We start from the raw sequence: 144,179 nt of genomic DNA, 5'->3' as shown, positions 1-144,179 counted from the left end.
TTTAATTCAAAATACAAAGGAGATGTTGTTCGATTTTTTTTGGAATTAAATGATAAAAAACATTATCGTAAATTAATGGCTCATTCTTTAAACTTAATATTTGATCTATGCTATGGGGTTAGTTTTTGTTGTAATTTTTGACACCAATAACAAGGGGAGGTAGTCGTTGACACCTGTTTTCCCAAGTAATGCCAGTTTTGATAGGCTTGTGTTTCTTGGATGGTGACAGGTAAGAGATTCTTTCCTTTGGATTACAATGACAATGGCAACAATAATAGAAGATCGTCCAATATAACACCTGGATCCTTCTCCATGTAGATGTAGTGGAAACTCATCCCAAAGGGTGGACACACAGAGATATAACACTAAGATATCAATTTGTAATGATCAAAGATCAAATTTTTGATCTAAATGACTGTATTATCCATTAGATATAGAATGTTATATTGGTGTATATGAAATGATAGTTGAGGTTTATGACATCTTGTGTTAAAAATATTGTTATTTAATATATTATTTAATGCAAATGTCTAAGTATGGTTCAATTATGAGGGGATTTTCATACTTAAACACACACAAAGTGGCTCAAGGAGTAACACCCAACGGGCCCAATCGGGGCCCTATATATATTGTTTCACGGGCTTGTCAGGCATCTGGGTTTTCCCGACAGCCTCGTAGGGAAAATACTAATTCTTGGTAGGTCCACAGGGAAAACTGCATTGCCTGGGGGCTTTTTGTGGGTTTCTAAGTTTCTCTTAATTGGTTTGTTTGTGATCATGTTAAGTGTGATTATGTAAATATGTCAATAAGATCTTGTGATCACACAATTTTTTTGGTAATTACGTAAATATTAAATCCCTGACTGCAAGCTCCATAATTGGTACAGAAAAGAGTGAAAACACACAGTCCTCACTTTTATGCAAATCAAACACACACAAGGCTAAGTGAGAGGCGGAATGCACCCTCACCTCTTTAAATAAAAGAAGGTAGATCACAATTACTAATGGCATGTAGCGCACATAATCCATATCACACCAAGCATTGAGTAGGCCAAGTGCCATTCCTCCCGGGGAAACAAAAACGTAGCTTTCTCTGATGAGGTCCAACTCTGTCGGGTAGAGCAGCCCACGTGCCATTAGCATGGCAAGGTAAGTGAGGCACAGTTGTAGAGTAAAATTTAAGACAAGTTGATAACTGTCAGCCAAAAGACCTCCAGCCATCATAACCCATTAGGGGTTCCATCCCATGGTGGATACAAACCTAGTGTAGCTAGGAAAAATTTTAAGCCATAGTTTAAGTGAAAATATATAGCAAAGATGATAGCAGTAAGAGGTAGTATAGTTTTTTAAGGAAACAAACATAAAGATAAGTACTAGTGTGTGTGTGTGTGTGTGTGTGTGTGTGTGTGTGTGTGTGTGTGTGTGTGTGTGTGTGTGTGTGTGAGAGAGAGAGAGAGAGAGAGAGAGAGAGATGTCTAAATAATAAATAGTGATTTGAATATGTTTGATGTTGTTCAAAAGATCATTCACTATGATTAGTAATCAAAAGTGGTCTAGAAGAATTTGTATGATTGACAGTCTCATCTATAATTCAAAAATAATTATGTTGCTAATTATCATGCTCAATCATCAATACTATCTATGGTATTGGACAATGTGACTTTGTGTGTGTGTGTGTGTGTGTGTGTGTGTGTGAGAGACAGAGAGAGAGAGAGAGAGAGAGAGAGAGAGAGAGAGAGAGAGAGAGAGAGAGAGAGAGATAAATAGATAGATTTTTATTATCGTCCACAAAGGTCAAATATGAACTTTGGGACCGAAGATATGTATGATGTACTATGTCTGGGGCTAATAAGTGATTCTCGATGCTCTAGGATTGTGGGGAGAGAGAGAGAGAGAGAGAGAGAGAGAGAGAGAGAGAGAGAGAGAGAGATTTGGTTGGAGTCCCAACTTCCCACACTGTCACCAAAGAGTGAGTGGTTCATCACCTAATTTAACCAACACAACATGGAAGTTTGGCAAGTTTGAGGTAACCTTCCATGCTAGCAGCTAGGGTCCAATCTGACATGTTAACCAAAGGGGGGTGGGATGTCATAATAACTAATATCTAATTCTCCTAAATGATTTCTCATGTTAAACTGATCATTTAATATGGGGAAGTGCTAGGGGAGAAAAAGCTAGAATATTGGTTAAGCTAGCAGACCAGCCATCGTAGGGATCCAAAGGAGGGAAAATAGGGATCCAAAGGGGGGGCCATCTGCAAAAGTGCAATGTGCAAAAATGGGCTGAAAAGACCCTAAGGTTCAGCCCATTAAGATTTCCAAAATGCTAAGGTTCCAAAATTCAAAGGTTGTGTCCAAAGGTCAAACACTAAGGAAATTGGATGCTTTGTGTGTGTATCAAAAAAGTCTTCAAAACTCCTACAAAGGACATGGCGCACCTTGCAAGTAAGGGATGAGAGAGAAACACACACACACACACACACACACACACACACACACACACACACACACAAACTCACAAGCTTCCTTTACACAAAGGGATGAGGGACACATGTTAGCTCCCTAGCCCAGATGCCCACAAGGTGCACTCAAATCCTATTGGATGACCATGGAGGCAGACCAATGAGAATTAGGCTAGAGTAAATCTAGTTTAATTCATTTTAAAACACTTAAAAAAGAACCAATAAGTATTAAGATCTCTAGAGGACTATTGGACAGTCTCTCAAGGGGTCCAATGAGCATTGAGCAGCCCAAAATGGCTTGCCTAATTTCTATTGACCAAGAGACAAAGGGGTTCAATGAGAGTTTAGTTGCATTAATTAATTACCTAAAGCTCTCACAAAAGGGGCAAGGGGGACACGTGTCAGAAGGCTATCGCTTATGCTTCCTAAATTCTATTGGCTAAGCCTCAAGAGGTCCAATGGGAAGCCAACAAGAAGAAATAGCAAGAGGGGTCGACCAAGAGAGAGAGGGCTGATTTTTCAAAGGAATTATTCCACACACACTCACATTAGCTCATGTGTGAAGCAAGAAGACTCTCTCTCTCTCTCTCTCTCTCTCTCTCTCTCTCTCTCTCTCCTTCTCAAGCTTTAATGGAAAGATTATCACCTACTCCAAGCTTGTGAGAAGGGAGGCCTACACCAACACCTCTTGGCTTTGTGATGCAAATCCAACCAAGATCCAAGATTCAATGCATGCTCATCTCCTCTACCATGCTAATTACTAAGCTATGCTACACTAATATGAGTGATTATGTGAGCAGATGTACTTATTTCTGGTAAGACTACTCCTTCTTCCTCTCAATCTACTCTCATACCCCGCTAGCTCTCACCATCTTCAAAGGTGTGTGAGGTCTTAGGTCTGAGACCGTGAGGGAATTGATGATGTGTTTTATAAGTGTTTGCTAAGTGCTTGAAGCTTCCATCTTCATTGCACTAGCTAGTGATTGAAGGAACACAAAGAATTGTATTGTAAAATGTCTCCCTTGATGGGGAAAACTTAAAATACAAAGCCTTTTGGAGGGGGACCGGCTCCATGTAAATCCGGTCCTCGAATGTTGTCAATAGCTTAATTTCTCTCTCTTTTGAGGTATTGTTCATGCCTATCTAACTAGGTGTGATGCTTTTTGTTGCTCTCTCCACCCAAGCACTCTTGTTATGCTCATTAGGAATCTATTCTAATGAAATGCTAACTATGTTCATGTTATTTTCCGGTACACACAAGTATCTAGGCCATTATATGTTACATTGGTATTAGAACACAAGGTTTCTCTTTTCTTGCTCAAGAAGGGAGGTCCTCAAGCTAGCTATAAATGGTTGTTATTATTAATTGCAATTGAGTAGGCAAAATAGATTAAGCCACCAAGCTAGTTTTACTCTTCTAGTTGGACACCAAGCTAGGCATCCAAGCCTATGAGATGGGAGATGTCCTACCCACAGATGGTGCTTTCAAGGGGCAAGAAGCTTCAGTCACTCCCTTAATCAGGAAATTGAGGCTCCATGTCCAAAGCTATGTGGACAAAGAGGACTTATTTATCTCTCTTCTCAAGCACGAGGATGGAATCTTAGGGGCACGAAGGTTTGATCGCATGGCTGCCAATGTTAAATTCTCTGAAAGGAAAATCTACTTTAAGTATAGAAAAAAATATATGTACATAGATGCTAAGGAAATGGGTAACACCATACCCATTGTACATACGCAAGCTTTCAATAAGTCAATAAAGAGCTCTATTTTCATGTACATGATTTTTGTTAAAGATTCTCAAAATGAACCTAATGCTTTAGCAAAAGAAATATAAACAATCACAAGGAATTAGAGTTATCCAATTTTCTCAAGGAATTTCAAGATGTCTTTATTGACGACATCCCTTGTGAACTACCTCCTAAACGAGGCAATGATGATCATGCAATTGAACTTCTTCCATGAAGTTCACCGCCTAATAAACCTCCTTATAGAGTTTCTCAAGCTCAACAAGAGGAGATTATGCGGCAAGTGCATGAGTTAGATGAGAAGGGCATGGTTAGGCCTAGCTCATCTCCATTTTTCTCACCTGTGTTATTAGTGCAAAAGAAAGATGGCACATATCGTATGTGTGTCGACTATAGAGCACTGAATAGGATCACTATCAAGAATAGGTTTCCCACGGGTAGAAGCACGGGACGGTCACTTTTTAGAATGTGTATGCTATCACGTGAGTTAACCGGAGAGGATTATTAAAAGATCAAAATGTATACATACAGAGGGGGGTGGGGGTTTTTTACATAGGCACTTAGTGTAAATATAGTATGTATATTGAGGTATTATTAATAACCTCTTGAATGCACGTGATATAGGAAGCTTTTGATAAGTGACCGCCTCGGGGGTAGAAGACCTATTTGATAAGCTACAAGGATAGACCTACTTCAGTAGGATTGACCTAAAAAGTGGCTATCATCAAATAAGGATAGTTGATCAAGACATTGTAAAGACCACATTTTGCACTACATTTGGTCTTTACAAATATATTGTCATGCCTTTTGGCTTTATCAATGCACTAGCCACATTCAACAGCTTGATGGAGAAGCTACTCAGGCCTCATCGAACCTTTACTAGAGTGTTCTTTGATGATATCATTGCACCAGCCACATTCAACCGCTTGAAGGAGAAGCTAATTCATTAGGCAAACACAAGCAACACAAGCTAATTCATTAGGCGAACACAAGCAACACCTCCAGGTAATATTTCAAGTCTTAAGAGAGATAAAACTTTATGTTAATCGAAAGAAAACTGAGTTTTTCTTACAAGAAATTCAGTATTTAGGTCACATTATCTCTCAAGATGGTATCCAAATGGATCCATCAAAGTTAGAGGTAATAAAAGGATGGCCTAAACCAAGGAATCTTCATGAACTAAAAAGCTTTATAGGTATGTGTGCATACTATAGACGCTTCATAGAAAACTTCTCACAAATTGCGGGACCATTACATGACCTGACAAAGAAACATGTTAGGTATACATGGTATGCCAAGGAGAACAATGCTTTTGAAAAGCTTAAAGAAAAGCTTATCTCTCAACTTGTGCTTACAATGCTGGATCTCTCAAAGCCATTTGAGGTCCAATGTGACGCTTGTGGTGATTTCCTTGGAGCTGTTTTGCTCCAAGAAGGGCATGCCATAGCCTATGAAAGTCAAAGGCTCGACCCTGTTGAGCAAGCTCTAGACGTATATAAAAAGGAATTCCTCACAGTTCTACATGCCTTAGTCTCATGGAAGCACTATTTATTAGGGACTCCTTTCATTCTACGGACGGATCACCAAAACCTTAAGTACTTCATGATGCAGACCAAGCTCTCCGATAAACAAATGAGGTGGATAAATTTCCTGTCGCAATTTCATTTTCATATTGCTCCCATTGCTGGCAAGCATAATCAAGTAGCTGATGTACTCTCAAGACGGCCGAGAGTGAATGCGATTTCCATAGCAACTACTAATGTAACATTTAAAGGCCTAGATACTTGTGTGTAGCGGAAAATAGCATGAATATAGTGATCATTTCATTAGAATAGATTCTTAATGAGCATAACAAGAGTGCTTGGGTGGAGAGAGCAACAAAAAGCATAACACCTAGTTAGATAGGCATGAACAATACTTCAAAAGAGAGAGAAATTAAGCTATTGACAACATTTGAGGACCGGATTTACATGGAGCCGGTCCCCCCTCCATGGTCCCCCCTCCAAAAGGCTTTGTATTATAGGTTTCCCGCATCAAGGGAGACATTTTACAATACAATTCTTTGTGTTCTTCAATCACTAGCTAGTGCAATGAAGACGAAAGCTTCTAGCACTTAGCAAACACTTATAAAACACAACATCAATTCCCTCATGGTCTCAGACCCAAGACCTCACACACCTTCAAAGATGGTGAGAGCCAGCGGGGTATGAGAGTAGATTGAGAGGAAGAAGGAGTAGTCTTACCATAAAGAAGTACATCTCCTCACATAATCACTCATATTAGCATATCATAGCTTAGTAATTAGCATGGTAGAGGAGATGAGCATGCATTGAAGCTTGACTCTTGGTTGGATTTGCATCACAAAGCCAAGAGTTGTTGGTGTAGGCCTCCCTTCTCACAAGCTTGGAGTAGGTGATAAGCTTTCAATTAAAGCTTGAGAAGGAGAGAGAGAGTATTCTTGCTTCACTCATGAGCTAGTGTGAGTGTGTGTGGAATAATGCCTTTGAGAAATCAGCCCCCTCTCTCTCTCTTGGTCGACCCCTCTTGCTATTTCTTCTTGCTGGCTTCCCATTTGACCTCTCCAGGCTAAGCCAATAGAATTTAAGAAGCATAAGTGATAGCCTTCTGACATGTGTCCCCGTTTCCCCTTTTGTGAGAGCTTTAGGTAATGAATTAATGCAACTAAACTCTCATTGGACCCCTTTTCCTCTTGGGCCAATAGGAATTAGGCAAGCCATTGGGCTGTTGAATGCTCATTGGACCCCTTGAGAGACTATCCAATACTCTTCTAGATAGATTAATTCTTATTGGTTTTTTTGTAAGTGTTTTAAAATAAATTAAACTAGATTTACTCTAGCCTATTTCCTATTGGTCCACCTCCATGGGCATCCAATAGGATTTGAGTGCACCTTGTGGGCATCTAGGCTAGGGAGCTGACATGTGTCCCTCACTCCCTTTGTGTAAAGGAAGCTTGTGAGTGTGTGTGTGTGTTTTTCTCTCTCATCCCCTACTTGCAAGGCTCGCCCCCTCCTTTGTAGGAGTTTTGAAGACTTTTTTGATACACACACAAAGCATCCAATATCCCTACTGTTTGACCTTTGGACACAACCTTTGAATTTTGGAACCTTAGTTTTTTGGAAGTCTTAATGGGCTGAACCTTAGGGTCTTTAAAGCCCATTGTTGCACATTGCTCTTTCATAGATGGCCCCCCCTTTGGATCCCTATTTTCCCTCCTTTGGATCCCTACTGTGGCCGGTCTGCTAGCTTAACCAATATTCTAGCTTTTTCTCCCCTGGCACTTCCCCATATTAAATGATTAGTTTAACATGAGAAAATCACTTAGGAAAATTAGATATTAGTTATTATGACATTACCTCTCTATTGAAATGATAGTAGTCCTTGACTATGGGGTAGAGAAGATAAAGCCTATTCATTATTTCTTTTTCTAGCGGGTAGAGGATCCCTATCTTACCCTACGACATCGTTCCAAAATGGATGACTAATCCATTTGGCGCTTGAGAGCCTAAGCTACCGTAAGCATATCTGCATATTAGTTGTATCAATCTTCCATAATAGAGTGGCAAGCTCTACTTGGTATTTGGGAGACGTCGTCTCAGCAAACTTGATTCTAAGCATGCATACTACTTCACATTTGTGCACAAGAAAGAAAAAAGAGTCTTATAAGACAAATACTTTGTTCATTTTAAACATTTGTACATTTGATTACTCTAGGGAAGCATTGTAAGCATTGACAAGGTTTAGGTTATCCTTTGATTGTATGCCTTGCATCCATCTAGCATCTTCAAAAGGATAATTCTTAAACTTACTAAGATATCGTCGGATAGTCTTACTGCCTCTTAATACCTTGTCTTCATGTCAGAGAATGGACTTGGGCTGCAGCACCTCTTCTTGCTCCTCGATCTCCGGTGGGTCTTTAATAATTGGTTCTTGAGGTTGCTCTCCTTTGTAAGGCTTTAATAGGCTCACATGGAAAGCATTGTGTATGAGCCAATGGCTGGGCAACTTGCGTTGATAGGTCATCTCATTGATTGGCCTAAGAATCTAGAAGGGACCATAGTACCTTTTTGCTAACTTAGCATAGTACTTTTGGTGTCCCATAGGATTCTTGCCTGTCGTGTGCCTTAATCAAGCCTTGGGAAATTTAAGTAAGACCCAATCATTTTCTTTAAAGGCTTGGGCCTTCTGTGTTTATCAGCAGTAGCAGCCTTTTGCCTTTGCTGTGAGATAGAGATAGCATCCTTAATATTTTGGAAAGATTCTTGTAGGTCTCGCCTATACTCATCTGCAACGAAGATCTTCCCGTGTACCTTAAGTAGCGGGCGATAGGCCAAAGAGAAGTTTATCCTTGTCCCTAAATTCTCCAAGAGACCCTTCCAAAAATTACTGGTCATTCTAGGATCTCTATGCGACACTATGGACATTGGCAAGCCATTGTACTTGAAGATTTATGAAATGAAGAGGGTTTCCATTTGATGGGCCTTGATAGTCTTTTTGACAGGTATAAAATGTTCTTGTTCACTAAACCTGTCTACTATCGTCCATATTCCCGTATTCCCATGGATAGACTTAGGTAATCCAAAGATAAAGTCCATGGATATGCTCTCCCACTGTGAATTAGGGATTGGCAAAGGTTGAAGCAATCCAGGTTGCTTCCCTCTATCAAATTTTTTCTTTTGGTATACCACACATTTAGAAACATACTCTGGTATGTTTTCTTTCATGGTAGGCCAATCAAAATATGTTTCAATCCCTTTTAGGGTAGATTGAATCCCTCTATGCCCCGCATAAGGAGGAGCATGAGATTCATACATTTTTTTCTCACGAAGTGAGTTAGTAACACATAGTCTATTGCCATAGAGAAGATAAACATCTTGTAAAGTAAATGGTTCCTCTTTCTTCCCTAGTGCAAGGGCTGGAATCAAATCTCTACAATCGGGATCAATAGGATACTCATCTATCATAGAAGATAGATCATTGTGAGTTGCTATGGAAACCGCATTCACTCTCGGCCGTCTTGAGAGTGCATCGGCTACTTGATTATGCTTGCCAACAATGTGAAAAATGAAATTGCAAAAGGAAATTTTCCCACCTATCAGAGAGCTTGGTCTGCATCATGGAGTACTTAAGGTTTTGGTGATCCGTCCGCAGAATGAAAGGAGTCCCCAATAAATAGTGCTTCCATGAGTCTAATGCATGTGGAACTGCGAGGAGTTCCTTTTCATATATGCCTAGAGCTTGGTTAAGCCTAGGAATTTTGGGATGTTTTACTTAATGAAAGTTGGAATGTGAACCTTTGTACTTTTGGGATTCCAAGAGGTGTATTGGGAAAGGGCGTTGCCCATTTAGTCTTATCGAACTATGTAACTGATGTTCAATATCTTCTTGGGAATGTGAAGGTAGAAGTCATGGCGGATTTTATCTGTTATTAGTTTCTATGTTATATTCCAGTTCTAGTTCCATTCTGATTTCTGTGCTTTGTCTATTTTGAATGTCTATACCTTAAACACTTGGCGATCACGGTGTAAGTGTGATGTAGCATGGATGGATTCAAGTTTCTCTTGTAGGAGCGAGTGTTGTAGCAATGGAGGGAGGATGTTCAGAATAGTGTGAGTTGGCATGGGTAGTTGTTTGCACTCTGGAGGAAGTGGAGGAGGATATATTCACGTATTGGACAAGGTCAGTTGCTAGGCAGTTTCGGCAGTTGTATGGGCGAGATGGTCAGAGTTCCTGGGATGCACCGATTTTCTATAGGGGAAGATTCAGATGATACTGTGGAGGATTTGGATGGCGCAGAGGATTATCTGAGTGATAGATGGGAAGAAGAAGTACCGAATGAAGAACAGGATATATTTTCGCGGGGATGTTTGCGGTTGCAGTTATTCAACATGCATTAGTGGCGTGAAGGAGATTGATTTTTTGATCCTTTGGGAAGTACTAGTGCAGGAAATCCTGTACAAACAGGTGGACCTACAAATATGGCAGCGGCTAGGCAGGATATGCGCGTCAAATTTTGGACCTTTTCGGGAAAGTAGAAAGAAGACCCCAATTGCCACATATCTCAATACAAGACAAGATGGCAGGCCAGAGGATTTGCCGGAGTGTACGATGCCCAGGCTAAGATGCGCCAGTTTGAGGCTACTTTGGATAGGAAGTCTTTGCAGTGGTTCAGTCCGTAGGTCATTTTGCTGATTATGATGCTTTGAAAGCAACATTTTTGAACAGGTTCAGAAAGGAAAAGACTCCACATGATGTGTTGACCAAGCTTAGGGAAGTGAAACAGAGGAAAATGTTTGTTGAGGATTATGCACAAAAGTTTAACCAATATGTGAGATGGTTGTCTGCTCAAGAAAGGCCAACTGCTGAAATGCTTGCTGGATATTTTTTGAATGGATTAAGGAAGGAATTGAAGAATGCTGTTGCTAGAGTTCATGTTGTAGGTGGATTACAAGCATTAGTGAAAACAACTCAAAGAGCAAAGAAAAGGTTTGGGGTCTCTCATGGGAAAGCAGCCAAGAGGTCGTCTAAAGAAAAGAAGAAAAGCAACCACAACCACAAGGATGGAAGAAAAGGTTTGGGGTCTCTCATGGGAGAAAAGTAGGTCGAAGAAAAGAAGAGGTCAGATAATTTGGATTCGGAAAGTGATTCGGACAGTGATTCGGACAGTGATTCGGACAGTGATTCGAAAACTGATACTGATTCAGATACGGAAACGGATTCAGACAGTGAAGAGGATTCTAGTGAGGATTCGGATTCAGATGAAGATGAGGATAAGAAGAAGAAGTCGAAGAAAAAGTCTAACGAGAAAGAGGATAGATTGGAAAAATTGGTAGCAAAGAAATTGAAGAAGTTGGGAATGCAGAAAGCTATGGAACCAAAAACCCCTCACTGTGAAATTTGTGTTAAGGATGGACATTGGACAAAGGAATGTTGGTTTAATCCGAATTTCAGAGGTGTCGTACCGGAAAGGATTCAACAGAAGTTACAGCAACAAGGACCTCAAACTCATGGGGTGTTTGCAGAGATAGGAGGAAGGCAGGGGATGTTCAATAATCAAGGATGGCAAAGGCAACAATCGTATTCAGGGTGGAGACCAGAAAGGGGACCACCATTTAGAGGACATTTTAATTCGGGCGGAGGACCAAGATTTGGAGGATGGCAGAATTCAAGACCCCCGTGGGGGGGAAATTGGGATCAGCCGCCGCAGCGGTGGCAGAATTGGCAGCCACAACCACAAGGATGGAATCAGCCGGTTTGGAATTATGAAGGGGGGAATCAGCAACAGCCAAGAGGGTCAGTGCCACAGTTGCCAGCACCACCAGTACAGTCAGCTGAAGCAAACAAAGAGCCTGGAAGTAGTTTGATAGTAGTAGAATCATTTCAGGATCAAGGGGTGAATGAAGTCGCTATGGATTGTCAGCCGGAATGTGATTTTTCTAAATGTTTACAAGAGGAGGTGGATGTATTGGTGACAACAAGGTCCAAAGCAAGGTTGAAACCTCCACTGGATTGGGAGGAGCAGAAGGAGATTCGGGATGAAGTAGCTGAGGATTTGATGGAAAAGGATCAATAGCAGAGCAAGCTTAAATCGAAAGAGAAAGGAGTAAAAAAGGAGGAGAAGTAAAGAGATAGGATGGATGCTTTGTTTGAAGAGTTAACTAATTCCTCCATACACTTTACCTTGGATCAGTTATTGTCATTAGTTCCAATTTTTAGAGATAGACTATGTACAGTGATGCGAAGGACAAAGACGTTTCCGAGTATGAAGGAGGTGCAGCAGACAGTTCAGAGTTGTCAGATTAGCCCGAAGGATGTGGATTTTTCAGTACCAACACTGTCATTGGAATTTAATAACCGCAAAATTTTAGATGTACTATTGGATGGTGGATCAGGGGTCAACATCCTTTCGGAATCGGAAATTTTAAGGATGCAAGATGTCAGGTTGGAACCAGCTCCATTTCAAGTGCGTATGGATGATCAGAGCAGAGTTCAACCAATGGGGATGTGAAGGGAGCAAGGAATTATTATTCATGGATTGCAGTTTATGGTAAACTTTGTAGTTATCAAGATGAAGGATTCAAAAAATACCTATTCTATGTTGTTGGGGAGGCCATGGTTTTGCATGGCTAAGCTGAAAGAGGATTGGGGAAAGAATGAAGTGATGGTTAAGAAAGGAAAGAGAGAAGTCACATTACCAATGGGGCCGAAGAAGGAATTGTAAGAAGAGACGAAGCCAATGTTGGCACAAGCAATTAACATGTCTGAAGGATTGGAGGATGATGAAGAAGCATATTTCCTAGCAGCCAATCCAACAATTGTTCCCGTATTTGAGGTAGATGTGGAGCGGATCATTGACAAATATGTAGAAAAAGAGAACAGTTTGGGAATTGATCAGTTGCAGGGGAATACAGATGTTGTGGAATAGGAAAATTTAGAAGAGAAAAAAATATAAGAGGAATCTATGATTGAGGATTCAGAATTGGAGCCAAAGGAGGCAATTTAGAGAGCGAAAGCTCTGTATGATAAGATGATACAGAAAGTTTCTAGAGTAAAGGAGGATGATTTATAGGATTTGAATTTGGGAACGAAGGATCATCCGAAGATGGTAAGAGTTAGTGTTCATTTGGAAGAAGGCTTCAAGGAGGATTTGAAGGAATTACTGATGGAATATATTGATGTCTTTGCATAGTATTATTCTGATTTGAAAGGCATGGATCCTCAAGTGTATAAGCATCATATAAATTTGAAAATGGATGTTGTTCTAGTGATTCAACAAAGATACAAGATGAATCCAAATTGCCAAGCAGGTGAAGGAGGAATTGGATAAATTGCTGAATGGAGGCTTTATAGTACGAGTGGATCAGGCGGAATGGTTGTCACCAATTGTAGTGGTACCCAAGAAGTCGGGGAAGTTAAGGGTTTGTGTGGATTACAGAAAATTGAATGCAGCAATAGTTGTAGATCCATTTCCATTGCCTTTTATTGATTTAGTTCTGGATGATGTAGCGGCACATGAGATGTACACTTTCCTTGACGGATTTTCAGGGTACAATCAAATACCAATGGTTGAGGAGGATATTGAAAAAACTGCTTTTATCATAGAATGGGGAGCTTTTGCATATACAGTGATGAGCTTTGGATTGAAGAATGGACCACCCTCATTTTTGAAGGCAGCTTTTAAAACCTTTGAGCCACATTTGACAGATTTCATGAGGATTTTTATGGATGATTTTTTTGTTTTTGGGAAAAAAGTCAGGCATCTGGAATAATTGAGGAAGTGTTTTGAAAGATGTAGGATGTTTTGGATGTCACTTAATCCTCAGAAGTGTGCAATAGCAGTACAAAAGGGAAAATTATTGGGACATATCATCTCTCAAGAGGGAATGTCGATTGATGGGGACAAAATTAGCGCCATTCAGAAAACTATAGCTCCGGAAAATTTGAAGGCAGTGATGCGGTTTGTTGGACAGATCAAATGGCATGGAAGGTATTTACGGTATTTGGCAGATGCGAGTGCACCACTTAGTCCTTTGACTAAGAAGGAAGTGGAATTTGTTTGGGGAGAAGCTCAAGAGAAGGCTTTTCAGATTATCAAGAAGATGTTGGTAGTTTCACCTATACTTCAACCACCAAATTGGGAATTTCCTTTTCATGTATATGTTGATGCTTTCTACATGGCAGTAGGAGCTGTTTTAATGCAGGAGAAGATTAAGGGATGGTTCAGACCAGTTTATTATGCTAGTAGAGTGTTTAGAGCACCGAAGAAGAATTACACAGTTACGAAAAGGGAAGCTTTGGGAATGATTTTTGCTTTGGAAAAATTCCAACATTATCTGTTAGGGAACAAAGTGGTTTTTCATGTGGATCATCAGGCTTTATTGTTTCTGGTGAAGAAGCCAAAATTGGAAGGCAGATTAGCAAGGTGGATGCTCATGTTGCAAGAATTTGATTATATAGTTGTTCATACTCCAGGAACTCAGCATGCACTGGTGGATTACCCCAGCAGATTGGAACATAAGGAGGAATTACCAGGAGTATCGGATAAGTTTCCTGATGCGGATTTGTTCCGAGTTGAAGGACAGTCTATTGATAATTGGTATGATCTGATGGTTTAGTTTTTGACTGATGGAGTTTTACCTTCAACAATGTCTCTGAATCAGAGGAAGAAGTTTGCATTAAGGAGCAGACCATTTCTAATTATAGCTGGAGCATTATATAGAAGAGGAGCAGATCAGATTATAAGACGATGTGTTCAGGATGAGGAGCAGAAAGCAGTATTGTAGGAGGCACATTGGGGATCAGCTGGAGGACATTTCTCAGGGAAAATTACAGGTCGGAAAATTTTACAAGCTAGACTTTGGTGGCCTTTGTTATTGAAGGATGCATATAGTTTTGCTAAGGAATGTGTTCAATGTCAGAAGTTGGGGCAGCCTACAGAAGGGGACAGAATGCAAGATCATCCAGTATTGCCATTAGAACCATTTCAAAAGTGGGGAATGGATTTTGTAGGCCCAATAAAACCAAGGGCAAAGAGGACAGGTTCCAGATACATTCTTATTGCAACAGATTATGCTACCAAATGGGTGAAAACAGTGGCTTTGAGAGATAATAAAGCAGCAAGTGTAGCAAGGTTTCTGTATAAAAACATTATGACAAGATTTGGATGTCCTATTGAGTTGGTGTCGGATCAGGGAACACATTTTTTGAATTCTGTGATTCAGGAGTTGACATCCAGACATATGATTTTGCATAAGAAATCTACCCCATATCATCCTCAACCAAATGGGCAGGCAAAGAGCTCTAATAAAGTGCTCGTTAGAATTTTGAAGAAGATTGTGTCGGAAAACAAATCGGATTGGGATGACAAGTTGGATTCAGCACTATGGGCTTTTAGGACAGCTTTTAAGGTGGCAACTGGTGATGGGGGCTTTTCACAAGCCAAGCTCCCATACCCCTCTTCTCTCGTCCCCACCCCATGAAAACCCCCTCTTAGGGAGGGAGTGATAAAAGGCGTTGGAAAAAGTAAGAAAAAAATAAAGTATGATCATGTAAATATATGAGAAAGATAAAATAGGCCACCTCATGCCTGCGGGGCAGCCCATCCCCACCTTGCCTCCTTTTTCTTCACTGTTGCCCCGCCGTGTGTCCCTTTTCCTCTCCTCCACTCAACAGGTCAACCCCCTCTCTCTTCCCCTAGTCCTTTCTCCTTTCTCTCTCCCCTCAAGCTACCCCACCTCTCACCAATAATGCATTCTAACTCACTAATAATGCACCCTAACTCACATCCAACTTATCCTATCTTCCAAAATAGTATACCCCACCCCCCTTTTCTCTCTCCTATCATATTGATAGCCGTTTTTCGGCTCTCTGTAATTGCCATAGTGAGTTATCTCACCCTATCAAATCACTCAAACACTATGGTTACCCTCACCCTTTCACTGTATATAGGTGCGTGTGAGTAAGGGGACTTTTCCCATATCTCCTTACTGAAATAAAAAACCCTCAATTAGCTAGTCATTGGGTTAGTTAAGCCAAATATATATATATATATATATATATATATAAAATATAAGTATATTATGGCCCATGCGTATGTAAATATTTCTTTGTATATAGGGCCTAAAATAAAGATTTTTTCATAATTATTTTGGTATTTATTTAAATATTTCTACCTAGGTGTGTGTTATTTATGCTCTGTACATTGCCTCACCATTACCACAATTTTTCTTACCATTTTTCATACTCTTTATTCCATATAGAAATATTTTCATGTAAGCTTCTCTTATATTTGGTGTAACTCCACCCCAACAAAAATCCAAAAAAACTAGTTTTATTTATATGTATATTTTTTCACTATTGTGATTTTTCCCTTCCTACATCTATTTTGTTTTTTTTCTAAAAAATTAGAACACCAAAAATATTTATCTTTTTATGGTAGCCCCATAATGAGAGAGATTTCTTTTGACCCCTTTATATTTTTTCCACTTATATTATTTATATTTGACATGTACATATTTTTTAGACCCCTCAATATTTGATTTTCTTAGTTGTACTATTCACTTATATCATGATCTCAACAATATCTTCAATTATAGACCTACCAAATAAGGTCAAGGGTAGGTGGCATGCATACATGCACTATGGAGGGCTCACTCTTGGAGGTATTCAAAAGAATCATCCAAAGAAGGACCCCACAAGGACTTTGTGCAGTGGAAAAAAACAGTCGGTTTTGCTGAATTTTTAAAGTTCACTTGCTCTCCGAATTTGAAAAGGTGATACAAACAAAAGTTGTAGCTCGTGGGCTGAACTTTTGCCTCAAATTTTTTCATATTTTTTTGAGCTACGAGCTATGATTTTATTACTGGACCCCAGTTTTCCCATGCTATGCAGCCACACTCTCTCTTCCACTTTATCATTTTCCTCTTTCACACACACTTCTCCACTCATCATCCCCACCTCTCTCACCACTCCTCTCTGCACCCTACTCACCTTCTCCTCAACCTTGAAGAATAAGAGAAACCATGGTGAACTCATACCTCCCACACACAATTCCATTCCAAAATTGACCACCTAGTCTCATTTTTTCTCCTCCAAATTACCCATATCTATCAAAAAAACCACAAAATTCAGCCTCTTCTCTTAAAAGACAGCATCATGGTGGTTGATTACTCAGCTTCAATTACCTTGTCTCTCAAGGAAGGTCAAGAGTGGAGAAAAAATGTACCGTCAAAGCTAGTGGACCGTCACCAAGCGTCAAAATTGGCCCTACTCAAGACACTTGGAGCATCAACCTTGTAAGAAATCCACCTTTTCTTACCTCTTAAGAGTTTTTCTTCCTTATTTGTATCCTACATGGATACTCCCATTGTAAATATCCAATTCCATTTTTAAATTAATACTAACTCTACTAACATTAACCCACTATGAAAAGTCCTATCACCTCCATTTCTCTCCTCTCTCTTTTCCCACCAACTTCTTGATAATTCCAAGCAAAAGAAATTAGGTAAATTGCTGAAAATCTAACCCAACCATGGTTAGAGGAGTAACCCTAGCCTTCAAAATTGCTATAAAAGGAGGGTGTAGCTAGCACAAAAAAGGGAGAAGAAAGAGCACTATGCTATAGCTTGAGAAGCCAAGCTCAACCTCTTGAGAAGGAGCTCTTGAGTGGAATCTCATTGGCATTAGGCATATGTATGTGTTGTATTAGGGGTGATTAGCAAGGGAACTCTATGCCATTGTAAGGGAGAGTGATCATTAAATTGAGAGTAGGAAATCTATCATTTCTCCTACTAGTGTAAGCCCAACATTTGCTGAATCAAGGAGGGTGAATTTGGACTAAGCATGGATACCTTGTCTCCCTTCCAACGTGAAGTCATGGACAATAATGATGTGTAAGTGTCTTGGTGTTTTATTTAAGTTCTTGATAGCTTGTCTCCGGGTATTGTTATCAATTTAGCCATAAATCCCACATGCTGTAAGAGGGCGACAGGGTGGAGAGGACTCCCCTGGCCTTAAGACAGTGATTGGGGTGGCTTTTTCTTGTGATGTGTTGTGGTGTAATTTACTCAGGCTATGTTGAACAAATACTAATCTCACTTTGATTGGTCATGACAGATTTGTAAGAAGGCATTAGTGCAACAAGCACCCCCTTCCCCCTTCTCTCTCTTTCTTACATATATATATTTATGTTTGCTTGATCATTAGCGATACACTTCAAAGCAGCCCGAGCACCATCTCTCTCTCTCTCTCTCGTGTTTTAGTGTGTGAGAGTGTTCCATTGGTATTAGGGTTAGTGTAAATTCCTTGCTTGTTTGTGGGTTGCTCTAACGATTCTCCTCTTTTGCGTCCTAGTTCGCTCTTAAACTAGGTGGTGCCCCTTGTGTAGTTGGGATATGGCTGGGGGTTTGTTGTTTTGGTTTGTGTTGTGTTGTGCCCCAGCCCCATTGAGCAGCACGGGAGCCTTGAAGGGTGTCTAGAGGTTGGTCTTCTTGTGGCCTGCCCCGGACCGCTTCAAATTGGTTCCCCCACGGAGGAAAATAACTCGTGTATGTTTTTGTGTAGGATCAACTTTTAGCATAGTCAAGTAGTTTGCATAAATCACGAGAGTTTGTATGATCCTTTCATTCCCATTGCAAGGCAAAAGATACACATAATTGTTAGTACTAAGTTGCAATTTCAACGGGTAATTCGTAGGATTTTAGGTCCTCTTAGGTTAGCGGAGATAAACACTTTGGTAAATCCTTTTATTTTGCCTCTCATTAGGTACGATATTAGCTTGGACGTCTATATTTTTGTGTTATTTTAAGCATTAGGACATGCATAGGCCATGGATAATGGCCCAGGAATAGAGGTTTTTCCCTTTCATTTTACTCCACACATTAGAATAAACGTTGCAATTAGTAGAAAGATCCATTTTCAACAACGAATGGTGTTCATGTTTGGTGCCCAAAGAATAGGAGAAATTCTTGCATCACCAAACGCTGTTATTCTACCTCTCATCAACTACCACACTTCTTTTGATGTACATGTGTTCATTTTATTTTAAAATGAAGTGCAGCCCGGCAAAATAGTGTGTATGTTTGTTTTTTCTTTGTCCAAGTTGTTACAAGAAACAAAAAACGATCATTTGTTCTAACAGGGAATGTGTGTGCAGTGAAAGTTCAATCCTTAGAGATCTAGCTCTATTACCAATCGAGTTGCAGGAGCATGTAGTAAGGCGTCTCCCTCATAACAAGAGGGTGGTCAAGTTAAGACGAAAGGTCCTACGCGTGGATTCCATTTTCCTCTTGTTGTTGGGCACTAAGGAAGGCCGCGCATTCATCCAACTAGTGTGTGCCCTAAGATTGGTAAATAGAGTGAAATTTGGCGTTTGGCGAGTGCATTTCACCATTGAGGAAGACTCTTCAGGAAACTTGCGGCCAGAGTTCATGCTTCATAGACTCACATTTGGTGAATTTTTCCCTCATTTGCATCTTATTAATAGTCTTCCTTTCGCTTTCAACAAAGGAGATAGGAAGCTATTCAGAGCTTGTCTTAATAAAGAGAGCATAGAGAAGATTGAAAATTTGTATAAATTCTCATCCTTCTCTACTTTCTATGACACTTTGTTCATAGAGACATTGTAAATCTCTTTATGATTTTGAATGATTTAACCATAATCCTAAGGAGTTTTTGTCCAGGAATTTTGTAGCACAAGTGGAGTCTTTAAATCTTGTAAACTTGATTGGACTTGATGAGGATGTTCTTTATGAAATTGTGAGAAGGTTGTCTCACTCCGACTGTGTGGAACTCGAAGGAAAGGAGCTCCTAGTCAATTGCTACTTTCTCACGGCCTTCGACGAGCATGAAGATCTAGTTTTTATACAAACCGCTTGTGCGTTGGGAATTGTAGAGCAAGTGTAATTTATCACTTGGGACGTGGTTGCTCTTTTGGATCCAGAAAATGAAGTTCTAGAGATTTTTGTTTATCGCCTTAGCTTTGAAGAATTTCAACCCTTCTTAGAGCTCATCAATAGTCTACCTTTTTGTTTTGATCAAACAAATCGAGACCTCATTGAAGCTTGGATAGCTGAAGAAGAAAACCTAGAGTGGTATTTTCTTACTTCTTCATTTGCAGGCGAGTGGTTCTAAATCTCTATTGTAACTCGTGTTGTAATCTTTCATAATAATGGAGAGCTAACGCCAAATGTCTGGATATCCTCTTTTCTTTGGAGAGCCTGGAGAGGATGCAGAATTATTTTTAGCAAATTTCAAGATGTCTTGCCATATCAAGAGGATAGTAACCGATCAAGAACGTGTAGAAATGTTTGAGGTGGTCCTTAGGAAAGATGCTAGTACTTGGTTTGACTCTTTGCCTGAGGAAGTTAAGGGGAATTACACAGAAGTTTTGAATCGTTTTAAGAGATACTTCTTTGATCCCCAAAACACTCAAAAACTATGGCAAGACATTGTTTCTCATAAGCAAAAATACTTAGATGACTACTACTTGTACAAGCAAGATTTTCTACGTCTTTGGGCTCTATGGATACGAAATGTTGCTAACCCTGGTGATGGTGCAGAATTTTTAAAGAAGGAGAGGTTCATAGCCGGACTCTTTCCTGAACTTAAGGTAAAAGTTGAGGCGGGTGCACCTGCTACTTTTGATGCAGCTGAAACTAGGGCTGCTGAGAAGTATAGGAAACTCAAGTGCTTAAGGGGAGAGGTTCCAATAGAAGGTCTTAGACCCAAAGGTAAGTCACAAGCATCAACATCTAGGGAGCTTCCTAAGGTAGCGGCTGAAGTGATTGAGAAGTTAAATGAATCTTTAAGCAGCCTATCAATTCACCTTGCACAAGCTGTAGGTCCAAAGGGACAAGCAAAGAAGTCAGAAGAGAGAGAGCCACAAACTAGGAAAGTCTTGCAATGTTGGAATTGCGGAGAGTCTAGATATGGGATGTATAATTGTCCTTGGCCCCGTGGAGAGCGAGGGAGACCTAACTTGAATTACCCAGTGATGAATGCAGGAGAAGGAGCTGGTCAACAACCAAGGCTTCTACAAAGGCCAAATGGACCAAGACCACCTCCACAAGGGGTAGAAGGAGTTCCACCTTTGCCAGATCCAAATGTGCATGTGGTAGAGGTGACAAATTCAAATGAGGTTGACATGGAAGCCAATGGCATTAAGCGTGGCCGAGGAAAAGGTAAAGAGAAAGAAGGAGTCACATCACAGAGTGACCATGGACAAGGCAAGAAGGCAAAGGAAACCAAGGAAACCAAGGAAACCAAGAGGACTCGACGTCGTATCAACCTCCAAGACTTCCCTCTTGGACATGGTATGGCTCCGTACAACTTGTTGGAAAACATGAGAGGTAAGGGTCCTGATATTTCATGGCCTCAATTTCTTGCATTATGTCCACAAGTTAGGAGGGATTTAACAAGGGTAGTTAGCACTAGGAGAAAGGTAAAAGAGAGTGTGCCTGTTGTAAAAATTGCACAAGCTGAAATGAATGAGGACATTACACCGGTGCTAGACTGTTACATCAAAGGAAGATTGGTTAGGAAAGGTCTAGTGGATGGGGGTGCACAAATTTGCATCATGACAGAGGGACTCATGCAAAAACTAGGCATGCACATCCATGAGACACCTGAAATTAAGGTCAAGATGGAAAACAATAGCAAGGCTAGGTGTGTAGGCATTTGTAAAAATGTTTTTGTGGAGGCCTTTGGCATTAAGAAGGCAGTGGATTTCTATGTCATGTCTACCAAAGGAAATGGTTACCTATTTATCCTAGGGAGACCATGGCTAATGAAAATGCGAGCTTTGCAGGATTGGGAGAGTGGAAAGCTAATTTGCAAGAACGACAATCATAAGAAGGTTGTCTTTGACATGAAGGAGCAACGCCAAGAGGAGCTCCATGAAGAATCATCTCAAAGTGAGACGGAAGAAGGTTGGACCGATAGCACTTCAGAAGAAGAAAGTAGCGGCAGCATTACTGAAGAGGAGTCTTCCATCGAAGTCATGGGGGTAAGGTTTAAGCCAAGCAACCAAGAGACCTCTTGTCAAGGCTTGGAGGAGGTAGGTCCTCAAGAGAACTAAGGTGTTCAAGATGAAGGGATGCTGGAAGGTATGCTATCAACAACACTTACAAAGGATGAAAGAGAGGAGTTCAAATGTGTGCTAAGGAAGTTTCCTAGGCTTTTTGCTAAAGACTACACCGACGTGCGTGGGGTAGATGTTGTTCAACACAAGATTGAGTTAAAGCCTGAAGGCCACACCTAAAGCTCAGAAGCTACGAAGGCTAGGAGTTATAAAGGAGCAGGCTCTACTCAAGGAGGTAAGAAAGCTTCTAGCAGCAGGTTTCATTTATCCAGTGGAGAATTCAGAGTGGGTCTCTCCTGTTGTTGTCACTCCTAAGAAAAATGGCAAGTGGAGGGTGTGTGTGGATTACCGTCCCCTCAATGAGGCAACAAAAAGAGATCACTTTCCCCTCCCATTCCAGGATGAGATACTAAATGAGGTAGCTGGTCATGAGAAGTACACTGTGTGCGATGGTTACTTAGGTTACTTTCAAATAGGGATTGCATTGGAGGATCAATTGAAAACAACCTTTATCACTCCTTGGGGTTGTTATGCTTTTAGAGTCATGCCATTTGGTTTGACAAATGCTCCTGCAACATTCCAACGTTTCATGAATATGGTGTTTCAAGCATTCTTTGGAAAGTCAATTAGGGTGTTCATTGATGATTTCTGTATTTATAGCTCAAAATCATTGCATCTACAAAGGGTAGAAGAAGGTTTAAAGAAGCTCTACGACATGGGAGGTCAACTCAACCCCGACAAGTGCCATATAGTTGAGGATGAAGTAATCTTGCTTGGTCATAAAGTTTCTTACAAAGGCATTGAATTGGATCCTTCAAAGGCAAAGGCTCTTATTGAGCTACCATCACCCAAGAGTCTTAAGGAGGTCATCTCATTCATTCAAAAGGTGAAGTAAATGTCACGCTTCATTCACTTAGCCTCGGAGTTACTGCACCCTTTGCAAAAGTTGACACAACAAGTAGAATTTGCATGGTCTGATGAGCTTGAAGAGTACTTTTGTAACATTAAAGCCATTTTGTCAGAGCTACCAACACTCATGCCTCCTTGTTGGGAGTACACATTCTTTGTTAGCTCTAGTGCTGGGAAAGAAACAATTGGTGCAGTTTTGTTACAACAAGATCCCTATAGTACCAGGATGCGGCCCATCTACTTTGCTAGTAGGGTCATGAATGCTTTAGAGAGAGGCTACACGGAGGCAGAACTCATGATGCTTTCTCTCATGTTTTTGATAAGGAAGTTTAGATCCTACTTGCTCCCAAAACCTTTTGTAATCCTCACCGCAGAGAATTTGTTCCCTTGGGTGTCATCTCAAATGAATCTTAGTACTAGGATCTCAAAGTGGATTATGGAGTTGCAAGAGTTTCAATACTCTTTCAAGGTAGAAGATAGTGTGCATGCACAATTGGCAGGGATTCTCACTTATAGGGTGCATGAAAAGGAGATTAAGGTGCCTGAAGTAAAGACCCTACCATTGCCACCACCAAAAAGTATTCCTAATGCTTTTACCTTGTTCTTTGATGGAGCTTTTTGTCGAGCCACAGGAAAAGCAGGGGGAGGGCTAGTGTTGCTCAACCCAAGTGGAGAGGTGGTCATGAAAGAGAAGTTCAATCTACCAAGTTCAGCTAGCAACAATGAAGGAGAATATGACACACTACTTCATGGTTTAAAAATATGCATTGGCCATGGTATACAACGTCTCATGGTAAAAGGGGATGCACTTCTCATTGTGAAGCAGATTTTAGGCATTTGGGCATGCAAAAATGAAAGACTAAGGGCCAAAGTTCATACCATCCGTAGGCTATTGAATCAATTTGAGGAGGTGCAATTATATCATATTCCTAGGAAACAAAATGAAGATGCTGATTTACTTGCACAACAAGCCATTGCATGTGTAAAGAAAGAAGTGCAGGTCATCATGGTGGTGGCTGCTGTGAAGCAACCGAGGTACCAGGGATTGGAGTCATTGGCTCCCATCATTGGCTACATTTTGGAGGGTGAGTTTCCACCAGACTTCACAAAAGCTCAGAAGAGGAGACTCATGAAGAAGGCAAGCATGTATCTCTTCCTAGAAGGCTCCCTCTATCAAAGAGGGAAGGATAAAGTGTGCAGAAGAGTACCAACTATCGCGGAAATTCCAGCCATTCTAAAAGGTTTGCATGAAGAGGCATGTGGTGGTCATTTTTCCCAAGAATTAACTGTGAAGAAGATTTTGCTTGCGGGATATGTTTGGCCAAGTCTGCATGTGGATGTCCAACATTGGTGTAAAAGTTGTCACAATTGTCAGGTAAATGGGAATAGAAGATTGATTTATGGTCCAAGGCAAATCGTGCTTGCAAATGGACCCTTTGAAAAGTGGGGCATTGATGCTATGGGTCCTCTGCCTAGGACAAAAAATGGTAAACTCTACATTCTAGTGGCTGTAGACTATATGACTAGGTGGGTGGAAGCACAAAGTGTGGCAAAGGTAAATGAGAGGACAGTGAGCAAATTCGTCTACACTCACATTTGTTGTAGATTTGGCACACCTTTGGAGATTGTTTCTGATAATGGTCCAGGGTTTAGAAAGGGATTGCTCATAGAAGTCTGTGAAGAACTTCACATTCTACATCGTCACAGTACACCCTACTATCCCCAATCAAATGGTTTGGTAGAAAAAGCTAATGGTGTCATTGCAGGCATCATTAGAAAGATGGTGAAAAATAAGAAAAAGTTGTGGGATGACTTCTTGGATGGTGCCTTGTGGGCGTATCGAACCACATATAGGGAAGCCATGGAGTTCACACCATTTCACTTGGTCTATGGTCAAGAGGCTTTACAGCCAATTGAGCTAAACATTCCAACAATGCGACTTCATGGCAAATCAGCACAAGATGATCAAGAAGCATGGATGGATCGACTTCTTACCTTAGCTGAGCTTGAGTGGAAAAGAGAAGCAGCATACGAGTGCTATAAGAGGAAAGCCACACAGACAAAGGAGAAGCTTGACAAGAAACTGAAGGACAAAGGCATCAATGAAGGAGATCTTGTGCTAAGGTATGACAATCGACTCGATAATCGTTTTGATGCCAAATTTGAAACAAGATGGCAGGGGCCATACATAGTCAAGAAGGCTTTCAATTCAAGTTACTATCAATTTATAGACTTGAATGGGAAAGAGCACTCCAGGAAGGTAAACGGCTATCGCTTGAAGCCTTACTTGAGTCGCCTTCTTCCAAAGGATCTACCAGAGCAAAAGGCAACTATCTCATGTAAGTATTGTTCCATGAAGCATGAGTTTAACACAAGACAAAATTCCAAGGGGCCAAACAATGAAGATCTTGTCAAGGACTCTGAAGCACTCTCTTTGGAAAAGATTCTTTATGATGGTACATGAATATACCATCATCCTGGGGGAGGGCCAATGATAGCCGTTTTTCGGCTCTCTGTAATTGCCATAGTGAGTTATCTCACCCTATCAAATCACTCAAACACTGTGGTTACCCTCACCCTTTCACTGTATATAGGTGCGTGTGAGTTAGGGGACTTTTCCCATATCTCCTTACTGAAATAAAAAACCCTCAATTAGCTAGTCATTGGGCTAGTTGAGCCAAATATATATATATATATATATATATAATATAAGTATATTATGGCCCATGCATATGTAAATATTTCTTTGTATATAGGGCCTAAAATAAATATTTTTTCATAATTATTTTGGTATTTATTTAAATATTTCTACCTAGGTGTGTGTTATTTATGCTCTGTACATTGCCTCACCATTACCATAATTTTTCTTACCATTTTTCATACTCTTTATTCCATATAGAAATATTTTCATGTAGGCTTCTCTTATATTTGGTGTAACTCCACCCCAACAAAACTCCAAAAAAACTAGTTTTATTTATGTGTATATTTTTTCACTATTTTGATTTTTCCCTTCCTACATCTATTTTGTTTTTTTTCTAAAAAATTAGAACACCAAAAATATTTATCTTTTTATGGTAGCCTCATAATGAGAGAGATTTCTTTTGACCCCTTTATATTTTTTCCACTTATATTATTTATATTTGACATGTACATATTTTTTAGACCCCTCAATATTTGATTTTCTTAGTTGTACTATTCACTTATATCATGATCTCAACAATATCTTCAATTATAGACCTACCAAATAAGGTCAAGGGTAGGTGGCATGCATACATGCACTATGGAGGGCTCACTCTTGGAGGTATTCAAAAGAATCATCCAAAGAAGGACCCCACAAGGACTTTTGCAGCACACTCTCTCTTCCACTTTATCATTTTCCTCTTTCACACACACTTCTCCACTCATCATCCCCACCTCTCTCACCACTCCTCTCTGTACCCTACTCACCTTCTCCTCAACCTTGAAGAATAAGAGAAACCATGGTGAACTCATACCTCCCACACACAATTCCATTCCAAAATTGACCACCTAGTCTCATTTTTCCTCCTCCAAATTACCCATATCTATCAAAAAAACCACAAAATTCAGCCTCTTCTCTTAAAAGACAGCATCATGGTGGTTGATTACTCAGCTTCAATTACCTTGTCTCTCAAGGAATGTCAAGAGTGGAGAAAAACTGTACCGTCAAAGCTAGTGGACCGTCAACAAGCGTCAAAATTGGCCCTACTCAAGACACTTGGAGCATCAACCTTGTAAGAAATCCACCTTTTCTTACCTCTTAAGAGTTTTTCTTCCTTGTTTGTATCCTACATGGATACTCCCATGGTAAATATCCAATTCCATTTGTAAATTAATACTAACTCTACTAACACTAACCCACTATGAAAAGTCCTATCACCTCCATTTCTCTCCTCTCTCTTTCCCCACCAACTTCTTGATAATTCCAAGCAAAAGAAATTAGGTAAATTGCTGAAAATCTAACCCAACCATGGTTAGAGGAGTAACCCTAGCCTTCAAAATTGATATAAAAGGAGGGTGTAGCTAGCACAAAAAAGGGAGAAGAAAGAGCACTATGCTATAGCTTGAGAAGCCAAGCTCAACCTCTTGAGACGGAGCTCTTGAGTGGAATCTCATTGGCATTAGGCATATGTATGTGTTGTATTAGGGGTCATTAGCAAGGGAATTCTATGCCATTGTAAGAGAGAGTGATCATTAAATTGAGAGTAGGAAATCTATCATTTCTCCTACTAGTGTAAGCCCAACATTTGCTGAATCAAGGAGGGTGAATTTGGACTAAGCATGGATACCTTGTCTTCCTTCCAACGTGAAGTCATGGACAATAATGATGTGTAAGTGTCTTGGTGTTGTATTTAAGTTCTTGATAGCTTGTCTCCGGGTATTGTTATCAATTTAGCCATAAATCCCACATGCTGTAAGAGGGCGACAGGGTGGAGAGGACTCCCCTGGCCTTAAGACAGTGATTGGGGTGGATTTTTTCTTGTGATGTGTTGTGGTGTAATTTACTCAGGCTATGTTGAAAAAATACTAATCTCACTTTGATTGGTCATGACAGATTTGTAAGAAGGCATTAGTGCAACAAGAACCCCCTTCCCCCTTCTCTCTCTTTCTTACATATATATTTTTATGTTTGCTTGATCATTAACGATACACTTCAAAGCAGCCCAAGCACCATCTCTCTCTCTCTCTCTCTCTCTCTCTCTCTCTCTCTCTCTCTCTCTCTCTCTCTCTCTCTCTCTCTCTCGTGTTTTAGTGTGTGAGAGTGTTCCATTGGTGTTAGGGTTAGTGTAAATTACTTGCTTGTTTGTGGGTTGCTCTAACGATTCTCCTCTTTTGCGTCCTAGTTCGCTCTTAAACTAGGTGGTGCCCCTTGTGTAGTTGGGATTTGGCTGGGGGTTTGTTGTTTTGGTTTGTGTTGTGTTGTGCCCCAGCCCCATTGAGCAGCACGGGAGCCTTGAAGGATGTCTAGAGGTTGCTCTTCTTGTTGCCCGCCCCGGACCGCTTCAATATCCCATGACCCAAATATCCACCTCTCTCTCTAAAGGGCGCCATGTCTCTTGTCTTGTAGCTAAATAACCTCCCCCACACTCACACACACTCAATTTCACTGAAAAAGGTGCCCACAGACCCATCCCCACCCGGTGGTTACCTGATTTTTCTTGTGTTCACACACATCTGCACACAGATTCACCTCTGAACACACTCCCCTCTCTCCCCTCTTGTAATTACTTTATTCTCCATGTCACCTCTCACTTTTTTCCATTCACCCATCTCTCTCTCTTAGTCTCTCTCATGAGACTGCTGTTCTGGCACATATACACACAGCCAGACAAGTGGGGCCCACAGTCACATGGCCCATGTAGATAATGATTTCTTCATTTCTAAATTCTAGAATTTCTCCTCCCTCCTCCCCTATATAAAGAGGGGTCACCATCACACTAAACACACACACAACATCACCAAAGAATACACTATGCACTGTGTGTGCCTAGTGCACACACACACATCCACACCATCACCATCACCGCAATCACCATGCTCGTCTTGAGCATGACCTCTACACCCTTGGGCTATGGAAGATGAAGGGCAGCTAAATGAAGGATGATGGCCAGAACCCTCGTGCGAGTCTTCGCCATCAACTCCCACCTATCCGCCATGTGCTCTACCACTCTCTCCCTTCTCATTCCCCTACCCTAAGCTCCCCATTTCATCGTCTTATTCTCTAAATAAAGCTTGAGGTTTTGTGAGTATGTTTTCTTGCAATGTTTTGCCCATGTGAGGTGTGCGGAATCGCCACCTAGTCTTGTTTTTGGAGTGAGCTTGTGTATGTGTGAAGGGTGTGTGGATTCTCCATCCTTCTGTAGTGCCTAAGTACTAAGCCGCTATACCCCCTCCCTCACTCTCTCTCTCTCTCTCTCTCTCTCTCTCTCTCTCTCTCTCTCTCTCACTTGATCTCATTTCCCTTCCTCTTCATCATTACTCCCAAGCATCCATCTCTCTTGGATGAAAACTTTGTTATGGTGGTGTGTTGTTTGCGTCCTAGCCGCTGAAGCTAGGTGGTGCCCCCTGTTTGCTTTACCATGACAGGCTCGAGGCGCTCCATTTGGTCCCCGGTGTTTTAGAGGCCGTCGGGGGTTCGGGGTTCGCTTTGCTACCCGTCATTTGGTGCCCCCACTAAGGATTGAACTCGAGACCTTCAGTTTACAAGACTGAAACCCCTAAACTATTGTGAATGGATGAATGGCTAGCAGGATTTGCTAACTGGACGACAGAAGAAGAAGATCTCCAAGAACAACTAGACGAACTCCGCAGCTCCATTGAAGCTCGAGTGCCAGGCGTAACAGTAATCGATCTGGAGTGGGAGAGTCAACCAACACGCCAAACCCAGTGGATATACATAGGCCGAGTGCCAAGAAGAAGAAGGAGAAGGTCGAAACCATGTCCGCAACCTACAACCAACCCACAACAACAAAATGGAAGGAGATCTGCACAATAGAGAATCAACACTATTCTACTTTGAGAATCGGGTAACTCAAGTCACTGAGGTAATTATCACAGTCAGTTTTCAAGTCGCACATGATGCTGCAGCACAGATAACGGAAGCATTGGCTCACACTCTCACTAGAGAAACTAGGGATCTACTGAGTTTGTTTCAGGAAAGAACACCACCCTCTCCCACAAGCTTCACATGAATCAGTACAACCTACCTCAAGACAGATCACACGTACCAACACGTGTACTCTCAATCAAGGTAATACTAGACTTGAAGGCTCACTACCAGCACGTCATTGACACCATGCTGGGTGGGGAGCGGTTTTTTGAGGTTTTGGCATCAGATCAACCATTTGTCTTACCTTTGGTACAAGGCAATGTACTGTTTGAAGTTTTAATTTATGTCCTAGTATAAGAGGGTATACACGCCTCCTTGTAAAGAAGAAAAAAACTTTTGCAAGTTAAGCAGTGTGTCTTTCTAGCTCTCTCTCAGTAATCATGGCAAGTGTAGCATTTCCAACATTTAAAGGAAAGAAGGGGGAGGATTTGGTAACAGACTTCCTAGACGACTTTGAAGTAGCATGTGTAGTGAGCAACAAAGATACGGATGAATCTCGGGTTAGAATCTTTAAGCATTTCATGAAGCTAGAAGCTAGATCATGGTACAATGCACTTCCACAAGCAACCAAGGATGACTAGGAACCCTTAAAACCCGCTTTTAAGAGGCGCTTTGGGGGAGGTACCACTTCAGAAAAGTTGTGGGACAAGTTGAGAGACTTGAAGCAGGAGGGTCTTTTAGAATATGCCACCTATGAGTCCAAATTTGTGGATTTGTTGGAACGGTGGGTTGAGTCACTGGCAAGGGGGGAAGTTGCACCCGATTTCGTAAAAAAGTATCGGTTCACTCATGGCTTATGGCCGCTTCTCAAGGAGAAGGTGAAAGGTAGAATCCCGGCTACATACGAGTTAGCCGTTGAGATTGCTCGCCTTAAGGACAAGAAGCTGCGAATGAAAGCCAAAGAAACCGAGTCAACAGAAGCTGGAACATCGCGTCGACCAGCAACTACGACAACCACCAGCTCTTGGGGTAAGAGATGACCAACAAGATATGTTGGCCCATATTACTGACCAACTGTAGAATTTGTCTGTCCACTTAATACACCAGGGGAGGAGTCAAGAAAGAGATCAAGACCCTGGAAGAGCACGACAACAAAACAGGGAGTATCATTTCTACAACTGCGGAGAAGACGGTCACGGTACGTACTACTGTCCCAAACCACGACAAAACTATAATAGAGAAGGTAGGAGGAACCATTTGTCACCCCCTAGAGAAAGAACACCCCCACCTCGAGCACTAGCCCCACCAACACAAATTCTACGTCCACCCAAGACACCACTACAAGCATCCATTCCACCTCTTCCACCAGCCCCACCACCTGATCGCCCTGTAAACATCATAAGGCTAGAAGAGAAAGGAAAAGCCGTAGTAGTGGATCCACCCAGAGCAAAGGAGAGTGACAAGGGTAAGGAGAAGGTAACCTTTTTAGAACCACTTGAAGCCATGACTGTGAAAAGATCTAGGAGGGAGAAAGCTACACAATCAGATGATGAGAGAAGCATGAGAGGAGAAACTAGCAAGAGTCCATCCAGGCCACGACGGAAATTGGGCATCACTGACTTCCAGCTAGGGGAAAGTTCTAAGCCCCATGATCTAACATTGGATGTGGCAGAGCAAGGACCGAAGATTACATGGCCACAGCTGCTACATCTTGTACCTAAAGTAAGGCGACAATGGTCTAAAATGGTAAGTACAAGACGCTCCAAAACAAAGGTAGCCAGAGCAATTTCGGGATGCAACATGGATGACATCCTTCCAATTGTCGACATAAACATAAAAGGAAAGAGGGTTGGAAACACCTACATTGATGGAGGTGCACAAATCTGTGTAATGAGCGAAGCTATGATGCTTCGATTAGGGCTCGAGGTTGACAGGCCTTCTCCATGCAAGGCAAAGATGGCAAACAACACAAAAGTAAAGTGTGTGGGTGTGGTAAGTGCCGTGAAAATAAAAGCTTTCAACACGGAGGTAGAGGTAGATGTTTTTGTAATGCCTACTAAGGGGGAGGGCTATCCACTAATCTTGGGAAGGCCATGGTTGATGGCCATGAAGGCAAAACAGGACTGGGGTACTGGCCTTCTACGCATGACCGGTAAGAAAGGGGAGACACTCTACTACGACATGAGGATTGGCAAGCAGAAGCAAATGAATCTGGAAACATCGGCAGATGAAACCACTAGCGAATCTTCCAGTTCTGAGGGGGAGACCACATCCACCAACGAAAGTGACAGTTCCATTGATGTGATGGGTTTCATTATGAAGGATCCACAAAGGGTAAGCACAACTGGTGATCCATCACCAAAAGGGCAACCCAATGAAGAGGAGAGTAAATCACCTGGCCTAGGAGGAAGTAGGTTGAAGGGTATGTTGTCTACGGAATTAACACTTGAGGAGAAAGATAGTTTTTTGCAAATGTTGATGGGATTTCCTAACCTGTTCATTGACAACTATGAAAGAATCACATGCATTACAGTGGTGGAACATCATATTAAGCTGAAGGAAGGGGTAAAACCAGTTGTGCAAAAGCTACGACGACTGGGGGTCATACAAGAAAAGGCACTCTTGGCTGAGGTAAGGAAACTGCTGGAGGCGGGATTCATCTATCCTGTAGAAAACTCAGAATGGGTGTCACCCGTAGTGGTGACGCCTAAAAAGAATGGTAAGTGGAGGGTCTGTGTTGACTACAAACCACTAAATGCAGCTACAAAGAGAGACCGCTTTCCTCTCCCTTTCTTGGATGAAATTCTAAATGAAGTAGCGGGTTTTGAATTCTATACCGTCTGTGATGGTTATTCTGGATACTTTCAAATACGCATAGCCTTGGAAGATCAACTAAAAACCACTTTTATCACGCCATGGGGTTGTTTTGCATACAGGGTTATGCCATTTGGTCTCACAAATGCACCTGCCACATTCCAAAGATATGTCACATATGTTTTTCAACCGTTCTTTGGAACATCCATAAGAGTGTTCATTGATGATTTTTGTATATATAGCTCTCGTATTTCACATTTAGAAAAGGTAACTGAAGGTTTGGCCAGGTTGCAGAGCCTAGGTGGGCAATTAAATGTGGATAAATGCACATTGGGGAGAGTAAAGTCATTCTACTAGGCCATGAAATTTCAGCAAAAGGTATCAACGCCGACCCAAGTAAGGTGTCCGCACTCATAGCCCTACCTTCACCAACGACAGCACGTCAACTGGTCTCTTTTCTACAGAAGGTGAGGTACTTAAGTAGATTCATACATCTACTATCACAACTTGTTCTACCACTGCAACAACTCACTCAAAGATCAACTTTCACTTGGGACGAGGAAAGCGAACATCACTACAACAAGGTAAAGGAGGTCTTAGCCACTCTGCCAACTATCTCACCCCCTAAGTGGGATGAAAAATTCTATGTCACCTCAAGTGTTGGTGATGACTCATTGGGGGTTGTGCTACTCCAAAAGGATACGACGACATCTTTCATGAGGCCAATCTACTTCTCTAGTCGAATGATGACAGCAGGAGAGAAAGGTTTCACCCATGTGGAACACTTAGTCCTAGCTCTTAGATTCGCAACTACAAAGTTTAGGTCATATTTGCTGCCTAAGCAATTTGTGATTCTAACCACGGATGAAATATTTCCCTATGTTGTACAACGCATGGATGTGTCTGCTAGAATTACTAAATGGCTAGTTCGTCTGCAAGAGTTTGACTACACGGTACAGGTAGAAAGCACGACGAGGGCAAGTTTGGGGGGACTCATGACCTACCAAGTCTTTGAAAGGAAGGAGAATCAATCTAAGGAAGGAGAAGTCCGATTACCTCCAGTACCACCGATGGTAGAAGGAGCATACTCTCTCTACTTTGATGGAGCCTACAAGCGAGTGTCCGACAAAGCAGCTGCAGGCATAGTGGTCTTTGATGACAAAGGGACAAAGGTATTTTCGTTGGGCCAATTGTTAGATTCACATTCTAACAATGAAGCTGAGTATGCAGCACTAACCAAGGGTCTACAATGGTGCGTCTCGCAAGGTGTACAACGCCTTAATGTATTTGGGGATGCTCTACTTCTTGTAAGGCAAGTAAATGGAGCATGGACATGCAAGAATCCTAGTTTAAGGACTCACTTAAGTGTTGTAAAAACCTTGTTGGGTAAGTTCGAATAAGTTCAAATACACCATATCCCAAGGGCTCAAAACCAAGAAGCAGATGCCCTAGCAAGTGAAAGACTACAGGAAGTAGTTGTTGGAGCAATAAAACTAAAGCTCCCTCTATTTCAAGGCAGTGATGCCTTGCCTGACATCATGCATTTTTTGGAAACAGGGGAATGCCCATCAGATTTAACAAAGGGACAGAAGCAATGGCTGACGCGGAAGGCCACAAGGTATCGACTCATCAATGACGGTTTGTACTGTAAGGGTAAGGACCAAATACTCAGGAAGGTCCCTCTCTCTCAGGAAATCACGGGAGTAATTGCTAGCTGTCACGACGGGGTTTGTGGTGGTCACTTTGCCCTAGACATAACAAGTAGGAAAATCTTGCAGGCAGGCTTCATATGGCCTAGCCTCAACCGTGATGTACACCACTGGTGCAAAACGTGTAAGTTGTGTCAAAAGGCCGGCACTAGGTCACTTATGCCTGAACCACAGACACCTATTCTCTCATATGGCCCATTTGAAAAATGGGGTATCGATGCCATTGGGCCATTACCTAGGGCCAACTCAGGAAAATTCTACATTATCATGGGGGTCGACTACATGACTAGATGGGCAGAGGCTACATCCACCACTAGAATCACAGCAGTAGAGGTAGCTAAATTTATCTGCGAGCACATATGCTGTAGGTTTGGCACACCTTTAGAGATCATCTCTGATAGAGGTAGAGCAGACTTGGTAGGAGAATTAATGCAGAAACTGGGCATTACAAGGAGGCACTCTTCACCATATTACCCTCAATGTAATGGCCTAGTTGAAAAGGTAAATGGAATGGTTTCTAAAATTATTACCAAGCAGGTAAACAATCATCCTGGAGACAGGGATAAGTACCTACTACCAGCTTTATGGGCCTACAGAACTTCATTCCGTACATCCTTGGGATTCACACCGTATCATCTAGTATTTGGTAAGGAAGCAATCTTGCCCATTCAAGTGCAACTACAAAGTCTCAGAGTAATGGCAAGCCAACTTCAACAGCCCAACATGCATTTGAGAGATCACATCGTCAACTTGGAAAGACTACAGCTGGACAGAGAAGAAGCAATAAATTATTATGCAGCACAAGCATCTCCGGAAAAAAGAATTGAAGAAAGGAATGTTGGTGCTCCGCTACAACAATCGCTTTGACACGCGCAAGGATAAGAAAATCCTGCTCCGATGGGAAGGCCCTTTCATCATCAGGAAAAAGTATGCCAATGGAAGCTACCAGCTTATGGAGGCTGATGAAAAACTTCATAAAACCACGGTAAATGGTTGGCGACTTGAACCTTATTTTCTTCGATTTGACCAGGCTCCACCTATTGACATTCCAGATGAGGAAACAATATCAGCCGCCACCTCCGACGATAATGATCAAACAGATGAGCTAGAGACATGAATGCCTCTATCCAAAAGGGGAGGGCTAATGATGGGGCTTTTCACAAGCCAAGCTCCCATACCCCTCTTCTCTCGTCCCCACCCCATGAAAACCCCCTCTTAGGGAGGGAGTGATAAAAGGCATTGGAAAAAGTAAGAAAAAAATAAAGTATGATTATGTAAATATATGAGAAAGATAAAATAGGCCACCTCATGCCTGCGGGGCAGCCCATCCCCACCTTGCCTCCTTTTTCTTCACTGTTGCCCCGCCGTGTATCCCTTTTCCTCTCCTCTACTCAACAGGTCAACCCCCTCTCTCTTCCCCTAGTCCTTTCTCCTTTCTCTCTCCCCTCAAGCTACCCCACCTCTCACCAATAATGCATTCTAACTCACTAATAATGCACCCTAACTCACATGCAACTTATCCTATCTTCCAAAATAGTATACCCCACCCCCCTTTTCTCTCACCTATCATATCCCATGACCCAAATATCCACCTCTCTCTCTAAAGGGCTCCATGTCTCTTGTCTTGTAGCTAAATAACCTCCCCCACACTCACACACACACACACTCAGTTTCAGTGAAAAAGGTGTCCACAGACCCATCCCCACCCGGTGGTTACCTGATTTTTCTTGTGTTCACACACACCTGCACACAGATTCACCTCTGAACACACTCCCCTCTCTCCCCTCTTGTAATTACTTTATTCTCCATGTCACCTCTCACTTTTTTCCATTCACCCATCTCTCTCTCTTAGTCTCTCTCATGAGACTGCTGTTCTGGCACATATACACACAGCCAGACAAGTGGGGCCCACAGTCACATGGCCTATGTAGATAATGATTTCTTCATTTCTAAATTCTAGAATTTCTCCCCCCTCCTCCCCTATATAAAGAGGGGTCACCATCACACTAAACACACACACAACATCACCAAAGAATACACTATGCACTGTGTGTGCCTAGTGCACACACACACATCCACACCATCACCATCACCGCAATCACCATGCTCGTCTTGAGCATGACCTCTACACCCTTGGGCTATGGAAGATGAAGGGCAGCTAAATGAAGGATGATGGCCATAACCCTCGTGCAATTCTTCGGCATCAACTCCCACCTATCCGCCATGTGCTCTACCACTCTCTCCCTTCTCATTCCCCTACCCTAAGCTCCCCATTTGATCGCCTTATTCTCTAAATAAAGCTTGAGGTTTTGTGAGTATGTTTTCTTGCAATGTTTTGCCCATGTGAGGTGTGCGGAATCGCCACCTAGTCTTGTTTTTGGAGTGAGCTTGTGTATGTGTGAAGGGTGTGTGGATTCTCCATCCTTCTGTGGTGCCTAAGTACTAAGCCGCTATACCCCCTCCCTCACTCTCTCTCTCTCTCTCTCTCTCTCTCTCTCTCTCTCACTTGATCTCATTTCCCTTCATCTTCATCTTTACTCCCAAGCATCCATCTCTCTTGGATGAAAACTTTGTTATGGTGGTGTGTTGTTTGCGTCCTAGCCGCTGAAGCTAGGTGGTGCCCCCTGTTTGCTTTACCATGACAGGCTCGAGGTGCTCCATTCGGTCCCCAGTGTTTTAGAGGCTGTTGGGGGTTCGGAATTCGCTTTGCTACCCGCCACTGGAATGACACCTTTCAAATTGGTCTTTGGGATTGAAGTTGTGGTGCCAATGGAATATGTAATTCCAAGTTTGAGATTGTCAGCTCAGCATAATTTAAGTCCGGAGGAATCAATTCCTTATAGACAAAAAGAACTGCTTAAATTGGAAGAGGATAGAATTCAGAGTGCCTATTTGGTGGAAATTGGGCAGAAGGGGAGACAAGCATGGATGTCTAGGCAGGTGAAATTCAAAATTTTTCAGAAAGGGGATTGGGTGATGTTATACAATTCTAAATTGGGACCGCATCCAGGTAAGCTGAAGCTGAGATATTTGGGACCTTATCAGATTGAATCAGAACAGGGTCAAGGAACATTTTTGTTGAAAGATGTCTTTGGAACAAAGATTGTGAAACCAGTGAATGGATTCAGATTGAATAAATTTTATGGGAAAGTGCCCGAGGTTCCCAAGTGGATGGTCAATAGGGCTGAGGATATTGGCAGTAAACTGTTGACAGTTGGTGTTCTGGGAGTTGCAGTGGAATGTTCAGAGGTAGAATTGCCAATTTGTTCTAGCAATTCAAAATTTGTCAAGGGTTTTGGGATTCAGAATTCGGATTGCGGAACGAAAATCGGAAATCCGATTATCAGATTTGAAGTCTTGAAAGTGGAAAGTTGCAGGAATGGAATTGGAAAAGAAGGTACAGAGGTACTAATAAGTGGGGGTACTCATTTTAAGGTGAGAAATTTGCTTAGTGCTAATGTGACTCACTTAAGGAAGAATAATTTTTTAGCGAATCGTGCATGGCGTGCCCAAATCGAGGAGAATTTTTATCATCATAAGAGTAAGGTGGTGAGAGGAGGTGAGGATCACATCCAAGTGTGTGAGGGTTGCAGTTTAGTGAGTGTTAAGTCGGGTGAGAAGGGCGATATGTTTTCTCAGAATATTAAGGGAAAACTCATGGCGGGTATGCAAGAGGATGCAACAAAAGTGATGCCGCATACCAGGTCCATGAAGACGGTGATGGAGGAGTTGTTTAAAGCGAGGCAACAGGAAGAGCCAATCAAGGTGGAAAGCGATGAGGCAAAATCTTTGAGTGATCAGGGTAGCGTGGAGATGGCGGTGGCAACGTTTGACCCTGATGAAGCGGAAACCCAGGTATGGCTCAAGCGTATCGGTCTGTATAAATTTGCATGTCTACCATGGGATACATGGGTAGAAAATGAATTTGCCGAGCAGCAGTGGAGTATGATAAAGGAAAGTGATGGAATGATTACTGCGGATGTGCATTTGACACCAAAGCTGGTGTCCAAAGTCTTCAAGGTTCCCTGTCTAGCTGATGGATTCTCAGATGAAAGGGCAATTCAAAAATCCGGTAGGGACAAATTCATATTACATGGTGAAGAATGCGGGTGGAAACAGAGCTTCAAATTTGTTTTGGTATTTGGAAAAAGTGTGTATCCTCCAGAAGACTGCCTACATGTCCAAGGAGGCTTTTACTCCTTTGTTTCAGGCGGAGAGAGGCATTAAGGTGGATTGGGCATCAGTTCTATATGATCGGATGCAGTTAACTGGAAAAAGAGATCGACGTCGAACACCAGCAGTGGGTAGAGTAGCACCTTATTTGGCTGCAATTTTTGAGTATGTTCTGAAGGTTCCAACAGTAGCAACAGGTTTGAAGACACTAGTGGTAGATGTGGTTAAAGAAGAGGGAATATCATATGGAAGTAAGAGAAGGAAATTGTGTTGGGTTCTCCAACAGTTGAGAAAGGTAAATCACCTTTCAAAGTGTCTTGGAAGGGTTTGGAAGAATTGGAATCAAAGCCGAACATTTTCACAATGGAATCAGAATCAAAGAAACCGGAGTCCAAGGGCAAGAAAATAACGCTGTTCATGAAAGGAATGGGTGGACCTGTGGAGAAGACTGCTATGGAAAGTTTCAAAGTAAAAGTCAGGAGCAGTGACAGTTATTTGCATAAGGGAATTTTTTCTGTGGAAGAAGCAGCTAGCAGTTTGACTCAACTGAATGAGTTTATGAAGAATCAAGATGCAGCTTTGAGGGTGATGGAAGCTGAGAAAATGGAGCATAAATGCAGTGCTATCCCAGAGTGGGAAATGCAAAAAGTTCGGATGCAGTTGTTTCAGGAAAGATCGGACAAGGAAAGACTGCAGGAGGAAGTGAGACGGATTACAGCAGCAGCTATGACGAGAAATGCTGAAGTTCTAAGTGTACCTAAAGAATTTACTAAGTGGGTAGATGGATTAAAAGCTGCAGTGGATGACCAATTCAAAGAACTGGAAGATAAAGTGGCTGAAGTGACCACTGAGAATATTTTTCTGATCAATAGATTGACTCCGTTGATAGATATGGAGAAAGCCGCATTGCAGAATCAGGGAATGACAGGTATTTTGGTTGTAGATTCGGATGCGGATGTTCTTAAGCAAGCAGTGCTGGAGTATACCCAAGAGATGTGGAATAAAGCTACAAGGCTTTGGAGGGAACAGATGGAGGTGTCGACGGGGACAGATTCAAAAATTGGTTTCAATTGGCAGGAAAAGAAAGTGTAAGGAGGGAGAATGAGGAATTGAAGGTGGAAAATGAGAAATTAATGGCAGAGATTCAGGAGTTGAAGGAAAAGGGTAAAGAGATTGAAGTGAATGCAGGGGCAGTGAGTAAGTGGACAGCAGAGCTGAGCAATGATGTTATGGGACCAGATCGGATTGTAGTAGCAGGAGTGGAATTTGAGGTGGAAAAGGAAGTGGAAGCTGAGGCGGAAAAGAAGGTGGATTCGGATGTTGCAGCAGAAAAGGCAGATACAGAAGGAGATGCCGGGGAGCAGATTGTTTGATCAAGGGATTGTGGGTCCAGGTCAGCAGCCTGTGGCTCTAGCCACCGGGCTGTGCTAGGTGTTAAGCCTAGGAATTTTGGGATGTTTTACTTAATGAAACTTGGAATGTGAACCTTTGTACTTTTGGGATTCCAAAGGTGTCTTGGGAAAGGGCGTTGCCCATTTAGTCTTATCAAACTATGTAACTGATGTTCAGTATCTTCTTGGGAATGTGAAGACGAAAGTCATGGCGGATTTTATCTAATGTCAGTTTTTGTGTTATATTCCAGTTCCAGTTCCATTATGATTTCTGTGCTTTGTCTATTCTGAATGTCTGTACCTTAAACAAGCTTGATCAACAGGGTCGAGCCTTCGACTTTCATAGGCTATGGCGTGCCCTTCTTGGAGCAAAACAACTCCAAGGCAATCACCACAAGCGTAAAATTGGACCTCACATGGCTTTGAGAGATTCAATAGTGTAAGCACATGTTGAGAGATAAGCTTTTATTTAAGCTTTTCGAAAGCATTGTTCTCCTTAGTAGACCATGTATACCTAATGTTTTTCTTTGTTAGGTCATGTAATGGTCCCGCGATTTGTGAGAACTTTTCTATGAAGCATCTAGAGTATGCACACATACCTATATTAGTTCATGAAGATTCCTTGGTTTAGGCCATCCTTTTATTAGCTCTAACTTTGATGGCTTCATTTGGATGCCATCTTGAGAGATAATGTGACCTAAATACTGAATCTCTTGTAAGAAAAACTCACTTTTCTTTTGATTAACATAAAGTTTATTCTCTTTTAAGACTTTAAATATTACTTGGAGGGGTTGCTTGTGTTCGTGTAATGAATTAGAGTAGATGATGTTATCATCAAAGAACACTCCATTTTAGGTTCGTGAGGCCTGAATAGCTTGTCCATCAAGCGGTTGAATGTGGCTGGTGCATTGGTCAATCCAAAAGGCATGACAATATATTTGTAAAGACCAAACATAGTACGAAATGCGGTCTTTACAATGTCTTGACTATTCTTATTTGATGATAGCCACTTTTTAGGTCAATCCTAGTGAAGTAGGTCAATCCTTGTAGCTTATCAAATAGGTCTTCTACCCATGGAACGGGAAACCTATTCTTGATAGTGATCCTATTTAGTGCTCTATAGTTAACACACATACAATATGTGCCGTCTTTCTTTTGCACTAATAACATGGGTGAGCAAAATGGAGATGAGCTAGGCCTAACCATGCCCTTCTCAACTAACTCATGCACTTGCCGCATAATCTCCTCTTGTTGAGCTTGAGAAACTATATAAGGAGGTTTATTAGGTGGTGAACTTCCATGAAGAAGTTCAATTGCATGGTCATCATTGCCTTGTTTAGGAGGTAGTTCAAAAGGGATGTCGTCAGACATTTTGAAACCCCTTGAGAGAATTGGATAACTCTAATTCCTTGTGATTGTTTATATTTTCTTTTGCTAAAGCATTAGGTTCATTTTGAGAATCTTTAATGAAAATCACTAAAGTAGATCTCTTTATTGACTTATTGAAAGCTTGCGAGTGTACAATGGGTATGGTGTTACCCATTTCCTTAGCATCTATGTACATATCTTTTTCCCTGTACTTAAAGTAGATTTTCCTTTCAGGGAATTTAACATTGGCAGCCATGTGATCAAACCATGGTGCCCCTAGAATCACATCCTCATGCTTGAGAGGAGAGATAAAGAAGTCCTCTTTGTGCACATAGTGATAGCCGACTTTCAGAAATCAAAGAAAAAAAACTCATTTCACCCCCCCCCCCCCCCCCCCCCCCCCCCCCCCACTCTCAGTACCTCCCCACCGTAGTTTATTTCTCCCCCCCCCCCCCCCACCCACCCTACGAGCATCAGATAAAACCCTCTCTCTCTCTCTCTCTCTCTCTCTCTCTCTCTCTCTCTCTCTCTCTCTCTCTCTCTCTCTCTCTCTCTCTCTCTCTCTCTCTCTCTCTCTCTCGCTCTCTCGCCCATTTTCCCTACATACCCCTTCCCTAATATCTCTCTCTCCCAATTTACCCTCCCCGGCCAGGTAGAGGCTCTGAAAAAATTCCCCAACCCCTCTCCCGTGCTCCCTCTATGTGAGCCGCATGGAAACCCCCCCCCCCCTTCCACTCCCCGTATTCTTACACTCGCACCCTCACCCTTACATTCCCCCTCACATTACCCCCCCCCCCCCCCCTACCACTTTTCCCCACCTCCCTTTGGCCCGCTAATATTTCTTCCCCAACCCCTCCTCCCTCTCCCCCACCCGCTCGCCTCACCCTCCCTCGGCCTCATTCCCCCCCCCCCCGCCCTTGGCCCGCGGAAATATTCCTTCACTCCCCCCCCAATTGACTTATTTCCCCCCCCTCCTCCTCAAGCTCCCATGCAAGACAACCCCACCCCTCTCCCTCTCACCCACACATCTCCCATACCCCACAATCACCCCCCCCCCCCCCTCACCCTCTCCCTCTCTCTCTCTCTCTCTCTCTCTCTCTCTCTCTCTCTCTCTCTCTCTCTCTCTCTCTCTCTCTCTCTCTCTCTCTCTCTCTCTCTCTCATCCCAAATCATCACCCCCTCCCTCTCCATCACACTCTCCCTCTCAAAGCTCCGTGCGGACTCTCTCTCTCTCTCTCTCTCTCTCTCTCTCTCTCTCTCTCTCTCTCTCTCTCTCTCTCTCTCTCTCTCATCCGGGTGCTCAGGCCACGCAAGCAAGGAATCCACTCTCCCTCTCCCTCTCATGGGCAGGGCCTCGCACACCATACCCTCACACCCACAATCAACTCCCCCCCCCCCCCCCCCCCCCCCCCCCCCTCCCCTCTCTCCCCTTGCGCTGTGCACAGCAGTTGTAACATTTAATGGCCTAATAACTTGTGGGTAGCGGAAATTAACATGAACATAGTGGGCATTTCATTAGAATAGAGTCCTAATGAGAATTACAAGAGTGCTTGGGTGGAGAGAGCAACAAAAAATCATAAAACCTAGTTAGATACCATCAACAATACCTTCAAAAGAGAGAGAAATTAAGCTATTAACAACAGTTGAGGTCCGGATTTGCATGGAGCCGGTCCCCCCTCCAAAAGGCTTTGTTTTATGGTTTCTCCCATCAAGAGAGACATTGTACAATACAATTCTTTGTGTTCCTTCAAGACTAGCTAGTGCAATGAAGATGAAAGCTTCGTGCACTAAGCAAAACACTAAGTAAACACAACTTTAATTATCCCCGTTCTCAGACCCAAGACCTCACACACCTTCGAAGATGGTGAGAGCTAGCAGGGTATGAGAGTAGATTGAGAGGAAGAAGGAGTATCTTACGAGAAATATGTACATCTCCTCACATAATCACTCATATTATCATAGCTTAGCTTAGTAATTAGCTTGGTAGAGGAGATGAGCATGCATTGAAGCTTGGCTCTTGGTTGGATTTGCATCCACATTCCAAGAGTGTGTTGGATTAGGCTTCAATCTTGGTTGGATTTGCATCCACATGCCAAGAGTGTGTTGATGTAGGCTTCTATCTCACAAGCTTGGAGTAGGTGACGAGCTCTCCATTAAAGCTTGGGAAGAGATAGTCTTCTCTTTCTTCACACATGAGATTGTGTGAGTGTGTGTGTGATAATGCCTTGCAAAAATCAGCCCCCTCTCTCTCTTGGGCAAGCCCTCTTGCTATTTGCTCTTACAGGCTCCCCATTGGACCTCCCCAAGTCAAGCCAATGGCTATTAAGCAACATAAGTGATAGCCTTCTGACATGTGTCCCCCTTTCCCCTTTTGTGAGAGCTTAATCAATTAAACTTAATTGATTTAAATGAATTAAATCTCCATTGGACCTTTCCCCATTCTGACCAATAGGAATTAAGTAGCCCATTGGGTTGGTCAATTCCTATTGGACCCCTTCACAGGCTGTCCAATAATCATCCTGGAGACTTAATTTTCATTGGTTCGTTTTATTAACTATTCCTTAAATTAATTAAACTAGATTTACTCTAGCCTAATTCTCATTGGTCCACCTCTAAGGCCATCCAATAGGAATTGGGTACACCTTGTGGGCATCTGGCCTAGGGAGCTGACATGTGTCCCTCATCCCCTTTGTGTAAAGGGAGCTTGTGTGTATGTGTGTGTGTGTGTGTGTGTGTGTGTGTGGCCTTCTCTCTCATCCCCTACTTGCTAGGCTCGCCCCCTCCTATGTAGGGATATTCAAAGAATTTTTTGGTCACACACAAAGCATCCAATTTCCCTAGGGTTGACCTTTGGACACAACCTTTGAATTTTGGAACCTTAGCATTTTGGAAGTCTTAATGGGATGAACCTTAGGGTCTTTTTAGCCCCCCTTTGGATCCCTATTTTCCCTCCTTTGGATCCCTACTGTGGCCGGTCTGCTATTTAACCAATATTCTAGCTTTTTCTCCCCTGGCACTTCCCCATATTAAATGATCAGTTTAACATGAGAAAATCATTTAGGAGAATTAGATATTGATTATTATGACATTACCTCTCTCTTGAAATCATAGTCATCCTCGACTATGGTGTAGAGAAGATAAAGCATATTCATGAGTCCTTTTCTTAGCGGGTAGAGGATCCCTATGTTACCCTACGACATCATTCCACAATGGATGATTAGTCCATTTGGCGCTTGAGAGCCTGAGACTGCCGCAAGCATGTCTGCACATTAGTCCTATCAGTCTTCCATAGTAGAGTGACAAGCTCTACTTGGTGTTTGGGAGATGTCGTCTCCGCAAACTTGATCTAAGCATGCATACTACTTCATTTTTGTGCACAATAAAGAAACAGAGAGTCTTATAAGACAAAAAACTTTGTTCATTTTTAAAATTTTGTACATTTGCTTACTCTTGGGAAGCATTGTAAGCATTGACAAGGTTTAGGTTATCCTTTAATTGTATGCCTTGCATCCATCTAGCATCTTCAAAAGGATAATTCTTAATCTTAATAAGATATCGTTGGATAGTCTTACCACCTCTTAATACCTTGTCTTCATGTTGGAGAATGGACTCAGGCTGCAGCACCTCCTCTTGGTCCTCGATCTCCGGTGGGTCTTCAATAGTTGGTTCTTGAGGTGGCACTCCTTTGTAAGGCTTTAATAGGCTCACATGGAAAGCATTGTGTATGAGCCAATGATTGGGCAACTTGAGTTGATAGTCCATCTCATTGATTGGCCTAAGAATCTGGAAGGGACCATAGTACCTTTTTGCTAGTTTAGCATAGTACTTTTGGTGCCCCATAGGATTCTTGCTCGTCGTGTGCCTTAATCAACGAGCCTTGGGAAACTTTAACAAGACCCAATCGTTTTCTTTAAAGGCTTGGGCTCTTCTGTGCTTGTCAGCAGTAGCCTTTTGCCTTTGCTGTGAGATAGAGATAGCATCCTTAATCTTTTGAAAAGATTCTTGTAGGTCTCGGCTATACTCATCTGCAACGAAGATCTTCCCATGTACTTTAAGTAGCAATGGGCTTTTTGATCTTCCCTCGATTACCTCAAAAGGTGCTTTTGCCATGGAAGTATGTACAATGTTATTGTAAGCATACTCCACTAAGGGTAAGTACTTCTCCCATTGGGATCTTTGATCTACTTCCGTTACATAGGCTTTTAGTAGATCGAGAATTGTTAGGTTAGCTATTTCACTTTGGCCATCCGTTTGTGGATGATAGGCCGAAGAGAAGTTTAGCCTTGTCCCTAAATTCTCAAAGAGACCCTTCCAGAAATTACTAGTCATTCTAGGATCTCTATCCGACACTATGGACATTGGCAAGCCATGGTACTTGAAAATATGTGAAATGAAGAGGGTTGCCATTTGATGGGCTTTGATAGTCTTTTTGACAGGTATAAAATGAGCTTGTTTACTGAACCTGTCTACTATCGTCCATATTCCCGTATTCCCATGGATAGACTTAGGCAATCCAAAGATAAAATCCATGGATATGCTCTCCCATGGTGAATTAGGGATTGGCAATGGTTGAAGCAATCCAAGTTGCTTCCCTCTATCAAATTCTGTCTTTTGGAAAACCACACATTTAGAAACATACTCTTGTATGTTCACTTTCATGGTAGGCCAATAGAAATATGTTTCAATTCCCTTTAAGGTAAAGTGAATCCCTCTATGCCCCGCATACGGTGGATCATGAGATTCATACGATAACCATCTTGTAAAGTAAATGGTTCTTCTTTTTTCCCTCATGCAAGGGCTGAAATCACATCTCTAAAATCGGGATCAATAGCGTACTCATCTATCATTGAAGATAGATCATTGTGAGTTGCTATGGAAACCGCATTCACTCTCGGCCGTCTTGAGAGTGCATCAGCTACTTGATTATGCTTGCCAGCAATGTGAGCAATATGAAAATGAAATTGCGAAAGGAAATTTGCCCACCTCATTTGTTTGTCGGGAGAGCTTGGTCTGCGTCATGAAGTACTTAAGACTTTGGTGATCCGTTCGCCGAATGAAAGGAGTCCCCAATAAATAGTGCTTCCATGAGTCTAAGGCATGTAGAACTGCAAGGAGTTCCTTTTCGTATATGCCTAGAGCTTTCTCAGCAGGGTCGAGCCTTCGACTCTCATAGCCTATGGCGTGCCCTTCTTGGAGCAAAATAGCTCCAAGGCAATCACCACAAGCATTACATTGGACCTCAAATGGTTTTGAGAGATCCGGTAGTGTAAGCATAGGTTGAGAGATAAGATTTTCTTTAGACTTTTCGAAAGCATTGTTCTCCTTAGCAGACCATGTGTACCTAACGCTTTTCTTTGTTAGGTCATGTAATGGTTCCGTAATGTGTGAGAACTTTTCTATGAATCGTCTATAGTATGCTTACATACCTATAAAGCTTCTTAGTTCATGAAGATTCCTTGGTTTATGCCATCCTTTTATTACCTCTAACTTTGATGGATCCATTCAAGAAAGTTAATGCAGCCACTAGGAGAGATCATTATCCCTTACCATATTCAGAACATGTGCTTGAAAGAGTTGCAGGCAAGGAAGCTTATAGCTTTTTAGATGGGTACTCTGGTTACAATCAAATCACAATTGCATTAGAGGACCAAGCTAAAACTGCTTTTATCACAGAGTTTGGAGTGTTTGCATTTTGTGTTATGGCTTTTGGCTTAACAAATGCCTCTGCTACATTCCAACGATTAATAAACACTACGTTTAAAGAATTTCTAAGAGAGTTTTGTGAAGCTTTCCTAGACGACCTTTGTGTTTATTCTTCTTGGGAGAAGCATTTGTTATATCTACGAAAAATATTTGAAAGGTGCAGATTTTATCGCATCTCATTGAACCCTTTCAAATGCCAATTTTGGGTTAAGCATGGAGTCATTCTAGGGCATATAGTGTCCAAGAACGGGATATCCATAGATGAGAGTAAGATTAAAGCCATTGCCAATTTTCCACCACCTACGAACTATAAAGGAGTTCAAAGATTTATGGGCCATGTTGATTATTATCGAAGGTTTATTTTAAACTTTGCCGAGATAGCGCGTCCATTGTACAAGCTTCTTATCGAGTTTCACTGGACGGAAGAATGTCATCAATCTTATGAGTTATTAAAGAAGGCCCTAACAAGTGCTCCAATCCTGCGAACACCCGATTGGAATGTATCTTTTCATGTGCATATTGATGCATCAAATTTTGCTATTGGGTGTGTTCTAACTCAACCAGGAGAACATAAATTGGACTACCCTATTAGCTTTGCAAGTCGCCAATTAAATGATCCCGAGATGAACTACACTACTACAGAGCGCGAAGGTCTAGCTATGATTTACGCAGTAAAGAAATTTCGCTATTACCTTCTTGCTACCAAGTTTGTGTTTTATGTTGATCATCAAGCATTGCTATATTTGGTAAACAAGCCGTGTTCCACAGGTCGGATTACACGATGGTTGTTAATTCTTCTTGAGTTTGACTTCACCGTTGTTGTGAGGCCTGGGAGGAAACATGTCATGGTGGATCATTTATCTCGTATCCCTAATGGCGAAGCTCCTATGGGGGTTGATGATGAATTGCCTGATACTCCTTTGTTCATTGTTGAGACAATGCCTGAATGGAGTGAAAAGATTGTTAACTTCTTAGTTAATGGTTTTCCACCCAAAGAGCTGCGAAAAGATATAGCTCGAAAATTAATCAAGGAATGCGAACCCTATTGCTTACTGGCTGGAACTCTCTATAAGAGAGGAAAAGATGGTGTTCTTAGATGCAGTGCCCGCGAGGATGAGTATTTATATATTCTACAAGAGGCACACATGGACGTAGCTGGTGGTCACTTTTCAGGAAAGTTGACTGCCCGAAAGATCTTACAGTCATGCTACTGGTGGCCCACTCTGTTTAAGGATGCATCACTTTTTGCAAAGGGATGTGATGAATGCCAACGCCTCAAGAAGCCACAAAGAAGTGATAGGATGCCTCTACATCCCATCAAGGTAACCCAACCATTTGAAAAGTGGGGCTTAGACTTTGTAGGACCGATTAGTCCGGCTGCACGTAACACGCAATCACGATATATCATTGTGGCTACCGACTATGTAACCAAATGGGCTGAAGCAAAAGCAACACGAAAGGCGGATGCAAAAACAACATCTAAGTTCCTCTTTGAGAACATTATCACACGTTTTGGATGCCCCTTTGAACTTGTGAGTGACAATGGAACTCATTTTATAAATGAAGTAATAAAAGAACTCACATCAAACTTCATGATATCTCACCACAAGTCTACACCCTATTATCCCCAAGCAAATGGCCAAGCTAAGAGTACCAACAAAACTCTCATCTCCATTTTGACAAAGATAGTTGAGGCTCATCGCACTGATTGGGACCTAAAGCTTACATCAGCTTTATGGGCTTATCGTACTGCGTATAAAGTTGCTATTAATTGCACACCGTTTAAGATGGTGTATGGCCAAGAAGAAGTTATGCCATGGGAGTTTGTCATTCCTAGTCTTCGAGTAGCTTCTCAAGAAGGTTGGGATGGTAACCCCTTAGTGGAGAAGGACAGGAGAAAGAAGTGGTTTGATAGCCATTTAAAGGATAAAGACATCAAGGTTGGTGATAAAGTTCTTATGTACGGGGTACGTAATGAAAAGAAGAAATTGAAATACGCTGGTAAGGGACCATATCGAGTGTGTGAAATTACCCCGCAAGGGACCATTCATGTGGAGACTCTAGATGGAGTTGAAACCATTGGATTCCTTAATGGGAGTAAATTCAAAAGATATTATGATCCTCTAAGCCAGGAAGAGTTGCAAGCCATCCATCAAAAGAAGGCTGCCAAGGAACAAGCAGAGCTTAAAAAAATCCAAGCAAGAGTTGAGGCTCGAGAACGACAACAACATCTTAGACGCCAACGAGAGGCTAATCTGGGAATCACGCAAGAATTTTTCGAGGACACAAATGACGACTCATTAGACTCTGAGCCACCCCTACGATACCCAATTGAGCTAAATAGCCCCTATGGGAAAGTACTATACAATGCCTTATTAGATACGGGAGCTAAACACAATTTGTTATCCTATGGAGTTTGGTGTCAATTAGGGAAACCGACCCTATCCCCGAGTACGATGCAAGTCAAGGGCATTAATAAAAAGAAAACTGCTATTCTTGGAGTCCTTCAGACCCCTATTGTCTATGACAATGGAAGCATAGTGCAGAGGTTTCTAGTCATGCCCGCGGGAGCTATGGAAGGAAACATAAACCTAGGACGCACGTGGATGTTGGCAACCAAATGCACTTTTGATTGGGATATTGGTAGTGTCACGACGCGACCCTTGACTCTTACCCCTATCATTCAAGCAAAGTCACCCACGTTTCAAACTCTAGCAAAGTTGAAGGATAGCCAACATTCACAAGCCAAGGTGGTTAACTCGTCTTTGCCAGCTACCCATGAACCTAGCACTTCAACACTTGTAGTTGCAGCAAGCAGTAATATTGCAAGTACTCAACCTGCATGACCTAAGAGTACATATCAATGGGTCCCCAAGGCCTTACTTCCAACTACCTCAACCCTCCCATCCATTCCAAGAAAAAATTTCCCCGAAAAACCAAGAGCGCGCCCTAGGAGAGTCAAGACCAAATCACGATAGATTCCAAAACAACTATTAGAAGCCCAAGGCTACTATGATGGAAATGAGCAAATTTGGGTACCTAAACATAAAATGTGTCCTTCCCTATCGACAACAAACCCATATGAGTCAAACAGTGTAACACTACCAATGGAAGACAACTATTAGAAGCCCAAGGCTACTATGATGGAAATGAGAAAATTTGGGTACCTAAACGTAAAATGTGTCCTTCCCTATCGACAACAAACCCATATGAGTCAAACAGTGTAACACTACCAATGGAAGACCGTGGGAAGGGAAAGATCACAGAATGCTACACACCTAGTCCAGAGCTAGTTTGGGCTCCAAGGAAAAACCAATTAATTCCACCTAGCTCAGGAAGGGGGGAGTTCCTTGAAGCTTCTAGCTCCTCATGTAATTTATCCATAGAGGTAAAAGCTTCTACACAGCCTCCATCTATAGTAGTGGACCTCCATGAAGCTACAAAAGAATCCACACCTCCCAGTGTTCAAGAATCACCTGATGAACCACTTCAAGTTCGATCCTGGGAGAGTACCTTACCACCCTTGCAACTTGACGAGGCACCTAGGGTAATAGAAAACTACTGGCAAAAATCCTCACCTATTACCAACTGGAACAATTGGTTTCAAAGGGTGACGACATCATTTCAAACGGTATGATCTACCCAAGGAAGGGGGGAGTGTTTGTGGACATCCATCATTCACTTGCTTCCCTCTCAACCTTTCTCCTTGACCTCTTAATCTCCAATCTTATGGAATGTATATATAAAGCCTTATACTCACAAAAACAAGATAAAAAAGTCAAAGAACAAGAGCCATAACACAAATCATAAAAACAAATTATGCACAAGAACACGACCCTTGTAATATTTGCACTCTAACCATCATCTATTTGCGTGTACAGATATGGCTAGTACGCTAGAGTCATCCACTCCTGCCTTGGGTGAGAGGTACCCTCGTTACTTTTCACAAATATTTCACATGGTCTTTCCAGTGCTTGCATGTGAATGGGATTTGATAGGTACGCTAGCATGTGAGAGGAATTTTGAGGAGTTAGAATGGCTGATACGTCTCTTGACCACGTCTGATCCATACTTAGTAGAGAGCGTTTCTCCCATTGCACAAGCCTACCCTTTTGACCAAGATGACTATAGGCGTCTAGTGACCTTCTTAGTAAACATGGGCACCTATGATGAAGAAGAAAATTTACAGGACTACACGGATGGCACATATGGTCTCATGGATGATGACTTTGTTTATCTCGACGACGAGGATAGGGGTTTAGCCTTAGGGTTTCCCCCCAACCTCTACAATATCCTATTCCCTTGACTCTCTAGGGGAGTGCAAATAATTAGGTTAGGGTTCCTTATGTTTTTTGTTGTGTTCAATAAGTGTTGGTACCTTTTCCCACTAATGTGCCTCCTGGAGGTATTCCTTTTGTTTCCTAGTGTGTACAGGAGCGTGTTGCGATTGATAGGATTTGGACCTTCATGGAATCTTTATCTCGAATCACTCTTCAAATCAAGCGCAACCATCGACACAAACAGGTGTTTCTTGTGCATTAGCATTGCCCCTTATCTTTTTTGCATCTATGATTGTCTGCTTTAATTGTGATTGGTAGGATAATATCCAGCACATTTGCTTAGTAACAAACATTTAATTCAATGTAATTTTTTGTCATAATCACTTGTCTAGGTTTAAAAATCAAGCAGTCTAACTAAGCTAGTTTGACCAAGTTAGGTGTTAGAGATCTTCTCTTAATACCATGGGGAATGCCTTCCTAATAATCAATGGTTACTTAGGTTCTTAATCCGATTTAGGCAGCATTGTGTGAAATGTACTAGGGCTTTCTAGTGGGCTTGACCCTATTGACCTTTAGCTTAAGTATTATAAAGGGAGTTTACTAGTGTGATGAGCCTGGGGAGGTGTATCAGTGTTATATGACCCCCCAAAGTTACAAAATTAAAATGATGAAAATGAACAAACAAAAAATCAAAGTGCCACACTGTAAAATCTTAAGCTGGAAGAAATCTCAGCTTGATTTCGTACTTCACTCACATGTATTGCCTATGGTACTAGAGCCCTAGAGGTTCCCACTGTGGGCGCTTTTCCTTGAAAAGCAAAAAACCCAAGGCATACAAAATAAGCACACACATCAAATTGAATCACTGTGAAAAGACTTTGGGGGGTCAAAGAAAAAGTAATCAGTCAGGCAACGATTTCATGAGAAATTCCTTTTATGGTAGTTAACTATAAGGTCTTCTAGATATAGCCTCTAGTCAGCCCTCGAACATGAATACTTGGCTCTCGCGATTAAACAACTTAATTGACCACAGAAAATTAAGAAGCTTACCCATGGTATTAATATTCGATCTCTAGTGCCTTTCGACCGTCAAATTAGCGACCCCAGACTTGTTTAATTTTTTACCTTTACATCTGTTTATGCATTTGATTACATTGCAATTTAATGTTCATTGCTGACAAATTGTTTGAAATTCTTTTACCAATCAATTTGTCTACCTAAAAATGCAAATGCTTTTTACTCACTTATGAGAATGCAATTACTGTGCCAATGTTGTTTGATTTTGCAGTGACTGAAGAAGGCTAAGGACATTCATCTCAAATGCTCTTCCACCTCGACGAACGAGCTTCAACTCAATAGCTTCCGAGGACGGAATCTTCATCAGGAAGGGGGGCATGTTAACCCTCACGGCTCACGGACACCCCATCACCTACGACGGACGTGTATTATGTATTTGGTAGAGTCAGGTACCAGGCTTGTCGAACCAATAGGAAAAGGGTAAGAGTGATCGTCGATGAGAGGCGCACTCTAACGGGGACATTCAAGGGATTAGTTGGCTAAGCATGGGCGCCCAAGTGTGAATGGGGTGAGCTCATATAAAAGCCAACTAAACCTAAAATTCACTCATTCTCTCATTTGTGCAATAGAAGAGTTCTCTTGCTCCATCTCCATCTCCATCTTCTTCTTCTTCACCTCCTTGTGTGTGTGTGTATGTGTGTGTGTGTGTGTGTGAGAAAGAGAGAGAGAGAGGGAGAGTGTGTGTGCGATCGATCATTACGAAGGCACGACGGCGGCGAAGTGGTTGAGCACGGCACGACTGCAGCTTCTTCTTCATCGCGGCGAGGAATCCACCACGAAGGCGAGCGTAGAGCAGTGAGTGACACACCCTTTGCTCTCTTGAGTTTGCTAGTTTAGGCTTGTTGTGTGCGTGGAGCCATTTGTGGCTCGCACACGGTGTATCGGCAAGTCCCTTGCTTCGACAGTGCGGCAAGGAGCGCACAATTACCTACAAGAAATCAACATCATGATTGAATGTGTTAGAATATTTTCAATTGGCTAGATCTCATCTCCGGGCTCGGGGGGGGGGGGGGGGGGCACTAAGTAATGAAGTTAATGTACCACATGTGTTTACTAGATATGGTTTTCAAATGCAAAAGTTTTAGTCAAATTAATAGACATAAATTAATAAAAGGGTTTTGCATCCGAAAATAAGAGGTCATTTTATTCATTCAAACATGTTAAGAAAAGGTATTTTTAAAATACCCTCAAAGGTATGTTATATAGGGGGGGTCTCAATAGTGCACGCTCCAATCTTCGGGGTCATGCCGAATGTTTTTGAGCCCCAATTGGGTTCGAAATTACTCCATTCTAGCTTAAAATTCACCAAGTACTTTTGTGTATTTTTTGGATGTTGTGGGAGGTTGAAATGAGGGAGCACAAGTGAACGCTATGTGGCAGTGAAATAAATCCACATGGGGTTTTGGGGTTTGTGACTCACAATATATACAATTATGTGGCATCACCCTAATGGTATCATAAGAGGGAAGAGCTACCTCTGCTTCCATTATGTGGTTCCATGCCTTCACATGCATGTGTGCATGTGGAGAGTTGTGTTGGCGACATTAATTGTTGATGATGGTGGCCTCCGTTTGTATAATGTATAATATTGTTGGAGTTAGATGTTCCAAGTTTCATATTGGTGGCAACCCTTATGGGAGACCAATGTATTTAAGAGCGAGTTCCCATAGGTTCATGGGAAAGTTAGAGCATCACAAAAGGGAAAATTCATGGTAGTGCTAAAAACTAAAGGAAATCTTTTTCTTTTTTTTCTATTTTTTGAAGTCCACAAAGGGAGGATTTATGAAGACAAGGTTTTGAAACGACTTGAGAGTTTTTTATGGATTTCAAAGTGTATGTGAGTAAGAGGAAGAAGGAAGCAATCAAAGACTCTCTCTCTCTCTCTCTCTCTCTCTCTCTCTCTCTCTCTCTCTCTCGCGGTAATTAACATGAGGGAGGGGATATCTCAAAGATCTATCTGGTAAGTATTGAGAGAGAGAGAGAGACAGAGAGAGAGACAGAGGGAGAGATTCCAATGTTAACTCCCATTTTAAATCCAAATTAGTGGAAATATGGAGGGATTCTCTCTCTCTCTCTCTCTCTCTCTCTCTCCCTCTCTCTCTCTAGCAGTTTTTTAAACATCTTGGAAACAATCCCCATTTTAAATCCCAATTAGTGGAAATATGGAGAGATTCTCTCTCTCTCTCTCTCTAGCAGTTTTTTAAACATCTTGGAAACAATCCCAAGAGACCTCAAATATCTCTCTTACCTTAAAGATCTAGTCTTGAACTTTAGAGTGCCTTGTATGTGTCATGCATGACTAGCCTAAGAGTCAACCTTCCTAGCAAGAAGAGGACCTCCACCTCCCAGCACTATTGGACCTCTAACCTAAGCATTCCATAGTCCACTTGTTGGATCTGCTAGACCAAGTTGATTTGCTAGACCTGTTCGACCAGCTAGACCAAGTGGATCTACTCGACCAAGTCCCCTTGTTAGAGGCTAGTCTGGACTAGTTGCAAACTCTTCCAGACTGTTCCACCGGCTCGAATGAGCGATGCAGCAAGAATTCAGTTGAGTTCCCACCGAGCATGCCAGAAAATGAGAGCATTATCAACAAAAAGACAATGTCATGCTCTCTACTTTGGATGGTCCTCAGTGTAGTATGTAAGAAATCTCAGTCCATGACTCCAGAAGAAACATCATCCATCTGGTCAATCTTCCCTAGCTGACAACTTTATTGACCAGATACAAAAGAGCTTGATGATCTACATAGAAGAGAAATAACTTTTCAACAAATAGTATCAGAACTCAATAACATTGAACACCATTCCCAATGGTTCTCTCTATGTAGTTGAATATTCGTATTTATCCTTTACGATGAGCGGGTGCTACAATTATTCTAATTAAGTGAGTGCAAATTTCTAAAGGAAAATCATGAACCTAGCTTGAGCTTTGTGGATAGGAGGTATGCATTGCATATTCACTTGAATTACCTGCATGAAAGGAACATCATGATTGAGTGTGTTAAAATATTTTCAATTGGCTAGATCTCATCTCCGGGCTCGCGGGGGGGGGGGGACTAAGTAATGAAGTTAATGTACCACATGCGTTTACTAGATAGGGTTTTTAAATGCAAAAGTTTTAGTCAAATTAATAGAGATAAATTAATAAAAGGGTTTTGCATCCTAAAATAAAAGGTCATTTTATTCATTCAAACATGTTAAAGAAAGGTATTTTTAAAATACCCTCAAAGGTATGTTATATAGGGGGGGTCTCACGCTCCAATCTTCGGGGTCAAGCCGAATGTTTCTGAGCCCCAATTGGGTTCGAAATGACTCCATTTTAGCTTAAAATTCACCAAGTACTTTTGTGTATTTTTTAGATGTTGTGGGAGGTTGAAATGAGGGAGCACAAGTGAACGCTATGAGGCAGTGAAATAAATCCACATGGGGTTTTGGGGTTTGTGACTCACAATATATACAATAATGTGGCATCACCCTAATGGTATCATAAGAGGGAAGAGCTCCCTTGAAGGACCTCTGCTTCCATTATGTGGTTTCATGGCTTCGCATGCATGTGTGCATGTGGAGGGTGGTGTTGGTGACATTAATTGTTGACGATGGTGGCCTCCGTTTGTATAATGTTTAATATTGTTGGAGTTAGATGTTGCAACTTTCATATTGGTGGCAACCCTTAAGGGAGACCGATGTATTTAAGAGGGAGTTCCCATAGGTTCATGGGAAAGTTCGAGCATCACAAAAGGGAAAATTCATGGTAGTGCTAAAAACTAAAGGAAATCTTTTTCTTTTTTTTCTATTTTTTGAAGTCCACAAAGGGAGGAGTTATGAAGACAAGGTTTTGAAACGACTTGAGAGTGTTTTTTGGATTTCAAAGTGTATGTGAGTTAGAGGAAGAAGGAAGCAATCAAAGACGCTCTCTCTCTCTCTCTCTCTCTCTCTCTCTCTCTCTCTCTCTCTCTCTCTCTCTCTCACACACACACACACACACACACACACACACAGTAATCAAGATGAGGGAGGGGATATCTACAGGATTCTACCATTTGAGGTTGGAGCAAGAGATTCTAGGCTTTGTTTTGGTGTAGGACCGCACGTTGGTACAACTAAAGGTAGTCACCGTTGTTGTGCAGCTCCGCTTTCATGATAGGAAAATTATCAAAAGGATGCACATTGCGCTTGATTGAAGTTTACTTGATTAATGATCAGTGATTATGGCTTGATAACAAGCTAGTTTTAAGCTTTATGTATTCCATATGCGACTATAAGGGGCCAGAACTTATGTTTTTAATGCTAAAAGTGGATACATATGAAGTGATAAGCAGTGGAAGTTTATGATCTAGAGTTGTAGTGCTTGAAGTGTTCTATTGGCCTGTCTTTACGGCTCGTTGATTGGAGCTACTGTGAAGAAGTTATAGTAGTTTCAAATTTGAGTCAATTGTAGATCCGTATGGGATTGGGCAAGTTCAGTTGAGAGATCATAGATAAAGAGAATGCATGGGCCTTAAGTGCTCACTTTATGGAGCGCATCGGTCTTTTCAGATCAGCAAAATTGGAGTTCTAGTTGCCAAGATATTGGCCGTTAAAGATTCGCCTTTCAAAGGCTACCATCGCCACTTAGATTTGGGAGCTCTGGTTCTACCATTTTTCTAGCAAAAGTTTGTGCAATCTTGTTGAAAGGCGCTTTTAGTATGAGCGGTTTTAGTACTCCAACGCCATTGTTTCGAACCCCTCCAAACGAGAGGGATTTTGCGTCTTGAAAAGAGAGAGAGAGAGAGAGAGAGAGAGAGAGAGAGAGAGAGAGAGAGAGAGAGAGAGAGAGAGAGAGAGAGAGAGAGAGAGAGAGAGAGAGAGAGAGAGAGAGAGAGAGAGAGAGAGAGAGAGACCCCCATTTAAAATCCCAATTAGTGGTATTGTTTCCAAGATGTTTAAAAAACTGCTAGAGAGAGAGAGAGAGAGAGAGAGAGAGAGAGAGAGATCCTAAAGATCTATCCCATGAGTCTGACCTCAAGACCTATCCGATGAGTCTTGAAATCAAAACCTCTTCGACGAGAGAGAAAGCTCAAAGATCTATCTGGCAAGTGTTGAGAGAGAAAGAGAGAGAGAGAGGGAGGGAGAGATTCCAATGTTAACTTTGAGGACATGAACCAAGCAATTGGGAGCTTGAGCATCACATTTGTCATACCACATGGAAAAACATGGTCAACATCTACTGATTCATCTCTCATTTACGTTGATGAGATGCCCTTGGACCTCGGTACTCCGAATGTGGTGTCCTTTCAGAGGCACAAAAAGTTCTTGATGAGCTTTCGCTTAAAGGGTTCGAAGAATGCCAAACATGGCAGTGGGAAGACATCTTAGCAATGCCTTGAGCAATGTGTTTGTCAAATGAGGTGCCTTTTCAAAAGCACGTTAAATTTTTTATGAGCATTTGTGTTCTGAATGTTGTGCGAGGGGATGCTTTTCTTGATGTGCATGCAAAGTGTGGTGTATTATGAGGTCGAGACCGCCCAATTGGGGACAACGGCTGCCCAAAGTGCAAATCAAATGACACCAAACGGAAGACGGCCTCCCAAAAGCCATTCAATGGCCGCCCAATAGGGTTATTGAGTGTGAATTAAAGGGGGTTATTGACCAAGTTGATTTGCTAGACCTGCTAGACCAGCTAGACCAAGTGGATCTACTCGACCAAGTCCCCTTGTTAGAGGCTAGTCTGGACTAGTTTCAAACTGTTCCAGGTTGTTCCACTGGCTTGAATGAGCGATGGAGCAAGGATTCAGTTGAGGTCCCACCGAGCATGCCAAAAAATGAGAGCATTATCAACAAAAATACAATGTCATCCTCTCTACTATGGGTGTGGTCTTCAATGTAGTATGTAAGAAATCTCACAAAGTAGACAATTGGAAGACATGCTTGACATACTATATATATATATATATATATATATATATATATAGATAGATAGATAGAGAGAGAGAGAGAGAGATCTTAAAGATCTATCCCATGAGTCTCACCTCAAAGACCTATCCGATGAGTCTTGAAATAAAAACCTCTTCGACGATAGAGAAAGCTCAAAGATCTATCTGGCAAGTGTTGAGTGAGACACACACACACACACACACACACACACACACACACACACACACAGACATAGAGAGAGAGAGGGAGAGAGAGGGAGGGAGGGAGAGATTCCAATGTTAACTTTGAGGACATGAACCAAGCAATTGGGAGCTTGAGCATCACATTTGTCATACCATATGGAAAATCATGGTCAACATCTACTGACTCATCTCTCATTGATGTTGATGAAACGCCCTTGGACCTCAATACTTTTGGATAGAAAATCCGCACTAGAATGAGTCTTGCTAGGCTTGTAAAATATCTTAAACTCAAACTCGAGAAGAAACATCATCCATCACGTCAATCTTCCCTAGCTGTGACAAATTTATTGATCAGATACAAAAGAGCTTGATGATCTACATAGAAGAGAAATAACTTTTTCAACAAATAGTATCTGAACTTAATAACGTTGAACACCATTCCCAATGCTTCTCTCTATGTAGTTTAATATTCGTATTTATCCTTAACGATGAGCGGGTGCTACAATTATTCTAATTAAGTGACTGAAAATTTTCCAGAGGAAAATCATGAACCTAGCTTGCACTTTGCTGATAGGAGGTATGCATTGCATATTCACTTGGATTACCTGCAACAAAGCAACACCATGATTGAGTGTGTAAAAATATTTTCAATTGGCTAGATCTCATCTCCAGGCTCGCCGGGGGGGGGGGGGGGCACTAAGTAATGAAGTTAATGTACCACATGCGTTTACTAGATAGGGGTTTTAATGCAAAATTTTTAGTCAAATTAATAGAGATAAATTAATAAAAGGGTTTTGCATCCTAAAATAAGAGGTCATTTTATTCATTCAAACATGTTAAAAAATGTATTTTTAAAATACCCCCAAAGGTATGTTATATAGGGGGGTCCTCAATAGTGCACCCTCCAATCTTTGGGGTCAAGCTGAATGTTTCTAAGCCCCAATTGGGTTCAGAATGATTCAATTCTAGCTTAAAATTCACCAGGTACTTTTGTGTATTTTTTGGATGTTGTGGGAGGTTGAGATGAGGGAGCACAAGTGAACTCCATGTGGCAATGAAATAAATCCACATGGGGTTTTGGGCTTTGTGACTCACAATATATACAATAATGTGGCATCACCCTAATGGTATCATAAGAGGGAAGATCTCCCTTGAAGGACCTCTTCTTTCATTGGGTTATGGTGTCGTCTATGTGGATTCATGCCGAGCAGGACAACATGCTTGTTGTAGATGATTTCATAAATAAAGCTATTATATACACATTAGCTGATGAAGTGTCTGAGATTGTGGACCCAGCACAAGATGAGATTGAGAATGCCAATGAACTTATGATTGCTACTAGTAATATGTTTGCAAATGTTGTTATCACAAAAGAAGTGCCATAATCGATGATTTCTTCACTAGCTCTGAAGGACATGATTATCACAGTATAGAAGAGCTTTCTGATGTGTGTACCTCTTCAGAGGGGGTGCTAGATGAGCCTTTACAGTGCTTTGATGGATTGCTAAGTAACATGGATGCGATTGAGGAAGCAAAGGATGGTATTGATGAGTATGAAGATTGCCTAGATCATGATGATTGTGAACAGGTTATTGACATGGATTTTACATCTATGCTTGTACATGGGTTGCATGAGAAGATAAATCCTATAGTTTTGATGAATGTTGAGACTTCCAAGGGTGATTTTCCTGAGGATGCTATGGATGAAGATCTATAGGATAAAGCTGTTTTTCATGATCAAACTGAAACCCCAATAGATAAAAATTCCTCTGATGATATAGGTCCAGAGACTCCCAAGTTTTTTCGTGATGGCTATGAAGTTAGAGGGTGTGATGATGCTAAATCATCATTGATACTGCAAAAAGTGCATAGGGTTTTTCATTTCCTTGGACAATGTGCCAAATGTGGCTAGATTTGGATGCTATTCCTAATGATGCTTATCTCAACGATGTCTTGGCTGCCAGTAAAAGGGAGTCAAAACTTTTTAATGCTCTCTGGTAACGAGCTTAAGTTTCCAAAATTTTACGGGACGTGGGTGCTACATTATGCTTCAAGAGAAGCTCTAGTATATTGCGGAGCCCATCAATGCTATGTGATCTCAATGGTGTTTGGTCCAGGAGATTCTAAGCATATTCATAAGCAGATTCAATATGCATGGATAATGTTAAGTATGCATAGTAATTGCGTGCTATTTGAACCAGGGGTAGCATATTTGCACCAGAAATACTTGATGTTGATTGATACTACACGAAATGTATGCTCATGTGGATATTATGTTGCTCCAGTATTTGGGAAATTCCTTATTATTCCAATTGACCATGGGGGCTACTAAAGTGAAAAGTTGCAGATTCAAAGGATACCAGATGTCTCTTGTAGCAGGTTGCATGGTACAAGGTTTTGTTTTTTGGATTTATGTTAAAAGAGTTTTTGGTTATGCGATTGATAAGTTTACATGGCTAGCTTCCAGTTGACTTCTTTGGACAATTGATGAAGTATCTTCACATCTTTTGAGTTGGTTGTGCTACCAGAACTTGAAGTAAAGGACTTGATGCCATTTCGTGTGCAGACCTAGTAAGGCGTACTTGAGCTTGACAGGGTTCCCTAAAGCGAGCTTGATGGTCAAGCCGTGTGCATCGTTAACTGGAGCACTTGAGTCTGACGGGGTTCACTGAATAGGTTTTCCATAGTTGAATGCTTTGGAGATACAACAGATATGGTTCAAAGATTTTTTATGGGTAGCTACCTAATGACTAAGCTAGAACATTGATGATAGGGTGTAAGCCTTATATTATTTTCCATATGTTTACTAGTTACGTGAGTCTGATGATGGAAAAGATCTTGAGATACTTATAATAGATGCAGATTGAAGTGCAGTTGGCACAAATCGAAGGCTGTGCAGGTTCAGAGGGGGTGGATGTCGTGCACCTCTGCTTCCATGATAGGAAAATTGTTAGAAGGATGCACATTGTGCTTGATTGAAGTCTACTTGATTATTGATCAGTGATAATCGCTTGATAACAAGCTGGTTTTAAGCTTTATGTATGCGAGTTGCGGCTTTAAGGGCAGAACTTATGTTTTTTATGATGAAAGTGGGTACATCTGAAGTGATAAGCAATGGGAGTTTATGATCTAGAATTGCAGTGCTTGAAGTGCTCTACTGGCCTGTCTTTATAGCTTGTCGATGTTATGGCAGTTTGAAGTTTGAGTCAATTGCAGATCCGTTGGTGCAGCCAAAATTGGTTGACTATAAAGGATGACATGGGCAGGTATGTGCAGGCTAGTAGGAGCATGGCAAACGTCTAGAATAGCTACAAGGATCTTGGGCAGATAGGTAGTAGCGGATATGTATAGCTGATGTGGCTTATACACCAAGAAAGTCTTCAAAAGGAGCTAATTTAGGAGTCAGATGAAAGAGGTTCAAGGAGGAATATTTGGCTCTAGAAATGTAGAGCTCGAAGTGCTAAAGGAGTAGGATGGTTCATCAAACAGAGCTACGGACCCCAAGATATTTGAGTTTGAAGGTGCAGTGCATTGCAGATCTGAGCCGGATAGGGCATCTGAGAACACGTGGTCCAAGTGGATGTCAGTGTATAGACTTGTAGTGCTCAAGTTATGGAGCATGCTTGTCTTTTTGGATTGTAGATTGGAGCTATAGATTGTTGGTTATGGTCATTTGAAGTTTTTCTAGGGGCCCGGTTGATGCCCACTTGACTACATTGGGAATCAGACCATCGAGCATCATTTTGGGTTTGACCAGGTTCTTGAAGGTAAAACCTTCATATGGAGATGGCAAGAAGTTGCTGCTTGTGAAACGGAGCCCGAAGCAAAAAGTTATAGCAGTTGGAAGTCGGGGTGTACTTGCTCGAGGTTGGCTCAAATGGTTTTCTCACTTTTTGTGCGGCCTTTGTGTGCGGGGTCTTGGAGAATCTTGAAATGCGGCAAGTCCGTGGAGGAGAAAATTTGATCATGTGAGATTTCTGTCGGGCTTTGCGGATTGGGAGTCGGATCACCAGGCAGCAAAAGGCAGACCGAGCAAAAGGGTCACAAAAGAGGGTTTTTTTGAATATTTCCAAAAGAGTTTTTTGGAGGCTTGGAGGTAATCACTCACGGTGGTCCATGTGTCATCAATTAAACCCATAAGAAAAGTTGAGGGTAGAAACTTAATGGTATAAAAAAAAAGTCGGGCCCTTTTGATATTGTATGAAGTGGCAAGGGCTCTTGGAGCTCCTCACTCACGCAGCAATGGCGGCCTTCCTCCTGGGCCCTGCACAGGCGGGGGTGGTTGCCCGTCGGCACTGAGGGGGGACCGTGGCTAGTTTTGGTGGTGCAAGGCGGGCTCATGGTGGTGGTGGCTGATGGCATTGAGGGGGCATAGACGTGATCACATGGTAGCCCGCCTAAGGGGTCCATCCTACGCCCGCTAAAGGGGCCAAGTTTTTGTAGGAAAAGGGGGGGGGGGGCACTAGCGATGTCGCTAGTGCTGGGGGGGCAGTCCTGCGTCAGCTAAGTGAAAGGGAGAGAACTCAAAGGCAAGGGAGCATGCACGTATGAGAGATAGAGAGTGAGATCAAAGGGTGGCCAAGTCGGACGGCCTAGAGGGCTGAAAACCAAGGAGAAGTGTCCACCATGCAAGAGTTTCCAAAAGGAGTAGACCAAATGCAAGCAATGCAAGAAAAATATTATAATGAGCTAGCAATTGAAGTGCACGAGCTGGGGAGCTCCTTTTTTTTTTTTTGGACCTGCCACTCCTATAAAAGGAGATGTACGAGATTTTGCAAGGGCTTTTGGGGCCATTGTTTTTTTTTTAGGCCACTGGGGCTTTTGCCATCGTGTTTTTTTGGCTGAGGGTTGTGCCGGTAGGGAATTGATTGTAAATGGTTGTGTATATGCAAGGAAGTCATCATTGCTGTCTCTCAGCGTTGATTCTCCCCTTCCCCCTTCTCTTCACTGCTTGTGTAGGTGTGTGTCGATGCGTGTGTCCCCCTCCCCCGAAGTTTATCATGCAAAGACAGATAGAGAGAGGTTGGGTGCATGTGGAAGGTTGTGGTTTGGTTAGAGCGGAATGATTGGGTCTGTTTGGTGCATTGCAAAGCATGTGTGCATATAGTCGTGTGTAAATGGTGGTTTGCTTCTGGATAGTGTCGAGTTTTGAAGGTGAACTCTAGTGGATTGGGACACTGTGTAAACCCTGGGTTATAGTGAGGCATTGTGTTGTGTTCTAGGTGTGTTCCCCTTTCCCCCTCTCCATCTTTTGATGCCCCCACTGAGGAGCTGTCTGATGCTCCAATTTGAGGTCTAAAGCAATGTTTCAAGCCGAAAAAGCGGTTGGTAGATGGTCAAAGTCTTTGGTGGCCGAGTTTGAAGCTGGCAGAGATGGTGGAGCCAAGTTTTGGCCCCATATTTACGGGCGTTGAAGATCCCAAGGATTGGTTAGCAAATTATGAGTTATGGCTGTTGTCGATGCATATGTTGATGGATGCAAAAAATCTACAGACGGTACTGTTGTTGATGCACGGACGGGCCAAGATTTGGTTCAACGGTTTAAAGAGCTGTGATTGAGGATCATGGAAGGAGCTGCAAAATCAGTTTCTGGAGCAGTTTTGAGAAGTAGTTACGCCGGAAGAAGCTGGTGCAAAGCTGAAGGCGGTACGCCAAGATGCAAGTAAGGACTTTTCTATTTTCATTGAGCAGTTTGAAGCCTGTTGGAAGCAGTTAGAGGTTGCTACTAGGGTAAATGGCAGTAAGTATTTGAATTTGTCGAAGTTGTTAGAGTGCTTGCATTCGAGGATTAGAGAAAAGGTCAAGGATGGTGCGAATGCGTATGAAGACATGGTCTATCTAGCGCAGAAAGGTAAAGTGAAAGCTGGAGTTGGGCGTGTTGAAGCTTGCTGATTATGTGCATGTTGCGGCAGTAGCAGAGTGTTCTTTGATCCGACCAAAGGCGGTTCCAATTGTCCGAATACAGAGCCTATGGAGGTAAGGCCTATGATTGGTTATGTTTCTTGGAGATTTTGGTTTGTGGTATGCATGTGCCGAGGGTGGACGAGCTTGTCAACAAAGAGAAGCCCCATGTGGATGTGAACCAAGGTGCAAAAGCGGTAGAAAATGCTGAGGTTTCAGTGCAGGTGAAACGGGTATAGCCTGTTCTTGTGGAAAGTTTGCATGGAGTGGTAGTAGAGTGTTGTGAGGTTGTAGATACCAAGGATTCGGAAGCAGATGGAGAAAGTGAGAAAATCCATGGAGATGGTCAAGGTTCTGTGGAGCAACAAGCAGATGAAGATGCAGATTCGAAGCCGGTATATGATGCCAGTGATGATGCAGATACAAGCTCGAGTTTCCGAGAGACAAGCAAGGAGGATAGAGTGGATGAGTCCACATCCTATGGCGAGGAGGCGGAGTTTGACAAACCTAAGCTGGTAAACGTAAAAATGCCTTATTATGTGTTTGATGATATGGTGATAGCCCATGTTCAAGAAGAGCAGGAAACCCAGTGTATAAGCTGCTCGTGGAGTCAGAATCCAATACTGGCATTTGGCAAAAACCTAACTTATTTACTTGGGACCCCCCCCCCCCCCCGACCCTGCCAAATGGTCATCTGGTGATATGGAAGTGTTCTATTATATAGGGGCACGCTACAGTTCAAGTCTCGTCCAATTCGGTTGAGCTGACACGCCGCTATGGTCAATTTTGTGTCGTAGGACTTTGTGCACAACTGGGTTTCTAGGGTTTTTTCCTGAACCTAGACTTGCTACCCAGTCATATAGAATGTTCACTGATAAGTTTAGAACTTACCCCTCATGTCTTGTGTGAGGCGATGCTGTAAATGGGCGACTGTAGACTCCGGAAATCGCGCAATGAAGAAGGAAGAAAGCTCTCTCCTCCAAGAGTGACTGGTGGAAATGAGGTGATTTTGGGCTACCTTGGATATCTATACTCAAACTTCCCAAAATATTTTTCCCCAAATCCCCCTGTTAGTCCTACTAAGCCGTGAAATCTATGTTAGACTCAAAAATTTCTTCAATCGGATTCCGTTAGCTCATTCTGCAAGAATTTGCAAAAGTAGGCCTTGGTGGCCTAATTTAGGCTTCCCGCTTTCATCCGTCGATTCGATTGAAATTTTTTGTGCCTGTCCACCTTGTTCTTCTAATCATCAACATATCTTCAGTTTCTCCATCTGAGCTCATTTGCTTATTATTATAAATTTTTGATCTGTTTATTAAAAAAATCAATGAAAATAATAAAATACACTAAAAAAGCAAAGTGAAAAATCAATCATTAAGAAAATTCATTGAGAAACACTGCTTTATCATTTTTTGGTGGATTTCTCCATTTTTAAGTCCCAATATCAAGAGAAAATGATAAAAATAACCAAAAAAGACCACATTTTTATGATTGTTTGATAGTATATACACTATTTACACTCATTGGGGAGATGTTATTAGTTAAATTTTCCCTGTTGATGATTTTGTAAGGGCATTTTTAGGTATTTTGCAAAAAATCACATGTTAACATCCAACTTTTTTCTCCCTTTTTAAACATTTCCCTTAATTACTTAGTTCCCTTCCACCCCTCCTAGATGGCGTACTCCGGGACGATTGTGTGCATGGGTTGAACAATCGTGTCTATGCATAGCTTTGGTTGGCTCTATCATTCTTTAAAGGTCAATGCAATTCAAACCATTATGTTGTGGAAGAGTTGGATCTTGAGTAATTAATTCAAGGGTTTTTGAGGTCGAGGTTTTTTGTTGATGTTTCCCAAAGAGCAAATCTTGTAGCTTGTGTGCTCTTTGCTTTATTGTACTGTCAGGATGCTTTGGCATGCTAATTTCCTGAGCTGTCGGTATCAATGAAGACGGTTGTTGAGCTTTAACTTGCCATTGGTATCTTGGTTTTTCTTCGATTAAATGTTGTGGTTGAGTGTTTTGAGACTTAACTCTCCACTGCTTCATCGGTTTTACAGTTTGCGGAGAAGATAAGTGCTCTTTTTTCCTCCAAATCCATCTTGTGTAAGGTTCCCTACTCAAAGATGCTCTTCTTTGAGCAGGGAACCTTGGAACCTTCTTTGGTACAGTAGATGATGTTTTGGGCACCCAAATTTGAAACGCTTGTCCTTGAGTTGTGCTTTTGGTACCCAGATATGAATGATTCCTTGCATGCTACTTGTAGCATTTGCTTGTCTAGAGGATGAAGAAGATTGATTGCTTCGTGATTTGTTCTGCTGGTAATCTCTTTTCCATTCTTCATTGCTTGGTGCAATTGGAACAATGAGTTGTCCGCCTTTAGGTGATAGCTTGAGTTGATTGGTATCCCAATCTCGTATTACCTTGTACGTACTCATCCGTGAGATTCCAAGAATCATTGTTTCATTCATGTGTTCATCTGGTGAGCATACGAACTGATGAGTGCATGAACATCCATGTACTACCACATTTAAGTTGACTACTCCCAGCGCCGGTGTTGGGTTCTTGTTGCATCCTTTAATTATAGCCGATATTTCTTATGTCAAAGACTTATTCGTTGCTTTCTTGTACGTGGAGTAACTGACTGCATTTACTCGAGCTCTTATATTGACCAATGCATTTGTGCTATGATTGTTCAGTTGTACTTGATGCAGAGGTCCATTCCATCTAGCCATTCATCATCTGTTGACACTGCATCCTTATGTAATTCCCATAGTCGTTCATCTAGTTCCAAAGTGTTGATGGGAATAGGTAACTAATGATTTTTTAGAGCAGTTTTCTTTTTAAGAAATTGAATCCGAGCTTCCTCTTGGGCTTCATCAATGACTTGATATCGTTTTATGTTTCTTTGCTTTGCTGCATGCATCTTTTCTAGCAATTCATTGGTTAGTGGAAAATTGTACTTCTTGAAACGGCATCACTAATCCAATTGGCCATTGGTTCACCATCTAGAGTGGACAACTTAATTGCTCCACTTGGAGATACGTCTTCAATGATAAACGGTCCTTTTCCCTTTTTCTTAAACTTAGGAATGTGTTGCTTAAGGGAATAGACTAAAACTAAGTCCCCTTTTTTTGAAGATTTTTGTGACTAGATGGGAACCAAAAAACTATTTTTGTTTCCACTTTTGTGCATACATGTGAGCTACAAAAGTTAGCCTTTTCTCATCAAGATTTTCTAAATCTTTGAGTCTCTCTGACAATTCATATCCAATCCACTCAAGATCCTTAGCTACCCTTAGTGTCAGCAATACAAATTGTATCGACAGTATGGCATCAAGACCATAAACAAGGTTAAAGGGTGTAGCATTTAAAGTTGTCTTGAATGAAACTCTATAAGCCCATAGAGCGGCATGGAGATTCATTTCCCAATCGGCCCGTCCTAAAATAACCACTTTAGTCAATATCGAGCTAAGAATTTTATTCGTGTGCTCAGCTTGTCCATTTGCTTGTGGGTGATAGGGAGCTGATTTGTTGTGGAGGACCATAAATTCGTTAAGCAGATATTCAATTATCTCATTGAGGAAATGAGTTCCCCTATCACTGAAAATTTCTAGTGGTAGTCCATATCTTGTGAACACATTCTCATACAAGAATACAGCTGTAATTCTGGCATCATTCTTTTGGGTTGCCTTAGCCTCTGCCCACTTGGTCAAATAGTCCGTAGCTACAATAATCACCCCATCATTTCCTTTTGGTAGAGGTGTAGCCACTGGTCTCACTTTCTTTGCAACAGTCTTGTACTTTGTCTCTACTTGTGCTTCAATTGCTTTTCCCAATTCATCCTCAGCATGCATAAGTGCCTTGTATATGTCCAGATCTTCATACATGTCCATTGAGTTCACTTTAACAACTCTAGTTCCACTTTGTAACCTGTATTGCCTAATATCCTCAAGCTCTGACATAGTGTCAACATAAGAAATCACTTCAAAGATTCTTGAAATATTTTTGTAAGTATTCTACAAGTTTTTGGATAATAGAACACAGCGTGAGCTAATGGCGCTCACTTCTCTCCTTCTTGCGCTTCCTACTCCCTTCTCGGTTGTCACATTGCAGTGTCATCTGTTGCGTTGCAACCGCGGGTAAGAGATCTACGTGTTGACGTAAGCATTTAGGCGGGGTTTTGGGGCATTATTGCTAAGCATTTAGATGCATTTTGGGTCGAAAACGACTAGGTAAAAAACTAAATGTTGATGTTAATAATTGCGATTTTTACACTTGACCTAAAGTGAGATTTGAGACCATAAGCATGTGTGCTTAGGTCTCATAAATATGTCCTAGAAGTTTTGTAACGTTTGGATATTGTTTGATGCTGTAACGATTATGATTTATTTTTGCCGATTAGCGACTAGCTTTTGGTGTTTTTTGTCATTTGAGTGTAGCTGGAGTTAGATGCGAGTTGTCTGTTGTTTTCCAAAAAATTGACAACCTCTTGTAGCCTCTATGCACTAGTCGAGTCAGCTTCGTCCCATGGATTGACAATTATATTCGTGGTTCTCGCTATGTCTGCAATAAGATAGGAGTGAGGTTAGACACACGTCCCACATTTGGCGCCGCTGCCGGGTAGATCTAAACCAGCTAAAACACGAGGGTCTTGTGTAGTTTTCCTTTAACTTCCTCTAAGATCACCTAGAGTCAAACCTTTCTTTTTAAAACCGCATAGCTTAAGATTGTCATCTTTTGCTGTGTAGAGGTAGCTTGGAGGTAAGTGTACTTTCCAAGTACCTTTTAGGATTGTAGGATTATGGGACTAAATTAGGATTTTATGAATGATTGATGGACGAGACAAGTTTTAAGATCAAGGCTAAGAAAACCATAAAAAACAACAAAATGAGCGTTTGTGAACACTTTCCACAACCCCATTGCAGTAGAATCTAGGAGTAGGGTAAGTAAAATCCGAGGTGGGATCCCAAAACATTGCTCATTCCAGAAGAATCAATTGTGAGTTGTTTATGTGAAGTTGCAGAATTTCAAGTCTACGGCTGGAAACACCACCAAAAAACTGTCAACCATTGAATCCAGCTGGAGATTATGCTTTAAAAGTTGTATGAACCAGTGGGTAAGCTTAAGGACGTATTTGAAGTAAATTTTCAAGAGTTTGCAAAAACTCAGATTATTTGCTTTTTCTTGATGTTTTAGGCCAAATTAAGTTTTCACTTGACTCAAAGGCTTAAAATAGATCATAAAAAGACTGTCCACTGAAAAAGTTGAAAAAAGTGCTCATTTTAGGCCAAAAGTAAATAATCGTGATTATTTACTTTCAGCTTAAAAGTGACCAAGGTTGATACTAGAGACTCTGTGCATGTGTACAAACATCTTTTGTAAAGGCCCATAGAATTTGGATCACCAAACTGATCAAAACCTTGGTAAAAACTAAAATTTATACTGATTGTCAAGAACTTGAGTGTGAATTGGAAAAATCTTGTTCAAACTCAGTGAAACTTGACTCAAAGGCTTATACTGAAGTGTTAAACAAGTGTATATCCTTTGTTTACCAAAAAGATGCAAACATTTGCTAGAAGTAAATAGTCGCGATTATTTACTTTTGTCCCATTTCTCAACTTTTTTGACCAACCCATCATACCACTAGTTTTATTAAGCCCACAAATCAAATTTGGTAAGATTTGGATCATTGGAGTGAAAATTGTAGCCAAATTTGTAAAGTAAAATTGTTGACCATTTGAACAGGGATTATCCAAACTTGATGAAACTTGTCTAGGGAGCTTAAGTTGACGTGCTTAACCCTTTTGTGTCAACATTGTGGCAAAAAGATGCACAAAAATATCAGAAGTAGATAATCGGTGATTATTTACATCTGCTACAAAATTGGACATTTTTGCACATTTGAGTATACCACAAGGTCAATCATATCAAGTAGATTACACAAATCAAATTTGGTGGAATTTGGATCACAAAAGTGAGACTTAAACTAGATTCTTGAAAATTGAGTCCGCGGACACGAAATAGTTGATAACCTGAACAAATTTTGTTCAAACTCAATGAAAATTGTCCAGAGACCTTAACAAATTGAATACTTGGCAAAACAAGCCAAAAAGTGCAAAAATGTGAGAAAAGTAAATAATCGTGATTTTTTACTTCTGATACACACACATAATTTTGGACTTTTGAGCTTGTACAGTGTTAGAACAACATAATATAAGGCCACCGGTAAATTCAGGATTCAATCAGATCCAAATTAATACATGTTCACTCAGTTTCTAGGTTACAGATTAGTCCTTTGGCAAGTTGCAAAAGTAGAATCTGAAAGTCTCAATTGCTGACTCACTTAGCTAAATTGAAGTGGTATACATAGACCAATCACAATAGTTAGCAAAAATTGTACAGTCTTTGTGAAAGAATATCTAACTTGATTAAAATTGATACAGGAATCCGGTTGCAGAAAAGGAATTGAAAGCTTGACAGGAGTTGCAATCAAGTCAAGTGGAAGAAACTGATAACAAGTCAATCCAACGGTAAGTACTCTATCTAGGGCTTCACAAGTCTATATGAACCTTAGATCTAGTCGTATACTAGCAAACCAAGGCATGTTTGGAGAGTAGGGTATCCACTGAAGAAAGTGTGAATCAAGGCAATCACTTGGACACTATCTTTGAAGAAGTCTCAGACACTTGTTCAGAATCAACATCTGAAATGTCTTCCTATTTGACTCATTTAGGAACCGCAACGATAGTGCGGTATAAGCACATACTCACCTTTTATAAGACTAATGGCCATGGAGCTAAATTTTACATGTATCCTACTGAAGAGTATGTCATTTGCATTGATGACCATGACATAGAGTTTGAAGAGGAAATCAGGGCAAACAAACAAGGAAAAATGTATATGGATAAAAATGGAACTCAATATTTACAAGTTGAAAACCCTGATGGGATAGACAAATGGGGGTTGGAAGTAAATATCGTAATTCCAGATATGGCAGCAAAAAAAGGACCACCAACTTTAGAATCCAAGGGATACGATCAAGTTGATTTAAAACCTTTAAAACAGCTTAGCATGGATAATCCTAGGATCGGAGTCTATTATTGGGAGGATAGAAACGTCAAAGATCTTCTATGGACTTCTCATGCCGAATCAGGACAGTTAACACCCATGAAGATCATCTATATCTTCAAAATCAAAGTCAAGGGTTCAACGGATCTACCAACCTACCTATTTAGGGATTGTTATAAACATAAATCTATTATGATGAGTCCTGAGGAGGTGGAACAAACCAAATACCAAAGATACTCCATAAGAGATTGGATATTGGGCCAGGAACCAGAAACTATTTCAAAAGAGGAACTCCGCGAGAGATCTTTTGGGAGCAATGTTAAAAAACCCAAACCTACCTCATCGTCGCAAAGAAAATCATGTGACACTAAAGCCAGTCCAAGGCTACATGAGTCACTATTTCCAACAGATTGGTTTGAAGGACTCGGGACATGACCAACTGCCAAGAGACCAAGAGTTGAGCCAAATAGACGTGTCAGACCAGCTGATTTTCAAAAATGGGTCAGAAATACAATGGATTTGGGGATTCATATGACCACTTAGTAAGCTTTAAGCAAGTGCTAAGAGCAGAACACATATTTGACTTCCATACTCAATTTGAGGGATTTGGAATGACATTAGAAGGAAAAGCATTAACATGGTTCCAAAACATTCCACCAAGGTCAATCATGGACTTAAATGAAGGGGAGGATATGGGACCACAGCGGAAGAGCAATACGCATGCACATACTCACACACACACACACACACACCACCATAGCCACACACACACAGGTTGAAGAAAGAGAGCCAACGTATTGTATGCCCCCTTCCTTTCTTCTCTATGTTATGCACTTAGGCACAATACACATTATATTTAGTGTTAATGGCTCACACAAGTGTATAGATGTACACTTAGGGTTAGTAGCAGTTAGTGATGGACAGTCGACCACATGGCCATTACACCTAACATTAAATACATTAGCTCAAGGATTTATACTGAAGCAAAGCTTGGATGGTGATTTTAGAGCATTCAAGTGGGAGTTTGAAGCTCTTTTAGGACAACTTATTGAGGTAACTACTATAGAAAATGCTGATTATTTGAAGTTACGTCAATTTATGGATTTCCTGCATGAGGATGTTTGAGATAAAGCCGAGGTGGATGGACCTGTGACGTATGGAAAAGAGCTGGCTTATGCACAAGGTTGGCCTAAGAAGATTTTAAAGAAGCAACAAGCTAAGAAGGATTTGTCAAATGCAATGGTGCCAAGGCCAGTTGAAGTCTAGATCATAAACTCCCATCCATGCTCACTTCAAGCATACTCTTTTTTAGCATCATTAAGGCATCTGTTGGCCCGTTGAAGCCGCATTTGGCATACATTAACCATAAAACTAACTTGTTAGCACGCCCTGAACACTGATCATTAATCATGTAATCTTCAATTAAGCTCGATGTGCATCTTCTTGGTAACTTTCTTAGCATGGGAGCGGAGCTACATGACATCCATCCCCTCTGAACCTGCACAACGTTTGGTCTGTGCCAACTGCACTTAAGTATCATCATCAAGAGAATCATTAGACTCATTGTCTGATGCATACACATCATTATCTTTAGGAGGTTGATCTGTGTTGAAATATTCAATATAAATCTCACCTTCTCATTGCTTAAACAACTTAACTCTTTTTCCTGTAATAGGCACCTTGAGCTTAGTGCCATCTAGCTCACATAGCTTATATGTCACATTATCATAAACATTAAGTACTACATATGGTCCAAACCATCATTTAACCATCTTTCGCATAACAGTGTACTGGTTCTCTAGGCTACTGTCATATACAAGGACCCAATCCCCAATTTAACAGCATGAGGTCGTAGTCTGTACTTACCATCAAATGCATTAGGGCCAATTTGGATGAAATGAGGGCTGTTTAGGGTTTCTCTTTTCTTGATCTAAGGGTCAAGGAGGAGCACTTTTGTACACGTGTCAAGATCTCCTTCACTTGATTTTTGAATATTTTGCACTATTTTAGCCATAACTTTTGCATACAAACTCCAAATTTAGCGCTCAAATGGTCCATGGGGTGCTTCATGAGCTCTATCCAATGAGTACCCATGTTGAATAGTTTTGGTAAGATCTTCATGGTCTTTTTTAGGTTGCTCTTTTTTAGATCCTTACACAGCCCTTTTTTCATCCAAATTCGCCCTAATGGCTTCTTTATTATTTAACCTTGCTTCCTTAAGCTTCACTTTAGCCTGTTCAATATCTTCGTGATGCCTCTCAAGCTAGCGAATATACAAAGCAAGCAAGCCTTCCTTAGTCATGCCTTCTTCCCATGGCATTATGGCCCAAGAAATAACTGCTTCCTCTATAGGCATGATGGGTTTTCTGCCCATACATTAGCTCAAATGGCATAAAAACTGTAACAGAACTATGTGTAATGCAATCAACCCATAAAGCAAATGGCAGGAGTTTAGGCCAATCACCAATATCTCCCTGGCATGCCTTTGCTAAAGCTTTAACAATAGACGCATGCCCTCTTTCACTTTTATCATTACCCTCTAGATTGTCTTCTGTAGTGAGAGCCAATTTAATGCCCAAACGAGCAAAGAAATTCCAAGCTTCATCTTCATTAAACTCTCCTCTATCAATAGTCATTCAACCAACACATCCGTACCTGGAAATGACATCCTCAAGTAAGAAATTGCATACAGAACTGGTAGCTTTGGTACGAAAATCTCTGCCTTCCACCTGATTAGTAAGATCTTCTCTAGCAAGAGCAATGTAGCGCATCTGCCAAAGACCTACTGGCATGGTAATTAGGTCCACCACCCACTTGTAGTGCATAGCCCGTGGATAAGTGGGATGCAGTCTATTGGAATTAGGGTTGCAGAGAGACACACACAGCTTGGAGAAGACGAAGGAAGCTCAAGGCACACAATAGAGAGTGTGTTACTTAGTGTGCAATGGAAATATAGATAGCCTTAGAGTGATGGGCGTATATACAATGCTTGGGGGGAAAAACCTCCTAAAGAGGGAAAAAATGCCTCAGCGGTCCTAGTGTGTTCACACACATCACTACCACATGTATATGGTAACAAATCCCCCCTAGAGTGATGCGGTGAACGAGATCTAGCACATGAGTAAAGGGAAGTGCCATGCCCTGAGGACATGATCAGTCCACAAAGGGGAGTAACCCCAAAGCTTTGCGGAAAGCTTCAAGCTTCTCACGAGACAATGCCTTTGTGAAAAGATCTGCAAGGTTGTCCTGTGTTGGCACATAAGCCAAGCTGATCTCTCCTACTGAGAGCCTCTCCCTGACATAATGGTAATGCACCTCAATGTGCTTTGTGCGAGCATGAAAAACTGGGTTCCTCGCAACTGCCAATGCGCTTTGACTCTTAGTGTAGATAGTGTTGGCAGTGTCCAACACCCAAATCAGCCATAAGGCGTCTAAGCCATACACACTCAACCGTAGTTGTGAAGACTGCCCTGTACTCAGCCTCACAATTTGAAGTGGCCACAATAGGTTTCTTCTTGATCAACCATGATATACATGAACTGCCAAGCATAAAACAAAAACCACTTGTGGACACTCACGTGTCAAAACAACCAGCCCAATCTGAGTCAGAAAAAGCATGTAAGTCTGGCGGCAATGATCCCCCCTTGGGATAAAAAAATCCAAGATGTAAAGTGCCACTAAGGTAGCGAAAAATCCTTTTGATAGCCTGCCAATGCTTAGACCCTGGGCTATGCATAAATCTGTTGACCGGTGAGACTGCAAACTGAATATCCGACCTCATGTTGCATACATAAATGAGGCAGCCAACAACAGTTTGATAAAGAGTGACATCAGTAGGATTGCCAGCATCATGTAGACTTAACTTCAAGCCTGTTTTCATGGGAGTGGGAATAGGTTTGCAATCCTCAAGTCCAAACTTACATAGCAATGTCTCTATGTAACTTTTCTGACACAAGGCAATACCACCATCACACTGCTTAAACTGTATACCCAAGTAATGATGCAACAGCCCCAAATCTTTCATCTTGAAAGTAGCATTCAAATCAGCCTTAAATTCAGCAATATGTCTCTCATTTGGTCCAGTGATCAGCAAATCATCGACATAAAGAACCACAATGAGAAGTACATCACCCTCACACTTTACATACAATGTGCTTTCTGTTGGACTGTTACAAAAGCCTCGTTTAACCAAATGAGTGTCAGCTTTCTCATACCAAGCATGAGGAGATTGCTTCAACCCATACAAAGCCCTCTTACATCTGCACACTTTGTCCTCTTGTCCTTTTATGACAAAACTGCGAGGCTGCGTTACATAAACTTCCTCAAATATGTCACCATTCAAGAAAGCAGTAACAATGTCTGATTGATGTACATCCCAACCAAAATGAGCTGCCAATGCACATAGAAAACACACAGTAGTTATACGACAAGTGGAGAAAAATTCTCTTCATAATCTATGCCTTTTTGCTGTGCATAACCCTTTGCAACAAGTCGAGCCTTATGGCGATCGATCTCACCATCCGGCTTGCATTTCAACTTGTAAACCCACTTCGTACCAATGGCCTTTTTGCCAGGAGGCAAATCACATAAAGTCCATGTGTCATTTTCTATTAGTGCATCATATTCTGATTGCATGGAAGCCATCCAATTTCTTGAATTCTGTGCTTCATCAAATGATAGAGGCTCCTCAACATCATGTAAGCTAGACACAGCCAAAGCATAACAATCTGATGCATAAATGCATGGCCAGAGCCTGAACGAGTACGACTAGACAAAGGTGCATTCAATTTACTGTCACGCAAAGTGTGCACCAGCCATTTTGGCATACCTCTAGCTTGCTCATTTTCAGCCCTTTTCTCATCAAGTACATCATGTACATCTGCATCAGTAATAGGCTGATCTGTACATTTGCCTCATTGGAGATTACATTCGTATTTCCACCACTGAAAAGAGGCAACAAAGTGTCATAAATGTCTTGTGAGCTTACATTATTGTCTCTAGTACATGACAGCAAGGGTTGAACAGAATCTTCCACAAACACTACATCCCCTGAAACCAGAATACGTTTTTTTTGCAGATGATATAACCTCTAACCTTTGCTTTCAGCACTATAACCAACAAAAATACATTTGACAGCCTTATCATCCAATATTTTGCGCTATGTTTGTGGCACCAAAGCATATGCCAAACAACCAAAAACACGCATGTGCTCAATAGAAGGCTTTCTATCATGCCATGCTTCATATGGAGTAATAGACTGCAAAGCTTTCGTAGGAAACCTGTTAAGTACATAAGTGGCACACATGATGGCCTCAAGCCAAAACGAATGCGGCAAAGCTTGACTTTTGACCATACATCATGCCATTTCTATTAGAGACCTATTGCATGCCAAAGTTTTGCATCTGAAATAGCCCTTGAATTTGCAACAGCATTTGCAAAATTTTGTCCACACTTGTCATACAAAGTGATCTTATACAGCCCACGGCACAAAAATCCAGATGCAACAATTTCATCACCAAAATTGAGATCATGAACTGTACATCTATCATCCACAAATTTGACTACAAGTCCAAGTCTAGCAAGTGCGGATACAGACAAATGATTCTTCTTGATCCAGGTACATAAAGTGCATCAACAAGTGTGAAGGAATTTCCATTTGCAGCAGTAAGCACAATCTTTCCAACTCCCTGAACTGGATAAGAGGCATTGTTGGCACAAGTGATAGAATTTCGATGAGGGACAGACTCGAGAGAGGTAACAATTCACGATGTGAGGTAATGTGCTTTGTAGCACCACTGTCGAAATACCACACATGTGAATCTGCAGCAACTGACAAGCATGCATCATAAACATCAGGATTGTAAATGCACTCTGTGCTAAAAGCCCATTCTGCATCAACATCAGCAACACAATCTCCTTTCACAGAAGACTTAACAATGGCTGCATTTGTAGTGGAACCAGCATTTGCAGTTGAACCACCCTCTTCTTCTTAGCCTCTTTGGCCTTCAACTTAGGACGCTGCTTGATCAAGTGATCATTAGCTTTACAATAATGGCAACGCATCTTCTTTTTGTCCTTATCACCAGAATTGCCAGATAAAGTTCTTCCAGCAGAAGAATTAGGAATATAAGTTTTTCCACTCGCAACAGAACCATAAGAAGTGGCTACATTGCTGTTACCACCCTTTCTTTGAGAAGCAATAAAAGCCTGTTCAACTGCACACTGTCTAGTCCTGTTTTTTTTGGAAAGCGACTCTTGCAACAGCAATGTGCATAATGCATCAGACTTCCTTGGTTCATAAGTCTCCAAGTTCTAGCAAAAGTCTGGTAAGAATCTGGTAAGGCATCAAGAACTGTCTGCACAAGGGATCTGTCTGAAATGACTTCTCCTGCAGAAATAAGTTGCTCATTGATATCCTTGACACCAACAAGAAAAGTGTCCATATCATCTTCCTCATGCATAATCTTCGACTCTAGCTCTTTACGCAGCAAAGAAATTTTAGCCTCATTGCGACTTGCATAAAGACCAGCCAAAATATACCAAGCCTATTTTGTAGATTTTGTTGAACGGGTGTGAGGAACAATGGTGCGCTTCACAGACAACGCAATCAATACATGAGCCTGCGCATCCTTAACATCCCAACGAGCTTGTTCTCCCATAGGAAAAACAACTCTAACAGCAACAATCCTTGCAGCAAGACCTCCAACATCCTCAACATTGCCTACATCCTCAGAACCAGGATGTACATCAATGCCGTGCATAATATTCCAGATGCCCTTTGACACAAGAACTTGTTGCATCATATAAGCCCACATAGGGTAATTGTCCCCATCCAACCTGTCCTTAGCAGCAAATATGTTGAACACATCTGTGTTGTTGTTGTCAACCATGGTAAATGCTGTACCTTATGTGAAAACTGCCCGAAAATAGGAGAAATGGAGCAAGAACAACACGTGCTATATAGCACAAACCGTAGAAGACTATAAGGCACCTGTTATGCAGAAAACGGCACTGACAGAAATTTGGCACAAAATGACAAAATTGCCTGTGCAGACCTGCCTGTAGTGGAAACAGAGGCCGAAACTGGAGAAAGTGAGCAAGCGTGTGCTGGAGCTGCTGGCGACTAAGCCCGGAAGGACGCAACCTGCTCTGATACTAATTGTTGGAATTAGGGTTGCAGAGACACACACAGCTTGGAGAAGACGAAGGAAGCTCAAGGCACACAATAGAGAGTGTGCTACTTAATGTGCAATGGAAAGATAGATAGACCTAGAGTGATGGGCGTATATACAATGCTCGGGGGAAAAAATCTCCTAAAGAGGGAAAAAATGCCCCGGCGGTCCTAGTGTGTTCACACACATCACTACCACATGTATATGGTAACACGGTCCATCTAGATGACGCTAATTAGAATATTGCTAACATACTATGCATGTCTCCACAAACTGAGCCACATCTTTATACATACCTTTCCACCAGTAACGATCCTTAATCTTGATAAAAGTTTCCCAGACTCCTCTATGTGCAACCCATAAACTTTCATGAAATTCTTTGATCAGCTGTTGTTGAGTCGCTTTATCACAAAAAACCCGTTGCGGTACCCCTTCTGGGTGCTTTGGTTGCTTCCATAAATGTCCATCCTTTAGAAAATAGCCGTAAGCCTTCTTTTTGATCCTTTTATACTCTTGATCAGTCCACCCTTCATGCTTAGTAACAGTGCTAAGGTAGCAACTGATCGTAAGCCACTCTCCATCATAGAACTCCTCAAAAAATACCTCAAAAATATGAGCAATACTACCACAATTTGCATGTAGATAAGAAGACGTGTAGAACTTCAAGCCAACATCATCACTTGTGGTCATCATCTCTTCTTTATCTTCAAACCTAGCTCTTGATAATATATCTGCAACATGATTATCTCTACCTGCAATATGACAGAATTCAGGGTTAAGAGACTTAATATAGGCTATCCATTGCAGCATAGCAATATCCGAGAGTAGAGCAGCTTACAATCCGTCTCTACCATAACTGAAGCTCCAATAAAGTATACTTTATCTGACTTTTGAGCTTTAGCAACACCCCAAAGTTCTCTCTTGACCTGTGGGTAGCCTTGTTGGAAAGCATTGAGCACTTTTGCTCCAAATCAAACCGCATACCTGTGTCCTTCTTCATCATCTTGACATATAGCCCATCCAATTCCTATTGGGCTAGTGTCAACTGTTAAAATTATTGGCCTTCCACATTTGCAATTGACTTTCCTCAAGGTAGGAGCCTCGAGAAGCATCTTCTTTAACTTCTTGATGGCTCGTGTGTGAACTTCTTTCTAAAACAAATCTTTTAACTTCTCTTAGCAGTTGATAAAGCACTTTTGCAACATGAGCAAAATGTGGCAGCCTACTAAGATAGAAGACACATGCACCGGCACCCAAAAATCGATGAACTTCAATAATCGAAGAGCACATTTCCTTCATCTTTTGAATAGATTCAACTTTAGCTAGACTTGGCCTTCTACCTTCTGGACTGCACATATGCCCCACAATTAGAACCTCTTTAGCACCAAAAGTTGATTTTACCCCTGAAAGTGTTAGGTTAACTTCTTCAAGCCTGGACAAAATAGCATCACAGTCAGCAATATGTTGAGCAACAAACTATCCGCACCCCCTCTGATCTTTTACCTCATCTTTTGATCCTTCCTCACATCCTTTAATTGATAGATCATCAATAAAAGGCATAGTAACATGAGAGATAAATCCCCGTAGTAGCTTATTCATGCCGTTCATCATATGAGCTACATAATTAGTAGCACCCTGTGGTAGAGTGCACCCTTGCCAACCCGAGAGGTGTACGCATCGTAGTAAGAATCCTTGCTCTCCAAAGCTAACCGAAATTGATCATATCAACAGTAAAGATCACCCATAGAGTAAATTAATCTACATGCAAAGCTTCAACAAATTCATCCACAATTTTGGCCAATACCCACATTATGGATTGTTTCCTTGTTAATCGACTGCATGTCCTTATTTAAAGTACCATTTTTCTTTGTAATAGTGAACCATTGATTGGAGTATGACACACATGATGGCTCCAAAATTCCCATTTGTATCTTCTCATTAAGCAAATTGATAAGCTTTGGCAATTGAGCTTTAGGAACTGAAATGGGACGTAAGCTCCATGGCATGCATAGGAACAATGAATATAACCATGGGTGAAACAACACTTGGATACACACCCTATCTCATTTGGCTCAAAAGAAAAAGCTTTATCGTGTTTTTCAAGCATACCTTGAAAACAGTTGATTTCCTCTTCCTTGAGAAAACCATCTTCTCCAATCTTCAGATGCTGCAATGTCTCCTTAGTGAATTTATGCCCAATGTTATTTGGATTCCCGAGCATAGGCTATCGAGAATCTTCTTTGATATATTGAGGTTGGCTTCTATAAGCAGGTGGTTTTATTGGCCCAACAAAGTCTATACCCCATTTTGCAAAATCTCTAGCCCCCATCATTGGTCTTAAAGGCATGCTATCTATACGGGTTGGCATTTTTGCTCGTTGACATGCATCACATCTTCGAACATATTCTTTGGCATCTACAAAAAGTGTTGGCCACTATATGCCTACCATTAAAATTGCTCTCGCGGTGATTTCACTAGAAAAGTGACCTCCAGCTAACCCAGTATGTGCTTGTTCTATAATGGAAATATATTCATCTTCATTTGCACAAAGACGTAGATGTTGATCCTTCCCTGTTCAATAAAATTGGATTCCAATAAAAGTATAGTCTCTTGCTTCAGTTTCAATTGCTCTTTGGTGGTGTTTACTCATATCCTCGGGAAATGTTAGGCTTGATAAGTAAGTAACTAGATAGTTACTCCACTTGGAACAATGTCACATGAGGTATGGGTGCTTGTTTCTGGCATTGAGGACATTTTTTAACAAATGAGTGAACGTTACTCCTCATGGTTGGCCAAAATACTCCAAGTCTCAAGATCCGTTGCATAGTTTGGTTTTCCACAAAGTGAAGTCCCATGATGGTAATATGTGCTTGACTTAGGTATAGGGTTTTCTCTTCAGGATTAATACACAAAAGCAATACTCCATCTTGATTTCTTTTGTATAGCCTTCCAGCTACTAGCAATTGATACATAGCCGATTGCTCAATTAATCTAGTTGGAATAGGAAGTGGTATTTACGAATCCACTTGAGCTATGTTCATGAATGATACCATATTTTTTGACCATCGGGGTATCATTTCCACAGAGAATAGATATGCATCTAGTAGATCATCATCTACTCCCTTTGGTGGTTCTCTTGAAATAATCCTTAATAAATGATCTGTTCTTTAGTGAGTGGTGCCCTTTTTTACAACTACAGTGAAATTAAATTCCAAAAGAATGATGAACCATCTCACTATTCTTCCTGTGTTGCATGACTTATTGACCAAGTACAATAAGGCTTGGTGGTCCACAAAGACCACAAATTTGTTAGCTAATAGGTAATGTCTATACTGTTTTACGACATAGATCATTCCTAATCCTTCCCTTTCAGAGGTTGTATAATTTTCCTTTGCCATATTCAATTGTCTACTAGCATAAGAGAAAGGAAAATCAAATTTTTCGTTTCATGGTTGAGCTAGTATTCACCCAATGGCAAAATTGAAAGCATCTACATGTATATGGAATATCTTATTCTAATCTCGTGCTTTCAACATTGGGGCTAAAATGAGAGCTTTCTTAAGCTTCATGAAGGATTCTTCACACTCATCAGTCCATTCAAAGAGTGTAATCAAGCTGTACATGGGTTTTGCAATTATAGGTACATGTAAATGAATCACCTGTAATATCCACAATGTCCCATGAAAGCTTGAACCCCTTTTACTATTGTCGGTCTAGGCAATTCAACAATAACATGAATTTTATCCATATCAGTAGCTATGCCATTTTTAGACACTGTGTCCAATAATTTTTCCTTGTTTGCCCATAAATGTGCACTTTTTAGGATTTAAGCAAATCCTATAAAGTCTACATTTTTCAAATACCTTTTTGAGGTGTTCAAAATGATAAGCCCGGATTGATGAATGTACACATAGATCATCCATACTTCCAAGAAATTTCAAAGATATTCCTTCAAAGCGTGGCTCATTAAATCTTTGAAAGGTAGCAAGAGCATTAATTAACCCAAAAGGCATAACCCAATAAGCAAAAATACCCCATTCAGTTGCAAAGATAGTTTTATGTTGATCTTTGGGGTCAACCAAAAGTTGATTGTATCCCGAAAAGCCATCTAAAAAGCTGTAAGCTTCTTTTCCTGCAACTCGTTCTAAAACATGCTCAATGACTGAAAGAGGAAAGTTGTCTCTAATGGTAGCTGCATTCACTTTCTTGACATTGACACATACTCTTAATTTTTCATTTTTCTTGGGTACTACCACAATTGTAGACACCCAATATGTGTGTTCAATTTCATAAATGAATATGGATTTCTTTAGCTTTTCTATCTCTTCTTTGATCTTTCTGGCAAATGTTTCATTATAAGTATATGGCCTCTGTCTACTTAATTTTGTATCAATCTCATAGGTATGGTATGTTGACAGATTTCTAGATCAACACCCTTGAGATCCTTATCAGACCAAGCAAAATAATCTCAGTATTCTTTCAGTAAGCTTAACAAAATCTCTTCTTCTTCTTCTTTCAGGTCGTTTGCAATGTAGGCAAGTCTAGGCTTTTCTCTTGGTTCGGCCAGATCTATCTTTTTTGCGTTTCTAGGTCCTTCGTAGGACTCGCCGTGTTTTCTTAGTTCCCTGACAGGTTATTCAACTATGATATTTTGGTCTTGGAGAGTATATTTCTTGTGATGGGATGGAACACTAATTATATCTTTACCTTCCTCCTTGGTGGTTTCCATTTCAGTGGTATACATCTTCTTTAGAGCTTTCTTCAACTCTTGATACTTCTTTCTTCGTTCAACTCGTGTCATGGTTAAATCCTTGTCCTGGTATTTAGGTTTTGATTGAGTTTTCTTTCTCATTTTTCTCAATGTTTTTTATATTTCTTGATTTTCGTTTAAAGGATATCTACCAGTGATTTTGTCTTTGACACAATCATGTGCCTCTATTTGCATTAGATTCTGTGTTCTACTAGAGACTGATGGCATGGGTTTAGATTTCAAGTTTCTAGTGTCTTTTTCTTCTATACCATTTCTGTCTTCTTGATTTCTGGTTTGGAAAGTCAAAATTTTTTTCCTCCCCTCCTTTCATGAGTAGTTTAGCTCTCACATGTTCTTTTTCCAACCTCGAATCATCTGAGGTAGCTGAATGTTCTTCTAACTCGTCTGTTGCATCATAGTAGAGGTCTGAAAAGACTTGTTGAACTTTCATTAAGTCCTTGGATTCTTGAATTTCATTTTCAATGTGAAGGGTTGAGATCATTTGTATAGGAATTATGTCATAGCCGTCCTCATTGCAAAATTGAGTAGGCATAGACGTATTTACACACTTTTCCATTGTTGCTAAAATTTGAGTCCACTCAAATGGCTCAAACAAATGCTCCGGAAAGGGTTTAGGTATATAGGCTTCATCTGTTCAATCCCTTTCTAAGATACATTTTTCTCGTTTTAAGATCCCGTTTTCTAAGGCTCCACACATCCAAATAGATGTGTCTTTGTTCAACCAAGATGGAAGCTTAGTTTCAGCCGAAGAGACAGAGTTAAATTCTTATATGGGCGTTTTCATGACATCTCTATAAGTGTGATCTTTTAGATTAACCCTTGCTATTGATCCCACTTGCTTCAAGTACAGGTAATTGTTTCCCAATCCTGAATGAGTTGTATTTGTTGCATGAAAGGTCTTCCCAAGATGATTTCATAATTGAGGATCTTTCCAAAGTCCACTATTGCAAAAGTATGTTGATAATCAATTCCACAGGAATTAACTATGATTCACTTTTTCAAGCAGTCCTAAGGGTCTTTCGATGTGTCCATCAACCAATTACAATTTCATTTGATTTTGTCTAATGGCTGGTTTTTCCCATGATTCCCATACTGATTTCATGGCTATGGCTATGCCTTTCCCACTATCCAGTATCGTCATGGTTTCTATATTATTATATCTCACTGGAAGGGTTGTGTTTCCTTCTTTCCCTTCATAGTATTCTCCGACTTTGTTCATTGGGACGGATCTAATCTCTTTGTTATCCTATTTGTGTTTCAATTTTTCTAAATTTTCACGATTAGCCCTATTATCCCCACCTTCTCTAGAGTTTTCTACAGATCATTCTATAAATATGGTCTGATTTTTAATAGCTCTCCTAAAGTAAGAGTGCATTGAATGGATGTAGACATGATTGAATGGATGTTGTCTACCTCTAGGGTCTGTTCCGATGTTTTTATCTGAGTGGTTTTACACACTATGAATTCATCTTCATTATCTCCCAAGTATGAAGGTAGTGTTTTCAGAGTCATTGGTTAAGACATTCCTGAAGATTCAGAGCTACAATCCCCATACAAGGATTGTACATCCATGTCTATATCAGGAGGTAGATTGTGTAACCAAACTTCCTCTATAGGAGATGACTTCAAAGTTAGTTTCCCATCATTAATCTCTACAACTTTTTCCCATAAGTGTCCTGGCTAGTCTTCTTCTATGAACAAAATTCCATCTAAGACGTCTTTAGTTACAAGGTGGGGTTCTACCACCACTTTGGATTTCTCTTTACTTGTTCCTACCACAAGCTCCTCAAGTTTTGCTATACTGTCGAGCTTGGGTTTTTGTTTTTCCAGCATCTCTTGAGTAATTCTTACCATATTTTAATAAGCTTCAAGCTTAGCTACTTCCATATCTAGAGAAGGATAGTTTTTCCATTTGTTTTCCATGTTTTGGCCTGCTTTAAGTCCCGCTTGGTATTCTCCAAATCATCAGAGGAGTTATGTTTCTTTTTCTTAGCTTGGGCTCTGGTGATTACCTTGATTGGAATCAATAGGTTCACTCTCCGATGAGCTACTATGTATCACTTAGACTACGTTCACTACTGTTTTACCCTTGTTTAAAGGATTTTTTGGACAATCTTCAGGGAAGTGTGCTCCCTTTTTGCAACATTGGATACAAAAAGCTTCAACTGGCTTAATGTTCTTGTCAAGCTCTATGCATTCATTTTTCCAATGATCATCTGGACCACAGCTATAGTAATTTCCAGTCCTTGGCTTAATCATGGGTCTTACCGTAGGAGGTCTAACACCTTGATTAGCTACATAGTATATAGGTGTAAGCTCTGGTGTAGCATAAGTCACAGGTTCTTCCATTGGTGGTGGATGTGAATTATACCACTCTCCTTCTACCATTATTGTAGATGGACTAGGCTCAACATATGGTGTAACATGCACTAGTGCTTGTTCTTCTATGACTCCCTTTGAATGTATGTGCTTTACAACAGGCACTACATTATGTCCAGGATATGGCGGATGTTGACCCAAGACGGGTTGAGGTATTTTCATACCCATTGGTGGTCTTTGAGTTGGGGCCATATTAGGCTAATATCTGTACATGGGGTGTCCTTGTGGCCTCATAGGCACATATTGAACATTTTCATCATACTTTGGTTGGTAATAGCACTCATTGGTCTCATGGCTGGTCCATTTATCCTCAATTGCACACCATTTTTGCGACCTAATTGGTTGTCCCTATTGAGGTATCCCTTGCATTGGTCTCCTCATAGGTGCTTTTTGCATGTTATTCATCATTTCATTCATCCTTTTGAGCATGTCTTCTATGGCTATAAGTGGTGTTGCAGCAGCCGTTCCCACTTGTGCTAGTTTGCTGGATGCTGTTTTCTCACTTTGGTTATCCTTATGGACATCTTCTTCATTGAAAATATCACAATTGTCTCCCAAGTCAATGGCATCCGATACACACTCTTTTAGGGTCATATATTTCTTGCTATACAATATAGCATGAAGTTCTTTGTTTAGCAGTCCCTCTAGAAACAATGATACTAATAATCCTTCTGCAGGTATTTCTAGTTCTGGGCATCTTGCAATGTATTGCTTCATTCTAGTGCACAATCCCTAATAGACTCACCTTGTTTCTGTTTGAAGCTATAGATTTGAGCTATCGTATTATGTTTGATCCCTGTTTTGGAACATTCAGCATCCATCTTTCTCTTTACCTCATCCAACTGCACATCCACCACAAATTTGCTTTGAAAGGCTGCTTCCAAACTTTCCCAATTTGCCTTCATCACGTAACTTGTCGTACCATATCTTTGCTTTACCACAAACCAAGAGCGTAAAAACTTGAAACGTACCTTCTTCTCTTAGCGGTCTTCTCTCCAACAAAAATAGTCCATAATCTTGTAGCCATGTTTTTGCATCTTCAACCCTAGTGAAAATTAAAAAGCCTACTACATCTTCTTAGCGACACCTGCTCTACAAAAATTGCACATTTAGCATCACCAAAATCCTTCTCACCTTCAATTTGAAGCAATGAGATGCTCCTCAATGGGGGTACTAGGAGATGGAAAGGGGGAATGCAAACACACCGAGAAAGATTAACAGTTTACATCACTGTAGCCCAAGATGATCACAACACCCCAATCCACTTAGAATCGCCTTCAAAACTTCACACTTTTGCTAGCAAAACACCACTTGCACACATATTGATACACCCACTCCGCACAATCAATAGACACAAAGCACCCCAGATTTTCCCACTTCCACAACTCAACACCTCTCTCTCTCTCTCTCTCTCTCTCTCTCACACACACACACACACACACACACACACACACACACACACACACACACACACACACACACACACACACACACACACACACACACACACACACACACACACACACCGACGGTCCGAGGGGCGTACACGCTCACACACTCAGACCAGCACCACACACACTGGACTGATGAGCAAAGAAGAAAGAGTGGGAAGGGAGAAGAGACGGCACAAAAATTTTCCAGTGAGACAGGTTATTTTTCAATGAAAAATACCATATACAATAACCATTTGCTCCATTTCAGGTTGCATCATAGCCATCATCACTTCATACAGAGGGGCACAACCTCTCTCGTAGCTTGGATTTGTCAGCACACACCTTGATCGGAAAACCTTAGCTTCCTCTCGGCAAAAACTCCTTCTTGGTAGCCCTCATTTTCTCCTTCTCCAAATTTTCCCTCCTCTAGCTCCAGGACCCCTAAAAATGCAAAAAATTGGGCCTGTATAGAGCATCCAATATATTTGGCAACCCCCCTTTTTTTTATCGACCACTTGTCTATCTTTAGCTTGCATGAGAAACTCCACTTTCCCTCGGTTTAACTTGCCCTCCAAGTCAGGTGGGAAGCCCCCCTTTCCCAAGGCAATGATGGCGCCATCGTTGCTCGGTGGGAAGGGCTCCCTTTCCCTCAAAAAATATAAGCCCTTAGGGCTGTGTGAATCGCCCCTTGTGGTATTTCCACATCATCAATGTCACGGACCAATGGCCAAAGGCCTCCACCTCCCAAAGCTACCGCACACACCATTGTAGGCCCAAATTCGCCCAAAAATTCCACCTGCGGAGTGCCATGTATGCCCGTGTGAGGGGGGTGAAGATAGCACCATTAAAGCTCTCTCTCTCCCTCTTGCACACAATAAACAATGCTCACGCTCCACTATATATAGCTCATGGGTTCTAGTCTTGCCTCCCCATGTGGGACTTGTGCACCTACCACGTGGTAGCTTTGGACGAGTCCGACCCTCCAAGGGTTGAGAAACTCACAAAAAACATTGAGAGTTCAAAATTCTTTTGCCACCATTTCCATGCCAGGCCAATGCTTGCTCCTGAGTCCGATGCCCGAGGCACAAAGCAGTGTCAAAAGCTTGCATCCCCGACTCTGAATCACCCAATCCTTGCTGCATTTTGACCATCTCAAGATCGCAAACCGAGGCCATGAAAACAGAGAAAAAACATTTGATACTGCCCCTCCATCAGCTGCACCCAAATTTGACTTGGTATATCTGCGCGCTCCGTACTTCAATTAAGACCCTGTAACTTCTTGTGGCCTCTTCATGCTGCCCAGTGTCCATGCAACCCTAGCAAGCTCAAAAAAACTCCAAATTGCACACCTATAAGGGCAATTGATCTGGCACATAGCTCACCCCCAATGAAACTTCAATTGGTCATATCTTGGCCGTTTGAAGTCCTATTTTCAATCCAAAAAGACCAACATGCACCGTAAGATGAGCACTTTAGGCCCACACATTCACTTTCACCCTGATCCACCATCTGCTACTACCCAATTCGGCAAGGATATGCAAACCATTGCAAGCTTCAAACCATCACTATAACTTGCCCTCTATAGCTTCGATGAGGAGTCGTCTGGACCGGATTGTAGATCATTGAGGGCCACCTCTTGCACTCCCATTTTTTCACTTTGTACACTTTGACCAGCCACCTTTGATAGGCATTTTGGCCTAGAAAATTACATAAAGCATACATATTTCTTGCCCTTTGCCTGCCCTTGGACCTTCAGAGCTGCCTTACCATTTTGACATGCCCTTGAGAGAACACATAACCTTGCACTGCACTCCCTATAGCATCGACCACCTTTAGTTGCACCAACATGCAGTCCTTAACAAAAACAAAACCCAAAAGCTCTTGCCCCAACCTGAGATGGTAGAATCCTGTAGATATCCCCTCCCTCATCTCGATTATCAATAGTCAATTTTGAGAGAGAGAGAGAGAGAGAGAGAGAGAGAGAGAGAGAGAGAGAGAGAGAGAGAGAGAGAGAGAGAGAGAGAGAGAGAGAGAGAGAGAGAGAGAGAGAGAGAGAGAGAGAGAGAGAGAGAGAGAGAGAGAATCTTTGATTGCTTCCTTGTTCCTCTTACTCACACAAACTTTGAAATCAAGAAAAAACTCTGTAGTCATTTCAAAAACTTGTCTTCATAACTCTTCTCTTTGGACTTCAAAAAAAGGAAAAAAAAAAAGAAAAAATGTTCGTTTAGTTTTTAGCACTGCCATGAATTTTCCAATTCCTTTGTCCAGGAACCTATGGGAACTTCCTCTTAAATACATCGGTCTCCCATAAGGGTTGGCCTTGGACTACCAATATCAAAATTGCAACATCTAACTCCAGCAATATCCAACATTATACAACCGAGGGCCACCACCGTCAACAATAAATGTCGCCAACACCACCCTCCACATGCACACATGCATGTGAAGGCATGAAGCCACATAGGTGACACCATAACCCAATGGAAGCAGAGGTCCTTCAAGGGGGCTCTTCCCTCTTATGATACCATTAGGGTGGTGCCACATTATTGTATATATTGTGAGTCACAAACCCCATGTGGGTTTATTTCATTGCCACATAGCGTTCACTTGTGCTCCCTCATTTCAACCTCCCACGACATCCAAAAAATACACAGAAGTACATGGTGAATTTTAAGGTAGAATGGAGTCATTTCGGACCCAAATGGTGCTCAGATACATTCGGCTTGACCACGAAGACTGGAGGGTGCACTATTGAGACCTCCCCTATGTAACGTATATTTGGGTGTATTTAAAAAATTTGGTCCAGTGATCAGCAAATCATCTACATAAGAACCACAATGAGAAACATATTTTTGAATTTAAGGCTGATTTGAATGCTACTTTCAAGATGAAATATTTGGGGTTGTTGCATCATTCCTTGGGTATACAGTTTAAGCAGTGCGATGGTGGTATTGCCTTGTGTCAAAAAAGTTACATAGAGACATTGTTATGTAAGTTTGGACTTGGGGATTTCAAACCTATTGCCACTGCCATGGGAACAGGTTTGAAATTGATTCTTCATGATACCGTTGATCCTGCAAATGTCACTCTTTACCAAACTTTTGTTGTATGCCTCATTTTTGTATGCAACACGAGGTTGGATATTCAGTTTTGCAGTCTCACAGGTTAGCAGATTTATGCATAGCCTAGGGTCTAAGCATTGGCAAGCTGTCAAGAGGATTTTTCACTACTTGAGTGGAACTTTACATCTTGGCTTGTTTTATCCCAAGGGGGGATCATTGCCGCCAAACTTACATGCTTTTTTAGACTTAGATTGGGCTGGTTATTTTGGCACGAATGTCCACAATTGGTTTTTGTTTCATTCTTGGAAGCTCATGCATATCATGGTTGAGCAAGAAGCAACCTACTGTGGCCACTTCTAGTTGTGAGACTGAGTATAGGGCAGTCTTCATAGCTACGGTTGAGTGTGTATGGCTCAGACACCTTATGGCTGATTTAGGTGCTAGAGAGGACAGTGCCAACACTATCTACACTAACAGTCAGAGCGCATTGGTAGTTGCAAGGAACCCAGTTTTTCATGCTTGCACAAAGAACATTGAGGTGCATTACCACTATGTCAAGGAGAGGCTCAGCAGGAGAGATCATCTTGGCTTATGTGCCAACACAAGACAACCTTGCAGACCCTTTCACAAAGGCATTGTCTCTTTCAAATTTCATAGGGGGCCAGACCCATCATTGAATATGAATCAAAGCTCCTTCGATTGTCAAGGGTTTCCTGGCTGATGAAGCATCATTGTTCGCCTTCTACAATGTGTGTGCGTGCGTGCATGCGTATGCACGCATGCGTCTGTGTGTGTGTGTGTGTGTGTGTGTGTGTGTGTGTGTGTGTGTGTGTGTGTGGTAATTTGTTCCATGCGAGATGCCACAATATCGGTTGTCCTTGAGCCAGAAAGAGAGAGAGAGAGAGAGAGAGAGAGAGAGAGAGAGAGAGAGATTGTGTGTGTGTGTGTGTGTTGATCGATTCTCAAGAACCAGCCTTGAGGAAGTTATGGCGAGTAGCAATGGAAGCTTTTGAAATGTATGCGGCAAGGTAAGCAAGGGAGCGGGCAAGATGCATTCACGCCAGTGGAAACCCGCCAAAATGCAAGTAATGATAAGTACAAAAACAACTCAATCTTAGAATTATCTTTGTAAATTGCTTATAAGGATGAAGCCTCATTCCAGTATACAGATATTTGAAGTACTTCCCCAGCAGTAGGTGTAAGTGTAATCATGTGTAGACAATTGCTTTAAGCCAAAAAAACTTCCAAGATAAGATAGAGTCCTTACCTGCATCCATCCAAACAAGACAACAGATACGTTAGCCTTGGATGTGTTTCACAGGTATCAATGGACTATATCATTTGTTACCCATGTCCATCTTACAACTTTTTTAACTTAAAATCACTATCCAAAGTACTCATGTGTTCCAGGTTTTATGTAAAAACATTTTATTATCCCAAAGATTATATTTCTCAATATCCTTGTCATCATAATAACATACATATTATTCTGATCTCAGAATTCCACTACTCCTACTGATCCAAGTGTCTTATCCCCTAAAAGAGCTCATCAGTCTTTTGAGTTTTACTTTGCCATATTATCCAAGCTCCACTTCCTCTTGCTTTTTTAAGTACATAAAGCCATAAAGTAACAAAAAACTTTAGATATCTAAAAAATTCCATTAATAGTTTAAGAGTATCAAACTTGTTTCTGTTATTAGGATAGACTTTGAATAGTATATGCTCATTTAGGGTTTATGGAATCCAACCTCCCTAAGCTTGTATGCCAAATGGGAAAAATATGGAATCCAACCTCCCTAAGTTTCAAAAAAATATTGTGCCTTATTGATTAGCATACCAAGTGGCAATCCCCTAATACAAAGGCAGTATTCAGCCAGAACAAAGGTCGAGACATGAAGCATAAAGAACAGGCGCCCTTTGGGGCTATTTTCATAAACTATACCCTAATTTGTGAATGCCAAAAAGGTGTAATGTAGCACCCCATCAAAACAACGTATACAAGCAGTGTAGAGATTTATTGGCAGAGTTTTAACAGGCATCATCATGCACCAAAGTTATCGTTATATAGCAGGTTTTCTCAAAAACAATGTTAACACATGGGTTCTCAAACCAAGGAGTAATACATTTTTACCATCATGATTTATTAGCCAAAAAAACTTCTTGATATGGTAATCCATTTTGGGAGAGCCAGTTTAACATTGCACGACCTGTATCATGTTAGAGGAAACAACACTATGTAGACAGCTAGTAACATCAAAAAATCCAACAACAGTAAGCAATCGGGGCAGAACCCCCTACCCCCAATTTTTTTTAATGAACAATATGCATTTGCGAGACAGGACATCTCACCACTTTATGAATCTTCAAAATAGTGTTTTAACAAGCCAAGTGGCATCAACAAATACAAAACATGAGAAATAGTAAAGGAACCTGGTGAAGCTAGTACATTTGAGAAAGTTATTATAATAAGTTCCTCCATCAGAGAAACCCAGGCTATAGGTTTTGCAAAAGAGAGCATTGGAAGGCAGCTCGGTAATCAACACATCTAAAAAGTTACCTGTGCCTTACCAAAACCCTATCATAACATTTAAAATTGATCATGCAGATAGGGATACCATAACATATGGTTGTGTATCCACCATTTAGACATGGTGGAATACAATAATGAATGAGATCACGAATAGATGATGGAAGCACATGGCTCCATCCAGCACTCATACATTGATCATGCAGAAGGATGAGCTTTAAAAGATAAGATAGGAAAAATCAAAGACCTTGTGCTTAAATTGAAAGTTCAATAAGAAAAGTACAAACATCTTGTCATAATAATCAATATCTAATTCTCCTACATTATTTTCTCATATTAAACTGATCATTTAATGTGGAGAAGTGCCAGGGGAGAAAAACCTAGAATATTGGTTAAGCTAGCAGACCACCCACTGTAGGGATCCAACGTAGGGAAAATACGGATCCAAAAGGGGGGGCCATGTGCAAAAGATCCATGTGCAACAATGGCCTAAAAATACCCTGAGGTTCAGCCCATTAATACTTCCAAAATGCTAAGGTTCCAAAATTCAAAGGTTGTGTCCAAAGGTCAACCCTAGGGGAATTGGATGCTTTGTGTGTGACCCAAAAATTCTTTACAAATCCCTACATAGGAGGGGGCGAGCCTTGGGAGTAGGGGATGAGAGAGAAAGTCACACACACACACACACACACACACACACACACACACACACACACACACACACAGGCTCCCTTTACACAAAGGGAATGAGGGGCACATGTCAGCTCCCTAGCCCTGATGCCCACAAGGTGTACCCAATTCCTATTGGATGGCCTTGGAGGTGGACCAATGAGAATTAGGCTAGAGTAAATCAAGTTTAATTATTAAAAAAACACTTATAAAAGAACCAATGAGAATTAAGTCCTCTAGAAGACTATTGGACAGTCTCCCAAGTGGTCCAATGAGCATTCAGCAGCCCAATGGCTTGCCTGATTCCTATTGGCCAGGAGGAAAAGGGTTCCAATGAGAGTTTAGTTCAATTATTAAATTACCTTAATCTCTCACAAAAGGGGAAAGGGGGACACATGTCAGAAGGCTATCACTTATGTTGCTTAATTGTCATTGGCTAGCTCTAGGGAGGTCCAATGGGAGGACAGCAAGAGCAAATAGCAAGGGGGCTCGCCCAAGAGAGAGAGAGAGAGGGGGGGACTGATTTTTGCAAGGCATTATCACACACACACTCACACAATCTCATGTGTGAAGTAAACTAGACTCTCTCTCCTTCTCAAGCTTTAATGGAAAGCTTACCACCTACTCCAAGCTTGTGAAAAGGGAGGCCTACACCAACAACTCTTGGCTTTGTGATGCAAATCCAACCAAGAGCCAAGCTTCAATGCATGCTCATCTCCTCTACCATGCTAATTACTAAGCTAAGCTATGCTAATATGAGTGATTATGTGAGGAGATGTACATCTTTCTCGTAAGATACTCCTTATTCCTCTCAATCTACTCTCATACCCTGCTAGCTCTCACCATCTTCGAAGGTGTGTGAGGTCTTGGGTCTGAGACCGGGGATAATTTAAGTTGTGTTTGCTAAGTGTTTTGCTTAATGCATGAAGCTTTCATCTTCATTGCACTAGCTAGTCTTGAAGGAACACAAAGAATTGTATTGTACAATGTCTCTCTTGATGCGAGAAACCATAATACAAAGCCTTTTGGAGGGGGGACCGGCTCCATGCAAATCCGGTCCTCAACTGTTGTCAATAGATTAATTTCTCTCTCTTTTGAAAGTATTGTTGATGGTATCTAACTAGGTGTTATGCTTTTTTGTTGCTCTCTCCACCCAAGCACTCTTGTAATTCTCATTAGGAATCTATTCTAATGAAATTCCCACTATGTTCATGTTAATTCCCGCTACACACAAGTTTTTAGGCCATTAAATGTTACATTGGTATCAGAGAACAAGGTTTCTCTTTTCTTGCTCAAGAAGGGAGGTCCTCAAGCTAGCTATAAATGGTTGGTATTATTAATTTCCTGTGAGTAAGTAGAATAGGGATTTTTCAGCCTTGCAGTGCGCCTGCCTTTGTGCAGTTAACGGGGCATCACCGTCGAGAGCTATGGTCTTAATAGTGGAGTCCTATAGGCCTTGCCTACGGCTTAACCACTATTGAGCTATTAGAAGCTTGACAAGAGCCGGTGTTGTTTTGTTGTTGAAAGACCCTCTCTTGTATTCCTTGCAATTAATGGTATTCGAGCCACGGGTACAGTAGCTTGAGTGCTTTTTCTAAAGGGGTAAAGAGGAGTAGCAACTAGGGCTTGAAGTGCCAAAGTACACCTAAAAGTTGTTAGAATGGCTGACAATAGTACAGAGAGTGAAATTAATGTTGATAACTTTGATTTTTCCAATGAGCAAGCTACTAATGATGCTCCGATGCTTGTTAACTATCTTGTTTCTAGGCTTCAACAAGCCATGGGCAATCCATCTCTCCAAGGTGAAGTGCAACGGCACCTCCGTGCTCACGGGATTCTCCAAGCTCATCACCATGACGAGAGAACACCTAGGAAGCCTCCTTGTGAGACTCCCAAAAGAGGTCTCTCTCCAATTCGGGAAGAAGAAGAGAATCCATATGAAGGGCTCAATAATTTACTTCTTGATGATGCATCTCCTTCCCAAAGGAGAACTCAAGAGCCTCCACCAAAGGAACGAGAAAGAAGTGAGTCTCCCGCCACCTCGACGGAGATGGCTCCATGAAGACGGCGGGCTAAACGCTCTCCATCACCACCAAAGCGGAGAAGACCATCACACTCTTCCCCACACCATAATTGAAAGAGGGATGATAAAAAGCAAGAGAAGAAAAAGGCGAGAAAGAGGACACCCTCTTCTCCATCTTCTTCATCCTCTTCCTCTTATGAAAGTGATGGTGAAGACGATGAAGATCAAGACAAGAAAAAGGCAAGAAAGAGGTCACCCTCTTCTCCACCTTCTTCAAATTCTTCACCTTCTGAAGAAAGTGATGGTGCAAACTTTGAACCATCAAAAAGAAGAGGCCATAGGAAATCCTATGCCGCATGGAAGAGGTCATCCAAGCTGAAGAAGTTCAAAGAGGGAGGAAAGAGCATCTCTTTCCTTACCTATGATGGCACCTTTGGTGCTACGGACAAAGTCTTGGCCTTTATCCAACAGTTCGATGCGACGTTTGGAGATGCGAGCATTGTTAAGTATGGAGCCTGATTTATCCTTTGTAATTTTCTGTGGTAAAAGCGCACATTTGTAAGGCCCTCATTATGAGGAGAAGCCATCGTGCATGAAGGAAAATCACTCGTTGGAAACCAAAAGTTTCACGGCCAAAAATCAGGGGCAACTTTAGGGGCCTCGGGGGCGGAAGCCCCGAGACTTTTTTTTCCCTCGCCAGAATATTCCTTTTCACTGGAATATTATGGCCGGACGGCGGCCAGAAAGTGGTCGGAAAACAACCGATTGGTTGGCCGGTGGCCGGTGGTCGGAAGTCAATGGCCGGTGGCCGAATTCAAAAGCGGACTTGTCTTCTCAAAGGCGGCCACACATGGGCGGATTGGAGGGTCCGATTTGGACTTATCTACACAAGGGCAGCTACACATGGCTGCCTCTCATGAGAGAGGGCAGCCCTTTTGGCCTATAAAAGGAGGCCATTTCTACACACATTTCAGAGTGTGAAGCTGATGCAACAAGGTGAGTGTGAGGTGGTGAGAGTGAAGCGAGGCGGGAGCTCCATTAACGGTATAATCCCTTTGTAAACTACTTCTTGTTTTGAAGTACTAAAGCCATTGAGTGGCTGCTTTTCCGTGGACGTAGCCCACATTGGGTGAACCACATATATCGTGTGTACTCTCTCTTTCTCTCTCTACTCGATAATCTCGTGTATGCAAATCTGTCTCACTCCATTAAGTAATCTACTCAATTATCTATTTAGCTACGTCTTATTTCCTAACACTTCACGGAGTCCTCTAAGCTACGCCATGTAGGTATGCACTTTCAAAAGTCCGCCAGGCAATGGTGGTCTAGCCTACGAGCCAACAGTGAAGCTCCACGAACATGGAAAGCTTAAGGGGTTTCATTATGAAGCAGTTTTTGGCCACCGATGCCAAAGAAAAAGTACTCACCGAATGGCGAAGCTTAAAGCTCTCTCCCAGTGAATCCATCCACAAATATGTACACAAGTTTTGGGACCTACAACTCAAAGCCACTATCTTCAAAAAGATGGATTTTGGAGAGCAAAAGCAACAATTTTTTGCGGGCTTAACCGAAGAAATGGCGGAGTATGTCAACTCTCAAAGGCCACGTACCATATCGGCGGTAATACACCATACTATGGTGGCCTCTCGAATCAATTTCCAAACGGAGGCTAAAAGAAATAATAAGCCCACGAAAAACAAGGGTTCCAACAAGCCTAAGGGGAAGGACAATGTCCAAAAGTCTCCTAAGGGCAACTCCAACAAAGCTAAATAGAAGGGAGTTTACAAAGGTAAAAACAAACCCTCTCCTGAAGAGCTTGAGGATTATCGCAAGGATAACCGGTGTTTCAAGTGCGGCGAACAAGGGCATGCGTACTGCGCTTGTCCCCAAAAGAACAACCACCAAGATCCTCCTAGAGCTTCCTTGGTTGAAATCCAAGAGGAGGAGACTCACCAAACTCACCAAAAAGGATCTCCTCTATGCCATGCTTGGGGAAAGGTAAGAGAACATGATGCTTTTATTCTCTTTGACCCTGGTTCTACTCACAACTTTCTATCTATAGAGTTGGCCACCAAGCTAGGCATACAAGCATACGAGATGGGAGATGTCCTACCCGCAGACAGTGCCTTCAAGGGGCAAGAAGCTTCAGTCACTCCCTTAATCGGTAAATTGAGGCTTCATGTCCAAGGCTATGTGGACAAAGAGGACTTCTTTATCTCTCCTCTCAAGCATGAGGATGTAATCCTAGGGGCACCATGGTTTGACCGCCTAGCTGCCAATGTTAAATTTCCTGAAAGGAGAATCTCCTTTAAGTTCAGGGAAAAAGACATGTATATAGATGCTAAGGAGATGGGTAACACTATCCCCATTGTACATACACCAGCTTTCAACAAGTCAATAAAGAGCTCTATTTCCGTGTACATGATTTTTGTTAAAGATTCTCAAAATCAACCTAATGCTTTAGCAAAAGAAAATAAAAGCAACCAAAAGGAATTAGAGTTATCCAATTTTCTCAAGGGGTTCAAGATGTTTTTATTGACGACATCCCTTGTGAGCTACCTCCTAAACGAGGTAATGATGACCATGCAATTGAACTTCTTCCAGGAAGTTCACCGCCTAACAAACCTCCTTATAGAGTTTCTCAAGCTCAACAAGAGGAGATTATGTGGCAAGTGCATGAGTTAGTTGAGAAGGGCATGGTTAGGCCTAGCTCATCTCCATTTTGCTCACATGTGCTATTAGTGGAAAAGAAAGACGGCACATATCGTATGTGTGTCAACTAAAGAGCACTAAATAGGATCACTATCAAGAATAGGTTTCCCGTTCCATGGGTAGAAGACCTATTTGATAAGCTACAAGGATCGACCTACTTCATTAGGATTGACCTAAAAAGCGGCTATCATCGAATAAGGATAGTTGATCAAGACATTGTAAAGACCGCATTTTGCACCACATTTGGTCTTTACGAATACATTGTCATGCCTTTTGGCTTGACCAATGCACCAGCCACATTCAACCGCTTGATGGAGAAGCTATTCAGGCCTCATCGAACCTTCACTACAGTGTTCTTTGATGATATTATCATCTACTCTTATTCATTAGACGAACACAAGCAACGCTTCCAGGTAATATTTCAAGTTTTAAGAGAGAATAAACTTTATGTTAATCGAAAGAAATGTGACTTTTTCTTGCAAGAGATTCAGTATTTAGGTCACATTATCTCTCAAGATGGCATGCAAATGGATCCATCAAAGTTGGAGGTGATAAAAGGATGGCCTAAACCAAGGAATCTTCATGAACTAAGAAGCTTTATAGGTATGTGTGCATACTATAGACGCTTCATAGAAAAGTTCTCACAAATTGCGGGACCATTACATGATCTAACAAAGAAAAGCGTTAGGTATACATGGTCCGCTAAGGAGACCAATGCCTTCGAAAAGCTTATCTCTCAAATGGATCTCTCAAATCCATTTGAGGTCCAATTTGATGCTTGTGGTGATTGCCTTGGAGCTGTTTTGCTCCAAGAAGGGCACGCCATAGGCTATGAGAGTCGAAGGCTCGACCCTGTTGAGAAAGCTTTAGGCAGATATGAAAAGGAACTCCTTGCAGGTCTACATGCCTTAGACTCATGGAAGCACTATTTATTGGGGACTCCTTTCATTCTGCAAACGGATCACCAAAGTCTTAAGTACTTCATGACGCAGACCAAGCTCTCCGACAAACAAATGAGGTGGGCAAATTTTCTTTCACAATTTCATTTTCATATTGCTCACATTGCTGGCAAGCATAATCAAGTAGCTGATGCACTCTCAAGACGACCGAGAGTGAATGCGGTTTCCATAGCCACTCACAATGGTCTATCTTCAATGATAGATGAGTACGCTATTGATCCCGATTTTAGAGATGTGATTTCAGTCCTTGCATTAGGGAAGAAAGAAGAACCATTTACTTTACAAGATGGTTATCTTGTCTATGGCAATAGACTATGTGTTACTAACTCACTACGTGAGAAAGTAATGTATGAATCTCATGCTCCACCTTATGCGGGGCATAGAGGGATTCAGTCTACCTTAAAGGGAATTGAAACATATTTCTATTGGCCTACCATGAAAGTGAACATCCAAGAGTATGTTTCTAAATGTGTGGCATGCCAAAAGAAAAAATTTGATAGAGGGAAGCAACTTGGATTGCTTCAACCCTTGCCAATCCCTAATTCACTATGGGAGAGCATATCCATCGATTTTATCTTTGGATTTCCTAAGTCTATCCATGGGAATACGGGAATATGGACGATAGTAGACAAGTTCAGTAAAAAAGCTCATTTTATACCTGTCAAAAAGACTATCAAAGCCCATCAAATGGCAACCCTCTTCATTTCACAAATTTTCAAGTACCATGGCTTGCCAATGTCCATAGTTTCGGATAGAGATCCTAGAATGACCAGTAATTTCTGAAAGGGTCTCTTTGAGAATTTAGGGACAAGGCTAAAGTTCTCTTCGGCCTATCATGCACAAACTGATAGCCAAAGTGAAATAGCTAACCTAACCATTCTCGATCTACTAAAAGCCTATGTAACGAAAGTAGACCAAAGATCCCGATGGGAGAAGTACTTACCCTTAGTGGAGTATGTTTACAATAACACTGTACATACTTCCACAGGAAAAGCACCTTTCGAGGTAATTGAGGGGAGATCAAAAAGTCCCTTGCTACTTAAGGTACATGGGAAGATCTTCGCTGCAGATGAGTATAGCCGAGACCTACAAGAATCTTTTCAAAAGATTAAGGATGTTATCTCTATCTCACAGCAAAGGCAAAAGGCTGCTGCTGACAAGCACAGAAAAGCCCAAGCCTTTAAAGAAAATGATTGGGTCTTATTGAAGTTTCCCAAGGCTCGATTAAGGCACACGACGGGGAAGAATCCTACGGGCCACCAAAAGTAGTACTATGCTAAACTAGCAAAAAGGTATTATGGTCCCTTCCAGATTCTTAGGCCAATCAATGAGATGGCCTATCAACTCAAGTTTCCCAATCATTGGCTCATACACAATGCTTTCCATGTGAGCCTATTAAATCCTTACAAAGGAGAGCCACCTCAAGAACCAACTATTGAAGACCCACCGGAGATCGAGGACCAAGAGGAGGTGTTGCAGCCCGAGTCCATTCTCTGACATGAAGACAAGGTACTAAGAGGCGGTAAGACTATCCGACGATATCTTATTAAGTTTAAGAATTATCCTTTTGAAGATGCTAGATGGATGCAAGGCATACAATTAAAGGATAACCTAAACCTTGTCAATGCTTACAATGCTAAGAATGATAACCTAAAACCTTGTCCCTATGTTAAAAATGAACAAAGTATTTTTTGTCTTATAAGACTCTCTTTTTCTTTATTGTGCACAAAAATGAAATAGTATGTATGCTTAGATCAAGTTTGTGGAGACGACGTCTCCCAAACACTAAGTAGAGCTTGTCACTCTACTATGAAAGACTGATAGGACTAATGCGTAGACATGTTTGCGGCAGCCTCAGGCTCTCAAGCTCCAAATGGACTAGTCATCCATTGTGGAATGATGTCGTAGGGTAACATAGGGATCCTCTACCTGCTAAGAAAAGGATTCATGAATATGCTTTATCTTCTCTACACCATAGTCGAGGACGACTATGATTTCAAGAGAGAGGTAATGTCATAATAATCAATATCTAATTCTCCTAAATGATTTTCTCATATTAAACTAATCATTTAATGTGGGGAAGTGCCAGGGGAGAAAAACCTAGAATATTGGTTAAGCTAGCAGACCGGCCACTGTAGGGATGCAAAGGAGGGAAAATAGGGATCCAAAAGGGGGGGCCATCTGCAAAAGATCCATGTGCAACAATGGGCTAAAAAGACCCTAAGGTTCAGCCCATTAAGACTTCCAAAATGCTAAGGTTCCAAAATTCAAAGGTTGTGTCCAAAGGTCAACCCTAGGGGAATTGGATGCTTTGTGTGTGACCCAAAAAGTCTTTACGAATCCCTAGATAGGAGGGGGCGAGCCTTGGGAGTAGGGGATGAGAGAGAATGTCACACACACACACACACACACACACACACACACACACACACACACACACAGAGGCTCCCTTTAAACAAAGTGAATGAGGGACACATGTCAGCTCCCTAGCCCTGATGCCCACAAGGTGTACCTAATTCCTATTGGATGGCCTTGGAGGTGGACCAATGAGAATTAGGCTAAAGTAAATCTAGTTTAATTAATTAAAAAACACTTATAAAAGAACCAATGAGAATTAAGTCCTCTAGAAGACTATTGGATAGTCTCCCAAGTGGTCCAATGAGCATTCAGCAGCCCAATGGCTTGCTTGATTCCTATTGGCCAGGAGGAAAAGGGTTCCAATGAGAGTTTAGTTCAATTATTAAATTACCTTAATCTCTCACAAAAGGGGAAAGGGGGACACATGTCAGAAGGCTATCACTTATGTTGCTTAATTGTCATTGGCTAGCTCTAGGGAGGTCCAATGGGAGGACAGCAAGAGAAAATAGCAAGGGGGCTCGCCCAAGAGAGAGAGAGAGAGGGGGGGACTGATTTTGCAAGGCATTATCACACACACACTCACACAATCTCATGTGTGAAGTAAAGAAGACTCTCTCTCCTTCTCAAGATTTAATGGAAATCTTACCACCTACTCCAAGCTTGTGAGAAGGGAGGCCTACACCAACAACTCTTGGCTTTGTGATGCAAATCCAACCAAGAGCCAAGCTTCAATGCATTCTCATCTCCTCTACCATGCTAATTACTAAGCTAAGCTATGCTAATATGAGTGATTATGTGAGGAGATGTACATATTTCTCGTAAGATACTCCTTATTCCTCTCAATCTACTCTCATACCCTGCTAGCTCTCACCATCTTCGAAGGTGTGTGAGGTCTTGGGTGTGAGACCGGGGAAAATTTAAGTTGTGTTTGCTAAGTGTTTTGCTTAGTGCATGAAGCTTTCATCTTCATTGCACTAGCTAGTCTTGAAGGAACACAAAGAATTGTATTGTACAATGTCTCTCTTGAGGGGAGAAACCATAATACAAAGCCTTTTGGAGGGGGGACCGGCTCCATGCAAATCCGGTCCTCAACTGTTGTCAATAGCTTAATTTCTCTCTCTTTTGAAAGTATTGTTCATGCTATCTAACTAGGTGTTATGCTTTTTGTTGCTCTCTCCACCCAAGCACTCTTGTAATTCTCATTAGGAATATATTCTAATGAAATGCCCACTATGTTCATGTTAATTTCCGCTACACACAAGTTTGTAGGCCATTAAATGTTACACATCTCATGTAGGCACAACAAAATTAGATAGAGGAATTAAAAGCACATAACTCAGCTTTGGATGAAGATAAATCACAACTCACCCAAGCTAACAATGCTCAGAGGGTGTTGATTAATGAAAAAACAACCGAATTGAGTTGTGTAAATAATGTGCATGCCATCTTAAAGCCATTTGTTTTGGATAAGTACATATACCAATCTTTGCTAGACATATCACATCAAGAGGGGAACATAACTTCGAACCCTGTCATGATTTTCTATGTACTATTAGGGTAGACATGGAAGAGAGCTGAGGTCTTCACAACCACACTGGTGAATCAGGCATCTCACTCACAATGTGGATGATGATGAGGACGATGATGAGGAACCAGATCAAGACAAGGATGATGGAGATGGGACAATCAATCGGAGGGATGATGATGATGATGACCAACCTCCTCCAGAGCTACACATTGGTGGTGGCACATAGGAGGCTAGGGGGATTGGCAGTCAGTCTATAGATCAGATCCAGTAATAGACTGACCAAAATAAATTTGGTCAAACTCACCAATAAACGCAACAAGGGGAAAATAGGCGACAATGATCCTGAGATGCTATTAGGGTAAATAAGGGCAAGGTAGTAATGGTTTATTATAATTATAAATAGACCTTGACTACTCCACTGAGTGTTTAAGTCTAAATCTTAAGGGGGGAGAAGGCTCTTTAGATTCAAAAGTTCCTTCATGATGACGATGCATACTCGTATCTAGAGAGATTTAGATGTTGTATGTGGATGCTAGAAGGATGACTGCTCAATGAAAGATGATTATCTTCCATGAGCAGACCACTTGCAAGATTTTACCTCACCCCAATACTATTTATATGTGCTGCTAGCACAAGTGCATGAATATGTACTCACTCCTAATGAGGTGATGGTCAACCCTCAAGCACAAAATCTTACCACCATGAATGTTCAAAGCTTGGGGCTACAACTAGAGATGCTTCTAAGAAATAGACCTTCATACCAATGTATGAAGGAATTTAGATTGGAGATACAAGCACTACTCACTAAAATGCAGATTTCTACAAGAATCTTGGATAAAAAATTGAAGATGCTGCTAAAAAATAATGCATCCAACAATAAGGGACCCAAAATAAGGACGAGTCTCCAAGGAATAGGAGACAGCTTTAAAAAGTCAATTTTATGTAGTCAAAGTTTTATGAAAGATGTTGATGCAAGAGAACCAAATTATTTTGAGCTTCATAGAGTGAGTTCCCAACTCCCCAAACCTCATGTATGCCCTACCTATGCAATATGAGAAACTTCCCAGATTTTACCCTACCTTGTATCATAAATACAATTAACTAGATTATCAACAATGATAAATCAACATAGTCGACCAGATCAGGGTGTGGTCTAAACAAATTAAGGTGGTCCGGGTGGCATTGAAGAATGCTTTGAATGAGGCTGAGCAAAAAATGATTGTCTCAAAGCTGAAGGATAATTTGGTCAAGTTTTCAGGTATGATGATGCAGTGGAAGAGCCAGATTAGTACATTGATCAAAGACACCAATGAGCTACTTCAACTCTCTATCAATGGATTGAAGATTCTAGAAAAGAAATTGGCCAACAAAGTAGCCTCTGAACCACAATTTTGAGAGATGGCTGAAATTTATGATGGTTGGATCCATATCGCACTAGTCTGTCATAACTTGGCCAGAGCTTGGCTCACCAGGAGAAGGAAGACTACGTATGATGCTGATAAAAAGACCTAGAATTCTTTGATGCCATATGAAGTCAAGATGATGATTGATCGTAGGGAGCAACTAGAGTAGGAGGCTATCTATCCATTCATCCAAAAGGAGAATGTTGGGACTAGTGCTAAAGTAATGAATCAATGTGGAACACTTTATGCTCCACCTCAGACGATTTAAAACAAACATGGAAGAAGGATCCAGATAAGAGGAAGCGGTGACATACCAGCAAACTAGAGATCACGTACACAAAGCCCAAGAACCAGGATGTTACACAATTGAAGTTTCAAAGGAGCTTAAGAGCGATTGCAAAAGAGCAAGCTTGAAGACAGAAGGTGGATTCTAAAAAGCCTATGAGATGGGATATGTCCTACCCGCAGATGGTGCTTCCAAGGGGTAAGAAGCTTCAATCACTCCTTTAATCGCAAAATTGAGGCTCCATGTACAAAGCTATTGACAGACGCAAAGCGGACCCCGAACCCCGACGGCCTCTAAAATGCCGGGGGCCGAATGGTGTGCCTCGAGCCTGCCACGCTAAAGCGAACAGGGGGCACCACCTATCTTTGAGCGGCTACGACGCAAAACCCACGATGATATGAACACCGCAAGCCTACACACCGAGAGAGAGAGAGAGAGAGAGAGAGAGAGAGAGAGAGAGAGAGAGAGAGAGAGAGAGAGAGAGAGAGAGAGAGAGAGAGAGAGAGAATACTTGCAAATGATGAAAACCCTCGGGGGTGTGAGGGCGAATTATTTCTACAATATTTACAAGGTGGCATGCCGTGGTGGTAGAGAGGTAGGGGGAGGAGGTGGTGCAACCTACTTGGTGCGTTCTCTAAGGCGGCTCAATGATTGTGAATACTCACCACCAAGAGCGTGCATACGTGTGTGCATCGACCATTAGAGTCAAGAGATGGATGTGGTTCCCTTCGCATGGTGCAATTCCCAAGGCAAACCCAACACACAAGCCCCCTCCCCGTGATGGTGATAGTGTCAATCCTTCCTACTACACTCTACCAAATTCTTGGTTCCTCATGAATTGTCCCCCCCCCGATAGTGACCTCTCAATGCCAATTTATAGGTGTTGGCTACTTGGATTATGGTAATCCCAGTGTGGTTAGGTTAATCTTAATCGGAGAGACAAACCAAGTGGTGGGCCCGGTGTGGTTGACCCTTGCTTTGTTTTGGGGAGGTTATTAAAAGAGGGGAATCTCTAGGTGGTGCGCCTTTGTGACCATCACCTAGAGAGAGGATACTTACAAAGAATGGAAATTTACAATGGCTCGGGTGAAAACTGTAGATAATGATGAAAATAACCTATAAATTACTGGGATGGCATCGTGGTTGCGTGTTGCCGGCGAATGGCGTGTTGCCGGTGCATTGGTGTCGAGCGTACTTCTTTTCGGAGTCGGCCGGGGCATGCCTTCGATGCATTTTCTCTTTTTGTTGTTGGCGGCGCGTGCTTTGGATCCTTCTTCTTTTGTTTGTTGATGTCGTAGCCGTTTTCTTTGTATTTGCGGTGCGGTGCATATATGCATGTGTGTGTGTATATATATTCGTGCATGAGGGAGGGTGTGTGTGTTTTGTATAGGCATGTGTGTGCGAAAATGTGCGTGGGAAGGGGGGCTATATATATAATGTATATATAGTTTTTTTTTTCTGGCGGTTGGCCGACGGCCTGTTTTTCTGCAGAAGGCGGATGGGGGGGGGGGGGGGGGAGGGGGTAGAATAGAGGTAGAGAGTGTGTGTGTGTGTGGTTTGTGTGCATGTAGGTAGGGTGTGTGTGCTTGTGTGTGTGTGTGTGTGTGTGTGTGTGTGTGTATTTGTGTATTGCGGACTGTGCTGCCCATGAGGGCGTGTGTGTGTGTGTGCGTGGACTGCGGACAACTGTGCACAGTGAATGGGTGAACTGGGTGGGTGTGTGTGTGTGATACTGCTGCGCACAGCGCGAGGGGAGAGAGGGGAGAGGGGGGGGGGGGGGGGGGGGGGTGATTGTGGATGTGTGGGTATGGTGTGCGAGGCGCTGCCCATGAGAGGGAGAGTGGATTCCTGCTGCAAACTGCTGCGCACAGCGCGAGGGAGAGAGGGGAGAGGGGGGGGGGGGGGGGGGGTGATTGTGGGTGTGTGGGTATAGTGTGTGAGGCGCTGCCATGAGAGGGAGAGGGAGAGTGGATTCCTTGCTTGCGTGGCCTGAGCGCCTGGATGAGAGAGAGAGAGAGAGAGAGAGAGAGAGAGAGAGAGAGAGAGAGAGAGAGAGAGAGAGAGAGAGAGAGAGAGAGAGAGAGAGAGAGAGAGAGAGAGAGAGAGAGAGAGAAAGAGAGTCCGCGCGGAGCTTTGAAAGGGAGAGTGTGAGGGAGAGGGAGGGGGTGATGATTTGGGATGAGAGAGAGAGAGAGAGAGAGAGAGAGAGAGAGAGAGAGAGAGAGAGAGAGAGAGAGAGAGAGAGAGAGTGAGGGGGGGGGGGGGGGGGTGATTGTGGGGTATGGGAGATGTGTGGGTGAGAGGGAGAGGGGGGGGGAGATAAGCCAAATGGGGGGGGAGTGAAGGAATATATCCGCGGGCCAAGGGGGGGGGGGGGAGGGGGGGGAATGAGGCCGAGGGAGGGTGAGGCGAGCGGGTGGGGGAGAGGGAGGAGGGGTCGGGGAAGGAATATTAGCGGGCCAAAGGGAGGCGGGGAAAAGTGGTAGGGGGGGGGGGGGGGGGTAATGTGAGGGGGAATGTAAGGGTGAGGGAGTGAGTGTAAGAATATGGAGAGCGGAAGGGGGGGGGGGGGTTTCCATGCAGCTCACACAGAGGGAGCATAGGAGAGGGGTCGGGGAATTTTTTCAGAGCCTCTGCCTGGCCGGGGAGGGTAAATTGGGAGAGAGAGATATTAGGGAAGGGGTATGTAGGGAAAATGGGAGAGAGAGAGAGAGAGAGAGAGAGAGAGAGAGAGAGAGAGAGAGAGAGAAGAGAGAGAGAGAGAGAGAGAGAGAGAGAGAGAGAGAGAGAGAGAGAGAGAGAGGGTTTTATCTGATGCCCGTAGGGCGGGGGGGGGAAAAATAAGCTACGGTGGGGAGGTACTGAGAGTGGGGGGGGGGGGGGGGGGGGTGAAATGAGTTTTTTTTCTTTTATTTCCAAAATTCGGCTATCATTAGCCCTCTCCCTTTTGGCTAGAGGCATTCATGCTTCTAGCCCTTCTTCTGCTTCTTCAGCTGTAGAGTTAGAGGGTTCTCCCTCTTCTGGAATGTCTAGCACGAATTCTGGGTCTAACCTAAGAAAATACATTTTTAGTCTCCATCCATTGACTCTAGTCTTGTGAATTCTCCCATCTGCTTCCATCAGCTTATAGCTGCCGTTGTCGTAGCGCTTCTTGATGATGAATGGCCCTTCCCATCTGGGTTGAAATTTCTTGTCCTTCCTAGTGTCAGATCTGTTGTCATATCGTAGTACTAACATGCCTTTTTCCAGTTCTTTCTCTTAAAGCCCTTGCTTGAAAGTAAGTCGGCGTCATTCTACCTGTGCTGCATAGTGATTGATTGCTTCTTCCCTATCCAGTTGGAGTCTCTCTAGATCCAAGATGTGGTTTTGGAGGTTTACAATTGGACGGTGTGTCTGGCTAGCCAAGACTCATAAGTTGGCTATTTGTACCTCAATGGGTAGAATTTCCTCCTTCCCATAAACTAGATGGAAAGGAGTGACACCTAGTGATGTTCGGAACGTTGTTCTGTAGACCCAAAGAGCTGCTATGAGATGTTTATCCCAATCTCCTGTGTGGTTTTTCACCTGTTTTGTGATGATTTTGCAAATCATTCCATTTACCTTCTCTACCAGACCATTGCATTGTGGGTAGTATGGTGTGTAATGCCGGCGTGTGATGCCTAACTTCTTCATCAGTTCTCCCACCAAATCACCTCTGAATCCTGGTCCTCTATCTGATATTATCTCAAGAGGAGTGCCGAAACGGCAAACGATATGCTCAAAAATGAACTTTGCCACCTCTTGGGCTGTAATGCGGGTGGTGGCCATTGCTTCTGCCCATCGCGTCATGTAGTCTACACCCACTATGATGTACATTTTACCTGATTGGGCCCTTGGTAAGGGACGGATTGCATCTACTCCCCATTTCTCAAAAGGACCATATGAAATGATAGGGGTTTTTGGCTCATAGGTTAACGTGCGATCACTGGCCACTTGACAAGCCTTACATATTTTACACCCATGGTGTACATCTCTGTTCAAACTAGGCCAAAAGTATCCTACCTATAGAATCTTCCTACTGGTGATATCTAGAGCAAAATGACCGCCGCAGATGCCATCATGGCAACTTGAAATTACCTCTGTGATTTCACTGGAGGTTGGCACCCGCCTGAGAATTTGATCTTTGCCCTTACAATACAAGTGGTCGTCTATAAGGTAGTACCTAGTAGCCTTCCTTACCAGCCATTGTTTTTGGCCTTTGGTGTGTCCTACTGGACATTCTCTTGTATCTAGAAAGCTGATGATATCATGCATTGCATCACTACTTTGGAAGAGGGGTAGTTTTAATTTGATTGCTCCTACTAGAACATCTTGTATTCTTTCTTTAGCTAGTGCATCTGCCTCTTGACTTTCTGCTCTGGGGACATGGAAGAGCCTCACTACTTCAAACTTCTTCAGAAGGTCCTTAACTTGGCGAAGTTGACCGAGTAAAACTGATTTTTGCACTCCCAGGTGCCATTTATTTGCCTTATCAAAAGCAAAGCGTCGCCGAACACATTCAAGCGCCGAATTCTTTGTGAAATACATTGTTCCAACCCAAGGATTAGGGTTGCATATTCTGCTTCATTGTTGGAGTGGGAGTGTAATAACTACCCCATGGAGAATACTCTTTCTTGTTGTTCATTGAAGATGACCATGCCTGCTGTAGACTGATCCATTGTTCTCTTTTATGCTCCATCAAAGAAAAGAGAGCGAGCTCTCTCTAGCTTAGGACTTTCTTTATCTCATGTTCCTTCCTTTGCTTCCGTGTTGACCTTCAGCTTCTTCTCATAATGGCGATGAGTGAGAATTTCCGCTAAACTAGCCCTGGTGGAGTTTTCTACTTGCATGGTGTAGTCAAACTCTTGTAGTCTAATTAACCACTTTGAGATCCTAGATGAGACATCCATGGGTCGCATTACATATGGGAAAACCTCTTCCATTGTCACGATTACAAATGGTCTAGGCAGAAAATAGGAGCGGAACTTTGTGGTAGCAAACATTAGTGCCAGAACCATGTGTTCTACTTCGGTGAATCCTTTTTCTGATGGGGTCATGACTCGACTAGAGAAGTAAATAGGGCACATGAAAAAAGTTTTGGGATCCTTTTTTATTAGCACTGCTCCCAGTGTATCATTTCCCACACTAGGGTTCACATAAAATGGCTCGTCCCACTTAGGAGGTGAAATAGTGGGAAGCTTAGCTAGGACTTGATTCACTTCAGTAAACTGTCGCTCATTCTCTTCACTCCATGAGAAAACATCCCTTTGGGTGAGTTGTTGTAGGGGAAGGACCACTTGAGATAGCAGGTGAATGAACCTGCTTAAGTATCTTACCTTCTGAAGGAAAGAAACCAGCTGCTTGGTGGTGGTGGGTGATGATAAAGATACCAGAGCCTGAATCTTGCTAGGGTCAGCCTCGATTACTTTTGCTGAAATTACATGACCAAGGAGAGTGACTTTGCTCTCACCAATGTGACACTTGTCCATGTTGAGTTGGCCACCCAAGGTTTGCAGCCTGGTTAAGCCATCATAGACTTTTCTTAAATGAAGGCTCGTGAGCTATAGATGCAAAAATCATGAAAACCCGTATTGATGCTCCAAAGTAAGGCTGGAAAACAAAAGTCACATAGCGTTGAAGTGTGGCTCGTGAGCTATAGATGCAAAAATCATGAAAACCCGTATTGATGCTCCAAAGTAAGGCTGGAAAACAAAAGTCACATAGTGTTGAAATGTGGCTCGTGAGCTATAGATGCAAAAATCATGAAAACCCGTATTGATGCTCCAAAGTAAGGCTGGAAAACAAAAGTCACATAGCGTTGAAATGTGGCTGGGACGTTAGTGAGGCCAAACGGCATCACTCTGTAGGAAAAACATCCCCAAGGGGTGATGAAGGTTGTCTTCTTATGATCCTCCTCCGCAATGCTAGTATGGAAGTATCATGAGTAGCCATCGCATACTGTGTAGCGTTCGTGACCTGCCACTTCATTGAGTATTTCATCCTGGAATGGGAGGGGAAAGTGGTCTCTCTTCGTGGCTGCATTGAGAGGTTTGTAATCCACATAGACTCTCCACTTACCATTTTTTTTTGGTGTGACTACTACTGGGGAGACCATTCTGAGTCTTCGACATGGTGGATGAAACCTGCTTGTAGCAAACTTCTTACTTCTTTAAGCAATGCCTCTTGTTGGATTACTCCAAGTCTTCTGAGCTTTTGTACTACGGGTTTACTGCCTTCCTTGAGCTTTATGTGGTGTTGCACTACTGTAATTCCTATGATTTTATCATAGTCATCAATGAACAAAGTAGTGAAGTTACCTAACATGGAGACGTATTCCTTCCTTTCTTCATTGGTTAACTCATTTGAGAGCATTTTTTGTAGCTTACCTGCATCCTCCAATGACTATATACCTGGTGATCCCTCTTGGTTTGCCGAGGTTGCTTCAGATTGTGCTAATCTGTCTTGGGTTTTAAGAATGAATCCCATTACTTCGATGCTATTGTCACTCCCGTCGGTGGTGGTTGTGTCTTCTCCTGAGGTAGACGAGTAGTCGCTGGTGGAATCGTCTTCTGAAGCCTCCAAGATCATATTGCGCTGCTTTCCAGTCCTCATGTCGTAAAATATGGACTTCCCTTTGGCATCCTTCATCTGGATCATCCCGGTGCTCCAGTCTTGTTTAGCTTCCATAGCCATAAGCCAAGGCCTTCCAAGAATGATGGGGTAGCCCTCCTCTTTGTGTGGCATGACAAAGATGTCTACCCCCACTTCTGTATTGAATGCTTTTACTTTGACCGCATTTACAATGCCTACGCATTTTACTCTTACATTGTTTTCCATCTTGGCTCGGCAGGGTGCCGGCCTACTTACCTCTAGACCTAGATGGTGCATCATCTTTTCACTCATGACGCATATTTGTGCGCCACCATCTATGTAGACATTTGAAATCCACTGCCCTTTGATGTGAGCGTCCATGGTTGGCAGGATGTCGTCAAGATCCCTCCCAGAGATAGCCCCAGCTATCCGTGGTCTTGATTTCCTAGTACTTACCATTTTCGTCCATTGCCTCCTCATTCTTGGTGCAAGGTGGAGTAATTGGGGCCAAGTTATCTTTGGGCCCTGCATTAACACATCCTGAACTAAGTCATAGGGTTGTGCATCCTCACCTAGTGAGAAGTCCCCGATGTCTATCTTCCGTGGCGGTTTAGCTGCTTGCTTGCTAGACTCGGCCTTCCCTTTCATCTTCTCTTCTTTTTGAGATGCCTCCTCGTGCCTCGCACGCTTCACTCCCATAGCATCCACTTCTTCTAGCTTCGCTTTTCCTTTGTGCTTCTCTCGAGCTGACTCTTCTACCTTCACCTTCCCTTTAGCCTCTAAGCTAATAACACTCACTGCTTGGTTCACAGCAGGTGGTGGGGGTAGTGGCGGAATGAGAGGTTGTGGTGGTGGTTGCTGTTGTAAAGGTGGTCGCAGGATTTGGACCGGTGGAATTGGTCCCGGCTGCCTAGGTGGTGGTGGTCTTGCTCTTGGCAGAGAGATCTGATTATGTCTCCCCCCTCTATTGAAATTTTGCCTCCTCGGGTGTGGACAGTAGTACATTCCATGGTCGTCTTCCCCGCAGTTGTAACAGTGGTACTCTGGGTTCTGCCTTCGTTGTCCCCTTCCTTGTTCTAGGTTTCTGCCAGATGCATGCCCTTGCTGCACCAGATGCACATATAAACTCTCTAGTTGGGTGGTGATGCGACTCAGCAGGTCTTGTTGTTCTTCTGATGCCTCCTGTGGTTGGACTCAATGATTGGCTGTTGCAGCCACTGGGGTTGGTCAGGCCGAGCTTGTTTCCTCTGACTCGTTTACTCTTGCTTGCATGCACAGTTTCTTGTCTTTAAGGCGGGCTACTTCGACTGCCAACTCATATGTTGCAGAAAACCTTCCCTTCACCTTCTCTCTAAGCGGCGACCATAGACCAGCAATGAAACGGTCCTTCTTTAGGAAATTAGGCACTCCTTCGCCTTTCTCCAGTATGGCAACCCAGCTCTCCCATAAGTCCACAAACTTTGACTCATAGGTGGCATACTCTAGCAAGCCTCCCTGCTTTAATTCTGTCAGTAGTAGCTGCCATAGCTTCTCCGAGGTTGTGCCTCCACCAAACCTCTTTACAAAAGCATCCCTTAACACATCCCATGCATTCTTGGTAGCTTGGGGCAATGCATTATACCAGGACTTGGCCTCTACTTTCATCAGTAGAGGAAAAATTCTAAGTCGTGAAGCATCGTCATCTTGTTGGAGACGACACAAGCAATGTCGAAATCATCCAAAAAGTCGGTGGTGAGATCCTCTCCCTTCTTTCCACTGAACGTGGGGAAAGAAACACTTGCCATGGTGGTGACTCGGGAAATTACAAACCTTTTTTTTTCTTTTTTTTCTTTTCTCTCTTTTTTTTTACATCAACAGTAGCGGCTTTTTACAGGGATGAATGGATAGGTTAAAACAGGATAAAAATAGAGACATTAAAGGAATGATGGTAATCTAATATGGGGAGAATGATAGGGTTCGGGGAATTGAGGATTTCTCCTAGTACCGCCGCACCAAATAGGTAAACGATCTTCTGTTGGTAGAAGACTTTCCTATCTACATAGATATTCGCATGCATATGCTGCACGAATCTGAACGGGAATGCCGTTGGCCTGTTTTCCATCATGCACAGAGGGTGGAATACTTACTTATGCTCTTACCGTGCCAGTGTTGATGAGTCGGCACATCCACAAGAGGTCCTCACCTTTCATGGGCTCTACCTTTCCTTCGTTCCTCAGCACGTACGGGGTGATGGCGACGCGTCTGACCACTCCCAGCCTTTTGGTAAACAGCAATTGTAGGTAATTTTTGTAATCGGCGTGTTGCATGAATTCTACTCCATTCAGTTGCAGCTCATCTTCAACCCACTGGGTCTCTCCCGTGGTAGAGAGCTTCTTCAAGATAATTTGTACAGGGAGAGGAGGAAGGTCCTCCACTCGCTTCCCAAAACAGCGAGAGCAGTAGCCGAACCACTCTTCCCTAGGACATGGGAATCTTCTCACCACTTCTTCTTCTGGATTGTCGAAGTGGATTGGTAGCACTCGCATGCGTCGTGCAAATTGGTAGGCGACCTTCCGCCGCTTAGCTTCGGATGACTTCTTCTTTGACAAAGTGGATACAACCCGACTCTCTGAGCTTGAAGCACTTGCTTGGCCAGATGCCTCTCCCTTCGGGGTCATGTGTTTCCAGGCTAGCCTATCTTCTCCTTGCCCTTGGCTCGAGCAGCCCCTTTAGGCCACTTTGGAGTGGCATCTTTGTCTGCAGTTTCTTTAGGGAAAAGAGGCCTCACCGTTTGCTTCCCTTCCTTGACGTGAATGACTTCTTTGCGATGAATGTCGATGTAGATGACTTCATCTCTTCCGTTGCCTTCGTTGCTGGCACTCACCGACCGTGTGCCTTGGTTGACAACAGTGATGGCACTTCACCAATCTCCCACCTGATGCTTTCGATTTATAGTTAGAACGAGCGACACGAGATAGAGAATTTACCTCTTGAACGCTGATGACACTACAGCCTGGCAGTAGCACCTCAATGAAGGCGGCTAGTGCCTCCTTCGTCTCCTCTTCTTCTGTCCTCCAGTTAGAAAATTCCTTCAGCCACTCGTCCATGATTGATAGTGGGCATCACTTTCAGCATTATAAACTGAAGGTCCTGAGTCTGATCCTCAGTGGGGGAACCAAATGACAGACGCAAAGCGGACCCCAAGCCCCGACGGCCTCTAAAATGCCGGGGGCCGAATGGCGCGCCTCGAGCCTGCCATGGTAAAGCGAACAGGGGGCACCACCTAGCTTTGAGCAGCTAGGACGCAAACCCCACAATGATATGAACACCGCAAGCCTACACACACAGAGAGAGAGAGAGAGAGAGAGAGAGAGAGAGAGAGAGAGAGAGAGAGAGAGAGAGAGAGAGAGAGAGAGAGAGAGAGAGAATACTTGCAAATGATGAAAACCCTCGGGGGTGTGAGGGCGAATTATTTCTGCAATATTTACAAGGCGTAATGCTGTGGTGGTAGAGAGGTAGGGGGAGGAGGTGGTGCAACCTACTTGGTGCGTTCTCTAAGGCGGCTCAATGACTGTGAATACTCACCACCAAGAGCGTGCATACGTGTGTGCATCGACCATTAGAGTCGAGAGATGGATGTGGTTCCCTTCGCATGGTGCAATTCCCAAGGCAAACCCAACACACAAACCCCCTCCCCGTGATGGTGATAGTGTCAATCCTTCCTACTACACTCTACCAAATTCTTGGTTCCTCATGAATTGTCTCTCCCCCCCCCCCCCCCCCCCCCCCCCCGATAGTGACCTCTCAGTGCGAATTTATAGGTGTTGGCTGCTTGGATTATGGTAATCCTAGTGTGGTTAGGGTAATCTAAATCGGGGAGACAAAGCAAGTGGTGGGTCCGGTGTGGTTGACCGTTGCTTTGTTTTGGGGAGGTTATTAAAAGAGGGGAATCTCTAGGTGGGCCTTTGTGACCACCACCTAGAGAGAGGATATTTACAAAGAATGGAAATTTACAATGGCTCGGGTGAAAACTACAGATAATGATGAAAATAACCTATAAATTACTGGGATGGCGTCGTGGTTGCGTGTTGCCGGTGAATGGCGTGTTGCCGGTGCGTCGGTGTCGAGCGTACTTCTTTTCGGAGTCGGCCGGGGCATGCCTTCGGCGCATTTTCTCTTTTTGTTATTGGCAGCGCGTGCTTTGGATCCTTCTTCTTTTGTTTGTTGATGTCGTAGCCATTTTCTTCGTATTTGCGGTGCGGTGCGTATATGTGTGTGTGTGTGTGTGTATTCGTGCATGAGGACGAGTGTGTGTGTTTTTTATAGGCATGTGTGTGCGAAAACGTGCGTGGGAAGGGGGGCTATATATATATAATGTATATATAGTTTTTTTTTTTCTAGCGGCGATTGGTCGGCGGCCTGTTTTTCTGCGGCAGGCGGATGGGGGTGGGGGGGGGGGGGGGGGGGGGGGGGGTAGAATATGTTGAGATGTCGAGCTCTACACCTTGAGCTGGCATCCACTACGGGTCTTCGCCGCTTACGGCATTTACTCACTGGCACGTTAGGTGACCGACACGGAGGATCTCTGCCAGTGATTCTACAGCTGGACTACACTTATAGTGCCAGCCTAGTACGCTTCTAGCGAGTTCACACTTAGTGACCGCATGTACATATGTGCTACTTTTCAGCTTTAGCACTTAGTCATTTTGTACTCTCTTTTCTGTGAAGAAGAAGAAGAAGCTTTCCATCTCTGTGTGCGTTGTGCTTGTCTTGTGTAGCTCTCTTGCATCCTCATTCTTTACATGGTATCAGAGCCTCGTGCAGGCAAGAGAGGCTAAGAGAGCAAGAGCATCACAATCCCTACGGTTTTTCGCACAAGTTTCTGAACAGGTCTCCAAAGTGCAGTATACAGAGATTTACTGTACAAGTACAGTGGTTGTATGTACAATTGATTGTGGACACTCGTTGAGTGTAGAAAGCGTTACAAGAACCACGATAGCAGGTTCAGCAGATTTGCAGGTTTTTGCAGATTGCAGCTATTTTGTCTTAGTGCTTCAAGATGTCTGACGGTTTCAGTCAGATTGTTACTGAGAAGCTTGAGAAAAATAACTACCCTGCATGGAAGTTCAGAATAACAAATCTCCTAAAAGGAAAAGGTTATTGGGACTATGTAGAAGGAGACAATGAAAAGGAACCAGAGATTCCCGAGGCAAATGCTACAGCAGAACAAAGGAAAGCTTTGAGGGACTGGCAACAAGGCCAGAGCAAAGTGATGTATTGGCTTTCTATGAGCATCACAGATGGCATGATGGGCTATCTACAGGATGCTGAAACCCCCGCCATTGCATGGAAAAACTTAGGCAGAGTGTTCGAGGTGAACACCAAGGCCAGGAAGCTTCAACTAAAGTCGGAGCTAAATCAGGTTAAGAGGAACAACCTCTCCATCAATGATTATGCTTTGAAGATCAAGAGTATCATTGAGGCTCTTGGATCTATTAAAGTCTCAGTGGAAGACGATGACATTGTCCGTGCATGCTTGGATGGTCTAGGAGATGAGTATGTACATTTTAGGTCTTCCATGAATACAAGAGACGACATCCCCGAGTTCCAAGATTTGATTTCTATGCTTATTCTTGAGGAGAAGAACCTTGACACATCTTCTTCTCATGGCAGAAATAATTCTGAACACGCCTTCTATTCTAACTCCAACAGAGGTAGAGGTAGAGGTCGTGGTCGAGGCCCAAGGGGTTGCAGGGGCCAATTTCTGGAAGGTCTATCAAATCAAAACAATACAGGTGGCAGGGGAAACCAGTCTCAAGGCAGGGGGAGTCAAAGAGGTCGTGGTGCAGGATCAAGCAGGCAGCAACATACTCCAGATAGTAGAGAATGTTGAACTTGTGGTGAAAGAGGTCACATGTCACGTGACTGTCCAAAGGGAAAAGCAAGTAGAAAGAGAGAACAAGGCAACTATGCATCTACTAGCAGAGATGCAGATGACAGCAAAAACGAGCGCATGTTTGTTATGCAACATGTAATGAATACAATGACTGCAGAGAATTCCACCCAAGATGATGTTTGGTATGTGGATTCAGGTGCCTCTAATTACATGACGTCTCGTGGAGAGTGGTTTAGAGATATGCGCAAACCAGATGTGTCAGGCTATGTGCAGACAGGAGATGACACAGCTCACCCCATTGCTCATGTAGGGGACATACCTCTAAATATGAAGAGTGGGAAATCAAAGTACTTAGCAGATGTACTTCATGTCCCAAACATTACAAAGAATCTTGTTTCTGTTGGACAAATGGTTGAGCAGGGTTTGCAGGTTCGCTTCAATCCAAATGGCTGTTATGTAGAAGATTTCCAGAATGGCTGTAAGCTGATCATAGAGGGCAAATGTGTGGGCAGAATGTTTACGCTGAATGTAGACATGCCTGAGGTAAAAGCTGCATTATTTGCACAAGGCACAGGTGTTGTGGCTGATGTTGACATTTGGCACAAACGCATTGGCCATGTCAATGAGCAGAGATTGCACAGCATGCAATCAAAACAGATTGTAAAAGGTTTGCCCAAATTCAAGGTGGATGGTATGCATAAAGTGTGTGCAGCATGCCAGTTTGGAAAACAGTCAAAGGGCTCATTTCCACATGAGCGCAATGTATGTAAAAAGCCACTTGAGGTGGTGCACACAGATGTTTGGGGTCCAACCGATACTGCAAGTATACATGGTTGCAGGTATTATGTCTCTTTCATTGATGACCATACAAGGAAAGTATGGGTCTACTTCATGCGTAACAAAAGTGAAGTGTTTGGTCACTTTCAAGACTTCAAAGTCATGATTGAGAAGGAGACAGATATGCAAATCAAGACATTGAGGTCAGATGGAGGGGGAGAGTACTTCTCCAATGATTTTTTAGATTTTCTGCGAATGCATGGTATACACAGGCAGTTTACATGCAGATATACTCCACAGCAGAATGGGGTCGCAGAAAGGAAAAACAGGCACATTGCAGAGGTTGCACGTGCATTGATGAATGAGAAGAACATGCCTCATCATTTCTGGGCTGAAGCTGTAAATACAGCTGTGTACATTATGAACAGGACACCTACAGCTGCGGTGCATGATGTAACACCTGAGGAAAAGTTTACAGGTACAAAGCCTGATTTGGCACACTTGAAAGTGTTTGGCTGCATAGCTTACGTGCATGTACCAGATGAGTTGCGTAGGAAATTGGATCCTAAAGCAGAGAAATGTATTCTTGTGGGATATTCCCTTGAACAAAAGGGGTATAGGTGCTACAATCCTACTACACGAGAATTACGAGTGAGCAGAGATGTAGTCTTTGATGAGATGAGCAGCTGGTACAGTAATGCACATGGCACTATTGGGGCTGATGTAAAAGATGATGTGGTTGTACAAAATGTGAGGCCACAGTCACAGGTTTTGAGTGGACCACAAGAGTCCTCTTCTCGTGGCTCTGTTGAGAAACCATCGAATGGTAGACTACGTACGCAGGTTACTCCACCAACAGGTACAGGGAATGTATCACGAAAAGGAAAGGAAAAGGTTGATGAACCTCCCTTTATGGTTGATGCATCATCACGTTTTTCACATGTAGACATGGATTCAGATGGTTCTGAACAAAGTCTTGATGAGGAATTTGGAATTCCGGCTGTCAGGACACCTGGTGTAAGGAAAGTACAAGAAGATGCTAGAGGGCAAAGGAGTGACCCAGGACCGCGCAGATCTAATAGAGTCAGAAATCCAGTTCAGAAATTGACTTATGATGGGTATCTAGCGCATCACCAAGCCTACATGGCTAAGGTGATACAGGATGTGGAGCCCACATGTTTTGAGGATGCAGTTGGAAATGTGCATTGGGATGATGCAATGAATGAAGAGATGGCTGCATTGGAAGCAAATGACACATGGGAGTTGGTGCTATTGCCAAGTGGCAAGAAAGCTATTGGCTGTAAATGGGTGTATAAAACCAAGCATAAGGCTGATGGTAACATTGAGCGTCACAAGGCAAGGATGGTCGCAAAGGGTTATGCACAGACGTATGGCATAGACTATGAGGAGACCTTTGCTCCAGTGGCAAAGATGACGACAGTGAGAGCTGTCATAGCAGTGGCTGCATCTAGAGGATGGATTATGCATCAAATGGATGTAAAGAATGACTTCTTGAATGGTGAGTTGCAAGAGGAAGTGTATATGGATCAGCCACCTGGTTATGTCGATCCAGGTTACCCAGATTATGTATGCAGACTTCTCAAAGCTTTGTATGGTTTGAAGCAGGGCTCTAGAGCATGGTATGACAGGATTGCCAAGTATCTTGTCAGTATTGGTTTTAGGAGAGCTCATGTTGATCATTCACTATATGTACGTGAGAGTGATGTGGGGATTGTGGTCATTACCATATATGTAGATGACCTTATTATTGTTGGTGACAATGCTATGGAGATTGACCATGTGAAGGGTCTTCTCAAACAGGAGTTTGAAATGAAAGATTTAGGCGAGTTGCGCTACTTTCTTGGCATTGAAGTGATCAGGACTCCAGCGGGTGTATGGCTATCACAGAGACAGTATGCTTTGGACATGTTGTCAAAGTATGGTATGGCTGATTGTAAGCCAATTTCTATTCCCTTGGATGTGAATGCAAAGCTGAGTGCAGAGAAGGGTGATGTTGTTGAGGATGTCAACATGTACAGGAAGATTGTGGGTAGTCTAATCTACTTGACTATCACGAGGCCAGACTTGAGCTACACAGTAGGCTTGGAGAGTCAGTTCATGCAACTTCCGAGGAAGCCACATTTGGATGCAGTACGACGCACACTTACGTATGTGCAAGGTACTCTTGACTACGCATTGTTCTATGCAGCAGATGCACCATTAGCATTGTATGGGTATACAGATGTAGATTGGGCAGGTAGCATTGTTGATAGGAGATCTACGAGTGGCTTCATGTTCTCTTTTGGGAGTGCTGCTGTTACTTGGAGCAGCAAAAAGCAACCTACGGTTGCTTTATCGAGCACAGAGGCCGAGTACAGAGGTGCAGCAGTTGCGGCGTGCGAGGTAGCTTGGCTACGCACATTACTTGAGGACTTGGGAGTGCAGGTGGACCAGTAGATTTTCATCCATTGTGACAACCTCAGCAGCATGCAGTTGGCTAGGAACCTAGTGTTCCATGCCAGGACCAAACACATAGAGGTCCATTACCACTACGTTCGAGAGCGAGTGTTGGTGGGCGACATCGACTTGGTCTACGTCAGCACAGAGGAGCAGATAGCGGATATCTTTACCAAGGCCCTCGGAGCTGAGAAGCTTCGACGTTTCCGGACTATGCTTGGACTCTGCGACATGCAGAGCTCGAGGGGGAGTGTTGAGATGTCGAGCTCTACACCTTGAGCTGGCATCCACTACGGGTCTTGGCCGCTTATGGAATTTACTCACTGGCGCGTTAGGTGACCGACACGGAGGATCTCTGCCAGTGATTCTACAGCTGGACTACACTTATAGTGCCAGCCTAGTACGCTTCTAGCGAGTTCACACTTAGTGACCGCATGTACATATGTGCTACTTTTCAGCTTTAGCACTTAGTCATTTTGTACTCTCTTTTCTGTGAAGAAGAAGAAGAAGCTTTCCATCTCTGTGTGCTTTGTGCTTGTCTTCTGTAGCTCTCTTGCATCCTCATTCTTTACAGAATAGAAGTAGAGAGTGTGTGTGTGTGGTGTGTGTGCATGTAGGTAGGGTGTGTGTGTATTTGTGTATTGCGGACTGCGCTGCCCGTGAGGGTGTGTGTGTGTGTGTGTGTGTGTGTGTGTGTGCGCGTGGACTGCGGCGGACGGCTGCGCACAGTGAATGGGTGAAATGGGTGGGTGTCTGTGTGTGTGATACTGCTGCAGACTACTGTCATAATAATCAATATCTAATTCTCCTAAATGATTTTCTCATGTTAAACTGATCATTTAATATGGGGAAGTGCCAGGGGAGAAAAAGATAGAATATTGGTTAAGCTAGAAGACCGGCCACAGTAGGGATCCAAAGGAGGGAAAATAGGGATCCAAAGGGGGGGGCACCTGCAAAATAGCCATGTGAAACAATGGGCTAAAAAGACCCTAAGGTTCAGCCCATTAAGACTTCCAAAATGCTAAGGTTCCAAAATTCAAAGGTTGTGTCCAAAGGTCAACCCTAGGGAAATTGGATGCTTTTTGTGTGACCAAAAAAGTCTTTGAATACCCCTACATAGGAGGGGGCGAGCCTAGCAAGTAGGGGATGAGAGAGAAGGCCACACACACACACACAAGCTCCCTTTACACAAAGGGAATGAGGGACACATGTCAGCTCCCTAGGCCAGATGCCCACAAGGTGTACCCAATTCCTATTGGATGGCCTTAGAGGTGGACCAATGAGAATTAGGCCAGAGTAAATCTAGTTTAATTAATTTAAAAATAGTTAATAAAAAGAACCAATGAAAATTAAGTCTCCAGGATGATTATTGGACAGCCTGTGAAGGGGTCCAATAGGAATTGACCAACCCAATGGGCTACTTAATTCCTATTGGTCAGAATAGGGAAAGGTCCAATGGAGATTTAATTCATTTAAATCAATTAAGTTTAATTGATTAAGCTCTCACAAAAGGGGAAAGGGGGACACATGTCAGAAGGCTATCAGTTATGTTGCTTAATAGCCATTGGCTTGACTTGGGGAGGTCCAATGGGGAGCCTGCAAGAGCAAATAGCAAGAGGGCTCGCCCAAGAGAGAGAGAGGGGGCTGATTTTTGCAAGGCATTATCACACACACACTCACACAATCTCATGTGTGAAGAAAGAGAAGACTATCTCTTCCCAAGCTTTAATGAAGAGCTCGTCACCTACTCCAAGCTTGTGAGATAGAAGCCTACATCAACACACTCTTGGCATGTGGATGCAAATCCAACCAAGAGCCAAGATTCAATGCATGCTCATCTCCTCTACCAATCTAATTACTAAGCTAAGCTATGCTAATATGAGTGATTATGTGAGGAGATGTACATCTTTCTCGTAAGATACTCCTTCTTCCTCTCAATCTACTCTCATACCCTGCTAGCTCTCACCATCTTCGAAGGTGTGTGAGGTCTTGAGTCTGAGAATGGGGATAATTAAAGTTGTGTTTACTAAGTGTTTTGCTTAGTGCATGAAGCTTTCATCTTCATTGCACTAGCTAGTCTTGAAGGAACACAAAGAATTGTATTGTACAATGTCTCTCTTGATGGGAGAAACCATAATACAAAGCCTTTTGGAGGGGGGAACGGCTCCATGCAAATCCGGTCCTCAACTGTTGTCAATAGCTTAATTTCTCTCTCTTTTGAAAGTATTGTTGATGCTATCTAACTAGGTGTTATGCTTTTTTGTTGCTCTCTCCACCCAAGCACTCTTGTAATTCTCATCAGGACTCTATTCTTATGAAATGCCCACTATGTTCATGCTAATTTCCGCTACCCACAAGTTATTAGGCCATTAAATGTTACATTGGTATCAAAGCACAAGGTTTCTCTTTTCTTGCTCAAGAAGGGAGGTCCTCAAGCTAGCTATAAATGGTTGGTATTATTAATTGCCTGTGAGTAAGTAGAATAGGGATTTTTCAGCCTTGCAGTGCGCCTGCCTTTGTGTAGTTAAAGGGGCATCATCGTCGAGAGCTATCGTCTTAATAGTGGAATCCTATGGAGCTATTAGAAGCTTGACAGGAGCCGGTGTTGTTTTGGTGTTGAAGACCCTCTCTTCTATTCCTTGCAATTAATGGTATTCGAGCCACGGGTACAGTAGCTTGAGTGCTTTTTCTAAAGGGGTAAAGAGGAGTAGCAACTAGGGCTTGAAGTGCCAAAGTACACCTAAAAGTTGTTAGAATGGCTGACAATAGTACAGAGAGTGAAATTAATGTTGATAACTTTGATTTTTCCAATGAGCAAGCTACTAATGATGCTCCGATGCTTGTTAACTATCTTGTTTCTAGGCTTCAACAAGCCATGGGCAATCCATCTCTCCAAAGTGAAGTGCAACGGCATCTCCGTGCTCACGGGATTCTCCAAGCTCATCACCATGACGAGAGAACACCTAGGAAGCCTCCTTGTGAGACTCCCAAAAGAGGTCTCTCTCCCATTCGGGAAGAAGAAGAGAATCCATACGAAGGGCTCAATTATTTACTTCTTGATGATGCATCTCCTTCCCAAAGGAGAAATCAAGAGCCTCCACCGAAGGAACGAGAAATAAGTGAGTCTCCCGCCACCTCGGCGGAGATGGCTCCACGAAGACGGCGGGCTAAACGGTCACCATCACCACCAAAGCGGAGAAGACCATTACAATCTTCTCCACGCCATAATTCAAAGTGGGATGATAAAAAGCAAGAGAAGAAAAAGGCGAGAAAGAGGACACCCTCTTCTCCATCTTCTTCATCCTCTTCCTCTTATGAAAGTGATGGTAAAGACGACGAAGATCAAGACAAGAAAAAGGCGAGAAAGAGGTCACCCTCTTCTCCACCTTCTTCAAATTATTCACCTTCTGAAGAAAGTGATGGTGCAACCTTTGAACCATCAAAAAGAAGAGGCCATAGGAAATCCTATGCCGCATGGAAGACGTCATCCAAGCTGAAGAAGTTCAAAGAGGGAAGGAAGAGCATCTCTTTCCTTACCTATGATGGCACCTTTGGTGCTACGGACAAAGTCTTGGCCTTTGTCCAACAATTTGATGCGGCGTTTGGAGATGAGGGCTTCACGGAGTCCTCTAAGCTACGCCATGTATCTATGCACTTTCAAAAGTCCGCCAGGCAATGGTGGTCTAGCCTACGAGCCAACGGTGAAGCTCCACGAACACGGAAAATTTTAAGAGCTTCCATTATGAAGCAGTTTTTGGCCACCGATGCCAAAGACAAAGTACTCACCGAATGGCGAAGCTTAAAGCTCTCTCCCAGTGAATCCATCCACAAATATGTAGACAAGTTTTGGGACCTACAGCTCAAAGCCATTGTCTTTAAAAAGTTGGATTTTGGAGAGCAAAAGCAACAATTTTGTGCGGGCTTAACCGAAGAAATGGCGTAGTATGTCAACTCCCAAAGGCCACGTACCATATCGGCGGTAATACACCATACTATGGTGGCCTCACGAATCAATTTCCAAACGAGGGCTAAAAGAAATAATAAGCCCCCGGAAAACAAGGGTTCCAATGAGCCTAAGGGGAAGGACAATGTTCAAAAGTCTCCTAACGGCAACTCCAACAAAGCTAAAGAGAAGGGAGTTTACAAAGGTAAGAACAAACTCTATCCTGAAGATCTTGAGCGTTATCGCAAGGATAACCGGTGTTTCAAGTGCGGCGAACAAGGGCATGCGTACCGTGCTTGTCCCCAAAAGAACAACCGTCAAGATCCTCCTAGAGCTTCCTTAGTTGAAATCCAAGAGGAGGAGACTCACCAAACTCATCACAAAGGATCTCCTCTATGCCATGCTTGGGGAAAGGTAAGAGAACATGATGCTTTTATTCTCTTTGGACCCTGGTTCTACTCACAATTTTATATCTAGACAGTTGGCCACCAAGCTAGGCATACAATCCTACGAGATGGGAGATGTCCTACCCGCAGACAGTGCCTTCAAGGGGCAAGAAGCTTCAGTCACTCCCTTAATCGGGAAATTGAGGCTTCATGTCCAAGGCTATGTGGACAAAGAGGACTTCTTTATCTCTCCTCTCAAGCATGAGGATGGCCTTGGTGAGATCTGCCAAAGTCATCTCAAATATCGTTTGCTCTTTCACGATTGGCTTTATCTTCATTGGCTACTAGACTTCATTGCCCTGACGCTTACGAGCTACTAGACTTCGGCTCGGCGGACACTCTTTCTCCTGCAATCATTAAATTATCCTCCAATTGGATTGCATTCATGGTGAGTGCTTCCCAAGTAGTGATACCTCTAATGACTAGGCCATTATAGATACTTTCATGTCGTAGTCCCCTAATGAATCTATCGAGCAATTGGTTGTTGTTGAATCGCTCATTTGGATTGCATCGAGAATTCAAATTCTTTAGGCGACTAATGAAGTCTCTCACGGATTCACCTTCTTCTCGTTGGGCTTTCTGGAGCTGAGAGGCTACACCCCAAATTACTCCCTCTCGTATGTATTCTTTTAAGAACAGTCTCCTAAGAGTAGAGTAGATCGTTTTCTCTTCTACTCTTAAGGTTCTATACCAATCTCCAGCCTTTCTGCTTAGGGTCAAACTCAAAGCCTTACACTTATGTAGCTCATTGTGCTCTTCCAAGGAATCGCACACATGTTCAAAGACTTCCATATGCTTTCTAGAATCTCCGTCTCCATTGAATTTCTGTGTGAGCTTAGCTACTTGAACTGCCTTGCTCCTAGGCTCTCTATCAGGTGCACTACGCATGTTTTCTGCAATAGAGCGACCCATAGTTTGAGCAAATGCTGCCAAATCTCCTATTTGAGCAGGTATAATGGGTGTATGTGCTCCTGGAACCACATGTGAGATGGGAGTTGGCCTTGGCCTTGGCATACGCGCGACTCTTAGGTCCCATATTTCGTATGGTGGTGTACCAGACGGTGGTCCAAAGTTTACAGGCGTGGCCCTAGGCATAGGGGGTGCCTGATATGGCATGTTATTATTAAATGGCATGGCTCCACTTGTATAAGAGCTTGGATAATTCCATTGTGGATTGTAAGCTCTTGGAATAATCGGAGGTGTAGGAGCTACATGAGGCTAAGGTACGACAGGTGCACATGATTGATACATACATGTAGGTATAGTTAGGGGCACTGTGCTACTAGGCATCAGCGCAGTATTAACAAATGAACTCCATGGTGTACTTATTGTCATGCTCACCACTGGGATATGCATGGTAGCCGTAGTGTCATTAAGAGAAAGATGAGCTAGATCTGGGAAGGTAAAGCTGCCACTTGTGGGCTCAAATTGTACTGAGGATCCTGGCGAAACAACATATGGAGGATCAATGGGGCTCACTGAGGGAGTCTCCATTTGTGATAGGGTTGGTTGGTTGGCCTTTCTCGTATCCAAGAATCTCATTAGGCCTGTTGAAGGCATGTTGATCCCTGTGTTCTGTCTTTCTAACTCGACAATCCTATGGAGGACATCACAGACTTTCTGTTGTTGCTCATCTATGCTAGTAGCACCCGATGTGGATTGTAGAACATCTAACCAACCCACATGATAGGTGTGTCCTGTGTACCGATCAGTTAAAGCTTCTACTTGTAGGTCATACTCCCAATTTTCGTTTAGGAATATCCCATCTAGGCCTGGCGTGCTGGAGGTTTCCCTTGAAGTGGAAGCATTATTGCTCCCCATAGCTTGCCCCTCCGTGACTGCTACCTTGGGAGCACTCGGTTGCTCGGCTGGCATGATTGTTGTCATAGGAGCCTTTGCTTTCAGGGCTCGACTTTATTCTAGCCCTCGTAGGTTCTCAATTTCCCTCTCCCTTGTTGCTTGCATGTAGCATTCGATCTCTTGCACTTCGGCAAGACTCCTACCATCGGGTAGTAAAACCTCAGAGGGAGATAGTCCTAAAGGATCAGGAGGTGCAGTGGATGGAACATTCACATGCACACTCTCAAGAAGCATAGAGTCTATTTTAGGCATGAATGACGAATTTACTTCCCCACTCCCTTCATTTATTTCATTAACCGCATGTTCGGAGCGAGTAGCTCTACTAAGGGTCTCTTTAAAGCGGCTAAACACGCTGGACCCGGGCCGTGGGCCCATGGCATGCATGTCTTGACTTGAACTATCAGGGTTTGGTGTAGGATACCCCTCCATGACTTCGTAGTCAGAGGAAGAATCACTAGACGCGATATGAGGATCTTGGGTCGCGCTACCTTGAGTCCCGGCCGAAGGTCCAGAACCTAGGGTGGAGGAATAATGGGTGCCCGCGTAAATGGAGGCACTACCAATATGCTCGTGCTCTAACACTCGTCCAGAGCGTAGGTTCATATGACTTCCACACTCTAAGCACATTGGTGAGTGCCCGTGCAGGCCGCTCACTTAGTTTTTTTTTTTTTTTAGGTGTTTATAACCCAAGTTTTTCGTTATTCTTGGTTATTTTTTGTGACCAAGCCACAAAATATGGCGTGTAATAGCTCAAGACGAGCGTTTTGGCTAAAGGAACGTGCCGTGCTTTACAACTCCCTATTCAGCTACGTGAAGCCCTCGAAATCCTAAAAATAGTCTTTATAGTCCTCGAAATCCTAAAAATAGTTTTTAAATATAAAAAGGTGTATAAACTATATTTTAAAACTGAGGACTGAGGTCTGGGTTTGGGCTTGAGCTTGGGGAATGATCCCCAGCCCGATCCTTCTTTTTAATATATATATATATATATATATATATTTAGTTTTTTTATAAAAAAAAGTCACCGCGGCCGCGTTACGCGCGCGCACACACACACACTTAACCTACACCTAACTTATCTACTTAGAGCTAATAGAGATACTGCCACACACACTCTAACACTGTTTACACAGTACTACAGTAGCTAACAAATCTACAAAACTAACCTTACAGAACTAACATTGAACCTTACAGAACTAACATTCCATAGCTAATACCTTAATTCTAACAATACATTGCAAAAAAAATTGTAACTCCTTCTTTACAGAAAACAAAAAAGACACTACAGTGTAACAAAAATCTTCTCCACACAACCACACACCTTCCTTCTTCACAAATCCTTCTCCACACAACCACACACCTTCCTTCTTCACAAATCCTTCAATTGAAATTGCATCACAAGAAAGCGTAAAGTGCTTAACCGAGCTTAGTGTAGGGCATTTCCCCGGCAGCGGCGCCAAAAATGTGCACTCCTTGTCGCACTGTCGAAGCAAGGGACTTGCCGATACACCATGTGCGAGCCACAAATGGCTCCAAGCACACAACAAGCCTAAACTAGCAAGCTCAAGAGAGCAAAGGGTGTGTCACTCACCGCTCTACGCTCGCCTTCGTGGTGGATTCCTCGCCGTGATGAAGAAGAAGCTGCAGTCGTGCCGTGCTCAACCGCTTCGCCGCCGTCGTGCCTTCGTAATGCTCGATCGCACACACACTCTCCCTCTCTCTCTCACACACATACACACACACACAAGGAGGTGAAGAAGAAGAAGATGGAGATGGAGATGGAGCAAGAGCACTCTTCTATTGCACAAATGAGAGAATGAGTGAATTTTAGGTTTAGTTGGCTTTTATATGAGCTCACCCCATTCACACTTGGGCACCCATGCTTAGCCAACTAATCCCTTGAATGTCCCGGTTAAAGTGCGCCTCTCATCGGCGATCACTCTTACCCTTTTCCTATTGGTCCGACAAGCCCGGTACCTGACTCTACCAAATACATAATACACGTCCGTCGTAGGTGATGGGGTGTCCGTGAGCCATGAGGGTTAACAGTAATTCAAGTGAATATGCAATGCATACCTCCTATCCGCAAATCTCAAGCCAGGTTCATGATTTCCCTCTAGAAATTTGCACTCACTTAATTAGAATAATTGTAGCACCCGCTCATCGTAAAGGATAAATACGAATATTCAACTACATAGAGAGAACCATTGGGAATGGTGTTCAATGTTATTGAGTTCTGATACTATTTGTTGAAAAGTTATTTCTCTTCTATGTAGATCATCAAGCTCTTTTGTATCTGATCAATAAAGTTGTCAGCTAGGGAAGATTGACAAGATGGATGATGTTTCTTCTCGAGTCATGGACTGAGATTTCTTACATACTACACTGAGGACCATCCAGAGTAGAGAGCATGACATTGTCTTTTTGTTGATAATGCTCTCATTTTCTGGCATGCTCGGTGGGACCTCAACTGAATTCTTGCTCCATCGCTCATTCGAGCCGGTGGAACAGTCTGGAAGAGTTTGCAACTAGTCCAGACTAGCCTCTAACAAGGGGACTTGGTCGAGTAGATCCACTTGGTCTAGCTGGTCGAACAGGTCTAGCAAATCAACTTGGTCTAGCAGATCCAACAAGTGGACTATGGAATGCTTAGGTTAGAGGTCCAATAGTGCTGGGAGGTGGAGGTCCTCTTCTTGCTAGGAAGGTTGACTCTTAGGCTAGTCATGCATGACACATACAAGGCACTCTAAAGTTCAAGACTAGATCTTTAAGGTAAGAGAGATATTTGAGGTCTCTTGGGATTGTTTCCAAGATGTTTTAAAATCTGCTAGAGAGAGAGAGAGAGAGAGAGAGAGAGAGAGAGAGAGAGAGAGAGAATCTCTCCATATTTCCACTAATTGGGATTTAAAATTGGAATCTCTCCCTCTCTCTCTCTCTGTCTCTGTCTCTCTCAACACTTACCAGATAGATCTTTGAAATATCCCCTCCCTCATCTCTCAACACTTACCAGATAGATCTTTGAGATATCCCCTCCCTCATCTTAATTAGAGAGAGAGAGAGAGAGAGAGAGAGAGAGAGAGAGAGAGAGAGAGAATCTTTGATTGCTTCCTTCTTCCTCTTACTCACATACACTTTGAAATCCAAAAAAAAACTCTCAAGTCGTTTCAAAACCTTGTCTTCATAACTCTTCCATTTGTGGACTTCAAAAAATAGAAAAAAAGAAAAAGATTTCCTTTAGTTTTTAGCGCTACCATGAATTTTCCCTTTCGTGGTGCTCTAATTTTCCCATGAACCTATGGGAACTCCCTCTTAAATTCATTGGTCTCCCATAAGGGTTGCCACCAATATGAAACTTGCAACATCTAACTCCAACAATATTATACATTATACAAACGGAGGCCACCATCATCAACAATTAATGTCGCCAACACCACCCTCCACATGCACACATGCATGTGAAGGCATGGAACCACATAATGGAAGCAGAGGTAGCTCTTCCCTCTTATGACACCATTAGGGTGATGCCACATTATTGTATATATTGTGAGTCACAAACCCCAAAACCCCATGTGGATTTATTTCACTGCCACATAGCGTTCACTTGTGCTCCCTCATTTCAACCTCCCACAACATCCAAAAAATACACAAAAGTACTTGGTGAATTTTAAGCTAGAATGGAGTAATTTCGAACCCAATTGGGGCTCAGAAACATTCGGCTTGACCCCGAAGATTGGAGCGTGCACTATTGAGACCCCCCCTATATAACATACCTTTGAGGGTAGTTTAAAAATACCTTTTCTTAACATGTTTGAATGAATAAAATGACCTCTTATTTTCGGATGCAAAACCCTTTTATTAATTTATGTCTATTAATTTGACTAAAACTTTTGCATTTAAAAACCATATCTAGTAAACACATGTGGTACATTAACTTCATTACTTAGTATTCCCCCCCCCCCCCAACGAGCCCGGAGATGAGATCTAGCCAATTGAAAATATTCTAACACATTCAATCATGATGTTGCTTTCTTGTAGGTAATTCAAGTGAATATGCAATGCATACCTCCTATCCGCAAATCTCAAGCCAGGTTCATGATTTTCCTCTAGAAATTTGCACTCACTTAATTAGAATAATTGTAGCACCCGCTCATCGTAAAGGATAAATACGAATATTCAACTACATAGAGAGAAGCATTGGGAATGGTGTTCAATGTTATTGACTTCGGATACTATTTGTTGAAAAAGTTATTTCTCTTCCGTGTAGATCATCAAGCTCTTTTGTATCTGATCAATAAAGTTGTCAGCTAGGGAAGATTGACCAGATGGATGATGTTTCTTCTCGAGTCATGGACTGAGATTTCTTACATACTACACTGAGGACCATCCAGAGTAGAGAGCATGACATTGTCTTTTTGTTGATAATGCTCTCATTTTCTGGCATGCTCGGTGGGAACTCAACTGAATTCTTGCTCCATCGCTCATTCGAGCCGGTGGAACAGTCTGGAAGAGTTTGCAACTAGTCCAGACTAGCCTCTAACAAGGGGACTTGGTCGAGTAGATCCACTTGGTCTAACTGGTCGAACAGGTCTAGCAAATCAACTTGGTCTAGCAGATCCAGCAAGTGGACTATGGAATGCTTAGGTTAGAGGTCTAATAGTGCTGGGGCGTGGAGGTCCTCTTCTTGCGAAGCAGATTGACTCTTAGGCTAGTCATGCATGACACATACAAGGCACTCTAAAGTTCGAGACTAGATCTTTAAGGTAAGAGAGATATTTGAGGTCTCTTGGGATTGTTTCCAAGATGTTTAAAAAACTGCTATAGATAGAGAGAGAGAGAGAGAGAGAGAGAGAGAGAGGGAGATTCTCTCCATATTTCCACGAATTGGGATTTAAGACGGGGGTCTCTCTCTCTCTCTCCAAGACGCAAAATCCCTCTCGTTTGGAGGGGTTAGAAACAATGGCGTTGGAGTACTAAAACCGCTCGTACTAAAAGCGCCTTTCAACAAGATTGCACAAACTTTTGCTAGAAAAATGGTAGAAGCAGAGCTCCCAAATCCAAGCGGCGATGGCAGCCTTTGAAAGGCTGAATCGAACGACTTATAACAGATCTTCTCTCCCTTTTAACAGGTTGGATTCTACACTAAACCAACTCTTCATTTTGGCCTTCCTTTCACCTTAATCATGTAGTAATTAGCACATTAACTTTTGCTTAATCCTACCCACTAATCACAAGAGGTTCATTTAATATGCAAACTATGCTACAACTGACATTCCTTTTTCTTTTTCTGTGGTTGACCATCCTCTGCCCTTCGTTCATTAGCTCTGCCGCCGCCAGGCGCTGCACTCGCGGATGTCATGTAGAAGGTATCGGTATATCCTGCATGTGCCTCTGCATTGCTTTTAAATTAAAACTTTACACCGATACAAGAAGATTTAGAATTTTTCTCATGTAGAAAAAAGCAGTCTTTTTCAGTGTTTTTCATACAATGCATAACATCAGGAGCTTCTGCTCGAGAGGCGCCGCATACCTAGCTAGGTCCACCGGGCCAGCGGTCCCGTGTCCCCCATCGTACCTAGCTAGGTATGCAGTGCCTCCCTCACAGAAGCTCATGATGTTGAGGTAAGTCGCAATGTGGGAATTATTGTGAGAATTTGTCCAAAACTTCTTGTCGCTGGGTATATTGCTGTTGCACACATTTTTTTAAAGGTGAATGTGCCCCTTGCAACATTTGGTTTAATACATTTGTCTTAAGTGCTATTGCTACTTGTCCCAAGTTTGATTCATGCTTGCAGGCTGTAGTATTAAATGCTGATCTTAATTTGTAGAGCAGCTAGCTGTGATAATGGTAGGTTTAACTCACCCAATCATGACGTTGCTTTCTTGCAGGTAATCCAAGTGAATATGCAATGCATGCCTCCTATCAACAAAGCTTGGCACAGGTTCATGATTTTCCTAGAGAAATTTGCACCATCTTTAGCATGGTTGTAGCACCTGCCGCTCATCGGCAAAGCCGGCCATCCGCTTGCTAATAAGTGTGCCTATATTGTAAACAAATGCAGAAAACAACATTAATCAGTAGGAGATCAAGGAGGCTGCCAATAGATACCAGCAGAAAGAGTCCTGCATTATATCATGGCGTCGATAAGCCAGCAGAGACTCCAACCGAGGTAAACGACATATGGTATTGAAAGTCTGTAAGCAATTAGATTCACTGCTTGGCTCATAATTGCATTATGCAATGAAACCAGCTTCGAACCATTATTAAAATTATGAGATGATACCATCGAACCAAGAATTTAGCCGGCATTAATGCTTCAAGAGGATCGCGATAAATATAGTTTGTAGTATTCTGCCCATTCCAAATTGCTGATGCGCAGATTAGCTTGCTGTTAGCCATAGCTGCATGTAACTTAAGACATTAAGAATCTGATAAATTCCCCTCATTTAGCTACTGCAAGAAAAAAACCTGCACTAGAGAGTCTAATTAGGCAAATTACATGTAATTGATGTAGCTTTGCTTCTGAGATTGCAGAGTGAGATTGCTGCAGAAAACAGGAGGGCATTAAGGAGGGAGTGGTGGTCATCGTCAGATCCGGCATTCCAGGCAGATTACTTCAAGGCGCGACCGCACCCGCCAAAAAACAATCGGTAGAGGAGGGGCAGTCATGATCAGACGTGCTCATTGAGTATATGAGCTGCTTCCAGGAACAATATAGTTTTAATTAGAGTTGCTGGTAGCCAGCATTATCCCCTTTGTTTATCTGCACAGGGTTCTTTTTTAGCATTACAAGTAGTCGTAGTCTGTGCGTGCGCGCTCCGGATACAAGCTCATACATCAGCTTACAATTTTGACACAAGCTTACTTATAGGTGCCTCTCTCGACACAATAGTAGGTCAAGTTTTAGGCTATATATTTTACCCTTCGGGGTTTGCATTTTGGGATTTTATGTTTTGCTCGGTCGATACAATATAAATTGCAGTTCTCTCTCTCTCTCTCTCTCTCTCTCTCTTTTGGTTATGCCATTTCCCTCTTAAATGCATGTCAAAGATGTTTGTGTTACCATATACATGAGGTCGTGATGTGTGTGAACACATTTAGAATCGTCGGGGCATTTTGTTCCTCTTTAGGAGGTTTTTTCTCCATGCATTGTATATATGTCCATTCTAGGACTATCTATCTTCCCATTGCACACTAAGTAAAACACTCTCTATTGTGTGCCTTGAGCTTCCTTCGTCTTCTCCAAGCTATGTATGTTTTCTTGTAACCCGAATTCCAACAATTGGTACCAGAGTAGGTTGTGTCCTTCCGGGTTCAGTCGCCAGCAGCTCCAGCACACGCTTGCTCACTTTCTTTGATTTTTGGGAGCTTTGGCGAGCGTTTGCAGGTGGACAAAAATTTCGGGAAAGGCGGTAGAGCTCAGTCTCCTTAGATTTTTTATTTGGGCTCATTTCGGACTCTGTTTCCACTATATGCGCAGTACTGCACATGCTATTTCGTCATTTTGTACAGAATTTCTGTCAGTGTCCTTTTTTGCATAACAGTCCCTTACAGTCTTCTACGGTTTGTGCTATATAGCACGTGTTGTTCCCACTTCGTTTCTCCTTTTTCGAGCAGTTTTCACATCAGGTGCAACATTTACCATGGCTAACAACAACACAGATGTGTTCAAGATATTTGCTGTTGAGGACAGATTGGATGGGGATAATTACCCTATGTGGGCTTACATGATGCAACATGTTCTTGTGTCAAAGGACGTTTCGAATACTGTGCAGGACATTGATGTACGTCCTGGTTTCGAGGATGTAGGCGATGTTGAAGATGTTGCAGTACTTGCTGCTGTTAGAGTTGTTTTGCCTACGACAGAACAAGCTCGTTGGGATGTAAAGGATGCGCAGGTTCATGCGTTGATTGCGTTGTCTGTGAAGCGCATCATTACTCCTCACATTCGTTTAGCGAAATCTGCAAAACAGGCTTGGGATATTCTGATCGGTCTTTATGCAAGCCGCAATATTGAGGCAAAAATTGCATTACTGCGTAAAGAGCTGGAGTCAAAGATTATACATGAGGAAGATGATATGGGCACTTTCCTTGATGATTTCAAGGATATCAATGAGCAACTTATTTTTGCAGGTGAAGTCATTTCAGATATTCCCTTGTGCAAACTGTTCTTGATGCCTTGCCAAATTCTTACCAGACTTTTGTTAGTACTTGGAGATTTATGACCGAAGGAAATCCTGAAGTTATCAAGTTTGATGCATTGTGCACATTGTTGTTACAAGAGTCACTTTCCAGAAAAAACAGGACTAAACAGCGTGTAGTTGAACAAATTTTATTGCTGCACAAAGGAAGGGTGGTAACAACAATGCAGCCACTTCTTATGGTTCTTCTGCGAGCGGAAAATCACCTGTTACTAATGCTTCTGCTGGCAACAATTCGTTTAGAAACTCTTGTAATAAGGACAAAAAGAAGATGTGATGCCATTATTGTAAAGGTAATGATCACTTGATCAAGCAGTGTCTTAAGTTGAAGACCAAAGAGGCTAAGAAGAAAGAGGGTGGTTCCACTACAAATGTTTGTTCCATTACAAATGTAAACTATTGTTGAGTCTTCTGTGAAAGGAGACTCTGATGCTGATGTTGATACAAAATGGGCTTTTAGTGTAGAGTGTACCTATAATCCTCTTGTCCATGATGCATGTATATCAATTGTTGCAGATTCACATGTGTGGTATTTTGACAGTGGTGCTATAAAACACATTACCTCACATCATGATTTGTTCACCTCTCTTGAGTCTGTCTCTCATAAGAATTTAGTTACTTGTGTCAACAACGCCTCTTATCCGGTTAAGGGAGTTGGAAAGATTGTGCTTATTACTGCTGCAAATGCCAGTTCTTTCATACTTGTTGATGTACTTTGTGTACATGGGATCAAGAAGAATCTTTTGTCTATATCTGCACTTGCTAGACTTGGACTTGTAGTCAAGTTTGTGGATGACAGATGTACAATACATGATCTCAGTTTTGGTAGATGAAATTGTTGCATCTCGCATATTATATCGTGGGCTGTATAAGCTCACTTTGTACGACAAGTGTGGGCAAAATTTACAAATGCAGTTTTAGATTCAAAGGCTATTTCATATGAAAAACTTTGGCATGCACGTTTTGGTCATTTGAATTTTGCCAGTTTGCTGCGCTTGCAAAAATCTGATATGGTTTCTTCTTTGCCGCCTCTTGAAGCACCTGTCAAACATGTTTGTGAAGACTGTATTTTGGGTAAGATCCAGTGTTCTAAGTTTCCAAAGGATGGTTCGGTTAAGGCCACATGCAGATTGCAGCTTGTGCATAGTGATGCTTGTGGGCCCATGCAAACTCCATCCTTGTGTAATTACCTTTACTTCATGACCTTTATTGATGATTACTCCAAGCATGCACCATGGGTATTTCCGCTTAAAGTGAAGTCCGAAGTATTTATGTGCTTCAAACAATTTCTGGCTATCAGTGAAAATGTCTCGAAATGTACTATAGACACTCTCCGTTCTGATCGAGGGGGGGAGTATATGTCTCATGAATTTAATGCATTTCTAGCTAATTGTGGGATAAAATACCAATGTACAGTGCCTTATACTCCTTAGCAAAATGGTGTTGCTGAGAGGAAAAACAGGTTACTTACTAAAATGGCACGATGTATGGTCAAAAGTCAAGCTTTGCCGCATTCTTTTTGGCTTGAGGCCATCATGTGTGCCACTTATATACTAAACTGGTGTCCGACAAAAGCTTTGCAGTCTATTACTCCATGTGAAGCATGGCATGATAGAAAGCCTTCTATTGAGCACATGCATGTTTTTGGTTGTTTGGCATATGCTTTGGTGCCACAAAAACAACGCAAAAAATTGGATGATAAGCCTGTTAAATGTATTTTTGTTGGTTATAGTGCTAAAAGCAAAGGTTACAGATTGTATCATCTGCAAAAAAAGCATATCTTGGTCTCAAGAGATGTTGTGTTTGTGGAAGGTTCTGTTCAGCGCCCTTGTGGAAGGTTGTATCATTTGCAAAAAAAGCATATCTTGGTCTCAAGGGATGTTGTGTTTGTGGAAGGTTCTGTTCAGCCCTTGCTATCACGTACTTATAATTTTGACACAAGCTTACTTATAGGTGCCTCTCTCGACAACAATAGTAGGTCAAGTTTTAGGGTATATATTTTACCCTTCAGGATTTGCATTTTGGGATTTTATGTTTTGCTCGTTTGATACAATGTACATTGCAATTCTGTGTGTGTGTGTGTGTGTGTGTGTGTGTTATGCCATTTCCCTCTTGCATAACAGGTCTTGTGTTCAACTCTTGTCGTCGGCTAAATCTTTAAGGTCTCTTGAGATAGTTTCCTACGACGTTAAAACTCTCTTCTTCTTCTTCTTCCTCTCTCTCTCTCTCTCTCTCTCTCTCTCTCTCTCCCCAACATGTGTAATGAAGCGTCAAAGATGTTTGTGTTACCATATATATGTGGTAGTGATGTGTGTGAACACACTTAGGACCGTCGGGGCATTTTTTTCCTCTTTAGGAGGTTTTCTCTCCGTGCATTGTATATACGCCAATTTATTCTAGGACTATCTACCTTTCCATTGCACACTAAGTAAAACACTCTCTATTATGTTTCTTGAGCTTCCTTCATCTTCTCCAAGCTATGTGTGTTTTCTTGCAACCCTAATTCCAACAATTGGTATGAGAGTAGGTTGTGTCCTCCCGGGCTTAGACGCCAGCAGCTCTAGCACACACCTGCTCACTTTCTTCGATTTTTGTGATCTTTGGCGAGCATTTGCACGTGGACACAAATTTTGGGAAAGGCGGTAGAGCTTAGTCTCCTGAGATTTTTTTATTCGGGCTCATTTCGGCCTCCGTTTCACTACAGGTGCAGTACTGCACATGCTATTTTGTCATTTTGTACAGAATTTTTGTTAGTGACCTTTTTTGCATAGCAAGTCCCTTACAGTCTTCTACAATTTGTGCTATATAACACATGTTGTACCCGCTTCATTTCTTTTTTTTTTTGGGCAGTTTTTACATAAGGTGCAACATTTACCATGGCTAACAACAACACATATGTGTTCAAGATGTTTGCTGTTGAGGACAGATTGGATGGGGACAATCACCTATGTGGGCTTACATGATGCAACATGTTATTGTGTCAAAGGATGTCTTGAATATTGTGCAGGACATTGATATACGTCCTAGTTTCGAGGATGTCGCAGGTCTTGTTGCACGAAATTCTGCTGCTAGAGTTGTTTTGCCTAAGATAGAACAAGCTCATTGGGATGTAAAGGATACGCAGGTTCATGCGTTGATTGCGTTGTCCGTGAAGCGCACCATTACTCCTCACATTTGGTCAGTGAAATCTACAAAACAGACTTGGGATATTCTGACAGGTCTTTATGCGAGCCGCAATGAGGCAAAAATTGCATTGCCGCGTAAAGAGTTGGAGTCAAAGATTATACTGAGGAAGATGATATGGACAGTTTCCTTGCTAGTGTCAAGGATATCAATGAGCAACTTATTTCTGCAGGTGAAGTCATTTTAGAAAGTTTCCTTGTGCAGACTGTTCTTGATGCCTTGCCAAATTCTTACCAGACTGTTATTAGTACTTGGAGATTTATGACCCAAGGAAATCCTGAAGTTATCAAGTTTGGTGCATTGTGCACATTGCTGTTACAAGAGTCACTTTCCAGGAAAAACAGGACTAGACAATGTGCAGTTGAATAGGTTTTATTGCTGCTCAAAGGAAGGGTGGTAACAACAATACAGCCACTTCTTATGGTTTTTCTGCGAGCGGAAAATCACTTGTTACTAATGCTTCTGCTAGCAACAATTCGTCTGGAAACTCTTGTAATAAGGGCAAAAAGGAGATGCAATGCCATTATTGTAAAGGTAATGATCACTTGATCAAGCAGTGTCCTAAGTTGAAGGCCAAAGAGGCTAAGAAGAAAGAGGGTGGTTCCACTGCAAATGCTTGTTCCACTACAAATGTAACTATTGTTGAGTCTTTTGTGAAAGGAGACTGTGATGGTGATGTTGCTGCAGAATGGGCTTTTAGTGCAGAGTGTACCTATAATCCTCTTGTCCATGATGCATGTATATCAATTGTTGCAGATTCACATCACCATGAAAATCTCCAAGTTTTTACCGCGCTGTTTTACCGCTTTCTGTAGAGAAAAGGTGCAAATTCAAGTAGAGAAACAAGAGAGAGGAGGACGGGATTTTTTTTGTGTTTAAAATATTACCGTGCCTATTTTTGCTATTATTACCATGTATATTACTGTTGTTATATCCGACAGCCAAATTTAGCGCATAAACTTTCAAATTCTGGCTTAACCCTCCTCCCCCTCCCCCCCCCCTCAAATTTTGGTGTTTCCCTCCTCTTAATAAAAATTAAAGAATATTGTATATAATTTTTAAATTTAAAAAAAAAAGAAAGAGAGAGAGAGAGAGAGAGAGAGAGAGAGAGAGAGCAGAGGAGGCAGGGGACATAAGATTACACTTGGTTACAACTAAAATAATCATTGTCAATTGTTTAATATAATTAAGCATATTCTCAAATCTAAAGAGAGGAAGAGTGGGGGAGAGAGAGATGAATGGATTACACGACCAAAAAACTTCATAGCTGCAAAATGTTTATGAATCATCTTTCAAAAGATCTCTACATGAAGCATCATCCAATTCTAAGCCCATGGCTCCTAAATCAATAAAGAGAGAGACAGAATTGTCATTTGTGGATGCATTGCCTTTATCATCTTTGAGTTTGTCATTCTCCATCTCATCATCTTCATCATCATGACAATCACCCTCGATAAGACTTGCTGCCGCCGGACTTGATTCATTGACCTCCCTCTCCTCTGTTTCCACCTCATCCAAGGTCGGAGGTGGAAGAGGGTCGAAGATAGTCTCCACTTCATTAGTAAAAAAAATGGTTCTCCCTCGAGGTGTTATGGGAATTACGAACCAAAGTTTTGGTTGGTGGATTGTTGGGATATAGATGACCTATAAAATAGAAGCTCAAAGTGAGTAACATTGGTATAACTAATGCTACAAGCAAATAAGAACAAAAAAGGTACATGTCACTCATCTGCTCACAATTGCACAGTAAAACTAAATTGTCATACCTCCCTGTGTGATGCACACTAGAGTCCACCATGTAGAGGCCATTCTCATGTCATCTAGACACATTTACAAACCACTTTCAATCGAAGATAAAGGTATGAAAAGTTCTAAAATTAAACTTTAGTATCCTTTCAATAGTTCCACAGTACTTGGCTTCATCATCGTCTATGTCAAAGTTGCCGATGATGGCACAATCCATGGTGGTTCTACGCTTGTCAATGTGGCACGTACAAAAGTGATGACCCTTTGACCACATAGAGTTAAAAGAAAGGCACTACAAAATAGAAAAATATATTAATTTATCAAATATATATTAAAGATAATTTCAAGAAATAGCATTACAATATGGTTTAGGTATATGAGTACTCTACCTCTGGTATGCAGCCTCGTGAATACTCCCTTTCTTTGCTGGTGATGTCTTCTCCTCGTGCTTTTGACTCGGTCATTCTCTCATGAATCCACTCTGCACTAATGAGATTTGGGAAACATGCAAGGTGTCTAAGCATTGGGGGTGCCCTCCTTCCTCCACGTGCTTGTTTCCATGTTTCCCTCTTTTGCAAACGACTTGCCTTTGCCACTGTCTACAAGTCCACCAACTTGGTCATAATCTTTGCATTGAGAATGCAAAGTTATCGACCACTCGGGATAGATTCATATCCATGTTAAGTAGTTTTCCCTTTCTACTTGGCAAGTGTGAATTCAACCTTGCATCTTCCTCAGCTGACTACATGCGAGGCATTGAAGGATCAACTTGTGCCAAATACTCTGATATGTGAACGATCCACCCTTCGGCCATACATGCCTCTGGTTGAGACTGTAGCCGCACAAAATCTTTGAGAGTCTTTAAAAACCTCTCTAAGAAGAACATCCATCATGCGTGCACTACTCCACATATAGCGATCTCCTCCATCACATGAACCAAGAGGTGAATTTGACTAAGAGGACCGATCGAGGAAATTCATCTTCAATGACGCACACAGTTTTTGTTGCAAGTGTTTGAGTAGCAGGGATAGCATCTATTTCTATTTCCTTGGAGCTCACAAACTTGCAAGAAAACACACAAGGATACACTAAGTGCTAGTTGAAATTATTGTGTACATAAAAAAGGTGTATTTTAGTGGAGTCTTGTGGTGTACCTTACTAGCTCTCCTAGTTTGAAAATAGTGTCCCTGACTTTCTTGTCTTGACATATACACACACTCATCGGCAGAATGAACTACAATATAAATCAAGGAAAGGAAAAGCGAGTGATAGTCATACATACAAACTATAGATAGAATAGGGAGTATGAAGATTACCTCAAGTATCTTGTGCCAATCATGGGACTTCAACCCATACAATTGAACGCTTCCACCCTTATTCGCTTTTGTGAAAGCTCCCTTTATCGACCTCATTATCCTGTTGGTGTGCGAATAGAGGCAATGGTACCCTTCACCTTGTCTAATTCTTCTTTGGCTAGCATCCATGGTGCTTTAGGAAGCATAATATTTCCATTTGGGGCACGCCGTGGAGTAGCAGAGGCGGGGAGACATTTTAAAAGCCTCAAATCCTCCCTCGCACCCAAAGAGTCCTTCTTGCCAATAATTTGGCCCCATAGTGTTTGAGCTACATTCTTGAATATGTACATGGGATCCAAGAGGTGTTGTATTTTTAAGTCCTTCCAATATGGAAGCCTTAAAAATATGAAATTCCTTGATATACCTTTTGGTGAAGGACACGGAGCCGGATTTTTGTTGTGGTGTTCTTCCCAAATGGTTGCCCAATCTGCCATCGTGAGCTTTAGAGGAGTCTTCCCATTTGTTGGAGCCTTGTGCTTGTTATGCCCTTGGGGTAAGAAATAATGGTTGTTTGGATAGGTTACCTTGCGCAAGTAATCCGGCCTCTCTGTCACCAACGATGGTCCGCAAGCAGGACATGCATTGTGCCCCGATGTGGACAACCCTGCATACATATCATATAGTTAGAGAGAGGAGTGAACTAAAGTGAACTAAAGGGAGAGAGGAAAAGCGAGATAGAGGAAAGGGAGTTACCATAAGTCTCTCCAAGCCCAGGATAGTCGTGCATAATCCACATAAGGATTCCCCTCACAATGGTCTCTCTCCCCGCCTTTGCAAGTGAGACATCGACAACATGAATAACTCTTCCAACTCCTCGATGAGGGGCGTGGGGTAAATGTCAATATTTGAAACTTTGTACTTCCTTGGCACAAGCAAGGAAAGAAGTATAATGCCCTTCTTGGCTGTTTCCCATGGTGGAATATTGTAGTTGACGATCACCACAGACCAAGTCCTCCATGAAGTAGACTTAGTGCCGAAGGGGTTGACACCATCACTTGCTAACCCAAGCCTCAAGTGTCGAGGCTCCAACCCAAACTCTGGCCATTGAGTTTCGATGTGCCTCCATGCAGGTGAATCCGTAGGGAAACACATCATTCCATCATTTGAGCAATGGTTCACGTGCCACGCGAGAAGCTCCACGATAGACCTCCTTTTAAATATGTGTTGGATGCGAGGAATTAATGAAAAATTTCTTAATACCTTGCGGGGTAGGTGTGCCCCGCTCACTCCTGTCTTGTATCGTGCCTCCTTGCACACAGGACAGGAGGTAGCATGTGCATGCTCATTGCGGTATAGCATGCAATAGTTGATGCACGCATAGATGCGCTCATACTCCATTCCAAGTGCAGTGACATACGATCTAGTTGGTCGACAATTTGGAGGCATGTGGTGATCTTCTGGCAACATTTTTTCCATCAAGCTATAACAAACATGCGCATTAGTATAATTGCTAGAAGACGGCACCATAAAGCGAGTGGAGAGTATATAAAAGCCACATTTCATACTTACAAAAGTAGTGCATCGAAACTTGCATTACTCCAACCGAATTTTCCTTGCAAGTTAGGACTTCCAACGATGCTCGGAGCACCGAGTACCGTGCACCGTTGTAAAGAGGTGTTCAAACACTTGTCATCTATCCTCCATTTTGACAGCCCGTTTAGTGTAAGATTGACAATCATCCTCACACATGTCGCTCTCATGAGGTAGTAACTCATCACACATGTCCAACATGTGCTCATACTCTGCCTCAAAGTGCGACGGAGACGCCATAGGAGCTGTGGACGTAGAGCCAACGGGAGGATCACCATGCGGTGCCCCAAATCGCCCAGTCGCTCTTGCCTCTGCCATTCGGCCTTGCGCGCCGGTGCACCACCACCGAACGCGGACCAATGGGGCACCTACTCAAGTGACGGGTGAGTCGCGCTATCATCTCTCCAAGCGTTTTTTTGAGGATGCCAAAGCCCTTCGTTCTCCACGTGCTCCAAAGCAATGCGCCTCAAGTGAGGGATTTGCCCTTTTGCACTTGGTGTAAGGACAAGGGAGTTTTTCCTTGAGCCAACAATTGCGCTCAGGGCCTCCAAGGGGACCACGATCATCCCAGTCGATGTCCTGCACACGTAAAATGTTGTTTATTTAGTCATGTGTCGTAAAAATTAAATAATTAGAAAAACACTTAATTCTATTAGAAAAATTACATATAGTTAAAGTCAAAGGAATAAATGACAATGAGTGCTAAAATTATTTTTAACTAAAAGAGAACTTAAAAAATGCAATTAATAAACATTTAAAAGTACTACAAAATAAAGTATCCATAATTAACAATCTTCATCAAAAAACTCAAAAGGCTAAAAAATGAAATAATGTATAGCTAAGGGTAGAGGGGGTGCGTTGTACCCCCCTCCCCTCCCCCTCCCCCGCAACCTCAGATTTGCATGTAACCGTTTGAAATGACCGGTTGCGGTAATATTGGCGGTAATTGACGCGGTAATAACTGGTGCCTAAAATAGGCAAGAAGGGAGAGTATGCCGCGTTTTTGCTGCATACTCTGTGTTCTTGCTCTACGCCATTGCTCCTAGGCTTATCCCCCCCCCCCCCCTCTCCCTTTCCCCTCTCCCTTCACTCTCTCTCCTTCTCCAAGCTTCCCAAGTTTTGTCGAAGGGAGTTTTGTCCAAGTTTCATCGAAGGGGGTTTTTTGCCATCGTCTTTGGAATCTCAACCGTGCTACAAAAAAAGAGATAAACACAAAACAAAGCACATCTCCCCTCTTTCCCTTTTGTTTTCTACTACACACACACACACACACACACACACACATTTAAAAAAAAAGAGAGAAAATAGAGAATCCATAACATACCTGTTCATTTGGAAATGGTTGCTTCGCACGACTTGTTTGAAATGGTTGCTTTGGTAGGCTTCTTTGAAAATGGTTGCTTTACTAGGCTTGTTTGGAAATGATTGCTTTGCTCAGCTTGTTTGGACAAAATGTTATATATATATATATATAGATAGAGAGAGAGAGAGAGAGAGAGAGAGAGAGAGAGAGAGAGAGAGAGAGAGAGAGAGAGAGAAATTTAAAGAGGGAGATAAATGGAGAAGGATAAATAGAGAGAGAGGAGAAGGGAAATAGATAGAGAGGGAGAGAAAGAGAGAGAGATAGATAAAGAGAGTGAGAGAGAAAGAGGGATAGAGGTAGATACAGAGAGAGATAATTAATGAGAGGGAGATAAATAGAAAAACAGGGGGATAAAGAGAGAAAGAGGGAGAGAGTTAACGAGAGGGAGATAAATGGAGAGAGACAGATAGATAAAGAGAGAATGAGAGAAAGAGGGAAAAAGAGAGAGAGAGAGAGAGAGAGAGAGAGAGGGAGGGAGAGAGGGAGAGAGAGAGAGAGAGAGAGAGAGAGAGGGAGAGATAGGATAGAGAGAAAGAGGGGGGGAGAAAGAGAGATAGGAATAGATAGAAAGAAAGAGAGAGAGAGAGAGAGAGAGAGAGAGAGAGAGAGAGAGAGAGAGAGAGAATGGGAGAAAGAGTGTGTGAGAGAGAGAGAGATAGAGATAGATATAAATAGAGAGGATGAGGGATAGATA

At 42.3% G+C, this 144,179-nt stretch overlaps 1 protein-coding gene across 2 annotated transcripts; it reads left to right on the top strand.

Annotated features, from left to right (window-relative positions):
• Positions 1 to 131,002: 131,002 nt before the first annotated feature.
• LOC147454636 (uncharacterized) lies at positions 131,003 to 133,114 on the top strand. 2 transcript variants are annotated; one of them, XM_086517389.1, is made up of 5 exons: positions 131,003 to 131,235; positions 131,429 to 131,472; positions 131,996 to 132,048; positions 132,169 to 132,276; positions 132,642 to 133,114. In XM_086517389.1, exons 1-5 carry the CDS (start codon positions 131,174 to 131,176, stop codon positions 132,759 to 132,761), a joined length of 387 nt encoding a protein of 128 aa, XP_086373515.1. In that variant the 5' UTR covers positions 131,003 to 131,173; the 3' UTR covers positions 132,762 to 133,114. The 2 variants fall into 2 exon arrangements, with proteins under 2 accessions (XP_086373515.1, XP_086373514.1); XM_086517388.1 differs by lacking the exon at positions 131,003 to 131,235 and having other exon boundaries at positions 131,244 to 131,472.
• Positions 133,115 to 144,179: the final 11,065 nt, after the last annotated feature.

The sequence above is a fragment of the Adiantum capillus-veneris genome, chromosome 7 (genome assembly GCF_014529385.1).
Source record: "Adiantum capillus-veneris isolate H3 chromosome 7, ASM1452938v2, whole genome shotgun sequence".
Lineage (NCBI taxonomy): Eukaryota > Viridiplantae > Streptophyta > Polypodiopsida > Polypodiales > Pteridaceae > Adiantum > Adiantum capillus-veneris.
This window is presented reverse-complemented; position numbering and strand designations above follow the sequence as displayed.

Bases quoted from the DNA above. Each gene is read 5' to 3' on its own strand.
- LOC147454636 (XM_086517388.1), top strand. From the start codon at position 131,355: ATGCAAACTATGCTACAACTGACATTCCTTTTTCTTTTTCTGTGGTTG. The intron at 131,473-131,995 runs GTATCGGTATAT...GCTTTCTTGCAG, and splicing joins TCGCGGATGTCATGTAGAAG to GTAATCCAAGTGAATATGCA. The intron at 132,049-132,168 runs GTTCATGATTTT...AAACAAATGCAG, and splicing joins ATCAACAAAGCTTGGCACAG to AAAACAACATTAATCAGTAG.